Here is a 128,961-nt window from a genome sequence, read left to right as displayed (position 1 = left end):
AGATCCCAGCTCATTCTTCTAGAAATCATATGTTCATGCTAGACCTCCTCAGTTGACCAAATACCCAAGATGGGGAAATCATTTCTGAGGAAAGTGAAAAAGAGCTCTCATTTCGGCCTTACTTAACCAACTGCTGTTCCCTGCAGAGGAAGCCAGCTAATTGTAATTTTGATAAGGCTGTCTGTCATTGTAGAATATCTTTCTCTAGTAGCTGAATGAAAATCAACTATGCAGTCCGTGCTAAACATGCCAGAGATAAGATTCTCTAGACCTTGCCTTACAAAACTGGTTTTCAACAACTGCCATGAATATTTCCTTTCTATTTTGTTCTGTTGTCTGGTCTCACTCTAATTTAGCCTCTCTGTAGACTATAACTCAGAATACAAGATACACACGCAAAGTGTTTGCGAGAAGATTACCAATATTTAGGACAGTTTAAAGCCATCTTTGTTATATTTTTGAGACTACTACAATTCTAATTCCTGTTAAAAAATTTTTTTTAAATATTAAGATTCCAGGTGCAAAAGGTCTGGAAAATAGACTGATGACAAAATACTTGTTTTCATACAAGAATGGTTCACATTCTAAAATAGATGCCTGGGTTTTTTTTTCTTTTTAGCTCTCAGTAAAAGTGCCCAGCATAAACTAAGGTTTGTGTGGTTTTTAATATAGATAGACACGTTTTTAGTGACTAAAAAAGAGCTTACAATTTTTGAAATATTTTGTATTTCATTCTTTGCATAACTTGTAAACAGTAAAAGTACACCCTTTTGGAAAGTATACCTTAGTGGTCTAGGCAAGACTCTGGGTTGTCATTTGGGCCACTAGTTATTCTCCAGAGAGCCTGGACTAGGCATTTTTTTCTCAGTATGCCTAATGTTCCTTACCTGTAATATAGTGAAAATATTATTATATACTTTAATTATGTTTAACACCAGTGTTCCTTTGTGGCAAGTAGCCCAAATACAGAAGTTTACATTACAATTGATTTGTATTTTAAAGCTAAATACAGAGATAAAGAATCAAGTTTTTTTTTAATTAACTAAACTTTAGTCCCTGCAGAAACTCAATGACTATTCCCCTCTTTCCTGATTGCCAGTATGATTCATTTTAATATATTATTAACTTCATTTACTTACATTCCTGTTGAAGCCTACAATATTACCACACAAGCCAAATCAAATTTAATGAGAAAGACCTCAGAGACTACTATCAAATATATCACCATACTCAAGCTAGGTGATGCATCCTGGCTTTCTTTAATATCCTAATATAATGAGTCTATAAAACAGAATAATCCCTTTCATGTCACTTGACTAATGATAACAATTTGGACTTAACATGAGACCTCAGTGTTTCTTGAAGCGTTGATTTCATACAAAATGATGAGTGCTAGTAATATAAGTTGGTTTTTCATTTCTGACTGCATCCTCAGGGAAAATGGAATAAGAACACTAAGTCACTCACCTGCTTCACTTCATCCTCACATTAAAATGAGGATGCTAATAGTGGACCTGCTTTCTTTGGGTTTTCAGTAAAATAACATAAAAGAATGCCCTTTATAGAAAAAGTATACTATTTTGTCAAAATAACACTCTGGCATGGTAGCCATCTTCATGAAATACGGAACAAATAGTTGCATGTTATGGTGCAAAAGCTACACCTCAACATCCATGTACTCCACATGTATGCGCTTGAAATGCCACAGCCAGTGGATTCCATCCCCTCCCTCCCTGCCAAGAACACAGGAAATCCTACTTGCTCTGCAGTTAACGACCTGCCATCTACTTACTGGAGGGACCTCAGGTCTTCTTCAGTCAAATTTACCCACTTATTCATTAATCTTTTTTTGAATACCTAGTTTGCACTGGGCACAGTGCGTGCAGGTGGGTATACACACGTGAATCTAGTGGGGATCCTGCCTCCTCAAGGCTTAGTTATGAAGCCCAGACATGTAATATGATATAACTAATAGAATACTTAGTGGCAGAGGAGAGGGCATGGTTGCAGTTGAAAGAGAAATTACTCCAAGTTAGAAAATTAAAGAAGACTTCATGGAAGAAATCCCAACTGACAAAGACTTGACAAACAAGATAGCTCCTGGAGCCACAAGAACTCACAGCCACCCCGCTCCATCTTCCTAATAGTTGATCTAGAAGGCTGGGAACCATCACAGTGCTAATGCAGGGAAGAATCTCTCTCATGAAAGACCCAAGTGGCCCTGCCTCTCAAGAAAATATTTGAGGGGTGCCTGGGTGACTCAGTTAAGCAACTGCCTCTTGGTTTCAGCTCATGTCATGCTCTCACCATCACGAGATTGAGCCCCATGCTGGGCTCTGCTCTGACAGCACAGGGCCTGCTTGGGTTTCTCTCTCTCTCTCTCTCTCTCTCTCTCTCTCTCTCTCTCTTTCTCTCTCAAAAATAAATGAATAAACTTAAAAAAGAAAATATTTGAGTCTTTACAGCAGAACAGGAGTAAAAATGGAGGTAAGAAAGAACATTTTGTGAATTCTCTAATCATCTTCACCTTTTATCATAGGGATAGACAATCAATATATTTAATTCATGGGGGTTTTTTTCTAAATCAAAGAAAATGCTCTATCATCTATATTTCCAAGTTATTTTTACTATCATTGGATCCCAGCATCTAGCCCATTCCTGACACAAACAAGTCTTTCAATAAATACTTTCCAATGAAGGAAGAATGGATTTGTCCATGTTGAATGAGCAGTCTATTTAATAGTCTGGCTATTTAAATGAATCAGGCTATTGGGGCACCTGGGTGGCTCAGTTGGTTAAGTATCCAACTTCGGCTCAGGTCATGATCTCACCGTTCATGAGTTCGAGCCCCGTGTCAGGCCCTGTGTTGACAGCTCTGAGCCTGGAGACTGCTTTGGCTTCTGTGTCTCCTCCTCTCTTGGTCCCTCCCCTGCTTGCACTCACTCTCTCTCTCTCTCTCTCTCTCTCTCAAAAATAAATAAACATTAAATGACCCCAGCTATTTGGAGCCAGTACAATTAATCAATCAAAAAAAATTCTATACCAAAAGAATTAAAAGTAGGGTCTCAAAGAGATGCTTGCACACCCATGTTCATAATAGCATTATTCACAATAGCTAAAACATGGAAGCAACCCAAGTGTCCATGGATAGATGAATGGATAAGTAAAATGTGGCCTATATATACAATGGAATGTTATTTGGCCTTAAAGAGGAAGGAAATTCTGAGTGAAATAAGTCAGAGAAAGACAAATACCATATGATCTCACTCATACGTGGGATTTAAGAAACAAAACAATGGAGAGGCATCTGGGTGGCAGTCCAACTCTTGATTTCAGCTCAGGTCATGATCTCAAGGTTCATGAGTTCGAACCCCACATCGAGTTCTGTACTGACAGCCCTGAGTCTACTTGGGATTCTCCCTCTCTGCCCCTCCCTCGCTCACACCGTGCTCTCTATTTCTCTCTCACACACAAAATGAATAAATAAACTTAAAAAAGGAAAAGAAAAAAAAACAAAAAAACACAATGGGCAAAGGGGGAAAAAAAGAGACAAACCAGGAAATAGACTCTTAATTACAGAGAACAAGCTGGTGGTTACCAGATGGGTGAAATAGGTGATGGGGACTAAGGAGTGCCCTTGTCGTGATGAGCACTGAGTAATGCATAGAACTGTTGAATCAGTATATTGTATGCTTGAAAATAATATAACACTATATGGTAACTAACTTAAAAGGAGGAAGGAAATTCCATAATATACTACAACATGGATGACCCTTGAGGACATTATGTTAAGTAAAATAACCCAATCACAAAAAGACAAACAGTGTATGGTTCCACTTTTATGAGATACTCAGAGTAGTTAAGATCATAAAGACAGAAGGCATAATGGTAGTTGCCCAGGCTGAGGGAGGAGGAAATGAGCTATTATTTAATGGGTAAAGAATTTCAGTTTCACAAGGTGAAAAGAGGGGTGCCTGACTGGCTCAGTCAGTACAACATGCAACTCTTCATCTCCGGTTGTAAGTTCAAGTCCCACGTTGGGTGGAAGGATTACATTTTTTTAAAAAATCTTAAAAAATTAAAAAGAGGAAAAGAATTATGGGGATGGATGGTAGTGATAGTTTCACAGTAATGTGAATGTATTAGTACCACTGAACTGTACATTTAAAAATGGTTAAGATGGGGGCGCCTGGGTGGCTCAGTCGGTTGAGCATCCGACTACAGCTCAGGTCATGATCTCACACTCCATGAGTTCGAGCCCCGCGTCGGGCCCTGTGCTGACAGCTCAGGGCCTGGAGCCTGCCTCTGATTCTGTCTCCCTCTCTCTCTGCTCCTCCCCTGTTCTCTCTCTCTCTCACACACACAAATGAATAAACATTAAAAAAAAAAAAGAAAAAAATTTAAAAAAAAAAGTAAAAATGGTTAAGATGGTAATTGTTACGTTTATTATACCACAGTAAAAAAATTCTAAAATAAAATGTCATCAGTAGGTAGAAAGTGCTTTCTGTTGCATTTGGGACTCTGACAAATGGAGCAGAGTTTAAGCAAGGATCTTCCTAGTTCTATCCTACACCAGACTTTCTTGTCTAATTTTTTTATTGCTTAAATGATATTGCAACTGATGTGGATGTGGTCATTCAGGGTCCACCCGCTGGCTCCTATGATTGCTGTCCTTGCAAGGCCAGTGTTCAAGAAATAAAGGCTACCAATATAGTAATACACACCGTAAACTCAACAATGTACCGTTTTATTTTTAGATCTTGAGAAGGAATGGCAAAATGATCCTGCTACAGCTCTCAGACTGAATGATGGACTGAACTGACCCTAACCCTCTCTTAGCATCTTGCAACATGGTACTTGGGCTTAAATCCCACAGTGTAAAAGACATAGTAGAGTGCAGGCTCCCTTCTTGGTCTTTTTTAAAAATTAACTGCTAAAATCCCTTGTCTTCCATAAACTCCATAACTACAGTCTATCTGCCTGTGCTTATTCCACAAAAATTGTGCCATAAAATGAAAAATGAAATTGAAATTTTAAATAATTGAGAAATAAATAAATGTTTTCCAAATGCCAGCACAATGACTGAATGACTATTGTTAAGGATTAGTTAGGTTTTTTTAAACAGATTCTGTCAATGGATTGTTTATTTAGCAGCACTGTAGCTTTTCTCTTTTCTCTTTCTGCTGTAGTAAGTCTAACTGACCTGGAGAAGATAACTCCTATGGCAACTAATTTATTAATAGTTTGAAAAATACCTTTTTCAAAATGCTGTGTATATGGGCCCAGCACACTTCCACTGCATGACTCTGCTCAAAATGCTGTGTATATGAATCACCTGGAATCTCAAGTGTGTGAGGTGAAAATGGAGAGGCATCTAAAACGATGATCTCCCGTAAATATGCTTTTCTCCATGTTTATTTCATTAAAAAGAAATTGTAGGGACGCCTGGGTGGCTTAGTCAGTTAAGCATCCAACTTCAGGTCAGGTCATGATCTCAGGGTTCGTGAGTTCGAGCCCCACGTTGGGATCTGTGCTGACAGCCTGGAGCCTGCTTCAGGTTCTGTGTCTCCCTCTCTCTCTGCCCCTTCCCCGCTCGCACTCTATCTCTCTCTCTCTCTCAAAAATAAATAAACATTAAAAAATTAAAAGTAAAATTTGTATACCTTCCATAGAGCATAATCAGCCTGTCCTGTGTTACTTAATAGCTATTCCACAAAAACAATTCAAGGGGAAGCCCTATTCACATTCACACTGTTCTCCTTACAACCAAGCTTATGTTTTAAGGTCATGTGGGCTACTTTCAGAAAAGATGCTCAGAGACTTTTAACTTCCCTTCTTTATAATTAATAAGAACAAATGTGTTAGCATTCACCACAGCCTAGAAAATACCAGAGACTCCATTTTTATTTGCTGTCCTTCACTTGAAATTCCAATTTTAAAGCATTTTCATCTTGCTATAATACCTGTGCAATGTAATTCCAAAGAGACGTTATTCAATTAATTTCTAAATCCCTTCGAAAGGCATTTACAGCTTAGCTTTAAAAGAGTTATAAAAATATGTTTTTATCTCTTTTTATTTATTTTTTTTTTTGAGAAGCTACCTTAAAATTCTCACAATCTCTGGAAAAAAATGTCTGTCCTCTTACCAGCAAAGACAGCATGAAATTAAAATGTATTTTTACTTTGGGAGTCAAAAAAAAAAATGATGTAATATTTAAATGTTATTGGGGGATTTGAATATTGGATTCTAGTTCAAATGTGGAATGTGTACATTAAATGAATGGCCACTATTTTACTAAACTAATTCTGTTTCTAAGTACTTAAAAATTTTCTCAAGTTTCATGTATATGTTTTCTATAAATTATATAATTTAATAAACCCTGCTAGCAAATGGTCTCATATAATTTATTAAATCTGCTCATTTGCTAGCCTTGCATAAATACAAGCAACAGCTTGATAAAAGAATATAGATAGTGAAAGTTATATCAAGAATTAACCTTTTACAGGGCACCTGGATGGCTCAGTCAGTTAAGCATCCAACTCTTGATTTCAACTCAGGTCATGATCTCACAGTTTGTGAGTTCGAGCCCCACCTCAGGCTCTGTGCTGACAGCGTGGAGCCTGCTTGGGATTCTCTCTCTCCCTCTCTGCCCCTCCCCTGCTCACATTCTCTCTCTCAAGATAAATAAGTAAATAAAAAGAATTAACATTTTTCTTAAGTGATATGTTCAACATTTTTGTGATTTGTGAGTTTTTTTCATTAAGAAGATTTTTTAAAAACAAAAGGAAAGTCAAGCCATCCGTATGCAACCAGTTTTTTAATGTAAAGAAATGTCTGCCCCTCCTGTTATGCCACTGCTTTGTCTTTCCCTGCAAAGTGACCATTGTTAACAGTCCTTCCCAACCTTGCCCTATGTTTAAAAATATATATCTCTATGGAGATATTGGTGCATGGGCTCTCTTTTCAGACCATGAAAACAGATTGGTCTGTAATTAACTTTTTTCCCTGATATGCCGTCAATAACTTTTTTGAAGCAATACATCTACATGCCTCATTCTTTTTTTTTTTTTAATTTTTTAACGTTTATTTATTATTGAGAGACAGAGAGAGACAGACCATGAGCAGGGGAGGGGCAGAGAGAGAGGGAGACACAGAATCCGAAACAGGCTCCAGGCTCTGAGCTGTCAGCACAGTGCCCGACATGGGGCTCGAACTCACAGACCAAGAGATCATGACCTGAGCCGCAGTCAGATGCTTAACCGACTGAGCCACCCAGGCTCCCCGACATGCCTCATTCTTTTTTAATGGCTGCATAGATTTCCTAAAAGTGAAATTGCTGTCACAGAATATGCACATTTCACATTTCAACTATAACAGCACCAGTAAGTAAACAAATTAGATTATTTTATGCAAATTAAGATTGTATCACTCTCTTCAAATAATTTAAGAACTAAAAATAATTTTATAATCAGAATACATTTTATGTAGCTAGTTCCTTCCATATTCTCTTCAAAATAATTCTTCACAGTGTCCCAGGAGACTGAACTTTACAGACTGCATCACCCAGTTTCCCTTGCCCTCCAGCTTCTGGTTGGGTTCAGCCATTAGGAAGCACCAGCAGGACTTCAGAAGAAGGAGGAGAGAAAATCTATACCTTTGCTGGGCCATGTTTCAGTTGTGGCTGGTTTCCTAAGGCTATAGCTCTTGTAGGCTAGCCCCTTTCCCAAAGGTGCATCTCTCACTGTGTTATACTAACAGCTCCTTCCTCTCATCCCTTCAGACCCAGGGGCTGAAACAGTTTCCTGTAGCTACTACTGCCTGATTGGGGTCCTTAACCCTGCCCACATCCCACATCCCACATCCCTGTATTTAATACCTTCATTAAACTCTTTTTAGTATGTCATCTGTTTCCTGCTGAGACCAAAGCTGATAAAGTTATCTTCAAGGGCAGTGTATCAATTAGGACTAATTAAGTATATCAGTTTCATAACAATAGCACAACAGCAATAGCAACAACAAACCGGCTCAAATAAGAAAAATGTTTCTCTCTCAAGTAAAGGACATTTAAAGGCAGCTGTGATGGACTCATATGTCAGGCTCTTGGGCTCTTGTTCCACCGTCTTCAGTAGATGGCTTCCACCACATGCTTCAAACATGGCTGAAGCTGTATCCAACATTCTCACATTCCACATGCCCACATTCCAGGCAGCATAAAGGATATACGCTCTCCCTTTTAAAAAGACCAAGAAGTTAAAGTTAAAAGAGACTTGGCCCACAACCGTAGAGTCAACTAATCTTTGACAAAGCAGGAAAGAATATCCAATGGAAAAAAACGTCTCTTCAACAAATGGTGTTGGGAAAACTGGATGGCGACATGCGGAAGAATGAAACTGGACCACTTTCTTACACCATACACAAAAATAAATTCAAAATGGATGAAAGACCTAAATGTGAGACAGGAAAATGTCAAAATATTAGAGAAGAATACAGGCAATAACCTCTTTGACTTCAGCTGGAGCAACTTCTTACTAGACAGGTCGCCAAAGGCAAGGAAAACAAAAGTAAACATGAACCATCGGGACCTCATCAAGATAAAAAGCTTCTGCACAGCGAAGGAAACAATTAACAAAACTAAAAGGCAGCCCACAGAATGCAAGAAGATATTTGCACACGATATCCAAAAATCTATAAAGAATTTATCAATCTCAGCACCCAAAAAACAAATAACCCATTTAAGAAATGGCCGGAAGACATGAATAGACACTTTTCCAAAGAAGACATCCAGATGGCCAACCAACACATGAAAAAATACTGAACATCACTCATCATCAGGGAAATACAAATCAAAACCACAATGAGATACCACCTCACACCAGTCAGAATGGCTAAAATGAACAACACAGGAAACAACAGGTGTCAGCGAGGATGTGGAGAAAGGGGGACCCTTCTTGCACTGCTGGTGGGAATGCAAATTGGTACAGCCACTCTGGAGAACAATATGGAGAATCCTCAAAAAAAAAAACTAAAAACAGAACTACCCTATAATCCAGCATTTGCACTGTTTGGTATTTACCCAAAGGACACAAAAATACAGATTCGAGGGGTACATGTACTCCAATTTTTATAGCAGCATTATCAACAATAGCCAAACTGTGGAGAGAACCCAAATGGTCAATGAATTATAAATGGATACAGAAGAGGCGGTATATGCTAAGCAAAATAAGTCAGTCAGAGAAAGACAAATACCATATGATTTCACTCACATGGATTACTTAAGAAACAAAATAGATGAACATAAGGGGTTAAGAGGAGAGATAGAAACAAACCACAAGAGACTCCTTTTTTTTTACGTTTATTTATTTATTTTGAGAGAGAGGGAGAGCATGTACAGGGGAGGAGAAGAGAGAGAGGGAGAGGCAGAGAGAATCCCAAGCAGGCTTAATGCGTGTCTCGAACTCACAAACCGTGAGATCATGACCTGAGCCGAAACCAAGGGCCGGATGCTTAACCAGCTGTGCCTCCCAGATGCCCCACCACAAGATACTGTTAATGACACAGAACAAACTGAGGGTTGATGGAGGGAGGTGGGTGGAAGATGGGCTAGATAGGTGACGGACATTAAGGAGGGGACTCGTTGTGATGAGCACTGGGTGTTGTAAATGATGAATCACTGAATTCTACTCCTGAAACCAATATTGCACTGTGTATTAACTAAAATTTAAATTAAAAACTTAAAAGAACTTCAAAATTTATACCACACCAACTAAAACTTAATCAAATGACTACTTTCCTAGTGCAAGAAAGATTAGGAAATGTAGTGTGTTAGCTCATCATAGTAGAAAATACTCTGATAATTATGAATCATAAGATAATATTTCCCTTAAAAATATAGTAAGATCCTAAAATGGACTCTTAACTATAGAGAACAAACTGATGGTTACCAGAGGAGAGGTGGGTGGGAGGATGGATGAATGGGTGATGGGAATTAAGGAGGGTACTTGTCCTGATGAGCACTGAGTAATGTATAGAATTGGTTAATCACTGTATTGTACACCTGAAACTAATATAAATATAGTAAAATCCTGAAAAAACTCAGCTACATAGACCATCTACACATTCAAATTCCCATTAATTTAGAAAACAATTTTAAGGAACACAGCTGGGGGCGGGGAGGGGCATGTTCCCTTTCCCAGCTCTCCAAAGGCTAGATACCTTTTTCGTGAAGTTATATTAAGCAGTAACAGCAATAGCTTTATGTGCAAACATCTCAAATATGAAGTAAGTGGCATTTAGAGCCCAAGAATTTCTAATCACTATTGCTCCTTAGCTTTCTTCCAGGCCAATACTAATCAGTTAAGAGTAGTTCTCTGAGCCTGAATGTATCACCTTAAAAGAGATCTGGCATGCATGTTTCGGCTTGACTTTATGTCATAATGGTATGATCTCTTGGGTGAGGGTCCAGGGAAAGGAGGCACCAAATCATCAATTTAACTCTGGTTCCCAACCACCTCCTTTTACATTTAAGTACTTTCCATGTCTTTATTCAACTTTTTCTCCTCTAGAGGGGGGAAGAAAAGCCCTTTCATTCATCTTATATTGTAAGCACATGGAAAACGCTGAATTCAATTCTAATTCTACATTTATCAAGCAACCTTCTATCGGTGATTTCTGTCTTCACCAGCAGAGTCCTGTCAACAAGTATTTTAATTTGCTAAAGATTGAATTAACCAGTTGCATGATTGCATGTGAGTGAAGCAATAAATTTGAATTTTTTAGACTTCTCTTGCTCCTGAGAAACCAAGAGAAACCATCTAAGGTAAATGAGAGGCACAGTCTGCCTCTTTCTGTCCTTAGAAGAAATGGTTGAAAACAGGTCTACTAATGCTTCTACTCTTTCCCAGTCAATGTGTCAGGGGTAGCAGATCGTTTAGCAATTAGGGGCAGAAGCCCCAACTAGTAATAGAGGCCCATTTGCCTGAAGCATGCCCTTGCTTATAGGTCTGGAAACCAAGTGAATTGACAGAAGGGGATGGGGTCCAACAAGGGAAATAGATGAGAACCCCAACTCCAACATGTAAGCCAGAAATAGCAGCATGTAGTAGAGTATTTGTTTCCACTGTGATGGCTTTAAAACATGTCTGCAAATTCTTTGATACATTTCCTATTGAGGAGTGAGGGGCTAAGTCCCCTTCCTTGAATCTGGGTCAGTCTTAGGGACTTGCTTTTAACCAAAAGAATGCATCAGAAGTATCACGGCATAACTTCCAAGTATCCTAATTCTCAGGATACTCACCCTTGGAGCCCTGAGCTGCCATGTAAGATGACCAACTACCCAGGAGCTGCCCTGTTGTGGGAAAAGCCGGGCAATATGGAAAGTCCACAGGTTGGTGTACTGGTTCATAGTCCCAACCAGTCAATAACCCACCTGTAAGTGAATTCCAACATCTGAATCACCCTAACTGGGGTCCAGAGATTAGCCATCATCATTTCCCCGTCTAAATTCCTTACCCATGGAATCTATGAGTGTCATAGAATGGCTCTTCTATACCACACAGTTTTGGGGTGGTTTTTGCCTAGCAATAGTAGTCAGAACACCAATGCTATTGAGTCACTGAAAATCTGGTTGAACCACATACTGGAAAAGCACTGATGTTTATATGCAGGTCTGCCGAAAGCTGGGTGGTTGCCACCGTTGAGGCTGCATGGCATGGTGCTATGAACATGAGCTATCGAGTTAAATCTCTGCTCTGCTTCCTAAATCTCTGTTTCACGATCTATTAAACAGAAATGGTAATTCCTATCTTGCAGAGTTCCTATGCGGATTAGAGTTGATGTGTTATAAAACATTCAGCACAGTGCCTAGCAAAGACCCAGAATCGATTAAAAAAAAAAAGTTTAAAATAGCAATGCTATTTTATGTTTTTATGTTTCCTGTCATTTCACTTAGAATGAAGCTTTATTCTCTTGTGAGTGATCTTACTTTATAAAGCCAACTCACCATATACAGCTAAGTTGGACAGACAAACCTATAAGAAGGTTTGGGTTAAATGATAAATATAATTAGAAAATGAGAGTGCCATGTGAAAACAAATACAGGGTTATTTAGTGCCTTTAGCTAGAAATCAGCATGTCATATAAAACTGCCATGTGGAAGAGTGAATGAACCATAATCATCAAAATGACTGAGAATTAAGAAAGAAAATTAATTCCCAAAGGAAATCACTGTAGATCTCATTAGTTCAGGGATAACCTACCTTAGGACTTTAATTAAAAATAATATTTATTCCAAATAAATGAGTGCTGACAGGTTTCTGCAGAATCCACAATCTTGGTTATGCTAAATCTTCTTATATTAAGGCAGACATCATTAATCTCATTTGAGATGCCCTCCAGTCGGACAGCTCTTACAGCACTGGGGCAATTTCTTGCAGCAGCCTTTTTATCTTCACAAAGGAGTTATAACTCATGCAGATACCTAATGCAAAAAGGTCTAGGCAATTAGAGACATCACTCTGAGATCCACACTGGCATTTTATCACGTTAGAAAGCATCTCATAATGAGTTTGTTCTCAAATGGAGGCCAGTATCTCAACACTACCATCAAATTAACAGTGGTTATTTTATTATTTTATTTACTGTTACCATTCTTGCTTCCAGAAAAGCATCAGGTGTTCTATGAAAATTCATAAAATACAGCAAGATAAAAGAGAAATTTTAACAATTCAATGAAGAAAATAGAGCAAAAGAGATAATGAGAGTGGAAAAGGTAGGAAGAAGTTGGAAGAAATCACGTTAATATCCAAAATGCCTACCATAAAGTTTTATGAAGGTATGCACTTTCAAGCTGCCAGCTCATTGTTGGCTTTTATTTCAAGTCGTGTTTAATGATTAATTTTAAGAATTTTGTTTTGTACCTATTCTGATTATTTTTGTAGAAATTACTAATAGATGTATGCACTGGGTTGAACAGTGTTTCCCCGAAATGCGCGTCCACTTCAAACCTGTGGTGCCCTTTTGGGAAATAGGCTCCTTGCAGATGTAATCAAGTTAAAATGAGGTCATTCTGGCTTAGTTTCGATCCTAAATCCAGTGACTGGTGTCCTTGTAAGGAGAGAGAGATTTGGATCCAGATACAGTGGAGAAGGCCATGTAATGGCAGAGGCCGAAATCGATGCAATACAGGGATAAGCCAAGGAACACTGAGCACTGTCAACTAGGAAGAAAGAGGCAAGGAAGGACTCTTCCCGAGAGCCTTTAGACGGAACATGGCTCTGCTGACAGCTTGACTTCTAACCTCCAGAACCGTAAGAGAATACATTTCTATTGTTTAAGCCAACCAGTTTGTTGTTTGTTATGAGAGCCCTAAGAAACTGGTAACAGTGATTAAATATTTTTTCCCCTAAGAACCTAGGATACATGCCCAGTGTGAATATTAAGATCTGAAAGGAAAAAAAAAAAATGAAGTAAAAGAAACAAAATTCTAACCATGTTGCCTAGTAAGCTTTTTGTTTAAAACCTATGGCTCTCCTATACACCCTGGCTAGCGACAGAACAAATGTAAGTAAACAAGTGACAAATACTAAGAGGGAAAAGAAATCTTGGAAGCATCCAATCCCATTTAGTTTAACAGATTCTTTTTATGTGGATAAATGGGCTTTTGAAATTGTATTACCTACATTGTTAGATTCTAATTTTTCCAAAGCCATCCAGGGAGGATAGTCTTCAAAAAAGGGAAAATTGGAATACAAGTAAATAGTGCACAGGCAAGATGATTTCAGGACCACTTTAAGACTGCACAGAATTAGAGAGGCACCTGGGTGGCTCAGTCGGTTGAGCGTCCAACTTCGGCTCAGGTCATGATCTCACAGTCTGTGAGTTCAAGCCCCGCATCGGGCTCTGTGTTGACAGCTCAGAGCCTCCAGCCTGCTTCACATTCTGTGTCTCCCTCTCTCTCTGCCCCTTCCCTGCTCACGTTCTGTCTCTCTCTGTCTCAAAAATAAATAAAAACTTAAAAAAAATATTAAAAAAATAAAAAATTTTAAAAAAGACTGCACAGAATTAGAAAGTTAATATAATACCCAGAACCTGATAACTTTATGCTGGACTTTTGCAAACCAGACGAAAATATTAGTTTGCAATCTAAAGATCCTGCAGAAATGAAACTACTGCCTCATGGCCCTGGTATTTTAAGATATGGGTAGCCAGGGATGTGGTGGTGACTGGTGTCCACTCACAAAGGCCTTTTGTGAGGAGTCAGGACACTTAGCTCTCACAGCACAAGACTTGCTGTCAACACAGTTCTGAGTTACGTTCAGAAGACAATATGTGGATGTTACCGGGCTCGGGTATCCTTTCATGCCATGAAAACTCACACTCTCCGTAACTAGATCACAGACTCAAAGCCTGCAGGCCAGATCCAGTCCACAGGCTTGTTCTGTTTGTCTTGCTCAGGTATTTTGTTTTTAATTAATGGCTAGCTTTTAAAAATTGGGAGATTCCATGTGAAATTCCATATCACCAGTGGGCATGAATTTCTGCAGGGCAATCATCTGGGGCTGAATAGCAACTTCCCCCTTGGCTGGGGGGCAAGCCCCCCAGTGCCCCACCGTGCCCCCCTCCAGGAGCCCGTGGCCCTACAGCACAGGGTTAAGAGTGCGGGTTCCCGGTCCAGACTCCTGGATGTGTGACCTTGAGCAAGTGGTTTCTCCTCTGTGACCCTCAGCTTCCTCTCATGTAAAGTGGGTGTAATAACAGTGTCCATCCCATTAGATGGTTCAGGGGACTGAGGGAGTTAAAACACGTAAAGCACTTCGAGTGTGCCTGACACAATAGTGTTTGTTGTTATTTTGATTATTAATTCTTACCATCTTACCTATCCCGCTTCCCTCATTTTTATTCCTTGCCCGGCCTTTATTGTTGTGTTTTTGACTCCAGTTCCAGGTCATAGCGTTGCCATCATCTGGAGGGAAAGGAGACAGTCTACCATGTGCCAGCAAAGATTTGCGTGGTGTATTAATAAGAGCCCAGAGTCTACAGTCAGACAAGCTGGCTTTCAATCCCAGCTCTACTTCCTAGCAATATGCCCTTAGACAGATCACTTAGCTCTCTAAAGCCTGTGTTTACTTACTTCTAGAAAAATAACAATGGGAGATATGAATGAAGGGGAAACTAGGTATCACTTAGAGCCACTTATTAACCCCCTGACGCCACTTCATCTTATTATCCCAAAATATATGCCCAGGATAATATTAAAACTTTCATGGCCTTGAAATTAAAAACAACTCTTCTAAGATGGAAGCACATTTTTTCCCCTACCATTTCAAATAGTAGAAGTATCTAAGCATAAGACAAACGGATGGAGGCATTTCAAGTTCTTGATGTTTTCCAAAGTAATTCCCTTAACCCCTGGACAGACTTCTCAAATCATTGCCTTCATAGTGAGACAGCCACCCACAGCTTGAATTCTCTCCAAATCTTATCAAAGATTTAAAAATAACTTTTAAAATAGCACTTTAGACAGTCACATTAAACAGTTCCTGAGAACAGATGACCTCAACAGTATTTCTTAAAGAATACTTTCTACTATTCAACTTGTTTTAGGCTCTATGATTCTAAAATTTTTCATTTTTTAGAAAAAGCAGCAATGTGTTTCTTCTACACACAAAAGAAATAGAGACAGTCACAAACATCAAAGTGTTGACTCAATAGAAAAATCCTTATAAAATTATTTCCTGTAGAGAAAAGTTTCCCAAATCTCAATGATGATAAGATTAAAAAGAGCTGAATGTTAAACTGATTTTTAAAATGAATCAAGACATGCACAAGAATGATCATATCAGCTTTATTCTTAAAAGCCAAAAAATGAAAGGAAGGAAGGAAGGTAGTAAGGAAGGAAGGAAAAGGAAGAAAGAAATGAAGGAAGGAAGGAAGAAAAGGAACAAAACTTGATCAACAGTAGATGAGTAACTTGTAAATGCGTACAATAAAATACTTCACAGCAATGAAAAAGAATAAAGTACTGCTATATGTAACAACGTGAATGATTTGCAGACATGATGTTAAGCAAAAGAAACAAATCTCAGAATACTGGTTACCTTTGAGAGAGATTGACTGGGAGGGATCATGAGGGAATTTCTGGGGTATTGGAAATGTCTTATATCCTCAACTGAGCTGTGTTTTCATTGTTTTATTTGTATGTAAAAATTTATTGAGCTGTATACTTAAGATTAGTGAACTTTGGGGCACCTGGGTGGCTCAGTCAGTTAAGTGTCCGACTTCGGCTCAGGTCATGATCTCACATTCCGTGAGTTGGAGCCCTGCATCGGGCTCTGTGCTGACAGGTCAGAGCCTGGAGCCTGCTTCACAAAAGGCCTCTCCATCTCTCTCTGCCTCTCCCCCTTTCACACTCTGTCTGTCTCTCTCTCTCAAAAATAAATTATAAACGCTAAAAATTTTTAAAAGATTAGTGTGCTTTATCACATTTAAATTATACCTCAATTAAAAGTAAACTTAAAAAATGAATCAGGTTTTGGATGTGGATATTTATCAACTACATATGGATCCATTAAGAGCTCTGTAGAAAGTTTGAGTTTTGTCACTACAAATAAAAATTAATATAACATATTTGTATTTTACATTGTCATTAAAATTGTCCTTGGAGTAATAGTCTTGGTTTTATTCATTAAATAATATTTTTGTTGTTTGTTTTTCAGGAAAACCTCTTCATGTACTTAAACCAAACAATCTACATCAAAGTTTGAACAATCTTGGATGCCTCATGTTTATGTACTTCCATACTATTGAGTCCTTTTTTGTTTGAGAGCTGGCTATGGGTGTAGTGAGAAGAAAATGACCTTGAAATTGTTAGATCAGTATTGGAATCCTTAGGGGGGAAGCAAATCACTCCTCCTCTCTGAATTTCTGTGTTCTTATCTGCAAAATGGAGACGATGCCTCCCTCATAGGGTTATTGAAAGAGTCCATTGAGAGAAAGTTTGTAAAACTCTTGGTACACCCTTTTTAAATGGAAACTACTGCTAAATGAAAGAGAGCATTTATCTAAGTCTTTGTTTTAAAAAGATCATGACATACAGTCCCAAGTAGCCAAGCCTCAAAGATTTACCTCCGAGAAATGTAGGAAAAGCCAAAACTTTTGCACACATATATTAACAATAGTATAATCTTTGGCTCAGTCCTGAGCCTACAGTGGGTCTTCACTTCCTCCACAGCCTTTTCTAATATCTCCTTCCTCTCTGGCCTTCCATTACTAAAACAAAACATTCCTTTGCTTCTCTCCTTAGGAGCTTCCTATCTACCACCTGAATGTTAGTCCCACTCCAGGGCCCGGAGCCTCTGCTTCTGCCCCCAAGAGGCTGCCTAAAACATCTTTCCACCAAGGCAGATAGTAGTTACCAATACTCCAGAAAGTGACATCTTCTTTACATTTTTTTCCAATAAAATAACTCAATTACAGTTTGTGAAAAATAAACAGCCAGCCATGAATGAATGTACACGTCCACAGAAATGGAAAATAAATGTAACTGAAAAAGTCTGCTGCTTGTTTATAGTTCAGTGTGAATAAAACTCCAGCCCTAGGCTCAGTAGCAGGCACCAAAAAGAAGTGAACATTGGAAAATTCTTTCTGTAAACTCAAACTTGCTTTGGATTTTTATGGCACTGGAGGATAAATGTGAGTGTTATTTCTCACAGAGATGGTCCTATTGGCATTTAGGGCAAGACAATTCTTCCCTGTACTGTATTGCGCGGCACATGGTGAGGTGCTCAGCGGCCTTGGCTCCAGCCAGTGAGGGGAATAAAGACGCCTTCAGGGAGGCAGCATGGTTGAAAACCCACTACAGCTTGGCATTGTCTCCCTGGGGGTGGGGGATGTTACTGCCAATGAAATGGGAACTCAGAATGTAAATTAAGTTTAGTTGCAGGAAAATACATAATTTTTTTTGTTTGAGAGGGACAGTGCACAGAAGGTGGGGGGGGCAGTGGCGGGGGGAGAGAGAGAGAGCCCATGAGTTTGTGGATGGAGCTTGGTACTCATTAACTCCCGTCTGGTGGAAGGAATTCAGGCTTGGGAGTGGGGCTGCCATGGGCAAATGTGTAACACCTAAGGGGACACCAAGCATATCATACGCACTGCAGATTTGTGTATTTATTAAACAATTTTACCGTCAGTAAAGGTATCTTGAGAGAGAGGCAGCTGTTCCCAATTTGGACAATGATGCCATACTGACTAGAGTTCAAACTCCTGACAGGGAGTTTGAAGACCTTGGGATCTATGCTCTTATTAGATGTCACGTCATTTCTATGCACCATTCCCCCATCTACCATAAGAGGACGATGTAAACCTATCAGAGGCTGGTAAGACGGCTAAATGAAAAGAAGAGAAACGCTAAGAAGAAAATTAATCCCATCTTTTAGAGAAAACGTATTCATGACACAATTTTCAATTTAAAAACAGAAATTTGGAAAAATAAAAATCCTGGGGTTAGGACAGAGGTTTCCAAAGTATCTCAGTCCATGAACCCTTAGTGCCTCAGAGCTGTTTGGAAATACCAAACAATTCTGTTTACTATGTAGTAAGGTCCAAACAACTTAAGTCCTAAAAACTCAAGAGCATTTTTAAAAATAATGCACATAGGGGTGCCTGAGTGGCTCAGTTGGTTGAGCATCTGACTTCGGCTCAGGTCATGATCTCACAGCTTGTGTCGGTTCGAGCCCTGTGTCGGGCTCTGGGCTGACAGCTCAAAGCCTGGAGCCTGCTTCAGGTTCTGTGTCTCCCTCTCTCTCCACCCCTCCCCGCTTGCCCTCTATCTGTCTTTCTCAAAAATAAATAAACATTAAAAATTTAAAAAAAAATAATGCACATAAATTGAAAGAAAAATAATTTTATGTCATTTTTTAATAATCATACTTACTAACAGATGTGTTCTACTCGAGCACAGCTCGCCTTCTCAAACTTTGGAAACAGAGTAAACTCTGCCACCGGCAATTCCTGTTCCACATGGATTTCCATGGGGTACTTCCTTTTTATCATAGTAATTTTTAAAAACCTAGCTTTCCAAAGATACGCATCATCTAAAGGAATATAGCACAATCTAATATTGAATGTGAACTATTTCAAGCTACTAGTTTGTGCAATGTCCAAAAGATGTCAAGTTTCTCAAAATTTTAAGTGTCTCATGATGCCCCCTGTGAATTTGCTGTAACATCTCATTCCTGGAACACAGCTGAAGACAAATGGATTAGGACAATGAAACCCTAGATACATTGAAAGTAACTGCAGTAAAGGTGTTTATAATGGCCTACCACTGATGGCTCTGGTGATCTATGATTAAATCTGAAAGTCCAGCACTCAAGAGCCTGTTTATTTCTTCTTGGGCACTTGATATAATGTCTTTGAAAGCGTTTTAAAAATTCTGAAGTGCTGTAACAATGGTAACTGCAGAATTAGCTGCTGAAAGAGCTGTCTACTAGAATGTAAGCTCCAAGAGGCCAGGGAGTTTTGCATCCTCAATGCCTAGAACAGTGCCTGGTATATAATTGGTCCTTAATAAATAGTTGATGAATTAATGGATAAAAGAAAAGAGGACTCATTGACATTTTGACTCTTGGTGTTTTTAATAGCTTTGTAAGGTTAGTGTTGGTCTTATGCTTTTCTCTGTATTTTCTCAATTCAGTTAGTGATCTTCCTAATGAAACATAAGTTGAGGTGTGGTTAAAGATTACGTATGTATATAGAAGTGCTCAGCAAATGATTGATTTTTTTATAGGGAGGCAAAGTAGGGTGGTGGCAAGGATATAAGCTTTGGGGTTGGACTAATCTGGATTTGAACTGACTGGACATTCACCAAATTTCTATGGGTCTCAGATTTTTCACATGTAATATGGGTATAAACATCTTAGCATATAGGACTGCTGTAGGGCTTAAATGAGAAAATGTATGTAAAGAACTTAATGCAGTGCCTGGAACATAGGGACGTATACATAGGAGCTATTATCCCAAAACATAATTTTCACTTTACTTAGCTCATCTCATTCCTCTGAAGGTAAATTTCTGGACATATGAATAGATCGTATGTTATATATACACCAGACTACCTCATGTTACATACACATGCTACCTCAGGACCTTTGCGTTGGCCTGGAGTGTTTTTCTGATAGATGTCCATTTTCTTCCACTGAGTCTTCTCAGATTTACCTTCTCGATGAGTCCTACACAGAATTCCCATTCATAATTCACAAGTCCATCCCCTTACACCTATCACCTTTTAACATACTACTTTCTATGCCATTTATTTTTTTTTTAATTTTTTTTTTAACCTTTATTTATTTTTTGAGACAGAGAGAGACAGAGCATGAACGGGGGAGGGTCAGAGAGAGGGAGACATAGAATCGGAAACAGGCTCCAGGCTCTGAGCAGTCAGCACAGAGCCCGACGCGGGGCTCGAACCCACGGACCGCGAGATCATGACCTGAGCTGAAGTCGGCCGCTTAACCGACTGAGCCACCCAGGCGCCCCAATGCCATTTATTTTTATTCCGCTCTTACAAGAATATAAATTCCAGGACAGGGATTTTTGTCTGTTTTGTTCTCCAATACCTTAGTGTCTAGATCAGTGCCTAACACAAGGTAGGCCCTCAATAAATATTTATAAAAATTGAATTGTTGGTTTAAATATATTTCCACTGAATCTTATGCTTTTTAGTTTGGACCCACTATTTAGTTTGTCAGTATGATTCTGAGAAATTATTACCTGCTTTCATCCTGCATCTTTCAGTGTGACCAGTCACCCACATTTCATGCGACCAGCCACACGAGGGAAAGTGCCAGGAATCCATCCCTGTTCAATAACTAGCTGTGTGAATCTTGGCGATTTACTTAGCCTCTCTGTTTCTTGGTTGCCTCACTTATAACTGAATATAAAAACCATCTCTACTCCACAAAAATCTTGTGAGGATTCAATGAGTTAATGCACATGAAGTGCTTACAATTAGCTATTGTGATTCTATTTATAGTTAAATCTAGGCCCCTCTCCCCTGTAATCCTGCTCGAGCCTCTACTGCTCCCTGTTGGGAAATTCATCCTCTCGTACTTCTTTCATTTCCCATATCTTACACATCAGGTCTGAAACTATGAGGTCTCTTCAGCTTCAACTCTTCTCCATTATTATTATGTTTTTTTAAAGCATTTGCTGTTAGGCCCAAATTGCTTTTTGGATCTCCAGGTAACTCTGTCACTAACCTGTGCCTGGAATAAAGCTTTCATGTTTTAACAATGTGGGCCTAAGGAAAACCCCAGTGGAAACAAGGGGGAAATTTTTCCTCCAAGTAGCTTTATTCGACTTTAATCCAAAGCTATTTTAATACTTACTATCATTTATCACCAATAATCTACCCCATTTCATTTAAGGGGGTTTTTGTTTTTAGATTTTTAAAAACCCTGTCCCTCCTTAACATCTTGGGTTGTACTATTTTAAAGAGAAAATAATTTCAAGTCTTCTAAAACATTTTTTTTTTACCGTGAAACTAATTTATAAAATCTCTAACATGTATGTGCTCTTTGAACTTCATTCTGAGGCCAGAGGAGAAGAAAATATCCTCTTCCTGGAAGGGCTACGCTATCTTAACTTGGACAGCGTAAAATCTGCCCTACCTCACACCACCAGTCTCAGGAAAAGGAGGCTGCCAGCGAACTTGGCTAAAGGTGGAGAGGTAAGAGGTCCAAAGGATTAAATTTCCAGCTCCCAAAATAACCTCTGAGCACTCCTGCCACCTCCAAATCAGGTCCTGCATGCTTCTTCATGCTGGAAGAGTGCCACCTCTCTGGCCTGGTCCCAGGAAGCCCTGTGGAGCCCTGGATGGCCCTCTGTCTCCACAGAACAGCCCCCTAAAGAGTCTGGGGTGCGCACTGTATTTAAGGTAGACATACAAAGTGCATCTCTTCTTATACTCTTATCATTCTTCACTTTCTTTAATGTCCTCTTTTTCTTCTACCTTCTCTTCCACCTGCCTTTAGACTAGTGGAAGGTCTCAGGACAGTGTTTTCCAAAACTCAGTAATGTGAGTACCACTGTCCTACATCCTTCCCCTGCACCATGTCCGAATCCCACCTGTATTATTTCTTTAAGTTAGCTCACTTTTTCAGTTACATTTGTAGACACTAGCTATTAATGTATTGCACTGTTTTAAATTTAAAACCATTTTCCTTTGCCATAAACAGAAGGTTCACATGTAGATACAATTAAAACAAAACTATATAGTACTGGAATTTTAGTTGGATATGGGGGCTTGCTTCAGGCCTTATGACTGGGTCTACTCTGTTAGGTTAAGGAATTCTGGAGACGTATTAAAGACATATTAGTAGCAGAGTGAGACTTGTGCCTTGAAATGGAGACTGGAAAGAAGACCAAAACGAGAGCAACTCTCTCATCTTCTTTTGAAATGCCATATCTACATATAACAAGCATTCCCACTTTGGGAAATATTGCTTTGTTGAATTTTAGACTCACAAAAGGCAAATAAGTTTGTGAAACTTGATAAGTCTCATTTCTTTCAAGCACTGAGTACATTATTTATTAACTGTACTCAAAAACTTGTTGCACATTTTTTCTCATTATTTGTGCCCAGCTTTTGACCAACTACCACAGTGTTTTTGCATAGGACTCCTGTGGATCACAAAATGCAGCAAGTGAATGGATCTTTGGAAGCCATCCAGCCCAAATGCCGAGGACGATTTGCCCAAGGTCACAGAGAGTGGTCTAATTTTTGTGTTCCTTGTTCCAAGGAACAAGCTATCTCGTCCCTCAGGAGTCTTCATGAAGGGCTGCCTGACTGGAGGGAAGCCAAACCTCTCGCCTCCACTGTGTTGACTACAGTTGCCATGGCAACGGCGCATTGTTCCACGCCTCGTCTTGGTGACGTCAAGATAACAGCATCCAATGGGAAAGCAGCTCGGCGTCATGCACCGCCTTTCCCGGCGGGCACCGCCTTCGCAGCCGGGAGAGAAGCGTTGACTGTGTGGGGAAGGCTGGCTCGGGTCGCGGCCGCGGCGAGTTACATCCTTTTCCAACCTGTCCGCGTCCGCCGCCGCCCGTGACGGAGCCGGGATGTTCGGGATGCTGAGCAGCAGCTTTGAGGATGATCCCTTTTTCTCGTGAGTGGGGAGGGAGGGGCGGGAGCCCACGGTTGAGCGGGAATTCAGGGATCTTGAAGGGAGCTATTTTAAGGGACAAGAGCGAGTTAAAACTCTGAAGAGGACGAGAGGGAATTTAACTCCGGGAGGCGGTCTGGAGAAGAAAAGGACTCGAGGGCGTGAGAGGGAAGGGAGAAGAGAATTTAGGGGTGTGGGAGATTGGGGAGAGAAGAATTGGGGGGGCTTGGGGGAGAGAGAGGAAGACTTGGGGGTGTATGGGGGGAGAAGATTGGGGGGCCGTGGGGAGGGAGAGGACTTGGGGACGTGCGAGGGAGGAGAGACAAGGATTTGGGGGCGTGAGGTGGGGAGAGGTGCGAGCCGGCCCCTGGCACTGGACTTCGGGTGCCCGAGCGAGTTCCCGCGTTCAGAGGTCCGCCTTGGCAGCCGCAGAGCTTTGCAGGTGACGGTAACTGCCGTTTAGGTGGAATTTCTGGTGAGAATTATGCTTAGAGGACCCTTTTCACACCTGTTTCGATCCCAAATGAGGGGCAGGGAATGTCTTACAAGATGGCAATTGTTTGTAAAGGGAAACATTTTTAAAATAGCATTTTTCATAGTATGTGTTTATGAGAGCACAAGAAAGTTGGAGAGTTATGCTGTCCCTCACCACGGAGTGGTTGGAAGTTGCCATGTTCACTGTTTGGTTTGTTTCTGCTTGCTTTGTCACAAAGCTAGGCTTGTTTGTAAAGGGACTCCTTTTTCTGTCAAAGTGCAAATAGGACAGGGAAGCAGAGGGTGCATTTAACACCGCAGGTAAACAAGCATCAACCCTGTGGACAGTCCCAAGTGAATTAATGTGATGCCTTAGGAAGAAGGCATCCAGAACTTAGTTACTTCATTATAATGTAGTTTTCTTGGGGGTGGGTAGGTTGCCTGTGGGTTTTTTTAGTTCTTCCTTTGGCGATTATATAAAAGTAGTACAATCTAGTTGAATTCCCAAGACAGGATGATTTGTGATACTTTTTTGCCCAAATGTTTTGCCAGTTTGAATTTTGACTTGGTGTCCTAATTTATTTTAATCAATTAAATTCTTTATGCAACTTGGAGACATTTTTTAAGAAGTTTAAAATGTTGACAGTTTACTACATAGATTGTTTCATTGTTTTTTAAAAAAAATATCATGGTGGCTTAAATGTGTTAGTAATATTTTAAACCAAATAACATGAAAATAATAATTGAAAGGATAATTAATGGTAAAAAAGATGAAATGATTAACATAGAAAAATATAATGATTAATATTTTATTCTAAAGATTATTCATTAAAATTAAGGAGTGTATGGATTCAGGCAAATTTATTGTGCTGTTGTAGTTAACTTGTTTGGGAGCTGTTGGGACATTTACAATTAATGTCATTCTAACAAATTTTAAATTTTGTGCTATATTATGATTTCCTTTTGTAAAAGCCTCTGAGAATAGGGACTAAATATATCCATAGATTAGTTGAGCTGTTGAAATGGTTCCTAAGTAATTGTGACAGCAGTACAATGGGTAACAGTTAAGAAGATTATGGTAGACAACTTTTGAGTTGTATTATGTCCTTGATTATATCAAAAAGAGCAATGGCCTTAACTAAACCATGAGTGTATAATTAGTACCTTCTTTAAAACGTCTCGCAAAAGTGTAATTTAAACTCTTGGGTAACTGTCTGAGCAAAAGCAATGAACCCAAGAGTCAGGGTCAGAAATAGTAACAGATCACAAATAGTAGGCATACATCAAAGAACACTCTTCTCCATGCTTAGGATGGAAAGGACCATCAGTTATAGCTCTCCATAGACTTTTTCAAATGCAGGCAGCCGTTTCATATAAATTGAGGATAAAACTATGGTAATTAACTTTATAAAATAGATGCATGCTTATTATTTCGTTGCTCCACATTTAACTATATAAAGAGTAAACATAATTGGGTGGGTAGGGGAGTAAAGAAGAAAGAGAATGTGAGTTCCTATTTATTTCCAGTAATCTGTCATTTGACACGTCCCCTTGACCCCAACCCCAAACAAAATGAATATCCATTACTCAATATAAGTCAGACATAAGGAATTCATAAAGATGGCAGACTCCTTATCAAATCATCCACTGACCTTAACACAGAAAGGTTCTATGCCCACCATCTTTTGTACAAATATTAGCCCTATTACTAACATTATGTGTCATTGGGGTCCTTTGTTGCTAATTTAATGTCTGACATGTAGAAAGTATTCAGTAAATATTGTTTAATGATAATCTGGTGTCCTTTTACACTGTTTTAAAGTTAATCTGGTATTTAGCTGATTGCTGAAAGTATTTGCATTCAACATATGCTGTTGTTGATGTTGACACTCCCTACTTTGAACACTACCATTGTCTAAATAACCATTAGTTCAGTATCAAGGATACCAATATAAGCACACAGTCTAATTTGCTAATTATTCAAAAGTGAGCAAACAAAAAATACTTTTTGGATATAAAATTAGAATTATTAAATAATTTGAGACTGGTAAAATACTGTAATCAAATTGTCAAATGTTTAAAAGATTTGAGTTAAAAAAACAATTAAAATCTATAGTCTTGATTCAAATATGTTCATTTTAATTTTTTTAATTTTTTAATTTTTTAGAGAGAGTGCAAGAGAGAGTGGGGATAGAGAGAGAATCTTAAGCAGGCTCGTGCCCAGCGTGGAGCCTGACTCAGGGCTTGATCTCATGATCTTGAAATCATGGCCTGAGCTGAAATCAAGAGTCAGACGCTTAACTGACTGAGCCACCCAGGTGCCTCCAAATATGTTCATTTTCAATGTTTACTATAAATGGTGTGTCTTAAATGTTTCATGAGAAAATTAGAAGGAAACTTTAAAAGTGATATGTTGAAGCTTAGTGTTTTATTATATGTTTGGAACTTTTTGGGGGGGGGAATATCTGATGTTGCAAAACTGAGATTCAGTGAAAATTGCTGTTCCTTCTTAACTGAATAATACTTGTAATTTGGGTCAGAACATAAAAGCTGAAAACTGGCATTTCTGGCATGCAGTTTGCTTTCAAGAATGTCACTTTCCCTTCTCACTTATGTTTGCTTAATAAGAAATAGAAATACGTATGTATGGACAGGAAAATTAATTTGAGGTTAAAAGGGTTTTGGCATCTATACTGTATTCTAAAAGCATTGATTATTTAGTACAGAAGTTTACATATATCTGGTATATAGGTCTACTTTGTGCAGAAACATGAACTTTGAATCTTCTGAACTACAGAAGGAAATTCTGATCATGTAAGTCTACAAAGAACAGCTATGTTACCACATATCAGCCGTTAGATATTAAAGGCTCAGAAACAAGTTGGCAATTCTATTGGCCTTAGTTTTAATTGTAAATGTTAGCCTTTCGGGGTGCCTTGGTGGCCCAGTCGATTGAGCATCCGACTTTGGCTCATGTCATGATCTTACGGTTCATGAGTTCGAGCCCCACGTCGTGCTCTGTGCTGACAGCTTGGAGCCCGAAGCCTGCTTCGGATTCTGTGTCTCCCTCTTTCTCTGCCTCACCACCCCCCCCCCCCATCATGCTCTGTCTCTCTCTGTCTCTCAAAAATAAATAAACATAAATAATAATAATAAATAGTTAGCCTTTCCTTTAGGGCACCATATGTGTTATGACCAGTCTTTGGTCAAAGAACTCCTACATATTTTCACAGGATGTTACTTCTTCCCATCTCTTTGCTCTCAGTAAGAGCTAAAACTTACATATCTATAATCTCTTTAAATAAAAAAAAATCATTTTGCTCTTTGGAGGTAGTTGAAGGAAGTTGAAGGCTTTGACTTTTTTTTTTTAATGTTTATTTTTGAGAGAGAGTAAGCATGCGTGAGCAAGGGAGGGGCAGAGAGGGAGGGAGAGAGAGAATCCTAAGCAGGTTCCACACTGTCATCATGGAGTCTGACATGGTGCTCAAACTCATGAACTGTGAGATCATTACCTGAGCTGAAATCAAGAGTTGGCTGCTTAACCAACTGAGCCACCCAGGCAGCCCAACCCTGGCTTTGATTTAGTCACTGAGTTGAAAGTGAATACATTCCATGGACATTTCATTGACTGATATTTTCTTGAATAAGAATATTGTCATAAAACAGGCAATAAAACAAAAGCACCTTTCTAAATAAGCTTTTGTGAACAATGAATGTTTGGGTTAAGGTTTGGATTTTCAGGATCCCATTTTATGTTAAGACCTAACAGCTATTGTGATTTTTAGCACCTAAAAGTTTGTTCTCAGAAATATTTTAATATAGATATTTAATATAGATATTGTAAATGAACTTCACAGATTTTAAGATCATATTTGATGGAATGAGACACTATGAGCCTTGAACTGAAAGAATTTCTAAGGTAGACTTTTGGGGCATTCTGTGGTTCATTAGGTACAAACCATCGAATTAGGAGCTAAGGAGCATAACATGATTATGACATAGTTGCTGGGTCAAGAAATGGCATTTGGTAGCATCTAATCATATAATGCTTGGTTTTATCAGTAAACATTGTAAAAATCCACACAGAAGTAGGGGAGTACTTAAAGGATGGGAGAGGCCATAGTCGTTCCTACAACCCTTTTAACATCAAAGGCTTCTGCCACATCACCATTTTAAACTGTGCTTCTAAACAGTGGGGAAATAAAGACTTGCCTATGGAAATGTAATTCATTCTTCAAATATTTCTTAGGTTTCTATTATATGCCTAATGCTGTGGACTGTATTATAAATTTGTAGAAGTCATGGCCCAAACCCTCAAGATTCTCTTTTGAGTGTAATATGCATTATTTCTAGTGTTAAAACTTGGATCACTTGGATTTTCTTTATGGACCTGTATACCTCACTGGAACTAGGGAACATTTCTTTGTTATCAAGAGAGCAGTAACAATCTGCTGATAACTTTTTTACCATCACTGTGTATAGTGGAAGGAAGGCATTCCCTTGATGAATGGAACTGCCGTGTCAATTATCTGAGACCCATATGTTTAAAGAAAAATATATTCCTTTTTACTATATTATTGTACTGGCCAAATAAAATTGTAACTGGCCATATATATATATATATACATACATATATATATATATATACACATTCCTGAGAGAGAGAGAGTCTTAAAAACAGGAACTTATTTTGAAGTAAAATATGTTATCCATTAAAAAAACGCCTTTTGGGGCGCCTGGGTGGCTCAGTCGGTTGAGCTTCCAACTTTGGCTCAGGTCATGATCTTGCGGTCTGTGAGTTCAAGCCCCACATCAGGCTCTGTGCTGACAGCTCAGAGCCTGGAGCCTGCTTCAGATTCTGTGTCTTCCTCTCTCTCTGCCCCTCCCCTGCTCATGCTCTGTCTCTGTCTCTCTCTCTCAAAAATAAATATTTTTAAAAAAGCCTTTTATGTTGAAATTATTCCCAATCTAAAAAAAAAAAGAAATTATTCCCAGTCTGAGTTAAGTTAATTTTGGTCAGGGGGCAAAAATTTATTTTTCCTAGCTTGTGATAGATAAATAATATGAAGTAGAAAAAGTACATTTGGTGCCAAACATCATTCTGTTTGGTTGTGGTTTGTGTTAGCAATCTTAAAAGAGGTAGTATGGCCATCATAATAGCATAAGTAAATTTTTTCTTATTTAAATGAAAATGTATCGTCATGGAAAATCTGAAAACTATAGAAGGTTTGGTAAAGGAAATCATGCAACCAAGATTTTAGCTACTATCATTTTGGTGCATTTCATTTCCATTTTCCATATGTGAAAAATATTTTCCAATATTAGAACAAAGCTTTATGGTCATAAATACACTCTTTTCCTTAACATATACCACAATCATTTTCCTAGTCTTTAGATATTCTTTAAAGCGTGAATTTAGTGTCTGCAAAGTATTGCATCCTGTGGATGGACAAAGAATATTTTTAAAATTTTATTTTAGAGAGAGCGCAAGTTGGGGAGGGAGTGGAGGGAGAGAGAAAGAGAAAGAAACAGAGAGAATTTCAAGCATGCTCCACACTCAACATGGAGCCCGACATGGGGCTCGATCCCATGACTCTGGGATCATGACCTGAGCTAAAATCAAGAGTTGGATGCTCAACCGACTGAGCCACCCAGGTGCCCGTTTGTATAAATCTTTGACCACGTTTCAAATTATTACTTTAAACTAGTTTATGTATATGAAATGACCAGTTTGTAATATATGAACTTTATAAGGCTTCATCATATTTCCAATTTATTTTCCTAGAATGAAACATCAGTGTTCAAGAGAATAATATGAATAGGTAGAAAAATAGAAAAACAATTGACTTCTCACCTGAGAAAACAAACTCTGCATTAGGTTAATTTTTAAAATCATAAAATAGCTCCTTGCTACCACAAGAGATTTCGGCTTTAATAAAAAAGAATTTAAGGTTGAACAAGAGACCTTTTAAAGTCTTATCTCTGAGCAGCTGCTGTTCTGGGTAGACAAGAATTGAACTCACTTCAGGGAGGGCCCATCCAGATTTCTTCCTGAATGGTTCGGACAGGTGCAAAAGCCAGACTGTGAGCCCAATTTTGTCTTAATGCTTTTTCCAACAGACAGCCTTTTGTTCATGTCACTCAAAAAACAAAGACGTTTTTAACAGTTGTTCTATATATAAATATATCTACTTTATTTAAATAAAGAGATATGGACAACATATTAAATGAGCCACATTTAGTTATTGAATTTGTAGCCCAATTATAATGCAATCAGAATAATAAATCTTACTAAATTTTGTTTCTATAGGAAAATAATAGCTGTTAAATACTTATTCACAGAACAAAATCTAGTATTCTCTGAAGTATTTTTCTTTTTTTTTTTAAGGCTATTTTGAGAGAGTGTGTGCTCACATGAGTGGGAGAGGGGCAGAGAAGGAGAGAGAATCCCAAGCAGGCTCCGTGCTGTCTGCAAAGAGCTCTGTGCTGTCTTCAAAAAGCCCCACGGCGGGCTCAGTCCCGCGAACCACAAGCTCATGACCTGAGCCAAAATCAAGAGTCGTACTCTTAACCAACTGAGCCAGCCAGGCACCCCTGAAGTATTTTTCTTCATTGCAGTTCAAGCTCATCCACATATCTAAAGGGAAAGTTGACTGGTTTTCTCAAGTGACTGCATATTAATAAGAATGAATATTTTAATATCTACACTTGTACCCATGTTCTAAGCTGTAAATATCCAGTGAATATAGAGCTCTAAGCAAAAGGACTGTCTTTTGGATCATCCACTTTAAAACATCAGGTAGTGTGAAATCCTTTAACTCCACATAGTTCTTTTTCTTTTTGTTCTTCTAAGATTTTTTTTAATGAAAAATTTCAAACACATACTACAGAAGTATAACAATACTGTGTATTGGGGCACCTGGGTGGCTCAGTCAGTTAAGCATCTGACTCTTGATTTTCTGCTCAGGTCATGATTATGCACAGTTCATGGGATTGAGCCCTGAGATGGGCTTTGTGCTGACAGTGTGGAGCCTGCTTGGGATTCTCTCTCCCTCTCTCTCTCTCTCTCTCTCTCTCTCTCTCTCTCTCTATCTCTTTCTGCCCCTCTCCTACTCACCCTCTCTCTTAAAATAAATAAACTTAAAAAAACTTAAAAAGCAATTCTGTGTATTTGTCACCCAGAATTTCAAAATTTATACCTGCTTTATCTGTCTCTATTGCTGCTGGTGTCTCTAATGTATTGTAAAGCAAATTCAGATTTCTTGTCATCTAACCCCTATGTATTTCCAAATACATTTCTGAAAAATATGGTCATCTAACATAAACACAGTACCATATCACATGTAATAAAATTAAAAGAATTCCAATTACTTGGTATCATCTGACATTAAGTATCATCTAGATATGAAATATTTTGGAATAACCTAGATTTTGAGCTAAGAATTAGAAAATCGTTTCTTAGACAACTCATTTATGGGTCTTAGAACTACTTGAAACTTGGGGCACCTGGGTGGCTCAGTCTGTTAAGCGGCTGACTTCGGCTCAGGTCATGATCTCACGGCTCATCAGTTCGAGCCCCGTGTTGGGCTATGTGCTGACAGCTGGGAGCCTGGAGCCTGCTTCGGATTCTATGTCTCCCTCTTTCTCTGCCCCTCCCCCACTTGCTCTCTGTGTCTCTCAAAAATAAATAAATGTTTAAAAAAAAAACGACTTGAAACTCTGTTCTTTTAAGTAAAAAGTGGAAGATCCAGACACCAAATTCTGATTCTTTAATTATGAACTTAACTTGATCTTCATATCTTGTTTTTTGAAGCATAAAACAACTCCCTTTCTGCTCTCCATTGTGTTAAAACCTAAGGTGCTCATTGTATACAATTGATGTATTTAATTTTTAAATTGTTACAACTTCCTTATAATGCTAGTTGCCTATACTATTAAAATAGTGATTCTGAAATCCTTAACAGGTGGAAAATTTAGGAATAGTAGTCTCTTTAATTTTCTGTGCCTATCACTCTTATCAATAAGACAGAAATCCCAAACTAAAAATGCCACAAGAATTCATGGAAAAATTACCTAATTTATGATATTTTCCTGCATTGTATGTATGATATCTTTACTTGTTTGTTTCTTATTATGTTAGTGTGTTTTTAGTTGGAAAGGATGAAATATGTATACTATCTAAATAAAGCTAATGTCTGGGGTCTTCATTTTATTTTACTTTCTGAGTGAATTTGGTACAACTGTGTTTTTTAAGTTACTACCTATCATTTATCTAAAACGACTATTCATCCTGAGCGATTCATTTACTGATTTGGTTAAGAATAGTTTAATTTTCCTGTAAAAATTTTTTGTATTCTGTTTCATTAAGAGTAACCTTAACCTGCACACACTGGAAAAAACACTTTCTTTTAGGACTTTGCATAAAATTTGTCAGTGAGCAAGGAAGAGGCTGGAAAATAGAGTAGTGTTACCAAGTGGATCGGTATGTAAAGGATAAGAGAGTTATGGCAGGAGAGTAAATGGAGAAGTAAGAGTACTAACATGTTACAATTTTTTAGCATATGGATTTGTCAAACATGTTTTGTAAAGTGGTTATCAATCATCTAGACCAGCAGTGGTCCTAATGCAGAGATGGTTGGAAATTACCATGTTGGTAAGGTATGTAGAGGATCTGCTATTTTTCTGCTATATTTTTCTGTTTAACTGTCTCTTTACTCATTTGATATTGGGCAAGAATAAACAGATCTGTAGAATAAAACAGTCTGGAAATACTCTCATATATAACCTCCGTATAGGTTCATGTAGACAATATTTATTACTTATTATTTTTAAGATTTTATTTTATTTTTTTAAATTTTTTTTAACATTTATTTATTTTTGAGACAGAGAGAGACAGAGCATGAACGGGGGAGGGGCAGAGAGAGAGGGAGACAGAATCGGAAGCAGGCTCCAGGCTCTGAGCCATCAGCCCAGAGCCCGACGCGGGGCTTGAACTCACGGACCCCGAGATCGTAACCCGGGCTGAAGTCGGACGCTTAACCGACTGAGCCACCCAGGCGCCCCTTTAAGATTTTATTTTTAAGTAATCTCTACCCATACCCAGCATGGGGCTCAAACTTAACCCCAAGATCAAGAGCCACACACTCTCCTGACTGAGCCAGCCAGGCGCTCCTCATCTTTTTATTTTTAATATTTTGTAATATTATCAAGTGTACCTGGGCAATGGCACTGCTTTCTGAGAAGATTAAATTGTGATTATGGGATTATTGACACCTTGTTATTTTTAGTAAAACTTCACTGCTTAGATGTTGTGTTTCTGAACTGCAAAGCAGTGATCTAATTTACTTAAGCACAGTAAAAATCCTTTAGATAAGTTAAAAGCACTCACCTTTGCACCGTGTATGGTAGAATCAATCATTCACAACATTCTGTGTAATAAATTTCTACATTCATTTTCTGGAATTATGTCCCAAGTTTAATTAAAGCAAAAAGGCCTCACAACTACATATTGTTTTGGAGTACAGTTTCTGCCTTAGCATATTTTTAAAACTAATGCCTAATTAATAACATCTGGGAAATATTAATTTATTAAACAAAATTTAACAGCATCTCACTATAAACTTTGACAAGTTAATAACTTTAGGGTTTTCACAGAATAAGATAAATTGGCATACTTTATTTTACAGCATTTTAGTGGGATTTGCCAAGAGATAAGCTTTAGTACTATTAAGAAAGAAAAACGCATTTATACAGCCTGGAGTGAACATTTTCATTTGATTTGGAATTACAGAAGTCTTTTCTCATATCAATTTTCCATATTTACGTATGCACTATAAGACTTTTTAAAACTTTTTAAAACTTTTTAAATCTTAAAATTCAGTAACATCCAACATTTGGTAATTAATACCTTATTTTATAAAGTATCTAGGTGCTTTGCATTTTCAAAAAGGTGTTTTTGGAATATGTAATACATGCTTTTGGCAAAAACTCAAAATGTATAGAATACATGGACAAAAGACTCCCTCCTCACAATGATGTGAATATACTTAACACTAAACTGTGTGTTTAAGAATGGTTAAGATGGGGAAAAATCTCAGTAAATTTTATGCTTATGATATGTGCACTTTTCCGTATGTGTTGTCCTTCAATAACATGGCTTATTGAGACCAGGAAAAAAAAGGACTCCCTCTCACCTCTGGTCCTTTGTTACCCTCCCTGCATGCAACCACTGTAACCAGTTGGCTGCATTGCTTCCCAGGGATATATGCTATATATTTATAAGCATATATGCATGAACTTCTTGTACAAATGGAGGTATACTACATATCTTGCTAATGGAGGTATACTGTATATCTTGCTAATCCTTCCATGTCAGCACATAAACATCTGCCTTGCTCTTTTAAAGGTTGCATAATATTCCATTTAAATTCTTTTTAGAAGTGCTGAAAAGTTTTTTAATGACTTTTTTCCTATCCGTTTTTCATTATTCCATCAGTAAAGAAACCTCTGTGTGCTAGGTAATTTTGGACAGGGAGTGAACAAGAGAGATCTGTTCCTTTTCCTCAAGAAGCTTTTAATCTAGTGGAAAAGACAAGCAATCTTTTCTGTATGTTATTTTGTTTCCAATAGTCTACTTATAAAGAAGGCTTTCACAAATAACAAGACTATTTTTAGCATGAATTTTTAAAAAATGTCTCCATTGACTCTCAATAATGGTAACCTATGCCTTCTTTTTGAGGGAAAGAAAGTAGAAAAGAAGATAGTGAAGAGTACTTAAAAGAAAAATGATAAAATAGTTTGAATAGTCAATACTACTTAGAAGTGCTGGAATGGGATTAAAGCTGACGAAAGTAAATACCTACATTAGTTCAGTTGCAGAAAGCAAATTTACTCTGGTGACTTTAGGAAGAAACTTTAGGAAGAATTTATTACAGGACATTAAACAGCTTAGAGAATCGTTGTGATGGCTTAAGAAACAGACTCTAGATTAAACTTTCAAGAATGACTCCTAAAGCCAAGTCACAGATCTAGACCACCAAGGGCGTAATAGCCAATTCTCCCATTAGGAATTATTGAATTGGAAGGCTGCTGCTACTGCTGCTGGCTGCAAAGCCATGGTGTCCCTGCTAGGACCCATACTGGCAAAATGGATTTCCCTTTCCTGTTCCCCAATACTCATAAACTCTAGTGATCAGACACTTGGAGTTCTGCTAACACTGCTACGGAAAGACTGTGTACTTCTGTGATCATGAGTACCAAAAAAGAGAATAGTACATACAGACTCTTTTGCACTTCTACCTTCCAATTCTCAGATAATGGCCTGTAAGTGGCAGAACCTAAATCCAGAAACTTTGCTGTAGAGTCCACAAAATTGTCTTAAGCTAACACATATATATATATGTGTGTCTGGATATATATATATATGTATATATATATATATGTGTGTGTATATATATATATATACACACACATATATATATATGTTTTATTTATTTATTTTGAGAGAGAGGAGAGAGCAAGGTGGGGTCAGAGAGAGAGGGAGAGAGAATTCCAAGCAGGCTTCACGCTGTCAGTACAGAACCCGATGCAGGGCTCAAACTCACAAACCATGAGATCATGACCTGAGCCAAAACCAAGAGTTGGACACTTAACCAACTAAGCCGCCTAGGTACCCCAAGTCTTAAGCTTTCTAGTGTCTGAAGTATGGAAAGGCAGTTGATAAGAGGTTGAAATGTATTGAATGTGAAAAACTTTACATATGTCAGAGGATAGTGCAGTCATTTAAAAATAACCAGAGATACCAGAAATTAAATTTTTGATCTTAAAATGAACAAAAATGAGATAAGGAGAATTTTCACAAAGACTAGTAACATGGGAAACTGAGCCAAGGGATTTCTTCCAATATGCAGGACAAAATCACAGAGAGTTCAAGGTTCTACAAGGAAGGAATGGATAGAATGGCAAATATGCAAAGAAATATGTTGAGAGCAATTTCTGAAACTAACAAAATACTGAAATCCTTAGAACACATATTGAAAAGGGAAATTTGAGGGTTGACAGGATATATTTTTTAAATTCTATACCTGGACCAATAATAATGTAATTTTGATACATTAAAAAAATATATAAAGAATCATAGACCTTCCAGAGAGTATAGCTCCCTTAGAAAGAATGAGAACCAGATTGTCATCAGACTTCTCTTAACACTAAGTAAGGAAGATAATGAAGCAACATCCTCAAACTAGTGATGAGAAATGGTCAGATTTGTGTGCCCAGATGCCCATTGTTTGAGTGAGAAAGAAATCTAGACATGACTACTAAAAATTTACTGTGGTCAAATTAATAGATGTTAGAATCCAGAAAAGAAATAGTAAAATTCAAGAAGTAATGATAATTAAGAAGCAAACCAACCTCAGCTTTTCTTGGTAGAGGGAGATTGATGGCACTTGCCATCTTCTTTATTCTTCCTATGGAACCAGAGTTCACCCTTTTCGTCTCTTGAAGCTCGCACAGGACAGATAAAAAACCCAACTAACATCCAGCCCATTCCTGAAGTTTTGAGTTTGGACGACTTGGAGAATAATGACTGTGCCTTTAATAGAAACAGGGACGTAAAGAGGAAGAAAGGAAAAAGTTGGGGGGGAAAGGCTAAGGAAAAAGTGTTGGAAATGTTAGGTTAAAGACTTACCAGGATAGAAATAGGCAAATGTCCAATAATTACTTTATCATTATTTGTAATTTATACTCCTGAGTATTTTGGAAAGTATTACAATGTCTTGGCCAATATGAAGTTGAAAATTGGCTTTAGCCCTACAAAGATCAGCTCTCTATCCCCACTGCCTGGCACAGTGCCTTTTACATAGGTATTCAGCAAATATTTGTAAAATAAATGGAGACCATTTGTATCAAAACAAGCAGAAATTGAACTTAGAAGTTCCTGATGAAATGGTTGAAGAGGATAGATTAGTGTTTAATTAGTGTTCATGTGAGGTTCTTGGAATGTCTGCATTAGAGTTAATAGAAATCCTTGCTTAAATGCAGGTTATTGGGCCATGCCCCAGATACAATAAATCAAAAATCCTTGGGTGTATGTTTCAGGACTCTGCATTTTAATAAGTACCTCCCGTGATTTTTAAGAATGTTCAAGTTAAAAGGAATAGTCCCACAGAAGCCAGAAAAAAACAAGAATGGATAAAGGGTAAAGCCTAGAGAAAGTACAGCTCTCCCTCAATTTACAGTGGAATTACATCCTCATAAACCCACTGTAAATTGAAAATAGTGTAATTTGAAAATACATTTCCTACACCTAACCCACTGAACACCATAGTTTAGCCTCCCCTATTTTAATGTGCTCCGAACACTTGCATTAGCCTACAGTTGGGCAAAATCAACTAATATAAAGCCTATTTTACAATAAACTGTTGAATATCTCATGTAATTTATTGAATCCTGTACTGAAAATGAAAAATGGAATGGTTGTATGGGTACATGATGGTTCTCAGTGTACAGGTTGTTTGCCTTCGTGATTGTAAGGCTGACTGGGAGCTGAAGCTGCTGCTGCTGCTGCTGCTCAGCATCACTAGAGAGTATGGTACCACGTGTTGCTAGTCCGGGAAAGGATCAAAATTCGAAGGGCAGCTTCTACTGAATGCATAGCATTCTCACACCATTGTGATTCCAAAAATCGTCAGTCCAGCCATCGTAAGTCGGGGACTATATGTCTTTAGGAGATGGTACTTTTCAACATTTTAATGTCATATACAATTAGAAAATATTTGCAAAGCACCTTGGGGTAGAAGAAGGAAAGTCTGATGGAAGCCGGAAGTAACCCGCGCCAGTGGCTTTGGCAGGCTTGGGTCCCACCCAGCTGCTTCAAGGCTGAGCGTGTCAACATCTTGACACGCTAGTTACGTTTGACTCTCTGGAAGCTCTGTCAAGGGTGAGAAGGAAAATGTTCAATCAAAGGAGAATTTAAAGGAGACATTATCAAACAAGTCTCCAAAGTTAGATATGCTGCTGAGTATTCAAGGAACCGGAATGACCTTTGGGTTTCAGTGATTGGAAGGAAGGTTGAGGGAATCCTTGGCGTTTTAATGTGAAAGTGAAGGGAAGGAAAGAGGCATTTGTAAAAAAATAAAGCTACAAGAAAGTAAAGGATACAAGTATAGATGACTATTGGAAGATTTTAAGTGCTAAAGGGAAGAAGACAGTAGCTCAAAGAGTATCAGGAGTTGGGTTGGGTAGGGAGGGGAAGTATAGTAGATGACTTTGCTACATTAAGAACAGAAAGTAGTTTTCATCAGTATGGATTTTGTTCTTACTTTTTTTTTTTAACTTTGTGATCATTTAGTAGTCTTTTATTAAAATCTTTTTTAATGTTTATTTGTTTTTGAGAGAGACAGAGCACAAGTGGGGAAGGGGCAGAGAGAGATGGAGACACAGAATCCCAAGCAGGTTCCAGACTCTGAGCTGTCAGCACAGAGCCCGACACAGGGCTCGAACTCCCGAACTGCGAGATCATGACCTGAGCCGAATGGATGCTTAACCAACTGAGCCACCCAGGTGCCCCATGTGATCATTTAGTAGTCTTAAGAAAGGACATCAAAAGTCACCTTGAATTATAAGAGGAAATAATAATTACAAATTAGGCCATTTAGTGCCGAGAGAATGCTGCCATTGGAGTGTACTTCAGGAGCTAATGCTTTCAAGATCTCTATTGACTTGTCATAATTTAGGTTTATATTCTGTATTACTATCTTAATCATCAGTCATAGAAATCCCATTCAGCATTCTAGTGCCAGGTTAATCACAGGCTGTATTTTCTAGCATTTTAATCTTCTGAGACTATTTTATGCAGACTAGGAGGAACAGTTGGAAATTGTTTTAAATACTGTGATTTTAGGACTATATCTGGACTATATCTGAAGTATTTAGAATACGTCCCTTCCTTCTAAAGACGTCCATGTCCTAGTCCCCAGAATTTGTAAATATGTTATTTTACATGACAAGGGGAATTAAGATTACAGATGAAATTAAGGTTATTAATCACCTTACAGTAACCTTAAGAGAGTAACCTTTATTACCCAGGTGGGCTCAGTTTAATCACAAGCGTTCTTTGAATGTAGAAGAGTTAGAGAGATTTAAAGATGCTTTGTTGCTGGCTTTGAAAATGGAAGGAAGGGCCACAAGCCAGAGAACATGGGCAGTTTCTAGAAGATTGAAGAGACAGGAAAGAAACATTTTCCCCTAGAGCCTGCAGAAAGAACGCAGCCCTGTCAACACCTTGATTCTGGCCCAGTGGTACCCATTCTGGGCTTCTGACCTCCAGAACTGTCAGAAAGTAATTTTTTTGTTTTAAATCACTAAATTTATAGTAATTTCTTACATTGACTAAACTAATATAATATCCAACTTTTATAATCTTAATTTTAAAACATATAAGTCTCATTTTTGTGTCAGACTATATGTTCCTCTAGACTAGTAATCAACCTCTGTCCTTGACACTCAGTATACATGATAAATGTTTATTGAATTTGAACCATTCTGTATATCAGATGGTCTGTGCCATTTTTGGGGAGAGTTTACCATTCTCCACTCACCTGGGTGCATGCTACATAGAGAAGCATCTGTATTGCAATCAATATTTGCAGTTCTGAAGCTTTTCCTTAGTGACTTTTGATTGGAGAAAGGGTATTCATTTAAACCAGAGTTGGTTTTCTCTGGCTCAAGTGCTTTAATACATGAGACTTGTGTCTTTTAATCAATAGTTTCAAGGGCTTCTTGTGTCTGTTTCAACTGCTCTAGAGTAAGACCACCTGTCCGAGAAACCCCATCCTCCTGAGGTTTGTGGAAGCTTATATTTTAATTCATACCATCCCAAACATAGTCTCAAAATTTGGTGAAAATCAAAAAAAAATTTTTCATGATACCAAACAGACCTACAGACAAACTATTGTTATAGATTTGCATTCATTTTGCTCCTAGTCTTTAGATAAAACCAACAAAATTGAAGAATTAGAATGAGGATAGTTTTGGATGTGTTATATGCTGTGCTTTGGGATGTAATAGGTATTATTTATTGCTGCTATAATTTAGTAGCTTAAAACAACATTTATTATATCATTTCTGTTGGTTAGAAATCAGAAACAGCTTTCTGGGTTGTTCTGGGCTGGGTGGTTCTGACTCGGGACTTCTTAGGAGGCTGCATCAAGTTGTGAGTCAAGGCTGCCATCATTTCAAGGCTTGACCGATAGAGAATTTACTTCCAAGTTCTTAAACGTGGTTGTTGACGTCTCAAAAATCTGCTTCTAAGCTCATGCAGGTAGGCCTGTCCACAGGGCTGTCTCACAGCATAGCAGCTGCTTGCCCCAGAATGAGTCATCATGCTAATACAGTGCCCAAGCAGAATCCACATTCTATTAGGGGCAAGTCAGTAAATCCAGCCCATACTTAAAGGAAGGGGATCATTGGGGGCCATCTTAGAAGCTGCCTACCACACATATAAATTAGTGAGTTCATTAGTTTACCAGAGACTAGATAATCAAGTTGATAATATTCCTAACTGAAATTAAGTTCAATAATGTCAAAAATTTTTGTAAGAAAACCTAAAATAAATTTCTCATATTAGAAGATATAAAATACAAATAAGCCTTTTAACTTTTAGACAGGAAATTCAGAAGGTACATTAAAATAATCAACACAGTTTACTTTTTTTAACTATACTTCCCTCAGATTGTCTACTTCTATCTAACTTCCTGTTTCAATTCTTCCCTTCATTTTAAAAATTGTACTTATGCCTCATCTTCTAAAAATAATTGAAAGCAGCTTATAGAAATATATAAAATGTTTTGAGAATGGAAATTAGTTATGCAAAGATGATGACACAGATAGAAAACTAAGTCAGAAATGAAACTACTACGCAAAGGTCTGGCGAAACTGAAGACCTAACAAAGATCCATGTGGCTGAATAAGTTGATGTTAAGAGAATGAAAAGGCAAGTCCAAGACTAGGAAGCAATACTTACAAGACAAACATCTGATAAAAGTCTTATGTCTACAATATATAAAGAACTGTTACAAGTCTACAACAATAAGACAAACAATCTGGTTTTTTTAAATAGGGAAAAAATTTGAACACATTTTATCAAATAAGATATATGAATGACACACAAAATAAAACCCCAATGAGATACTATTATACCACCATTCAAATGAATAAAATAAAAAAGACTGATAATACCAATTATCAAGCAAGAATGTAGCACAACTAGAACTCTAAGTTCACATTTTTTATAAAATTAAACAATCACCGCACAACTCTGAAATCCTATTGCTAGTTATTTTACACAAGAGAAATGAAACCATAGATACATAAAAAACAGTACATGAATGTTCATAGAAGCTTTATTTATAATAGCAAAAAACTAGAAACTGTTTATTATTACATTGTGACATAATCATATACATACAATGTACCTAGCAATAAAACTGAATAAATGGAACAACGTGGATGAATCACAGAAGCATTATGCTAAGTAAAAGAGGCTAGGCACAAAAGACAACATAATGTATGATTCCATTATATGAAATTCTGGAAAAGGTGAAACTATAGTGACAGAAAGCCTGTCAGTGGTGGGGCGCCTGGGTGACTCAGTAGGTTAAGCATCCAACTCTTGATTTCAGCTCAGGTCATGATATCACGGTCTGTGAGTTTGAGCCCCACATCGGGCTCTGCGCTGGCCATGAGGAACCTGCTTGGGATTCTCTCCTGTCTCTCTCTCTCTCTCTGTCTCTACTCCACTTGCTCTCTTTCAAAATAAATAAATAGGCTTTCTTTATCTTTTCTTTTTTTTTTTAAGTTTGTCAGTGGTAACTAGGGTTAGAGGGAGCTAATTATCTGCAAAGAGGCAGGATGGAACATTGGGGGTAGAAATGTTCTACACCTTTGTGGTGGTGGTTGTTACTATATGCATTTTTCAAAATTCATCAAACAGTATGACTAAAATGGATAAATTTCATATTTAAATTAAACCTAAACAAAGCTGAATTAAAATGAAAACCTCTTTTATAACATAAGCATAATCCAGTTGAGTGGTTTACTAATCATTTGCACTTGAAGTTTTTATTATTATTTTTTTAACCTCCAAGGTGACAATATGACTCAATCTGAGCTCCTTTGAGATAGGGTTATGTATACAAATACTGCACAATTCAAAGGAAAGCTCTTTCTGCCTGAGACTACTGAAGGAAGACAGAATTTTTGAGCTTCCTCATGATGACATTAGAAGGTTGGAGTTTAGAATGAGAAGTGGGAAGGGTAACCCCAGGAGGATGAAACTAAGGTGGGGAAGTCTGAAAGGGGGACAAACTATTAGGGGGCTCCAACAGACTACAGGGAAGAGTAAGATTGCCTTGATAAAGTGCACTCCAGTGGTGATGTGTCTTAACTTCTAGAGTGAGCAGTAAGGAAGTGACCAGTGGGTCAGTGATTTTCAAACTGAAATGAAGTTAAGAAACCACTATAATAAGGCAATAAAATTTTACATTCTTTTTAAAAATGTTTTAATGTTTATTTTTGAGAGAGAGAGAGAGAGAGAGAGCGCGAGCGAGCATGAGCAGGGGAGGAGCAGAGAGAGAGGGAGACAGAATCCAAAGCAGGCTCCAGGCTCCAAGCTGTCAGTCCAGAGCCCGACACAGGGCTCGAACTCACAAACTGTGAGATCACAAACTGTGAGCCGAAGTCAGACACTTAACTGACTGAGCCTCCCAGGTACCCCTAAAATTTTACATTCTTGAATGGGACTTGGGGTGATTGGGATAACATCAGATTAAGAACACTGATATTTATACAAATAGAAAACAGCCTGGAACATGGTTATTGCTATATGTATTTTTAAATAAAATACATATCTTTTCTCAATGAGAGGTATTTAATATTAATAATAGAATAATAGGAAGTAGCATTCATACATGGGCTAAGAAGAGGAGAAGGTAAGGGAGATTAACATTTAACATATTATATGGGCTAGATACTGTACTTTGTGCCTTCAGATTACATGCTTTAATCTCAGCAACAGGGATGTGCAATATTATCCTCATTTTACAGCTATGGAAACAGGTTCAGAAAGCAGGCTTGGGTTCTAATTAATTTGGGTACTGTGTACACAGAAAGGATACTATTCCTCAAAGGTTGGTGAAAGGACTGCTTGAGTTAAGATCACCAGGGATGCATGTCCACAAATCACACCCAGAACTAATAAATGTGATTGGAATGTTGGGGGGGGGGAGGACAGAAATCTGCATCTCAAACCTCATTACCTGCTTGGTAATTTCAAAGTTTGAGAACAGCTATCTTAAGACTAGAAAATATTTTTACTATGCAGTGATTTCTGATATTAAGAGTTCTCAGCAGGAGCGCCTGGGTGGCTTATTCAGTTGAGCGTCCGACCCTTAATTTTGGTTTAGGTCATGATCCAGGGTCGTGGGATTCAGCCCTGCATCGGGCTCCACGCTGAGTGTGGAGCCTGCTTGGGATTCTTTCTCTCCCTTTGCTCCTCTCCCCCTCTCATGAATGGTCTCACTCTCTAAAACTAAAAAAAAAAAAAAGAGTTCTAAGAACTTAGGAGTTCTTAGAAACAAAAGTTAGCCTCATAAAGGTGATCTGTAGCTTTGACTATTAAGATAATGTATATTTACAGTGTTGTAACATAGCTATAGTTCTCAATGCTCATATTTCATAAATAAGAGTTAAAAAATAAGTCAGCATAATTTTTTTTATGTTTATTTTTGAGAAAGAGGGAGAGAGGGAGACAGTGTGAGTGGGTGAGGGGCAGAGAAACTGAGAGACACAATCTGACGCAGGCTCCAGGCTCTGAGCTGTCAGCACAGAGCCCGTCACCGGGCTCGAACCCACAAATCATGAGATCATGCCCTGAACTGAAGTCAGATGTTTAACTGACTGAGCCACCCAGGTGCCCCAAGCCAGCATTCTTTATTAGTTCTCAGTAGAAGTTATATTGGTGGCTACCTAGAATGACCTCTACCTGGTAGCAAAATTTTCCAGTCCTTTTTTTTTTTTTTTTTTTTGCCATTTTTTTTTTTTTAATATATGAAATTTACTGTCAAATTGGTTTCCATACAACACCCAGTGCTCATCCCAAAAGGTGCCCTCCTCAATACCCATCACCCACCCTGCCCTCCCTCCCACCCCCCATCAACCCTCAGTTTGTTCTCAGTTTTTAACAGTCTCTTATGCTTTGGCTCTCTCCCACTCTCACCTCTTTTTTTTTTTTTTTTTTTTTTTCCTTCCCCTCCCCCATGGGTTTCTGTTATGTTTCTCAGGATCCACATAAGAGTGGAACCATATGGTATCTGTCTTTCTCTGTATGGCTTATTTCACTTAGCATCACACTCTCCAGTTCCATCCATGTTGCTACAAAAGGCCATATTTCATTTTTTCTCATTGCCACGTAGTATTCCATTGTGTATATAAACCACAATTTCTTTATCCATTCATCAGTTGATGGACATTTAGGCTCTTTCCATAATTTGGCTATTGTTGAGAGTGCCGCTACAAACATTGGGGTACAGGTGCCCCTATGCATCAGTACTCCTGTATCCCTTGGATAAATTCCTAGCAGTGCTATTGCTGGGTCATAGGGTAGGTCTATTTTTAATTTTCTGAGGAACCTCCACACTGCTTTCCAGAGCGGCTGCACCAATTTGCATTCCCACCAACAGTGCAAGAGGGTTCCTGTTTCTCCACATCCTCTCCAGCATCTATAGTCTCCTGATTTCTTCATTTTGGCCACTCTGACTGGCGTGAGGTGGTATCTGAGTGTGGTTTTGATTTGTATTTCCCTGATAAGGAGCGACGTTGAACATCTTTTCATGTGCCTGTTGGCCATCCGGATGTCTTCTTTAGAGAAGTGTCTATTCATGTTTTCTGCCCATTTCTTCACTGGGTTATTTGTTTTTCGGGTGTGGAGTTTGATGAGCTCTTTATAGATTTTGGATACTAGCCCTTTGTCCGATGTGTCATTTGCAAATATCTTTTCCCATTCCGTTGGTTGCCTTTTAGTTTTGTTGGTTGTTTCCTTTGCTGTGCAGAAGCTTTTTATCTTCATAAGGTCCCAGTAATTCACTTTTGCTTTTAATTCCCTTGCCTTTGGGGATGTGCCGAGTAAGAGATTGCTACGGCTGAGGTCAGAGAGGTCTTTTCCTGCTTTCTCCTCTAAGGTTTTGATGGTTTCCTGTCTCACATTCAGGTCCTTTATCCATTTTGAGTTTATTTTTGTGAATGGTGTGAGAAAGTGGTCTAGTTTCAACCTTCTGCATGTTGCTGTCCAGTTCCCCCAGCACCATTTGTTAAAGAGACTGTCTTTTTTCCATTGGATGTTCTTTCCTGCTTTGTCAAAGATGAGTTGGCCATACGTTTGTGGGTCTAGTTCTGGGGTTTCTATTCTATTCCATTGGTCTATGTGTCTGTTTTTATGCCAATACCATGCTGTCTTGATGATGACAGCTTTGTAGTAGAGGCTAAAGTCTGGGATTGTGATGCCTCCTGCTTTGGTCTTCTTCAAAATTACTTTGGCTATTCGGGGCCTTTTGTGGTTCCATATGAATTTTAGGATTGCTTGTTCTAGTTTCGAGAAGAATGCTGGTGCAATTTTGATTGGGATTGCATTGAATGTGTAGATAGCTTTGGGTAGTATTGACATTTTGACAATATTTATTCTTCCAATCCATGAGCAGGGAATGTCTTTCCATTTCTTTATATCTTCTTCAATTACCTGCATAAGCTTTCTATAGTTTTCAGCATACAGATCTTTTACATCTTTGGTTAGATTTATTCCTAGGTATTTTATGCTTCTTGGTGCAATTGTGAATGGGATCAGTTTCTTCATTTGTCTTTCTGTTGCTTCATTGTTAGTGTATAAGAATGCAACTGATTTCTGCACATTGATTTTGTATCCTGCAACTTTGCTGAATTCATGTATCAGTTCTAGCAGACTTTTGGTGGAGTCTATCGGATTTTCCATGTATAATATCATGTCATCTGCAAAAAGCGAAAGCTTGGCTTCATCTTTGCCAATTTTGATGCCTTTGATTTCCTTTTGTTGTCTGATTGCTGATGCTAGAACTTCCAGCACTATATTAAACAACAGCGGTGACAGTGGGCATCCCTGTCGTGTTCCTGATCTCAGGGAAAAAGCTCTCAGTTTTTCCCCGTTGAGGATGATGTTAGCTGTGGGCTTTTCATAAATGGCCTTTATGATCTTTAAGTATGTTCCTTCTATCCCGACTTTCTCAAGGGTTTTTATTAAGAAAGGGTGCTGGATTTTGTCAAAGGCCTTTTCTGCATCGATTGACAGGATCATATGGTTCTTCTCTTTTTTTTTGTTAATGTGATGTATCACGTTGATCGATTTGCGAATGTTGAACCAGCCCTGCATCCCAGGAATGAATCCCACTTGATCATGGTGAATAATTCTTTTTATATGCTGTTGAATTCGATTTGCTAGTATCTTATTAAGAATTTTTGCATCCATATTCATCAGGGATATTGGCCTGTAGTTCTCTTTTTTTACTGGGTCTCTGTCTGGTTTAGGAATCAAAGTAATACTGGCTTCATAGAATGAGTCTGGAAGTTTTCCTTCCCTTTCTATTTCTTGGAATAGCTTGAGAAGGATAGGTATTATCTCTGCTTTAAATGTCTGGTAGAACTCCCCTGGGAAGCCATCTGGTCCTGGACTCTTATTTGTTGGGAGATTTTTGATAACCGATTCAATTTCTTCGCTGGTTATGGGTCTGTTCAAGCTTTCTATTTCCTCCTGATTGAGTTTTGGAAGAGTGTGGGTGTTTAGAAATTTGTCCATTTCTTCCAGGTTGTCCAATTTGCTGGCATATAATTTTTCATAGTATTCCCTGATAATTGTTTGTATCTCTGAGGGATTGGTTGGAATCATTCCATTTTCATTCATGATTTTATCTATTTGGGTCATCTCCCTTTTCTTTTTGAGAAGCCTGGCTAGAGGTTTGTCAATTTTGTTTATTTTTTCAAAAAACCAACTCTTGGTTTCGTTGATCTGCTCTACAGTTTTTTTAGATTCTATATTGTTTATTTCTGCTCTGATCTTTATTATTTCTCTTCTTCTGCTGGGTTTAGGCTGCCTTTGCTGTTCTGCTTCTATTTCCTTTAGGTGTGCTGTTAGATTTTGTATTTGGGATTTTTCTTGTTTCTTGAGATAGGCCTGGATTGCAATGTATTTTCCTCTCAGGACTGCCTTCGCTGCATCCCAAAGCGATTGGATTGTTGTATTTTCATTTTCGTTTGTTTCCATATATGTTTTAATTTCTTCTCTAATTGCCTGGTTGACCCACTCATTCGTTAGTAGGGTGTTCTTTAACCTCCATGCTTTTGGAGGTTTTCCAGACTTTTTCCTGTGGTTGATTTCAAGCTTCATAGCATTGTGGTCTGAAAGTATGCATGGTATAATTTCAATTCTTGTAAACTTATGAAGGGCTGTTTTGTGACCCAGTATATGATCTATCTTGGAGAATGTTCCATGTGCACTCGAGAAGAAAGTATATTCTGTTGCTTTGGGATGCAGAGTTCTAAATATATCTGTCAAGTCCATCTGATCCAATGTATCATTCAGGGCCCTTGTTTCTTTATTGACTGTGTGCCTAGATGATCTATCCATTTCTGTAAGTGGGGTGTTAAAGTCCCCTGCAATGACCACATTCTTATCAATAAGGTTGCTTATGTTTATGAGTAATTGTTTTATATATCTGGGGGCTCGGGTATTTGGCGCATAGACATTTATAATAGTTAGCTCTTCCTGGTGGATAGACCCTGTGATTATTATATAATGCCCTTCTTCATCTCTTGTTACAGCCTTTAATTTAAAGTCTAGTTTGTCTGATATAAGTATGGCTACTCCAGCTTTCTTTTGGCTTCCAGGAGCATGATAAATAGTTCTCCATCCCCTCACTCTCAATCTAAAGGTGTCCTCAGATCTAAAATGAGTCTCTTGTAGACAGCAAATAGATGGGTCTTGTTTTTTTATCCATTCTGATACCCTATGTCTTTTAGTTGGCGCATTTAATCCATTTACATTCAGTGTTATTATAGAAAGATATGGGTTTAGAGTCATTGTGATGTCTGTATGTTTTATGCTTGTAGTGATGTCTCTGGTACTTTGTCTCACAGGATCCCCCTTAGGATCTCTTGTAGGGCTGGTTTCGTGGTGACAAATTCCTTCAGTTTTTGTTTGTTTGGGAAGACCTTTATCTCTCCTTCTATTCTAAATGACAGACTTGCTGGATAAAGGATTCTCGGCTGCATATTTTTTCTGTTTAGCACACTGTAGATATCGTGCCAAGCCTTTCTGGCCTGCCAAGTTTCAAAGGAGAGATCAGTCACGAGTCTTATAGGTCTCCCTTTATATGTGAGGGCACGTTTATCCCTTGCTGCTTTCAGAATTTTCTCTTTATCCTTGTATTTTGCCAGTTTCACTATGAAATGTCGTGCAGAAGGTCGATTCAAGTTACGTCTGAAGGGAGTTCTCTGTGCCTCTTGGATTTCAATGCCTTTTTCCTTCCCCAGTTCAGGGAAGTTCTCAGCTATAATTTGTTCAAGTACCCCTTCAGCACCCTTCCCTCTCTCTTCCTCCTCTGGGATACCAATTATGCGTATATTATTTTTTTTTAGTGTATCACTTAGTTCTCTAATTTTCCCCTCATACTCCTGGATTTTTTTATCTCTCTTTCTTTCAGCTTCCTCTTTCTCCATAACTTTATCTTCTAGTTCACCTATTCTCTCCTCTGCCTCTTCAAGCCGAGCCATCGTGGATTCCATTTTGTTTTGCAATTCGTTTAAAGCGTTTTTCAACTCCTCGTGACTGTTCCTTAGTCCCTCGATCTTTGTGGCAAGAGATTCTCTGCTGTCCTGTATACTGTTTTCAAGCCCTGCGATTAATTTTATGACTATTATTCTAAATTCACTTTCTGTTATATTATTTAAATCCTTTTTGATCAGTTCGTTAGCTGTTGTTATTTCCTGGAGATTCTTCTGAGGGGAATTCTTCCGTTTGGTCATTTTGGAGAGTCCCTGGCGTGGTGAGGACCTGCAGTGCACTTCCCCTGTGCTGTGGTGTATAACTGGAGTTAGTGGGCGGGGCCGCAGTCCGACCCGATGTCTGCCCCCAGCCCACTGCTGGGGCCACAGTCAGACTGGTGTGTGCCTTCTCTTCCCCTCTCCTAGGGGCGGGATTCACTGTGGGGTGGCGTGTCCCGTCTGGGCTACTTGCACACTGCCAGGCTTGTGTTGCTGGGGATCTGGCGTATTAGCTGGGGTGGGTAGGCAAGGTGCACGGGGGCTGGAGGGGCAGGCTTAGCTCGCTTCTCCTTAGGTGATCCACTTCAGGAGGAGCCCTGTGGCAGCGGGAGGGAGTCAGATCCGCTGCCGGAGGTTTGGCTCCGCAGAAGCACAGAGTTGGGTGTTTGCGCGGAGCGAGCAAGTTCCCTGGCAGGAACTGGTTCCCTTTGGGATTTTGGCTGGGGGATGGGCGGGGGAGATGGCGCTGGCGCCTTTGTTCCCCGCCACGCTGAGCTCTGCCGTCCGGGGGCTCAGCAGCTCTCCCTCCCTTTGTCCTCCAGCCTTCCCGCTTTCCGAGCAGAGCTGTTAACTTATGACCTCCCAGACGCTAAGTCGCGCTTGCTGTCGGAACACAGTCTGTCCGGCCCCTCCGCTTTTGCCAGCCAGACTCGGGGGCTCTGCTTGGCCGGCGAGCCGCCCCTCCGCCCCGGCTCCCTCCCGCCAGTCCGTGGAGCGCGCACCGCCTCGCCGCCCTTCCTACCCTCTTCCGTGGGCCTCTAGTCTGCGCTTGACTCCAGAGACTCCCTTCTGCTAATCCTCTGGCGGTTTTCTGGGTTCTTTAGGCAGGTGTAGGTGGAATCTAAGTGATCGGCAGGACGCGCTGTGAGCCCCGCGTCCTCCTACGCCGCCATCTTCCCTTTTCTCCTTTTTGCCATTTTTCTTATTGCTGGCTTAAGCTACCCAAGATGTGTCAGTTTGTGTTTGTCATTTTTATACAATAAAGGATAAATAAAGGTGTATTTATACATAGATGAATTATAGTAGATAGCAAATGGAACAGTTTCTGTATTTATGAGTTAGTGGGTCTTAGCGAGATAATTCTACTTGCCTAAACTCTTCTTTTGTCTCTTCAACAAGAATATTAGACCAAAATAATTCTTTGTAGTATTTAGCTGCCTACGTATTAATTATTTAAATTCCAACACTTACTCTTGAATGATTATATGTATTTTCAACAGCGATTCTTTTATTGCACACCGAGAAAGTATGCGACAGATGATGAGAAGTTTTTCTGAACCTTTTGGAAGAGATTTGCTCAGCATCTCTGATGGCAGAGGAAGAGCTCATAATCACATGAGACATGATGATGGTGAAAATTCTTTGACTGTAAGTTCTTTATTTTAAACTTAGCGAGAAAGTCCTATGGGAATTTGAGGAAAATTATTACAGAAGAATATATCTATGATGTTAAGCTATTAATAATGTTTGTGTTATAGAGATAATTGTTATATATAAAAGGGGGAACCTGTTGGAAAGCTAAATTTTTTAACAATGAATTAACTCTATAGAATTCCACTGTGCTACCAAAACTTTAAGACCATAGGGTTATATATTATAAGCCAAACTTAAAGCAATATGTGCATATAGTTGTCATCTTAGAATTTCCTCCCATGTCTTAAGTTAGAAAAGGTGTGGGGACTATCCTTCCTAACCTATGCAACACTTTTTTTTCCCACTTTAAAAAAGCAGCAAAAGCTATGGTGTAATACTTTATAGGACCAGGAAAAAACAGACTTCTGCATGGCTTCCTTGGACCTTCAAAACTTAGATTAACTTTTAACTGTATCTAAAAATCTTGCGTAACTGCAGTATATTTTCATAAGTCTTACCTGAGAGCAAAGCTAGGAGGTTACAAACGTACTGAACTAAAAAATCTAGGATGTTTACATACCTTAACTACTTTCTTCCCTGTTAATTTCGTTTCTCTTGCTTTTTCCTTTAGAATGGCAGTTCTAGAATAAAAGTCCACAGCAGTTTGTTTTTGTTTTCTATTAATTAAGTTTTGCTATTACATAAGTCTTTCATACTTAGATATAAACATATCATATGTGTCACAACCTGGGGGAAAAAAGTGAGCCATATCTCACCAGTATAAATTATAAATATATAGTAAAGAATAAGTTTTGGCTAAAAGAGAGGCTGAATATTTCAAGGGGTTTGAAGGATAAAATTACATTTGCCATTTTTTTTTTTAATTTTTTAAGTTTATTTATTTATTTTGAGAGAGACAGAGACAGTGTGAACAGGGGAGGGGCAGAGAGAAGGAGAGTGAGAATTCCAAGCAGGCTCTGCACCATCAGCACAGAGCCCAGTGCAGGCTCGAACCCACGAAACCATGAGATACCATGACCTAAGCTGAAACCAAGAGTGACCTTAACTGACCGAGCCACCCAGATACTCCTACATTTACCATTTAAATGAAAATTTCACATTCTTTTTCATCTTATTCCAATATATATTACTTTTATTCCAATTTGTTTTTTTTCATTTAGTGAATATATATATGTATATATATATTTTAAAAATATATAAATAATATACATTTAAAATATATAAATATATTTTAAATATATAAATAATATATACATGTAACATACATTTTAAATATATATATATACTTTACTTTTAGGGTTATCAGTTTCTATGAAAGTCTAAAATTAAGATCAAAGGAAAAATTATCAAGGAGTGCAGAGAAAATCAATTAACACATTCTGAAATTTTATCTTTCATATGAGCATTGAAATATTTTGTATATCTGCTATAACCATAGCAAGACAAGAATAGGGCTGTATATAGTACTTTGTATGTATGTGCATAAATGAGCTATTTGTAGCTTTTATAGAAGAAGGAAGAAGTGGCAATTTTATTCCCAGTGGAGAATGACATTATATCCTATCAACTATCTTAGAATGCTAATACCAATCCACTTTTTGTTGTTCAAACTGTATAGAAATCCTTTGCTAGCCAAGAGTACTGAGTATTTTCCTAGGGAAGTAATAATTTTTAAAATATTACAATTTATAAGTTGTAATATAATTATAAATTATAAAATTGGTTACAGCAGATTTTTCCAAGGAACATTTAGCCTCTCTTTTAGCCAAGACTCATTTTTTTGTGTGTGTGCCTTTATAACTTATATTGGTGAGGATTGGCTCTCCTTATATCCTGTAGGGTGTATATATTTGACACGTGTATGTCTAAGTGTGAAAGACTAAATGTAATAGCAAAAATAAATTAATTAAAGCAAAACCAAACAAACAGTAGCAACAAAAGACCTCTCTGTCAGCTTGAACTTTTCTAAGTCAGTGTTTTATAACTATATGTGAAGGTAGGAACAAATAAAAATTGACTGCAGAAGATGGAAAAGACTGCTACTATCTGAAAAGAGCACAGCCAAGAAAACAGTAGGCTTTTTGAGCATGCTAGCTATCCTAGTCCATTTGAACTTTCATCAAAATTCATATTAAGCTTCTCTCTCTTCTCATGAAATTATAAATTTTTTTGATTAAGCAGTGAGCCATTAGCTGTTGCTTTTAAGCATGGTAGATGAAAATCTACATTTCAGCTAGACATCTTGATATTTTTTTTTAATTTTTGGCCCATTTCTTGACATTTGTCATCTCTATCAGCCATTTTATGAAGAAAGCAGAGACTCCTACAAAAGTAGGTGAAGCTAACTATGCTGTTTTCTTGTTTATATTATTAGCATTTTCTTCAGTTCGTGATAATTTTATGGGGATTTTTTATTTTTTTTTAAGTTTATTTTTGAGAGAGCGAGCACATGAGCAAATGGGGGAGGGGCAAAGAGAGAGAGAGAGAGAGAATCCCAGGCGAGCTCCGCACTGTCAGCATGGAGTCCTATGCTGGGCTCGAACTCAGGAACCTTGAGATCATGACCTGAGCTGAAACCAAGAGTCGGACACTTAACCAACTGAGCCACCCAGGTGCTCCTATGGGGATATTTTTAAGCCAGTTGTCCATTTTGGGAGGATTAGTTTTGTTTAAAACTAGATAATTTAATCTGTAAATATATTTAATTAAGCAATTTATAATTCAAGGTATGACATGTGACCATCAGACATTTAGATTGAGTGATGGCACCAGAGTCAATCTAAAATGTTTTTCTTTTAGGGGCGCCTGGGTGGCTCAGTCGGTTGAGAATCTGACTTCAGCTCAGGTCATGATCTCATGGTTTGTGGGTCTGAGCCCTGCATAGGGCTACTGTGCTGACAGCTCAGACCCTGGAGCCTGCTAAGGATTCTGTGTCTCCCTCTCTCTCTTTCCTTCCTCTGCTCTCACTCTGTCTCTGTCTCTCAAAAATGAATAAACATAAAAAAAATTTAATATTTTTCTTTGAAATGAAAAGAAATAGAGAAATTTTATTTGTGCATTCAGTGCACTTTGGAGATTACTCTTCTAAATATATAGTATACATATATATCATCCGATATAATTTATTATACAATTTAACATAAGTACACATTTTCTCTATTTTTCACCATAACTTACATAGGGAGAAAATTATCACTGAATGATGGTAAAACCTTACATATACCATTTACCCAAAAATTCAAATTTTACTTTCAATATTTGAAACCTCCAAGTAATGAAAATTTTTAATTTTTATATTTATCTGCCTAAATTTTATTTTTAATTATCTGTACATACTAAGGAATACAATTTGTGAACTATTAATTTTGATAATTCCATTTATTATACTTAACATTTTTTTATCAAAGACCCTATATATTTTTAAATCTGTGTTTGTGATCCTTTCTGAAGTCTATATTTTTTATTCTATATATTAGTTCTTGGGAGATTCTCATTAATTTTTTTGCCCAATGTCTCTACTTATCTTTTGAAATGTTATTAATGTAGGTAATTGCTTATTTTTAATCAGTTATAGGTAGGTTAACTCATCTTTTTTTTTTTAATATTTATTTATTTTTCAGAGAGAGAGAGAGACAGAGTGCGAGCCAGGGAGGGGCAGAAAGAGAGGGAGACACAGAATCTGAAGCAGGTTCCAGGCTCTGAGCTGTCAGCACAGAGCCTGACACAGGGCTCAAACCCATGAACTGTGAGATCATGACCTGAGCTGAAGTCGGACGCTTAACCGACTGAACCACCCAGGCGCCCCAACTCATCTTTTAAAAATATGGAATAGTTGAGCAAAGGAAAGATGATACTTTAATCATTATACCTTTGGTGTGAATTTGCATTTCCTTTGAGAAATGTTTGTCTTAATCTATAACAAAGACTTTCTTTCAACGGTTTTTGGTAAATAGTATATAGCAGTCATATTTAAGAGTGGTATATGGTGTTGAATAACAATAATAAGCAGGTAATTTTTAAAATCTATGTTGAGGATTTTTTATTAAATGGTTTAAAAATTTTATCAGCTCAGAACTATGTGATTATGTAGTATATTTCTTTCTTTTTCAGGGATTATCATTATACATATCATAACCAAAATTAATTGGATTTTTTTCCTAGGTAATGAATTCTCTTACGCCTTTTGGCAGTTTTGGTGGTATGGTTCGTATCATGAGACACAAACCATTTTAGCAATATTTTCTGACAAGTACTTTTCATTAACTCAAGCAAAGTGAATTGGCATGCAGTTTCACTTAATTTCAAAATGGCTTTTTAGAATTTGTACTGAAACCTGTTTCATGTGTTGATCTTAGAGTGTTCAGGCATGTTTTTTTCTGAATTAAGTCATATCAACATAAATAAAATCAGTCTTCAAAGAGAAAAAATGCATTTTAATAGATGAATATTCATTTGATTTACAAAAGGGATCCCCATAGTTGTGTTTGAGAGTTTGGACACTTCCATATGCTGTGGTGACTTTCCAAAAGATAAAAAAGTACCAAACTGTAGCTAGAAGAGCACATTTGCAGAAGCTCAGATTGGCTGCTTTTTCTAGCACTCTGTTGTTAACTTACTCATGCTGCTTTTCCTTTCCCATGTCCAAGTATGGCTACTCTGCAACCAGCTTTCCTCCTGCTATTTCTTTGTTTTCTGTGATGCTAGTTTCTAACATACTTAAAGGCAGTCTAAGGAGTAGCAGAGAATAGCATGACCTTAGAACATTTCCTTTGGACGCATCTATGCTCTTATGCAAAAGTTTGTTTATTTTCTTTTTTAGACTTTAGCCCTTTGTCTCCTTAAAGTTTGGCATACAATATTTGTCCTTCCTCACCAGAGTTATTAGTGGGACAAACAACAAATTAACTCTGTGCTATAACTGCTCACTTATCAGTAAAATGATCAAGAAGTTCAGTGTGCTATGGAAGCACAGATAGAAAAAAGCCTGGTACCTAGACCTTTTGTGGTGTTGGGGTGGAAGTTAATCAGAGATTTCCAGAACCTTAAGGATTATTAGGAGTTAGCCAGGAAAAGCAGGGAGAGGGGGAGAACAAGGGTGTTCAACACAGAAGAAAACACATGTGCAAAGACCTGTTAGCTAGGAAGCTCAAAGATGTTTAGGATCACTTGGCCCTGGAGCATGAGTTGGAGAGTAGATACAGATAAAGATATGGAGGTAATCAGGGACTTCTTTTTGTGCTGGTAAGAACTGGGGATATTATCTGAAGAATAAGGAAGCAGTTGATGAATTTTCACCAAAATGGCAATAGAGTCAGGTTCTCATTTTTGAAAGATTATTGTGCCTATAGGGGAAAGAAAGACTAGAAGGGACCACAGTGGAGACAGAGAGGCCAGGAAGCTGTTAAAGTGTTCTGGGAAATATTACTAATGGCTTCTACTTGGGTAATGGCCGTGGTGATAAAGAGAAATAATCTCGTTTGAAAGAGAGTTAAAGAGGTGAATGGTTAGAACTTGGGGATTTCTTGGTTGAAGGAACAGTAAAGAGAGAAAAGGAAAATATTATGCCCATTTTTTGACATGAGAAATTAGCTAGATGGGAATGCCATTGAGCTAAGGAACAGAGCATTCATACTCATATGAACAGATAAGAGAACAGGGGTGGTCAAAGGATCATTTCTGTTTGGGATATTTTGCATTTGAGGCAATAGTTTATCTGGTTTACAATTTATCTGGTATCAATTGAATATATGAGTTTGAGCTGAGTTAGAGATAGTTTGTTCATTTATTCATCAAATGTTTAGGGAGTCTTCCGGTGTGCTAGGAATTATTTTGAAAGTATTGAGAATATAGTAGTGAATAAAACAGAGAAGATAACCCTACCTTCACAGAAATTATTTCTATAGAAGGAAGACAGGCAATAAATAACAAAATAATTTCAGATAAAGTACTTTGAAGTACACTAAAGGAGATGAAGCAGGGTAATGATATAGTGACAGATGGAAGGTGAAGCAGAGATTACTTTAGACCGGTTGCCTTTCTGAGGAGGTAATACTTGAATCATGAGAGGATATGCTGAGAGCCAGTATAAAAACATTAAGGGCAGAGAGAAGAGCATGTGTTCAAAGTTCCCAAAGGCCTTAGGAGCTCACTGGAATCTTAGCTCTAATTTGTACCCCCCACTTTTTGTCACTCCAAGGTGTTGGGCCACCCCACAGCAAGTACAGATAAACTTTTAAATGGCTGATGTGACAGTGAATTGAGAAAACGGCAGGATGTACCCAAACATCTGATCTTTTCTTCCTTCTCGTCTTCTTACTTGGGCTAGTCCTTCTAACGCTCATGAATTTTGTCTTTTATACAGCCCTGATTTCTCAACCTGGTGTTGAAACAAAATATTCGGAATGTTTCCTGAATTGTGTTGAATCCCTGAAATGCAGATTGCGCATTGTGTACCCAAAGATATATGTATCAGTATCTCACAAATGTGTCTTTGTTCCCTGATGTGATAAGTGCAAGTTCTAAAGAAGAATTTAGTTTTCCTATCTATTTCCCATTGTTACAAGTAATAAAAACCCAATGGAAGGCAGAGATAGAGACAGGCCTTTGATAATTCTTTATTGAGTCCCAGCTTGGCATACAGCAAAAGAATCTCCAGAGGGACTGAAATACTAGCATTAAACTATAGTCCCTTACAGGATTCAGAAGACTCCCGTTTAAGTGGAGAAGTTCCTTGAATCAAACACTTCTGTTTTATAATAGTAAATAATGCATTGGGTGACACACTAAAATGTGTGCTTCATTTTTTAAGTTCTGGTGAGTGTTCTAGTGATAAAAACTAAAATCAGTGACTGATTTTTGTAGAGCAGAGCTTCTCAACCCGACACCATTGACATTTGAAGCCAGATAATTCTTTTTCTAGGGAGTAGGGGACTGTCCTATGCTTTGTAGGATTTTAGCAGTGTCCCTGGCCTTTACTCAGTAGATGACAGTCATACACCTCCTTGGTTGTGACACACAAAAATGAGTATAATTATTGACAAATGTCCCAGAGAGTCAAAGTTAATCTTGGCTGAGAAACCACTAGTCTAGAGCAATTCTTAATTATTCTAAAGAAGTATATGTCATGCTTCAAGGGAATGCCCTACTGAGCCTTCCATGGTAGGTGGCAAATTCCAGGCCTACTAGTAGAGTGAATTAATCTCTATCCCTTGGATCCTCTTATGATGTAAGGACAGCCTGCACCCTCAGGCAGTTTCTGTCACCTGTGTTGTACTAGCGGAAGTGACATTGGTATCTTATACCCAAGTTTTATTTATTTGCATGTTGATGTATTGAGAGGGAGGAAGGAAAAACTTGAAAACTATTATATTCTAGACCTGTCCCAGCCCAGAAACTGCTCGGCATTTAAATATTAACTAAATTGTGTTTTGAGAAAGTTGATGAATGTGTGTTTATCTGTATATGTTCATGTATTTATATATGTGTGTGTATATGTATATATACATGTATGTATGCATGAATTTATAGTGTTGCAACTCCCTAATTATTTATATGTTGGTTGTTTGGGATTCTGTATATATGCTTCCATTTTTTCCTTAACAAATCACTTTTTTGTATAGTCCTTAAATTATCTTTGCCTGGTCGATTACTGCATGAGATCCCACTGCAAAAATCAAGAAAAAAAAATTTCAGCTGTTTTGGGAAGGTTGATTTGCTTCTTTTGTGTTGTACATATAGTTAATAACATACTTCCTAATATCCTGTAGCATACAGATGTCAACCCTTTTCAGGCAATGGACCGAATGATGTTAAATATGCGAAACAGTATGCAGGAATTACAAAGAAACTTTGTAAGTACTAAAAAATTGATGAGAACATTATTTTCAGTTATTGGTACCCATATTATAATGGCTTTCAATTTTTTTTTAAATTTGTTAATGTTTATTTATTTTTGAAAGACAGAGAGACAGAGCATGAGTGGGGGATGGACAGAGAGAGAGGGAGACACAGAATCTGAAGCAGGCCCCAGGCTCCGAGCTGTCAGCACAGAGCCCGACATGGGGCTCGAACTCACGAACCATGAGATCATGACCTAAGCCGAAGTTGGACGCTGAACCGACTGAGCCACCCAGGCGTCCCTCAACTTTTTTTTAATCATGGTCCACAGTGGTTGAAAAATATATCTTACAGTATGACCCAGTACACAATACTTGTGTACTATAAAAATATACCTGAAATAAAAGTTTTGCGAGAAAATGATCGTACTATTTACAGAGTGTGCCAATATTTTCTGTTTTAGTTCATATTTTAAAAATCCTGGTCACAACCTACCAAATTGATTTTACAAACTATGAGTTTGAAAAATATCATTAATTAACTTTCAAAATTAAACAACCTCAAAAACATTTGTTCTGCTGAAGGTCACTATTGTAAATGGACATTTTATATGAATTTAGATTTTTTAATTATTTGTAACTTGTCTACTTAAAAGGATTTGTAGCACCTAGGAAATTTTTAGTGTTTTGTATTGTTTTTTTTAAAAACTGAAAACAGACATTTTAGGAGTGATGTTAAGCACTGGATTAGATCCATGCAATCCAAATAGTTACAAGCTAGTACTAATACTCTTACTTTTCTACTTGTACTATTAACATCAAAAAAAAATAATAACTTCATATTGATGAAGAAGACTCATATTATTTTAGTCATCCAGTTTAGAATCTAAGGATCATTTCAGAATGTCCAAATCTAGGGCATTATTAATGACATTAGTAATCTAGCAATCTGGTACCCACAGGAGGTGTAAAACTTCTTGGTTCTATGGCTAGTTGGTTCACTGTTGGCAAAATTACACACAAGGGTCAACCACTAACTATAATAGCATCATAGGCCTCAGGGCACAGCATTTATATTTAAATCTAAGCTGCAAGTCTGTGATCTCAAAGACTTCGGGATCTATGAGTGAATCACTTGTTATTATTCCTCACAAGAAGAGTGAAAATTGGTACCTACAATGGAAGGAGATTAGGACCTTCCTGGAGGTGCCATTTGGATACACCATAGCCTTAGTAGAATGTCTAGCTAGTATTGTTACTTACCTGAATCCTCTGACATAAGTCTTCATATTTGACTAAACTCTCTGGATTTACATTTTATACTTACCTCTAGGGTCACCTTTCAGTGGATCCAAATGGACATTCATTTAGTTCTTCCTCAATTATGACTTATTCCAAAGTAGGAGATGAACCACCAAAGGTTTTCCAGGCCTCAACTCAAACCCGTAGGGCTCCAGGAGGAGTAAGTATTTTCTGAGCATTCTTGGAGCTTTATAAAATTTGGAATGATACATCACCTATGTCATATTTTAATTATTAAAGCTTGATACAGTTCTTTGGGAGTAGGGATGAGGGGGAGAAGACACATATCACTGTGAAAAACAGTAATGCTAGCTGCCTTTCCTTAGTTTAAGGCAATTTTTTGTCTCCCCATCCCCACCTCAGGTGCCTTTTTCATGTAAATTTCTATTATTGATGTTTGTTATTACCTTTACATCTTGACCAGGTAAGTAGACCTGAAAAAAGTCTTTGTTTTGTGAAATAAATGTCAATTTTTAATTTATATCTGAAGTAAATGAATTTTTTAACTCATAAAATACATCAAGTGTACAGAAAATATATAGAAAATAATATAATAAATATCCATATTCCTTCCACTCAGTTTAGTTAAATCATAAAGTTTTTCTCTATTTGCTTTACGTTGTCTCTTGCTTTGTTTTCTTTTTAAGCAAAAATGTTACAGATGCAGTTTAAGTTTCCATGCACTCATCCCTCCCTGGTTCCTTTTCCCTTTTACTTTCTCCCCCAAAAAGAACCATTTTCCTATATCTGGAACTTTTTCTGATGTATATTTTTACAATTTTATTACTTACGTATGCTTCAAAAACAATATAATGAATTATTTTACGGGTTTCTAAATTTTATATAAATGGGTTCATGCTGCGTGTGTCCTCTGCAACTTGACTTTGCTCAGTAAAATGCTTCTGAGATTTATTCGAGTTGATACGTGCAGCTGTTTATTTATTTTGACTTCTATATATTATCTAAAATATGAATATACCACAGTTTTGAATCTATTTTTCTGTTGATAGATATTTCTAATTTCTCTCTTACTTATCTTTATACATGTCTCCTTGTGTAAAAGGTCTAGGAATGTTATTGTTGGTTTGTAGGAGGTGAGTGCCTTCATCTTTACCTAGAAATTACGAAGTTAGTATCACACAGCGATTGAAAACAGTTGGCTCCCAGAAAGTCTGATAATGAGTTCCCATTTCTACACTTCCTTGTTAGTACTTACAGTAAAAAAAAAATTAGGTTTGCCTATTTAATAGGTGTGAGTAGTTCATTTTTTAGTTCTTACATATGAAGACATACCTTTTAATGATGCTCTTGCCATAGGGCAGACATTTTCATTTTAACTTGCTATAAGTGACATGCATCTTAAATGTAAGCAATTTATTTATAGACATCCTACAGCAAACCATGCTACTATTAATAGTCTTTGGCTATCACTAATATTCTAATGACCCATAGAGTTGATATGTAGGAGCCATGAGATTTCAAGCCCATCAACATGACTACTGAATAATTAGTTGCCTTTATTTGTAGGAATGCTAGCATGTACTCCTAACTATTACATTGTTAAGGACAGTGTTGAAGGCACTAAGTTTTATATAATTAAGTTATTTGTTTTAATATTTGATTACAATTAAAAAAAAAGGTTAGATTATATTGGTTCTATTTGCCCTAGACATTTTAATTTTGAGCAGTCCAGGAAATATCAGAGAACTATTACCACAGTTTCACTGCAACTTAACAGGGGAACTGAGCACCCGGTATTTTTGCAGCTGTAGATTCATGGTCTTACCTCTATAGGTAAAGAGGTCCTGAGAAATTTAGAATTATAAATATTCTATATATATTTAAATAATAACTCACTTTTATAGATAAAGGAAACTAGGAGAGCATTGAGAGATTCTGACAGTGGACTAGAAAAAATGGCTGTTGGTCATCATCTTCACGACAGAGCTCATGTCATTAAAAAGTCAAAGAACAACAAAACTGGAGACGAAGAGGTCAACCAAGAGTTCATCAATATGAATGAAAGTAAGTTGTCACAGAAAGTAGCATTCTTCCTCTTAAAACAGCAGCTGTACTGGTAGAACTTGAATGTTTTCTGTAGAAACATTTCATAAGATGTCCTTTTGAGGTAGGTTATGAATAGTACGTGTATGGACTACCTTATCAAAGTAATAAAATTGTGTATTCATTGTTTCATAGTAGATCTGTTTTTTATAGTGGTTTTGGTAATGTTACTTATTTTTTGTTTTATACTTGGAAATGGAATCTTTTGAATTGTCATTTGGTAAGACTGTCAGTAGGCAAAATGAGTTTTTTAATATTTCTGGGGTATATTAAAAAATTAAGAAAGAAGAAAATTAAAATTATCTATAATCACAAACTCAAATAACCATTATTACTGTTTTACTATATTTCTTCTTAATAGTTTTATGTATATATAAACACATAAACTTTTTTTAATTAGTATTTTATTGTCTAGTTTATATTGTGCTTATTTTAATTCACCATTATAATTGTGAAAGCAATTACCTATGATGTTGTCTTTCAAAAATATTCTAAATGGTTACCTAAAAGTTTTATCTTGAATAGGCCATATTTTATTTAAACCATTCTTTACTGGCAGACACTTGAAGTTTTGTATAGATAAGATTTTAATTCCTTGTACTGTTAGATAGTATATCATGTATATGTCAAATAAGTCTTTACATTTTCTAGATTTTATATTCATTCTTCAATGCATTTAAGTCCTTTCAGTGTCCTAACTCTTGTCATTGTAGTTTTTGGGTTATATTCATCTCTCATTTTCAAAAAGCATTTTCAAAAAGTGTTTTGTCTTAATAAAGGGTTTAAATTACCATTTTAGTAAAAGAAATTCTCTTAAGGTTGGGTTGATAAAATTATTCTTCGGCGATGAGATGGAAGTTACATCTTAACCTTTCTTTAATTTTAACCTTTGTAGTTTTGTCATAGTTAAACATATGAAGAGTACTTCACAATAATTAACATGTTGAGGAAAAATTTAGTGAACGAACACATACATTATAAAGGCCATCTGGAAGAACAGTATTACCATTTAACAGCTGTTATTATCAAAGTCAGGTTACCTACTTCATAACAACATAAATTGACAGTCAAGATGTGCAACCTATCAGGAAACTGACAACAGAAGCTTGTGTGTTAGGTCAAGTTATGTAGGAAAATGGTGAGGTTAATAGGAAGTGCTTGTTATTGAAGGAGTTTCCAAGTACAGAGGAAAAGCATGTTCACCAGGAGATGACTCCCCAAAAAAGACTGTGAATCAGTATGATTTGGTCAAAGGGTCCATTGGGTGGAATAATATGATATCCAGGCAGATGCATGAAAGACCAGATCGTCAATAACCAAATTGTCAATAGGAATAAAAGAGGGACAAACAAAAAAGGAAGTATTACCCTGAGTCAAAGACCTTTATATTTGGAGCACTTACCTGCATCTATCTTGAGGTTAGATGATAGAAGCACAAAGCCAGAATCAAGTATGTGGAAACAAAGCATTTACTGACAGTTGATATCTTAATACTTGCCCCTTTATTTTGATATTTAATGTAGGTGATGCTCACGCTTTTGATGATGAATGGCAGAATGAGATTTTGAAGTACAGACCAGCGGGACAGTGGCGCCATGTGGAAAACCCTAGGATGCGAAGTGTCGGTCATGAGAATTCAGGCTCCCGAGAACTTAAAAGAAGGTAAAAGTTATTTCTAAAATAAATTGTGCTTTTTAAAGAAGAATTAGAAGAAAAGTTATGAAATTTTACCTCTGTATAAGGAAGTTTTGATTAACATCTGTTTATATCAACAGTATATTTTGTGAAGAATATAATAATTTTACATTATATCTGAGTATGCCACACAAATTTGAATTTGTGTCTAAAAACCAATAATATTTTAAGATTGTATCCCTAGTAACTCACTAGCAAATTATGCCTCAGAAGATAGGGGCTAAAATCCTTCTAAGGAAGTGTGATATATTATAGTTATTTTTGTAAAACAGTTTTTAGTCTAGATAGAGTAGGAATCATATATTTCATGCCAGGTGAACATATTGGTGTCTAGAGATATGATAAGGGGAGAGGGGCTCTATTGGAAAGGCTTAACAAACTTCCCTAACAAGTCAATGGAAAATGCATTTTTAGACACTTGTATAATAAACAATATCTGCACCTATATTAGGTATTAGATATTAGATATTTTGGAAGAATTTTTCAAAAACTTTAGCCTTCTTTGGGATTACCTTTTGGAATAGCTGTGAAATATAAATGTGCTGAAGCCATACCTTAAAGATTAGAGATTTTTGTACATTTAATGTGTATGGTAGAGTTAGAATTTAATTTGGTTCTCCGGGGAAAAAATGGAAAACAGCACCTAATTCCTATTAAAATTACACTTGAGAGAGAGAGAGAGGCTTCACCAGGCCTTAAAACAGAAATCTATTCTAGGCCATAAGAGAGTGGAGGATTGCTGCAGAAGGTGGAGGGCTTCACAGAACCAGCGATGGACAAGTGGGTACCAAGTAAATCTGAAGCCTTGTGCAGAGTGTCATGTGCCAGCATCTTTTATTTTAAATTACTTATTTAGGAACTTAGAGCCCTAATATTTTCTATAGAAAATTTGCTCCCATGTTACTTTTAGACAATATTTGTCTCACTTTGAAAAGTTTGTTGATAAAAACTTTACAGTGCTAATTATGATTATGAAATCCAGGTCCCTGTTAGAGAAAACATGTTCTTTTTTTTTTTTTTAATTTTTTTAATGTTTATTTATTTTTGACACACAGAGAGACAGAGCATGAACGGGGAAGGGTCAGAGAGAGGGAGACACAGAATCTGAAGCAGGCTCCAGGCTCCGAGCTATCAGCACGGAGCCCGACGCGGGGCTCGAACTCACCGACTGTGCGATCATGACCTGAGCCGAAGTCGGATGCTTAACCGACTGAGCCACCCAGGCACCCCGAAAACATGTTCTTTATAGATGATCTTACATCTGTGGCCCCATCAGTGGCATTTTTTGTAAACTAGTATTGTCTAATAGAACTTTCTGAAATGATTTCCTGTGATGACAAAAATGTTATGTATCTATATCATACAATATGATAGCCTCTAGCCACATGTGGCTATTAAACCACACTTGAAATATGGCTGAGACAGCTGAGGAACTGAATTTTAAACTTTATTTTATTTTAATTAATTTAAATTTAAATAATGTGGCTAGTGGCTAGCATGTCGGATAACATCTCAGGAAAGTAGCTGTTGCTTTCTTAAATGTTAATGAAATAGTCTCCCATGTGTTTTGCTTTTTAAAAAAATTTTTTTTAATGTTTATTTATTTTTGACAGAGAGAGTGAGAGACAGAGCATGGGTGGGGGAGGGGCAGAGAGAGAGGGAGACCCATAATTCGAAGCAGGCTCCAGGGTCTGAGCTGTCAGCACAGAGCCTGATGCAGGGCTCGAACTCACAGACTGTGAGATCATTACCTGAGCTGAAGTCGGACGCTCAACCAACTGAGCCACCCAGGCACCCCTCCCATGTGTTTTTGAAAGCTATTATTGAATTTTTAGATAAAACTCTCTATAAATTACAGTGGTTTTATCATGTTTGTATTGAATTGTAAACCATTGGCCATTTAAAAAATGGTATTAATGTTCATATTATATTTCTCAGGGAGAAACCTCATCAAAGTCCAGCCATTGAACATGGAAGAAGATCAAATGTTTTTGTGGACAAACTCAACATCAAAGGATCACCTGTGAAAATCAACAAAAAATAAATAGGCTTGCAGTTGATTTGTTTAGTTTTGATTGTTTTAACAGAGAAAGTAATGGTGCTGGGTAATACACATAAGACCAATCCCTTGTTAAATCAGTACTGTACTTAACAACTTTCTTCTGATATCTGAATGATCTTGGAAGTGCTAGCTTTATATTGTCCCTACTTTAGGAATAAAACTTTGATTTTCAACAATTTAAGTAAGTTGCTAAACTTTTATAAAACTCTTTATTTTAAAACATACTGATTTTTAAAGCTGATTTTGCTTTCTCAGTTATCTTCCTATTGGCTATGTGTTCTCTTATATGTTCCAGATTGAATTTAGAACTAGTTTTGTCATATGTATTAATTATAAGAAAGTAAAATGGTAAAAAAAATAGTCTTGGTTTTCACTAACAATACTACAGTGATGTTAATAAAGATAAAATTATTTAAATCAAATTTTATGTGTTATGTAGCCAGCTAGCTTAAAGATTTAAAAAAAAAAATAAAGCAAAGCACCCTAGTACTGTTTTATGAGAAATTAGTTATTATTTTCATAAATTACATGAAAAATAATCAATTCTGAATTTCAAGAGATTTAAAACTGCTAATATATATGAGTTTTAGGCTTATAATTTCTTTTATAGTATATTCTTTTTTGTTCTAGATTACATTTTTAACATTCATCAGACTTTATATTGACCTTTCTCTTTAACTTATTAAGGTAGCCTATTTCTGCTCTTCTTTCCTACAAGCAGCTTAATCTGTCTCCACAGTTAACATTCTGAAGTTGGAGTGTCCTTGGAGAAACTCTATTCAGCCTTTTGTGACATTTAGAAAAATGCATTTGGTATTCTGTAAACTTGAATGATTGATTGTCTCAAAATTTCTTAGACAGGAGATTGTGTGTTTGAGCAAGGTACTTAGTAAATCAGTTGTTCCCTTTTATACCATTTAAAAATTCAGCTTTAGCTCTTTTATTCTAGAATTCAAACATTAATCTGTTTTTATAGAAGTTAGATTTGAAGTTTATGAGAATATAAAATCTTAACTCTTAAGTTCTGTTTCAAGGGGGAAAAAAAGAACAGAAAATCCACTATCACTTCATAATCTTAACATCTTGTTTTTTTTAACTTTGGAAGTAGACCTATGTGATTGTTCTTATGCTCTCCTGATTGTATTATATCAGTCAGGGTGTTTCATACTTTTAATTAGTTACCAAAATAAGATGCATACATGTCAGTTCATTTTTATAACAAAAAGTGAGTGTGTATTAAAGATGTTAACATTCTCCTGTTATGCGTAATTTAGTGTACTAATAGTATAACATATTGGGAAGTTGTCATAAGGCATAAATTCGAAATAACACTTTTGCGTAAATTCAGTTGATAGAGCAAAATCCCAATAGAATCGACACTGTAATTATTCTCCTTCTGCTTAAATCTTACATTGGTGATAACTTTAATCATTATATTCAAGTATGAAAACACATTTTAATAAATACATTAAAACAGTATAACTTTTATACATCATATAGCAATTAGAGCATCCATACCTATTTTTTTCCTCCCAATTTGTTTACCATAGAAAGTAAATAAAAATTAAATTATATATTTCTTCTTATGCCACAGTGCTTCATAAGGGGCCACTTGTAAAAATATGTGACATATGGAGATTAAATGTCAATTCTTTATGTTCACATGATGCTGAAATCGCTTTTTTCCAGAATTATTTTTACCATATACTGCTGAGGCCAACCAGTATAGGAAGGAAGGTTCTCTGTAGCTTGTAGTTCATATTATTTTTTCTTTGTGGATGACAATTGATCTTTCTGGAACCCTGGATCTTTTGGGAATGGAAAGAGAGTAACTATTTGGTGAATGTGGCCTTGACAATAAGGCCAAGTTGCTTACTTAGGCTCCTTGCCACATTAGAGTTTTTCCTGGTACCTGGCAGTCTCAGTAATAGGTTTTCATTACTCTGCCTTCATGACTCCATTATCCTTTATTACAGGGCAGGGCAGGAGCACACTGGAATCAGATGGTGCCCTAAATGTGGCAATATGATGGTATTTGGAGATCTTGCTTTGGGGAGGTGACTAAGTCATGAGGGTACAGACTCATGAATAGGATTAGTGCTTTTATAACAGAGACTACAGAGAGCTCCCTTTCCCTTTCTATTAATTTCTGTTTCTATAAGCCAATATATTGTTTATGGTATTCTTTTAATGTTTATTTGTTTTTGAGAGAGAGAGACCGAGTGCCATCAGGGAAGGGGCAGAGAGAGGGAGACACAGAATTGGAAGCAGGCTCCGGGCACTGTCTGTGCTGTCAGCACAGATCCTGACATGGGGCTCAAACTTGTGAACTGCGAGATCATGACCTGAGCTGAAGTCAGACACTCAACGAACCGAGCCATCTGGGCACCCCGACTGTTTATGATATTTTTATCGTAGCAGCCTGAATGGACCAAGACAGTGGTCTTAGGCTGATTGGGCTAGGGCAAATTGGAAATTCTACTGAAGTGTGACCAAGACCCTGACTGCAGTGTATTAGGACTTTCAATTTGGTAATAATGTTCATATCTGAGACCTCTTGAGAACCCTCTGTCCCTGATTACGTGGATCTTGCAGTAAATTCGCGTTCTGATGATCTCTTAGTCTCCAGTGTTATGCTTATTGTCTCTTGGGGTTTGGGGATTCTGATCAGAATTTGGTGTCCTCTCGTGAATTTGACTTTAAACACCATCTCCTATCTTCTACTTGCCCACCATCTTACATTATTTGTCTGTGAAAACTTTCCTCAGTCTTGTCAGTTGCATGAGAAGTTTGCTTTGGGAGAGACCTTCTATCCACCCATGTTGCCTTCTAACCATGTTTCTCAGGTCAGTAATGTGGTTTAACATTAGGGTTAAAGCCTGAGACAAACATAGCAGTGTTTTACATTTGATAGAACACCAGGCAGTTTTTCATGGGTTTGTCACCTAATAGACTTGTACTACCTCCTGGCATAATTTAGGAGAGAATTGTAATGTCCATTCTGGGGAACTTGGATATAAACAAGACTTGCACTTGAGAGGCACCTTGAAGAACAATATCAAAGAAACAACAAAGAAACAAAACCTCAGGAGAGCCTTTGTGTTCTTTGTCTAAAGGAGACCACTTTGTTAATGTAGAAGACTGGCCATCTTTTATTTCCATACTTCAGAGCTTTGTATGGCTTATATTTAAACTTTATCCTGTATTGAAGAGGGAAAGTAATTAGCTTTTACAGGAATACTTTCATATTTATATTATTAATTAAACAAGGAAACTATTAGACTGAGGCTTTAAAGCTTTAGTAGTACATGTAAGCAAACCAAAACAAACCTATAATGCCTCAAAGTTAAGAAATTGAAACCTAAAGACATCTAATCATAGCCAACTAGGCTTTCCCATATAAGGCAACCAGTTAAACTACAGCCAAACAAATAATTGCTTTATAAATAATAAATATAAAAAATAAATAATAAATAATATAAATATAAGTAAATAATATATAAATAATATAAATAATTTGCCTCTTCTCTATAAGTCTCCCTTAGCTCTAATTAGTGGAGACCTTCTAACCACTTCCTGTTTGGCCACTGCCTAATACCAATAGATTATTGCTCAACCTTGATGAGGGAGCATAAGGCAAGCTGACAGTCCGCAAACACCCCACCCCCATCCCCAGGTGGGATATGTGTGATATTGCTTTGCTAGAGGGAAAACAACCTTAGCTTGACAATAGCTAGGTCTCCAGTATCCTGTGAGTTTTCTTTAGCAGATGAAAATCTCACTGGAAACTTCCCCTGGACTTTACCTCCCCCCAACTCCATAGTATAAAACCAGTCTCTCTTCATGGTCCCAGGGCAGCTCTTTCTGCCCAAGGGACCTGTCCCCATGCTTTAAATAAAATCACCTTTTTGCACCAAAGACGTCTTCAAGAATTCTTTCTTGGTTGTCAGCTCTGGACCCCACGAATCCGACTGTCACCCCCAAAAAACCTCATCAAACCTCACATTTTTTTTAAGATTTTTAATTTTTTAAAGTAATCTCTACACCCAATGTAGGGCTCAAACCTACAACGCCGAGCTCAAGAGTTGCTTGCTCTACTGCTGAGTCAGCCAGGTGCCCCTCAAACTCAAATTTTTTAATATGCCATCTGGCTCACCATTTTTTCTACTTCTCTCCCTATTTTTTCCTCCCATTTGAAAATTTTTAAAGATGAATTAAAAAAAAAGTCATTCTGTCATATGTGCAATCTAGGAATATCTACACCAAATAATCTAAAATGTCTAAGAGAAAAAAGCTAATAAACTATTTGTGCTGCTTTTGCATAAAAATATGGACAGTTTAAGTAATAGCTTTTGTTAAATAGATTTTGTTAGTATGATTAAAGATAAAAGAGGAGCTTTTAAATATGATTTAATGAGGGGTGCCTGGGTAGCTCAGTTGGTTAAGCATCCGACGTCAGCTCATGTCATGATCTCACGGTCTGTGAGTTTGACCCCCACGTTGGGCTCTGTGCTGACAGCTTGGAGCCTGGAGCCTGCTTCAGATTCTCTGTCTCCCTCTCTCTGACCCTCCCCCATTCATGTTCTATATCTGTCTCAAAACTAAATAAACATTAAAAAAGATTTAAATATGATTTAATGATTACGAATATAAGGTTTATAAAATGTTTTTTTAAAAAGCTTTATGAAATATTTCTGATAAGTGGATGGATCTGGGTAAATGAATGGCTATTTAAAATCAACTATATGTCTTCTTCCAGTTTTTATTATATAAAATTAATGCTAATAAAATCTACTAGTTTATATAAAACTAAGGTTGAACTTCTCATTTAAAGTTTACAAATTTCTGGGGCACCTGGGTGGCTCAGTTGGTTAAGCTTCCAACTTCAGCTCAGGTCGTGATCTCACGGTTCCTGAGTTCAAGCCGCAGGTCAGGTTCTTTGCTGACAGCTCAGAGCCTAGAGCCTGTTCCAGATTCTGTGTCTCCCTCTTTCACTGCCCCCCCCCCCGCCCCCCCACTCACACTCTGTGTGTGTCTCTCAAAAAAAAAAAAAAAAAACAACTTTACAAATTTCCTGTATTGGTCTTATGGGTCAAGTATAAGTTATCATTGACTCCATTAAGATTACAAAATATAAAATGATGTTTAAATAAAATTGTAACACAGATGTCTTCTAAGGGGGGGGGGTTAATCTTATAAGATTATGATAATACTATCAATTATAAGGACTGAATGTGATAGTTAAAAATGTAATTTTTCAGATCCCCAGTTAACTTTTCCAGACCTAAGAAAAAATTAAATTAATTCTTGGATGAAACTTGGACAACTTCTAAGTAAAAATGGATACAAGGTTTTGGTCACTAGAGATAGTTTCAATTTTATTATACATTATAAAATGACTATGAATTAAGAGTGTGGAAATGCTTTGGATGATATTATATATGTGTATTTTGTCACTTTAAAACTTTATAATATGTACTCAAAAATTTAGCTAGACAGCTCTTGGTTTTCTGCCTTTCAGTTTTCTCTTTGGAGTAGAGAAAAGTTGATTACTTTAGTTAAAAATGCTTAATTAAGTATATTTGGTATAGTAATTACAGAAAAATGAATATATATGTATACACACAAGATAATGAGTATGAATTTTTACTTAAAGAAACTATTAAAGTTTAATTTTATTATAATTTTCATAATTATGTATTTAATTTATATATTTTAAACAAATACATATAAAGGTTTATAAAGAGTAAATTTTTGAAAGTCCATAAAAAATGTTTTAAAGTTATGTTCAACGTTAATGGATTTATTCCTCAAATCAGCTTACAAATCCTTTATTGCAAATTAATACATAGATGATTTACAAAAAGTAAATTTGAAATTCATCATTGAGATTTTGGTTTTTCTTTTCTTGGCTCTTGTAATTTGATTTCTGTTTATTTGTTCTCATTCACACATTCATTTAACAAATACTTGTGGAGCACCTAACACATGCTAAGGGATACAGCAATTAACAAAACCAAATCACTCTGCTTATGGAACTTATTCCCATTGGGAGAGTCAGACAATAAACAGGTATAGGAAGGAAGGAAAATGAAACAGCATCGGAAGATAGTAAGGGAGGAGCCCTCTGTTTTAGAAGAGTTCCTTATGGAACACCTCATTGATAAGGCTATTTGAACAGAGAAAGAAAATAAAGGAAAAAGCTACTACACTATTTAGGGAAGAGCAAAGTCTGGTCATATGAGGACCAGCAAGGAGGCCAATGTGGCTGGAGCAAAACCAGCAAGGGAAATACGGCCATGTTAGCCTGGCTGCTCAAGCAGGGCCCTTGGCAGCACTTTCTCTGAGGGGAAGGGGAAACCATTGCAGATTTTTGTTTTTAATTATGAAAAATTTTGAACCTACAAGTAGAGATAACAGGAACAATGAACTCACTGGAGTATTTTCATCAGAGAAATGACATGGTCTGGCTTAAAAGGAGCCCTCTAGTCACAGTGTTGAGAATAGACTGAACTGCCTTGGGGCAGAAGCAGTGAGATCCTTTAGGAAATCTGTTATACAGCAATTAGGTTGAGAGATGGCAGTGTTGAGAGGTGGGGAGACAAGGTCAGGTTCTAGACCTAGTTTTGAAGGTGGTGCCTATAGAATAAACTGACAGATTACACCAGAGCTGTCAGAGAGTGGTGTCGAAGTGACTAACATTTTTGGTCAGGGCAACTCGAATGGAGTTTCCATTCACGAGATAAAGACTGCAGAAGATTTTGGGAGGAAGAGCAGAAGCTCTGTTTTAGACATACAGAGTGCGAGATACTCCTAAGACATCCAAGTGGAATTGCCAAAGATGCGGTCTTCCATAAGTACTGAACATGTAACATTTAACATCAAACAATGAACTTCTTGAAATGAGAAAAACAAACAAACAAAAAAAACCACCTGTAATTGATAGTTAATTTTTCCACGTTCTTTTCAGGTCATGTCTTACAGGTCATTTTTTTTTTTTTTTTCGTATTTGTAATGACATAGATAATAATTTTGCATTTTTTTCCACTTAAAATTCTGTTGCAAACATTTCTCCATATTGCTATCTTGGTGGGGCTGTTCAAGCAGGACCTTCTAGGCACTTTGATGGAGGGGAATCTATTTCAGATTTTTTTGAAGTTATGAAAAATTTCAAACCTACACAAGAGATATGACAGCAACAATGAATACGCAAAACAACCATGTTTAAAAGGTTTCGTCCTTCCGGGAGCATGCAAATGTTTGGTTAGCTGGTCAAAGCGACGACACTTTCTCTTCCAAGTCTACAGAGGGCGCCCAGGTGTCGGAAGGCGCTGTTCGGCTCTGAGGTCCGGAAGCCTCTCTTTCCCTTCCTCTCGCCTCCCTAGCGTCCTTCGCCCCGGATGCGCTCTGCCGGCGCTGATTGCCGGCGTGACTTTGAACGCTTCCAGTTGTGGAGCTGGTTGCTGAGCAGACCCAGAGCCACCGGACCTTTACACCAGTTCTGCGCTCGCCTCAATGAGGTTGCTGGGAGCAGCCGTCGCCGCGGCTCTGGGGCGTGGGCCGCTCCCGCGGGTCCCCGCCAGCCTGGGATGGCAGGGGAAGCAGGTACTAGAGCCCGGCGAGGCGAGACCGAACCAGGGACTGCGGACGGGACTTTGCTGTTCTCCAGGGCTAGGGAACAGTGATTTCTTCCCTGGGACCTCCTGACAGCTCCGGAAAGGAGCTGTCGTGCCTCAGTGCTGAAAAGCCTTTCGGTACCTGCACATGTTCTCGTTCGTGAGCTGCGTCTCAGTACCTTGGGAGAGTGGACAAGGCCACCGATTATGGTTAAGCCTCTTTTTGGTATACCTTAAAGAGAAGTGACTGGAGTGAAGGTCAGACCAGCTGAAAAATTAGTGTGCTCAGGGTTCGAACTCCGGGCTTCTGACTGATCATCTAGTGCTCTTTTCACTGCACAGTGTCCTTGGGCTGGGTTATTTGATTTGGCGTTCAAACCTCCCGGTACTTTTCTTTGCATTTCTGTCTTTTGCGGAGGTTGCAGAATGGAGTAGGATTGAGTAGGACCTGAGCCTTTACTACTATGCAAACATCGTTTGCTTTCCTTGCTGATATTAATGGAATTTTGTCTAAGTGTCCACCAGAAACCATTTAGTATTTGCCCACCTTTTCTAAGGTCTCCTGTTTTCCTTTCCTCAGAAGTGCTGCAGTACATTTTGGATATGCAGTCCTATAGATAGAGGCTTATATTGTGTCCTGATTCCATAAAATGCAGGATTCTTCCTTACCCTCACCCCCGCCAGAATAAAATAAAGTTTTTAAAGAGTGATTGTTTTTGTACAGAAGGAATTGGAAATTTTTTCGTAGGCTACCTTGGAGACTGCAAACATCCTTGCTAGCTGTGGACTACACTACAGTAAGGGAGAAGGGAGAAAAAAATCAAAGTAAAATTTAAACTAAAAACTATTTCTTATTAAAGTACTTGTTGGAAATTGTCTTTCTGGTTTTATCAGCCCCAGCGTATAATTTCAAACCTGTAACATTTGGAAAAGTATCTGTCCCCTTTTATTTAATTAATTAGCTTCTTTGATACCTGTATATCTTCTCAGATTTATTTATTGTTAAGAATGTGTGTATCCCTTCTGTCTTCTTTTGTAGTTTCTCCTTTGGTTACAAGAGTCATAGGTTGAGGCATTCATTCCTTCTTTTGCTTTTCCAAGCTATCTCAAATGATGTTTGGTGTCCATTGAGATACATTGGTAGAAAGATACCAACCAACCAAATTCTAATTGCCCATTGTTATCTCTTACAGAAAGTGCGTTGATACAAGCTCTCCTATTTTTTCAGGTTAATTGGAAAGTCTGCCGATGGTGTTCATCAGGGGTGATTCCTAATGAAAAGATACGAAATATTGGAATCTCAGCTCACATTGATTCGGGGAAAACTACATTAACAGAACGAGTGCTTTACTACACTGGCAGAATTGCAAAGATGCATGAGGTATGTGGTTCATGGTTGATTCCAGGTTAGCGAGAGCTTGGTTTTAATTGTTTGGTCGTTACGATTTAATAAACATTACAAAACCTGAAAGATTAAATGAATGGTAACAGTGGACCTTTAGTCAGAGACCTGCCACAAACGGGATAGTTCATACTGGCTTGCAGTGTGGTTGTGAGGAATCCTCCTAGAGACCATCACTGTGTAGATTCTCAGTAAATTGTCTTTTAGGAATGTTAAGTTCCCCTGCAACTAATGTAACATCGTTAATTATACTTCAATTAAAAAGTCATGTGATGTATTAAGCAGCTGTTAAAGTAGTATTTACATAATTTTTAATGTTATGGAGAGATGTTTATAAAGTGGAAAAGCACTTTAAAACTGTACGTAGTATGATGTTTATAGTTACAAAATATACGTGTCAAAAAAATTTTTTTTTGGATTTTGTGGAGCAGTGGTGAGTGGTTTGGGGTCAGATTTAGGGAGTCCAGCGGTGGCAAACTGGACCCGGGGCGCAGCATGGAGCAGGTGAAGGTGCAGGTTGCTGTGGCTATGGCGCAGGAGCTGCTGTGGAGGATGCAGGACAAGTGTTTCCGGAAGTGCATCTGGAAGCCAGGGGCTCCCTGGACAGTTGGGAGCAGAAGTGCCTTGCCACCACATGGACTCCTGGAACACTGTGTCCGAGCCCTGCAACTCACAGCTGCAGCGGGAAGACTCTGCACCAGCCCCCACCCCCCTCGTTTCCATAAATGCCCTTTGTGAGGCAGGGGCCCCCTTGTGCTTTCTGCCTGCCTGCTGTGAGGATGAGGCCTGTGCCCCCACACTTGGGATGCAGCTCCCCTCCCACCTGCCAACGAGTGTGGCTTGGGGCTTGGGGGGTGGCCCTTGGGACTTCTCAAAGTGCTGGCAGCCCAACAGCACTTCTCCTGGTGTGCCCAGGCTCACCTGCTGCCTTGGGCATAGAATCCACATTTGGATCTGGAGGCGTGGTCAGGCCCCACCTCAGCTGTGACCTGATGGTGGGCAGACAGATACATTACTGAGAGAGAGGGGAAAAGAAAAGAAAAGAAAACGATTTTTTGTAACTTTAAAGTCTCCTGAAGAAATTACCGTAACATTGAATAACTTTCCATTTCTTTAGAGGAATCTCATCTTGTTAAATCACAAGTATGTGGAAAGCTGAATCCTTCCCACCTAGGACTCAAAATCCACATGTAGTAGAGCAGGGAAAAAAATCTGTTCTCTGAACTTCTGCTCATGGACTGCCACAAGCCTGGTGGGCAGGAACAGTGTGAAGGAAACAAGGTTGGCTCTAAGACTGAGGTGATTGCTCTATGTTAGTAGTGCTGAGAATAACAATGAAAAGAGAGGCAGTAAATAGAGGGCAAAACCTGGAATCACTCTTCTATTTCACAAGACATGGTTTGGTGATAGCCTTCTCGAAAAATTGCATCAGTTAACTGTGTGTGTTCTAGTTCCTTCTCAGTAAAGATTTCTCTCCTTGGGATGCAGGGACAGGGAAATCTGAATTGCTGTGTTTGTGTTTAGGTGAAAGGTAAAGATGGAGTTGGTGCTGTCATGGATTCCATGGAACTAGAGAGACAAAGAGGAATCACTATTCAGTCAGCAGCCACCTATACCATGTGGAAAGATGTCAATATCAACATTATAGATACTCCTGGTGAGTTGAATTCTTGGTTTTATTGCAGCTTGTTTTGACAAAAGCACATTTAGTTCTTTATTATGACCCAGCTTATTTTTGAGTGTCAAATAATACTCAGAAGTGTGACTGTGAATTCCTGTTAGAGAAATCTGACTTGGGACCTAGAGCACTTCATCCTTATGCGGTTCCCTTGAAAAATAGTACAAATAAACTGTGAGTTATAAAGGTTCTTGCTTGTTACAAGCTGTAGCTGATTTAAAGGTGCCCCGTGCCCTAGTAGTTTTTTGGAGAGTTGGGTCCCTGGACCTCATGGTTAGTAAATGGTATGGTGGTTGAAAAAATCCACATTTTAATTAGAAGGCTTATGTCCTGAGCAGAGATATAAAAACGTATAATTGTGCATGTTATAAAAATTCATACTGCTCTTTAAGACCTCACACACTTTGTCTCATTTAGGACACGTGGACTTCACAATAGAAGTTGAAAGGGCCCTGAGAGTGTTGGATGGTGCAGTCCTTGTTCTCTGTGCTGTTGGAGGGGTGCAGTGCCAGACCATGACTGTTAATCGTCAGATGAAGCGCTATAATGTTCCATTTCTAACTTTCATTAACAAATTGGACCGAACGGGCTCCAACCCAGCCAGGGCCCTGCAGCAAATGAGGTACTGAGCCTTAGAACAGGAGGGGCTGGGATGATCTGGATAAGAAAGTTTATGTCCAGAAGGACAATTAATTCAGTGTCATTAAGCTTTATTCCTAATTTTTTTTTTCTCTAAAAAATATATTTATGTGAGTCACTTAGTAAAAGAAACACTGAAGTCAGGGGTGCCTGGGTGACTCAGTCAGTTAAGCATCTGACTTCAGCTCAAGTCATGATCTTCAGCTCAGGTCATGGTTCAGGAGTTCAAGCCCTGTGTTGGGCTCTGTGCTGGCTCAAAGCCTGGAGCCTGCTTCAGATTCTGTGTCTTCCTCCCTGACCCTCCCCACTTATACTCTGTCTCTGTCCCTCTCAAAAATAAATAAAACATTTTTTAAAAACTTAAAGAAAGAAAGATTGATGTCAATAGTTTGTTTTGTGGTTGTAATCTCATCAACTGCCTTCTCTGTAAAACGGGGAAAATATGACTTAAACTGTAGGGAGGTTTAAGGTGAGTTCAGAAAACAATCTGGCAATTCACTGTTTTGCTGTGATTAGAGAAATAATCTAGAGTAGATTTTGAAAGTAGTTTATTTAGACAAACCTAGAGAATCATCACCTATTTTAACCTTTACATGAGGAATTTTAATTAACATCCATAAATAGTATGGTATATAGTCCCTTGGGTTCATATGGTAACATATTTGCTAAGAGTAACACTTCCTTTCTGTAGCAGATGTAACTTAGTAGTAGTTGTAGCATTGTACCTTTTGCCCAATACTGTATATTTCACATAGCCTTTGAAAAGAGTTGAAGTTTCACTTTGCACTTTTTGTAGACGTGTAAATGTAGCTGCCAAGTTCCTAGCTACAATTCACATGGCAGAGCTGATGAAAATAGACAGTCAAGTTTGAGTAGTAGAGAGACAAAGAGTGATGTGTCTGGTGACAAGATCGGTATTGAGGAACTTCCAAGTGAGAGCATTGCTGTGTGTGCCTGATGGAAGTGATTGTATTTGGGAATATGAACATGAAATTCTTCTTTATTGGGTATTTGTAATATTTTCCTGGCAAAACACAGTGTTTTCAGTTTTTGTCCTTATTACTTCTATTTTATTTGTGCTTGGCAAGAGATGGACTGTTTCCACCAAGTCTTTGTCTGAATTCCAGGAAAATTCTCTTTTAGCATTTGACTACTGCGGCTCTTTTTCTGCTCTACTCCCTTTTATCTGCATTCTGTATCTCTCATTAAACAGATGTTAGAAATTCTAACATCTTTTCTTCTGGTTCCGGTGTCCATGTATTAACTTTTCTACCGTACATTCTCCTACATCTTTTTCTCTTCTCGTTTTGGATTGGGTTATGAGAGAATTCTTGAGGTCAGTCTTCCAGATCATAAATCTGATAGTCATGTGTGTCCCTTCTGTTATTTAGCCTGTTGTTTTTCTTTTTCTGCAATTGTGTAATTAATTTCCATAATCCTTCTCTTTTATCGCAACATCTTTATTAATAGTGGTGATTACTTCTCAGGTCTTTACATTTTCTTTCCTTTTAGTAACTCTCTCCTTGGAATTTGGTACTGGTTTTTGAGCTCACACCTCTCTTTTAAGTTATTGGTAACCTTCAAATATTTGGTGATTCTTAGTTACCTATCCATAGCTATACATGGGAGCCTAGAGCGTAGACTTAACAATGGTAGCTAGAGCGTATTTCTTCTTGAGTGAGAATTCCTGCTACTGAATCCCTTCAGTGATCGTGTCTGATAAAGGGTACAACCTAGGGGCGCCTGGGTGGCTCAGTCGGTTAAGCGTCCGACTTCAGCTCAGGTCACGATCTCGTGGTCCGCGAGTTCGAGCCCCGCGTTGGGCTCTGGGCTGAAGGCTCAGAGCCTGGAGCCTGCTTCCGATTCTGTGTCTCCCTCTCTCTCTGCCCCTCCCCTGTTCATGCTGTGTCTCTCTCTGTCTCAAAAATAAATCAACATTAAAAAAAAATAAAAATTAAAAAAAAAAAAAGGGTACAATCTAACGGTGAGTGTCTGATTTTTAACACACACACTCAGAGGTCTCCTGTAAGAATTTCCTCTTCAGCTAGCTATAGTCTGCTTGCTAAAGTCAGCTGGTCTAAGAATGAGAGTTGGGCAAGGTGATCCCACTTCCCACTGTGCTTTAATTTTCTGACCAACCACCATTGACTTGTTCTTCCCCCTTCTGTTTTTAATCCAGAGTATTCTGGGGGTCTGATGGGAAAACACTTATTTTAGAGTTCTTTTGTTGCCTAAATAGGGTTTTGGCTTTCTGAGCTTGATGAGTTTGGCTGTTCCCAACTGTTTTATATCTTCCCTCCCAGTTCCACAACATCTGCCATTGATGTATTTTTGTTGTTTCAAAGGGATTTAGGGAGAAAAAAATGAAGTAAACTATGTATTTTTATTTTTCAGGTCTAAACTGAGTCATAATGCAGCATTTGTGCAGATACCCATTGGTTTGGAGGGTGATTTTAAAGGTGTAATAGATCTTATTGAGGAACGAGCCATTTACTTCGATGGAGACTTTGGGTAAGTTAGAAATATGTTACTAAAATCTTACATTTTAAAAAGCATCAAAGAAAAGGAAAAGGATGAGTTCTTTAAACACAGAGAAAACATCTTTTTAAAATGTGGCTGGAGGACTATACTTCAAAATGACTTTGTTTTAATGCCTTTAATCCTAGTTGCTTCCCATTTTGCTTAGTATTTATTCCAAGGGAGAGTATGTTACTTTTTGGGTAATTTGTATCATGTTGTGACATGCATGGTATGATAAAATGAGGCGTTCAGCTCCAGCTAGTAATAGATCTCTTTTTCTACTTGTTCATTTTTGTTCATTCATTCTGCAGAGTTTTATGGAGCAGCTGCTATGTCCTGGGTATTTTGATAAAATCTGGGAAGAATACATGGATCATAAGTGCTCTACCTACTTTATGAGATTATAAAGATAAAAGGATAATATGTAGTAGCAGTTAAAAATAGTACAGATGTGGTTTGGGTAATATAAGAAGCAAATTGGTAATTTTTTGACCTGGTACTTGGTCCATCAGTCACCTTTTGAGTGGCCTCTGCATACAAAACACTAATTTCCCAGTGGTTTTCAAACTTTGACATTCAGAAAAATCACCTGAAAGTTGTTAAAGCACATTCCTCGATGCACCTCCAGAAGATTCTTATTCAGTAGATCTAGGGTGGAGCCTGGAATTTGCATTTCTAGAAAGCTCCCAGGTGCTGCTGCCATTGTAGATCTACAGACCACACTTTGAGTGGCACTGTTTTGGACAATGTGGGAAATCATAAACTACCCTTCCTTATGAGGAGTGGCCCCCCGTGGCAGTTTCTCCAAACATAATTCCTGAGAGGTTTTCCTTCTCTGCTGTGAAACTGGGATTGCTAGGCTGGCAGGTGGGTGAAGGGTGTTGTGATCAGTTAACTATCATTTGTCCTCAGCTGTCTTGTAGGCAGAGAAAGAATATAGGCGGTTCTCTCACTTTTTGTGTGACCATCTATTTCTTAGGATGTGAGGTCAAGAGAACAGAGATATTTTAATAAAGTTTATTCAGTGCTGTGTCCCCAGCCCTAGAACTTCCTAGTACATAAGTATTCAAAAAATATTTGTAAATGAATGAATAAATCCACTTTCCCAGAATTACCAGGGCACACATTTGTCTTCTAAAGTAGAGGCTCTTAAACTTTGTTGTATGCTCCCACCACAGATGAAATTTCTTAACATACCTGAACCCTCTTCCAGCCCTAGACCACTGGGTATGTAAATTTTGAAAACCCTCCACAGATGATTCTGACCCGAAAGAGTAAGAACCAGGGAGCTTGACAGGAAGGATGAAATTACGATCTGAAGGCTGTGAAGACCATTCTTTAGGATAGTAAGAATTATATTCTGACTATTTGCAGTTGACTTCTTTTATTTTTTTTAGGAACATGTTTTCTGAAAAGCTTACTTTTTTGAAATTAGTTTCCATTTTTAAAGAAATACTTTGAAAGTCTTTGAGACTGACGTTTTTAAACATCAAGTATATCCATTTCTCAGTTGTGTATATTTTATTTGTGAGTCTTACCTATTCATCCCCTAGAGGAATGGAGAACCTGGGGTAAAGGTTGAAGAGTTTGTCATATTTACTAACCTTTTTTTTACTGCAAATTAATGTATTCTGTGTTAATATTCTGTAATTGGGTTTGTTAATAATAGAAAGAGAGGTCTCTATTTCTGCTTGTTAGTGACTACAATGTTCTGGTTAATTTGGTTAATAGAATTTTCAAGAGTCATATGAGCTTTGGAGTCAGATTGGCTTTGAATCTTGGCTCTTACATTTACTAGTAGTACAACCTTTGTGTAAATTTTAAAGTTAGTCTTTACATTTCATTTTAATGCAAATATATCAGAGTTCTTTCTCATCTAAAAAAAATTTAGCCATTAGGGTTCATCTTTTTCATTGGTGCTTTTTATTTTTTTAATTTTATTTATTTATTTATTTTAATATGAAATTTATTGTCAAATTGGTTTCCATACAACACCCAGTGCTCATCCCAAAAGGTGCCCTCCTCAATACCCATCACCCACCCTCCCCTCCCTCCCACCCCCCATCAACCCTCAGTTTGTTCTCAGTTTTTAAGAGTCTCTTATGCTTTGGCTCTCTTCCACTCTGACCTCTTTTTTTTTTCTTTTTCCCTTCCCCTCCCCCATGGGTTTCTGTTAAGTTTCTCAGGATCCACATAAGAGTGAAAACATATGGTATCTGTCTTTCTCTGTATGGCTTATTTCACTTAGCATAACACTCTCCAGTTCCATCCACATTGCTACAAAGGGCCATATTTCATTCTTTCTCATTTCCACGTAGTATTCCATTGTGTATATAAACCACAATTTCTTTATCCATTCGTCGGTTGATGGACATTTAGGCTCTTTCCATAATTTAGCTATTGTTGAGAGTGCTGCTATAAACATTGGGGTACAAGTGCCCCTATGCATCAGCACTCCTGTATCTCTTGGGTAAATTCCTAGCAGTGCTATTGCTGGGTCACAGGGTAGATCTGTTTTTAATTTTTTGAGGAACCTCCACACTGTTTTCCAGAGCGGCTGCACCAATTTGCATTCCCACCAACAGTGCAAGAGGGTTCCCATTTCTCCACATGCTCTCCAGCATCTATAGTTTCCTGATTTCTTCATTTTAGTCACTCTGACTGGAGTGAGGTGATATCTGAGTGTGGTTTTGATTTGTATTTCCCTGATGAGGAGCGATGTTGAGCATCTTTTGATGTGCCTGTTGGCCATCTGGATGTCTACTTTAGAAAAGTGTCTATTCATGTTTTCTGCCCATTTCTTCACTGGATTATTTGTTTTTCGGGTGTGGAGTTTGGTGAGCTCTTTATAGATTTTGGATACTAGCCCTTTGTCCGATATGTCATTTGCAAATATCTTTTCCCATTCCGTTGTTGCCTTTTAGTTTTGTTGATTGTTTCCTTTGCTGTGCAGAAGCTTTCTATCTTCATGAGATTCCAATAGTTCATTTTTGCTTTTAATTCCCTTGCCCTTGGGGATGTGTCAAGCAAGAAATTGCTGCAGCTTAGGTCAGAGAGGTCTTTTCCTCCTTTCTCCTCTAGGGTTTTGATGGTTTCCTGTCTCACATTCAGGTCCTTTATCCATTTTGAGTTTGTTTTTGTGAATGGTGTAAGAAAGTGGTCTAGTTTCATTTTTCTGGTGCTTTTTATTTTTAATTGAATATCCTTAAAATACCAACACAAAGCATTTCTTTTCTTAGTCAAATTGTTCGATATGAGGAAATTCCAGCAGAATTCAGGGCAGCAGCAGCTGACCACCGGCAGGAGCTGATTGAATGTGTTGCCAATTCAGATGAGCAGCTTGGTGAGATGTTCCTGGAAGAAAAAATCCCCTCAATTTCTGATTTAAAGGCAAGTGCTCTCAAAATAAGTCTTACATTAACCAGAAAAAGCGGTGGGGTTTTTTGTTGTTTGTTTTTTGTGGGAAAAAGACATGATGCTTTTATGCATGGCTTTTATTAATGAAATCTGAGCAAATTTATTTAACATTGTTGATTTTTTTTTGAAAAATACTTGGCGGTGACATATAACTCTTTTTTTTAAAGTAAGGAGTTCTGTAACATCTTAAAATGGGAAAGCAGTTACAGTTTGTTATAGGAAAAAAAAAAAGATATTTAAACATCCAACTTCTTGGGTATACCTTAAGAAAGAGGAAGATAAATATAGAAGCGTTATAGCAATAAAGACAGATTAAGAGACAAGGCTGTTAAATGTTTGCAGACTAAATGTTGATACGTGTAGTATTGTACTATTTAGAAGGGCTGTATAGATTTCTTCACTTGATCATTTAGTTCTATAAAAATAAGATATCTGTCTGAGACTGGTATTTATTTTTTGAATAGACAATTTTTCCACAGGAGACGTACACATGGTCAATAAGCAACCAAAAAGATGCTCAGCATCAGTAATCATTAGGGAAAGCAAATCAGAACCATAATGATATTTCACTTTATCTATGAGGATGGCTATTTAAAAAAAAAAAAAAAAAACCAAAAACCCAGAATCAATTTTTTTCTGTTAATATTCTTTTCTTTCTTTCTTTTTTTTTTAATGTTTTTATTTTTGAGAGAAAGAGAGTGCGAGTGGGGGAGGGGCAGAGAGAGAGGGAGACAGAATCCAAAGCAGGCTCCAGGCTTTGAGCTGTCAGCATAGAGTCTGAGGCGGGGCTCAAACTCACAAACGGCGAGATCTTGACCTGAGCCAAAGTTGGACACTTAATCCACTGAGCCACCCAGACATTCCTGTTATTTTCTGGTAAATAAAATATTTTCAGGCATCCCTAGTTATTTTCTGTAAAATGACCAGTATTGGCAGGGATGTGGAGAAATTGAAACTCTTGTGCATTGCTAGTGGGAATGTAAGGTGATGCAGTCACTGTAGAGAAAGTATAGCCATTGTTTAAAAAAAAATTAAACCTAGAACTACCATATGATCCAGGGATTCCACTTCTGGGTAATATCCAAAATAATTGAAAGCAGGGACTCAAACAGGTATTTTGTACACCTGTGTTGATAACAGCACTATTCACAATAGCAAAAACCAGTAAACAATCCAAATGCTTAGCAGTGGATGAATGGATAAACAAAATGAGTATGTACATGCAATGGAATATTATTCAGCCTTAAAAGGAATGAGATTCTGATACACATTATAGCATGGATGAACTATGAAGACATGCCAAATGATACAAACTAGACACAAAAAGACAAATATTGTATGATTCCACTTACATGAGGTACCCAGAATAGTCGTAATTCCTAGAGACAGAAGTAGTGGTTACCAGGGGCAGTGGCAGAGGGGTGCGTTACGGAGTGGAGAGTTTAATGGGTCAGAGTTTCAATTTGAGATGATGAAAAAGTTCTGGAGATGGATAGAGGTGGAGGTGGCATAGCATAGCAGTGTAAATGTACTTAATGCCACTGAGCTGTGTACTGAAAACTGATTAAAATGATAAATTCTATGTTTATTTTACCATTAAAAAAACATTCATTTTACCAAACCACATGGTACACTTAGCAGAGATCAGGTAAATAATTATTGTGTGTAAGACCTTGTACTCATGGGGGTTATAGTAGATCAGATGCACAAGGGAAGAACCCTATTGAAGCTGAGGATGCTTTAATGTATCTCATAACTTGAGTCCTTTAGCATTCACAAACTATGTAGGAAGGTATAGGTCAAGCATTGTGTCCTGGGAACCTCAGTGCAGAGTTAGGATTTTATCTATTACTGGGGTTGTGTCAGAGATCCCCAAGACCATTCCCTGGTTCAGTGATTCATGAGGATCACCCAGGGTTCTCAACACATTATCATACTCATGACTATGATTTAATACAGTGAAAAGATACAAGGCAGAACCGGCAAAGGGTAAAGGCACATGAGGTAAAGTCCAGAAGAAACCACGTGTAAGCTTCCAAGAGTCCTTTCCCAGGGGAGTCATGGCGGGGCAGGCCTCATTCCTCCAGCAGTGAGTGGTGACCTCACCTGTGAAATCCCAGCTACTGGAAACTCAGTGCCCTGGGTGTTATGAAGGGCTGGTCACAGACATCCTCTGCCTAGTGTGTACCCATATTCCAGACTCCCAGAAGGAAAGCAGGTGTTCAGCATTACACCACACTGTGCAAACACTGTAGGCCCAGCAAACCATTCATGGTTCTTGGAATGCTGGGAACCCTCCTGAAATCCAGGTTCCCAGACACCTTCCAGGGGGCCAGCCTTGCAAACAGGCTTTTCTAAGCCTAGTCGTTTCAGCGCTGCTCTGTTTACTGTTTTCTGCATAGGATACATGGGTATACTTTACTTTATGTATTATTGGATATATTATTAGGGACAGTGGAAAGGCAATAACTTTCAAGTGTGCAAGTGATTCTTATGAAAACAAGGGAAATTTTTGGAAAAATAAACCTCTTGTTAAATCTACCACCCTCAAGTTTTTCTCTATTCAATTAAACTAAACGTGGTAAGATTCTTTTACGTCCCTACTTGCATATGAGAGAGGGGCAGAAAGTCTGAGTTGTGATCATGTGGCATAGGGATAATCTAAGCCGTTAGTAAGGTAGCCATTTGTGGATCCTAGCAACAGCAAAAACAAGCTTTTGTGATAATTTCATATAGCAATTTCTTTCTTGTTATGCATATTTTCCCCTATTTTATACTCCCTTTATCGTATGCAGCTGTTATGCTACTGTTCACTGTGGTGCTGTTTGGAAATTGTGATTGTACGTGTTTCTTGGAGTAGCTAGTTTTCTATTTTTTCATGAGGACTGAGAAAGACTTGTACACTGGCTCTGTATTTCTGCTGTGGCGGCTTGTGGCTACAGCACTGCTGTTGACCTATTCCGGCTGCTAAGACCTACAGCTCCTCAGAGGCCTACTTAGCTGGGAGGGCCACCTGGGGCATACAGCTGGGACACATTAATAGTGCTTGCAGTAGAGTGGGGTATGACCTGGAGGTTGTTATTTTAGAGCCTGTTACAATCATGGCCCTTAATTTGTGAGTGATTTGTACTCCTTGGCTTCCTGTATGTATGTTATTTTTAAAAAAAGAAAAATCTGTTAATTAAACGTGTTTTAATAGATGCTATTTTTCATTGTTTTAAACATTTAAAAACATACAAAAGTATACAGTAAAGAAAAAATCTCGCATGTGATTCCCATTTGCCTAGTTCTCTGCCTCTTCCTGATAACAGGTTACCAGTTAATAGATTGTGGTGTATCTTTCCAGAGATTGTGTGTTTTACTTTTCCTTATGTTTTACATAATTGTTAGCATACTGTTTATACAATTCTGTGTGTGTGTGCCTCTTTTTTTATGTGTATGTATGTATTTTTGGTCATATTGAAAATTAGTGACACTGCAAGAGTGTCAAAAGTGGTTATACAGTGAATTGCTTCCTAGCCCTGAAAAAGGAACTGATTTTTTTTTTCTTGTATTTTGACCTTAAGTTATAGAGGACCTGATTCTAGTCTGCACAATAGCCTGTACTCCAACGAGTACCAGTTCATTTTATTCACTTGTTGGTTTGTAATTGATTTGAAATACAAAACTTTTTTTAAAGTTAGTAATTATTAAATTTTTTTTCTTTTGTAGCGTGCAATCCGAAGAGCTACTCTAAATAGGTCATTTACTCCTGTCTTTTTGGGAAGTGCTTTGAAGAACAAGGGAGTTCAGCCCCTTCTAGATGCTGTTTTAGAATACCTCCCAAATCCATCTGAAGTCCAAAATTATGCTATTCTCAATCAGGACGAGTAAGTCTTGGAAATTGAATCTTAGTTTATACACAAATATTTTAACACGTACTATGAAAGAATTTAAGAGTGGTTCTTTTGATTAAGTTGTGTTTGTGGTTTTTTCCCTGTAATTTACTAAAATCAATCGCCCATTTCTATTTGGATAACACTTTTGACATCTAGAAAAATATTATACCACTTTCCATATCATATTCTGTTTGTGAGTTAGAAAGAAGTATGGTTTATTATCTACCAAGGTTTGCATCATTAGTAAATTTTTTCATTTGGGACCAGCTGGTTTTGGTCATACCCCCCAAAAAAAGCTTTGAGAAACAAACTTTTTAAAGGTCTCATTGATTATTTTTCTTTTCTTAAACTGGCACTTCTGTGTTTTTAGTCTACTCTGGTCCTGTCACAATGTAGTAATTAAGCCCTGAGAAGTTATTCTTACTCATCTCTTTCAGTGAAATTTCAGTTATGGGAGGTATAAATGTTTAGCATGCATGTGCTTTTGCCCAGGTAATACTCTGATGAAACAAATTGATATACAAGAAGTATCAAATACTGCATCTCACAGATTTACATTTCTTTTAAGTGACTCGAAAGAGAAAAACAAAATCTTAATGAACTCTGAAAGAAACAGTTCCCACCCATTTGTAGGCCTGGCTTTTAAACTGGAGGTAAGTGGCTTTCTAATGTATTTAATTGCTATATGTAGAAATATTCTTTTAAGGTTTTCTTCCTATTACAAAATGAATATGAAAGATTTGGTTACAGATTGCTCTGCTAAAAGGCTCCCCCCTCCCCCCCCCCCGCCTTCCATACAGCCTCTTTAGAAGGAAGTTACTGTACACAGCCCATGCTTAAGGGGGGAGGAATTATGCTCTACCCCCTTGAGGGAACAGTATCCACTGTCACTTATGTGGGTGTTGTCTTCTTTCCCCCATTTATATTTTTATTCAGTCATTCCTTTATATCAATATGGCCTCATCGATATTTATTGTGAGATACAGTGAATAGTATGTTATTTATTTTGTTGCCCAGGTTTGGCCATTGGAGCTCTTTCAGTTGCTCCTGTGTTCTTTCGAATACTTCCTGACTTTGTGGCACTATAGGATCCCCCATGCTTATCATGTGTACTCCCTGTCCCAGCTCTAGAATCAACCATCTCTCTAGGTGCTTTGGTTCTTTTTAATCAAGAATGATATTAGAAACCAAGATTTAAGTACGGGGGTGTACTTTTTGTTAGGGTGTCGTTGCTTCTATTCATATGTTGTAAGTGGAGAAAAAAGGTAGATAATTTCGAAGTGTTAAGAGTGGTTATTTCTGTAACGGGATTATATTTTGGAGGCGTTTTCTTAGTTTTCATTAAAAAATTTTTACAATACACTTCTTGTAAAAGAAAAAGATAATTTTAAATTAAAAAGTACAAATAACATTGCAGTGACAATTTTTATGTGTAAAGCTTTTAAAAATATATATATGTAAGAATGTCTTCTTAGGATTCCTAGAATGGTGATTACTGAATTAAAGGAATGAATGCTTTTTTGCCAGATTCCTGTCATACTCTCAGAGTAATGTATTATTTCAGTGCATCTTTATCAGCATTGAGTATTATTTATTTTAAGAATTTTTTTAAATGTTTATTTTTGAGAGAGAGAGAGTTTGGCTATTGTAGTTAATGCTGCTGTAAACATTGGGGTGCATGTACCCCTTTGACTCTGTACTTTTGTATTCTTTGGGTAAATACCAAATAGTGCAATTGCTGGATCATAGAGTAGTTCTATCTTTAACTTTTTGAGGAACCTCTATACTGTTCTCCAGAGTGGATACACCAGTTTGCATTCCCACCAATAGCACAAAAGGGTTCCACTCTGCATCCTTACCACCACCTGTTGTTTCTTGTCTTATTAATAAATTTCAGCCATTCTGACTGGTATGAGGTGATATCTCACTGTGGTTTTGATTTGTATTTCCCTGATGATGAATGATGTTGAGCATCTTTTCTTGTGTCAGCCATCTGGATGTCTTCTTTCGAAAAGTGTCTTTTCATGTCTTTTGCCCATTTCTTAACTGGGTTGTTTGTTTTTTAGGTGTTGTGTTTGATAGGTTCATTATAGATTTTGGATACTAAGCCTTTATCAGATATGTCATTGCAAATATCTTCTCCCATTCTGTTGGTTGCCTTTTAGTTTTGCTGATTGTTTCCTTGGCTGTGCAGAAGCTTTTTATTTTGATGAGGTCTCAGTAGTTCATGTTTGCTTTTGTTTCCCTTGTCTCCGGAGACATGTCTAGTAAGAAGTTGCTATAGCCAACGTCAAAAAGTTGCTGCCTGTGTTCTTTAGGATTTTGATGGCCTCCTGTCTCACATCTAGGTCTTTTCATCCGTTTTGAATTTGTTTTTGTGTCTGGTATGAGCAAGTGGTCCAGTTTCATTCTTCTGCATGTTGCTGTCTGGTTTTCCCAACACCATCTGTTGAAGAGACTGTCTTTTCTCCAGTGGTTATTCCTTTCTCTCCTTGTCGAAGATTAGTTGACCTTATAGTTGTGGGTCCATTTCTGGGTTCTCTGTTCTGTTCCATTGATCTATGTGTGTGTTTTTTTGCCAGGACCATACCATCTTGATGACATAGCATTTTAATGTAGCTTGAAATCCAGAATCATCATGCCTCCTGTTTTGTTTTTGTTAAAATTTCAGAATTGCCTTGGCTATTCAGGGTCTTTTGTGGTTCCATACAAATTTTAGAATTGTTTGTTCTAGCTGTGCAAAGAATGTTAGTGACATTTTAATAGTACTTCTGTACTTTTTAAGTTTGGAATATTTAATATATTTTTATATCAGTCGGGGTTAGCTTCTTATTGCCTTAATTCTTCAGAAATTTCTATTTTTATCCATTTATTCTTCTAAATGAATTTTAAAATCATTAATCAAATGTTTAAAAATTCCTCTTGGGAATTTTTTTGCTATTGTGTTAAACCTGTAAATTAGCATGGGAAGAATTGGCAACTTTTAAAGCATATCTAATTGGTTAGTGTTAAGATTGAGGAGGAATTGATCCTTGATTATTTTATATTCAGTTATTTTAAAGAATGCTTCTTTGTGGGCATCTGGGTGGCTCAGTTGGTTAAGCATCTGACTTTGGCTCAGGTTGTAATCTCACGGTTCATGAGTTCAAGCCCTGCTTTGGGTGACCCCCACTTCTCTCTCTCCTTTCCTCTCACCCTCTCTCCCTCTCTTTCTGTCCCTTGCTCAATTGTGCCCTCTCTCTCTCTCAAAAAAAAAAAAAAAAAAAAAATGCTTATTTGTATAGCTTTCCAGGTGCTTATCAAAGGTTTTCTAGGTGTATAGTACAGCTTTACCATTTCTGATAATATTTTTGCTCTTTCCAATATATATTGTCTTTCCAATAATTATAACTGATTTGTGTTTACATCTTAATTGTATTAAACTGAACTTACGAAATAATATTAGAAGGCAAAAGGATATTTCCTTATTACATATACAATTTAAAATTATTTTCTAATTTTTATTTCAGAAGAATCAGAAGTAATATCTTGGATTGTGATACCAAAAAGACCAGCAACAACCATTTAACTCATGTATATTCAAAGCTGATATTTTTAAGTATTTTATGGCAATAAACCAAAACACATATATAAAGTATACTACTAAAATTGATAGGGAATAATTGGAGGTTGTTGTGAAGTTTTTCTCCTAATTTTGATTCTTACATCTCTTTTTTCTTCTTTCTGCCCTTACCCAATCTTGACTTCTAGGCTGGGCGATTTGGACAGTTAACATATGTCCGCAATTATCAAGGAGAACTGAAGAAGGGTGACACCATCTGTAACACGCGGACGGGAAAGAAAGTGCGGGTGCAACGGCTGGTTCGCATGCACGCCGACATGATGGAGGCAAGTAGAGGTCCTTGTTGAGAGATCAGAAATATCGCGAATGCAATTCACATGAAATAGATCTTCCTTCTTGGTATGCTGAGTCCCACAAGAAAATCACTTCTACTTGAATGTGTTTTCCTAACTTCTTCCTTTTTACTTAGATATGCTATAATTCTTTTTTTTTTTTATTTTTTTTAACATTTATTTTTGAGAGAGAGAGAGTGTGAGCAGGGGAAGGGCAGAGATAGAGGGAGACACAGAATCTGAAGCAGGCTCCAGGCTCCGAGCTATCAGCACAGAGTCCACCCTGGGGCTTGAACTCATGAACTGTGAGATCATGACCTGAGCCGAAGTCAGACACTTAACCGACTGAGTCACTCAGGTGCCCCTGCTATAATTCTGATGTCGCACTTTGGTATGGGCTAAATTACTAGATGTTAAGGACACATTTTATGCCACTGTTTGTGATTAGCTGTATTTCCTCAATGGCCAAGGTTAAGGAGAAAGGACGATTAGTTCCCTAAGACTCAGAACACAAGATTCAGCACCTTTCTCAAGAACTGCCATCACAAAGAGTGTGTAATAGGTGTTAGGACAACGTAAGTGGTTTTCAGAGGCAATTGAGAGTAATTAGTTCATACACAGTGTCCAACATTTCAGGGAATTAACTTTCACAAGTATGGCCTGTGTGAAAGCCCTATTTAACCCTAGAGCTTTTTATTCCTATTATAGAACCAGCCCCCGCAGAAGGACCTTATTGGTGCTGAAATCCATCTGAAGATTTAGAGCCTCTCAAGATCTTATCTGGGAAATAAACTTTGGTTTATGGCTTGAATTTTTGAATTGGTTCTGAATCTATCCATGCCTTCTGTGGTCTTTTAGGATTAAGTCTTGGTAGAAATGCTAAGTGTGTGAAGTTGTCTCCTCCTCCTGCTCTTTCCCAAGTCACTTCTATTCCTAGAGAGGTTTATTTGTCAGCAAAAGCTTATGACATTCAGAAATTTGTGGTAACCATAACTTTGTCTCTCCTGGAAGGTGAGTGAGCAGTCTTTCAAAATTGGATGCAATTGCTGTTTTGTGAGATAGGCAGCAGGGGGCATTATAGAGGGATTGGTGATTGTCACAGCCGTTTGTTTTTATGGGCTGGCCAGAGGCTAGGAGATGTGTTTATCTGTGTAAATGTTAGACTCAGGCACACTTGCTCATTCACAGCCACAGCTGTTATGAATGAACTGTCAATATAAGTGGACAAAAACTAGGAAACTTAAGAGGCACCAGTGCTTTGTTCTTGATTTCCTGTGTTTACTTGACTGCTTGCATCTGTGAGAAATTAAAATTATTTTAAGTACATGAGCTGAATTCCCCTGCCTTTGTTTTCAAAACTTCCTTTGCAGTTTTTCCTCTTACGTCTTTGTCATACATATGTCATTGTTGGACTGTGGCAACATGTATAATATACATCCTTTTTTGTTTGTTTTTTTATTTATCTTGAGAGAGAGAGCATGCACGCACACAAGTGCAGTGGAGGGGTAGGGAGAGGGGGAGAGAGAGAGAGAGAGGAGAGAAGAGAGAGAAGTAGGCTGTATGCTGTCAGCGCAGAGCCCGATGCAAGGCTCGATCTCACGACCATGAGATCATGTCCTGAGCCAAAATCCAGAGTCAGACACTTAACCTACTGAGCCACCCAGGTGTAATACATCCTTTTTAATCCATAGAAATCACTTTAGAAGTGTGAGGCTCTGTGTACTATCACTACTACATATCCTCCAAATAATGATGCCATAGCTCTAAATGTCCATTTAAAGTAAAATCTTGTCAATCAAGATACGGTTTAAATAAAGGCCCTATTCAAGCTATATCTTGCTGTGGTTGATTGTTGGTATTGCACTGGTTCTATAATTCATTTTCTGTAGAATCCATGGTGAGATGCTGCCATACTTGTTTATGTACAATGTGTTTATTGTGTAATTACTTTTTAGTTACTATGTCCTGATTTGTATTACTTGCAAGCATTATTTTGTGTTATTTCTTTATTTAGGATGTTGAGGAAGTGTATGCTGGAGACATCTGTGCATTGTTTGGCATCGACTGTGCTAGCGGAGACACATTCACAAACAAAAATAATAGTGGCCTTTCTATGGTATGTCATTTCATTTCAAAGCTGTTTGTCATTTGAGTTTTAAAAGTCTTTGTTTTTATATAGTACATTTAGTACTTCAGAAAAAACAATCACAGAAGTTTTTATTTATTGCCACAGGCATCAGTAGATTTGTTGTGGGTGACTCTTTGGATGTCAGACAAATGCTCTTTGTAAGTTATCTGGTTTTTCTTAGTAAAATAATTCCACGGTCCTGTTAGGTTTAGCATGGAGGGAGAACTCTTCACTAGATACACCGGGACTGTGTAGTGCCGATTCCTCTGCTCTTAAGATCTGCCTCCCCATAGGGGATTCCCTTCTAATTCCTGTTGCCATAATCAGGCCGGTCCCAGTGGAGTGCCCCTTACTTACTAATCTAGCAGCCAGAGTGGACCCTTGCCTCAGTCCCCCCAGAGAACTGGAACATGTAGACTAGGGGATAACAGAGTAGAACCCTGCTTGAAGGAGAGGTGCAACTAAACAGTCTTACTGCAGACAGGCTGCCCTGTGGAACTCAATGGCTTTTCATCGCTGAAGGATCCCAAAGGAAAGAGCATGCTTGAGTAGTTCCTGCCTGTGAATCCCCTTCACTCATTTCCCTTTTTTGCGCCTGTAGGAGAGCAGGCTCTCTGACAGTAAAATCATCTGTTCAAGCTGAATTCAGTAAAGAAAGAATAGGAATACACAGGGGGATAGGAATTTGCAGTGAAGGAATTTATAGTGGGTTCTTTACATAAGAACTGGTCTATCCCTAATAGATGAGCACTATAATAGTTCCTGTATTATGTGACTCAGTCATAATTTTATAATTTAGTTTTTCTGTATAAAATAAATATTCTCTAATATCTATGGTTTTACATTTTGACTTAAGATACTACAAAAAAATCAAAATCTGTACAGGTTTTGGGGGGAATCTAGAGAAGAGGCATGTTTTGTAAACAAATATTATTGATAAGGCCTTCTCTAAATATTTGTCACTAATAATATGAGGGACTGGAGGTTGTGGGAAGTGCTTAGGCTTTGAAGCAAATAGACCTTGATTAGAGTCTCACCTTTGCCCTATACTCCTTACTGACTCTTGGCCAAGTTATTTTGTCTTCTTTCCAAGCCCTTAATAATTTAATTTGTAAAATGGGGATAATAACATCTGCTTGTCAGAGTTGTGATTGATTGAATGAGGTATCATACGTATAAAGAATCTAGTGCCCTTTCTCTGTTTTATCAGTGGTCATGGTATATTTTGATTAAATAAAGTAACTTATCAAAAGATGGCAACAGTACATGTAGCCACTAGCCAATAAGAAATTCCACATCTTGGCATTGGGTTCATTATGATTATGTTTAAACTGAATGTGTCAGTAAACTTAGAGGTCTTAAACAGTTAATAAATAATTTATTTTTGTTATTTGGGGAGGGAGGAGATAATGTAAATGTGTGCATTTATTAATGTATTATATTGATACATTTAATATGAAACAGACCACACTATATATCACACTATATATCGTCTAGCCTAAACATGTTGACTAGTATTTATACTTTTGTAAGTAGCACATTAAAATTAATTCATTCCTGGACCAAACAGTACTGTATTTGAATTCTTCTCTGTTCTTTTAAAAAATATTTTAGGAGTCAATTCATGTTCCTGATCCTGTCATTTCAATAGCAATGAAGCCTTCTAACAAGGTAGGAGATGGGTGTCAAACTCAGTATATCACAGTAAAAACTTGAGCTCACAATGCATATAGTATCTTATGATAACCAGCAATCTCATGGTCTCTATTTCTTCTTTTGGTATTGAGATTACCTTTTTTTTTTTTTTTTAATGTTTATTTATTTTGAGAGAGAGCATGCATGCATAAGCAGGGGAGGGGCAGAGAGAGAGAACTCCAAGCAGGCTCCACACTGTCAGTGCAAAGCCCGACTCAGGGCTCAATCCCAGGAACCCACAAGATCATGACCTAAGCTGAAATCAAGAGCTGGACGCTTAACCGACTGAGCCACCCAGGCGCCCCGAGATCACCTTTTAAAACTACCAGTCTGGGGGCATATGGGTGGCTCAGTTGCTTAAGGGTCTGACTCTTGGTTTCGGCTCAGGTCATGCATGATCTTGTGGCGTCGTGGGTTTGAGCCCCACATCAGGCTCTATACTGGAAGTGTGGAATCTGCTTGAGATTCTTTCCCCCCCTCTTTCTGCCCCTTTCCCACTTGCTTGCTCACTCTCTCTCTCTCTGAAAATAAATAAATAAACTTAAAAAAAAAAACAACCAGTCTGTTGGTAGTAATTACTTTTCACACTATATCTGAAAAAATTGGTGGTATTAAAATTGGTACGAGACTGTGCTTTCCAACTCTTTACAGTATCACTAGCTCCAAAGTAATAAGAATATTTTCCTAGATTCACATCATAAAGGAATGAAAAGGGGAAACAGGGACATTTGTCTTAAGTTGTAGTAAAACCCCACTGAAGTACATTAGATTACTGTATAGAATAATTGCCTCATGGATTATAATACATCTCTGGATTTGTGGTAGTTAGGAAGTACATGTCTGGTTATAATGTGGAAAGCCTAAAACAAGACTGTTTTTCTTTCTATGATTGGACTTGATGTCATTTGCTTTTTATGTAACCAGAATTGCTTGAATAGGTTTAATTTGCATTGCTGTCATAACTGAGTCTTAAAGTTGCTTTGACATTCATAATAGTCATGTTAATATCGTAAATTGAAGTGAATTCATTCATGCATTGAGTGAACATTTTATGACCTCTTGTCATTTGGGAGCTATTGTTTACAGAACATACTCTGGTTTATTGTCTTGTGAATACATTAACAGGTACTACTTCCTCTTTTTTGAGGAAATGAGATTTTCCAGACCCTTCTCGATACAGAAAAGAGGATGTTGAGGGAGTAAGAAACATTAAATCCTTCCATATCAGAAATTTGAGAAAAGGCAAACCTTGCATCTTACCACACAGTGAAATGCCACAGTTCTAGGTACTTTGCAAAATTGTTTGCTTTTCCCTTCAGAACGTTCAGGGACAGAAGTTAATGATACTATGCTTCTTCATTCCTAATTTAGAGTCTATGTAAGGTATTTAACTGTTGATAGTTCACAACAGTGGAGGGAAATCAAAGGCATCAGTATCTAAAAGGTTTTTTGGTGTCTTAGGGCCATCTGCTTGCTGGAGTAAAGTCAAATTTAATTCAAATAATGAAGTCACTGCATAAAGCTGTGAATCTCGATAGTGGGGCAGGGATGATTTTCTAGTAAGTTGAAAATACATAGTGTAGCGAAAAGGCAAGAGACTTCAGAGATCGACTGACCCAGGATTCAGTCCCAGCTTTGCCATGCACTAGCTCTGTGGCCTTGAGCAAGTCACTTCACCTTTCTACACCTAGTTTCCTCACCTGTGAAATGTGGATAATTCTGTCTTGCAGCATTGTAGTGAGGAACATACACAGAGCATACACATATAGAATGATTCCATGCACATGTGATAGCTGTTAAATACTGGTGATCCAGGGTGTGTTAGTTTCCTATTGCTGCTAAGAAAGTACCACAAACTTGGTGGCTTAAAATAACACAAGTATATTCTTTTACAGTGTTAGAAATCTGAGGTAGTTCTTAATTGGCTAAAATCAAGGTATTGACAGAGCTGTTTTCCTTTCTGGAGGCTCCAGGGGACATTTTATTTTTAGCTAACTCAGATTGTTGGCAAAATCCAGCTCTTTGTGGCTGTTAGAACTGGGGTCCCCATTTCCCAGATGACGGTCACTAGAGGCTGCCCATCTTCCTGGGCTTATGTCTTGTCTTCAATGCTGTCAACCATGAAATGAGTCCCTTTTGTGCTTCAAATGTCTTCTGCCTCTTCTTCACTCATTCTGTCTCCCTGACTTAACCTTCTGTACTCCTCTTCCTTTTTAAAGATTCTTCAGATTCTTCATGGTAATTTCCCCATCTCAGTGTCTGTAACCTTAATCATATCTGTAAAGTCCCCTTCACCTCATAAAGTAAATTCACAGGTTTGGGAGGATTAGGGCATATCCTTAGAGGACCATTATTCTGCTTACCATGTATGGAATTACATCTAAGAAGAATAAAGGCACATCCAGCCACATCCAAGCAGGTTGTTTTGAAAGGGGGAAGTCCCACAGTGGCATTTGCCTTATTCTTGGTCTTAACTGTTCTGCTTGAAGCTACAGTCAAGTCTTGGTAAATATACTGATTCCTTTGATTGTGTATAGGATTTCTAAAATGTAACAGTAACATAGGTTCTTCTTTCCCCTTCATGGGCAGTTTTCCCCACAAGTGGATAGTTTCTGTATATCTGAGAATAGGAAAGGGCATAGGTAAGTCTTGGACTCTTGTTTTCTATCTTGTTATAGAAAGAATTCTATCAGCCAGCCATTCACTGCTGTCTTGACTGTGTGGTGTCCAAGCTCAAATAAATATTGAAAGGGTATGGCCTAGGAGCTAGGTGGGGATCATTGTTATTTCCTAGCTGTTAATGTATTTGATTTCATTCAGTAAAGTTCTTTCAACAGTCCTATTGCTTATCATGCTTAGTAAAATGTGTAATGACTTTCTGTTTTTAAAGAATGATCTGGAAAAATTTTCAAAAGGTATTAGCAGGTTTACAAGAGAAGACCCTACATTTAAAGTCCACTTCGACACTGAGAGCAAAGAGACAATCGTATCTGGAATGGGGGAATTACACCTGGAAATCTATGCTCAGGTAATGAATAACAAGAAAATTAACTTAAATTCATTGTATTTATGTTTCTGTTTTGTTACAAGTCAATAGTTCTCAGTCTAATGACTGTAAACTAATAGTAGTTCTTCAGACTTCATTCTGGTTTCTATCCAGATGTGGCATACTGTGTTACAAATGTTACTATGTGTTACAAGTTAATTCTTTTTGATTTCTGAATCCTTTTATTTGTAAAATATTGCAGACTGCTAGAATCAAGGCTCAGTATTTGCGATAAGACCATCCATCCATTCCCTATGTCATTGTTAGTTGGGTCAGGTAAATTCTGGACCCAGCCTTAGGGAGACCTCCTGTTGGGAGAGACCTGCTGAGGAAGTTGGCCCATCAGTATCCACTCTTCAGGCCATTTCTTGCCTGTTTTCTTTTCAAGTTAGTGCTTGAAGATCATTAGAATATAGATAATAGAGTAGATGGGCCATATTTTCCTAGGAAAGTTCTTCTGTATCTGTGAATGAAAACAAAAGCTGTATGCCTTACGATTAAAAATTCTGGTTGTGATCACATTTTAGAAGTTAAGACAGTAGAAAACTGACAACATTCCAGTGAATATGTAATAGTATAGAAAAAAGGTGTGAAGTTTTAGTGGATAGATTAGAGGTAAGGGTAAGTTCATGAGTCTTAAGTAGAATTCATTTACATAAAATCTTTAAAAGCAGTTTGTATTACTTAATATCATGTCTCTAACCTTTCTAAGATACTTAAGTGATTTAAAGTTTGTCTTTTTTTTTTTTTTTATCTATTATGTTTAGACAAGTGCTTCAGAGGTAGTTAAGATTCTTAAGATTGTTCTTCTTTCAGTTTATTTTTTTAAACATACCAAAATATTATCTCCCCTGTTCTTTTTAGAGGATGGAAAGAGAATATGGCTGTCCTTGTGTCACAGGAAAGCCAAAGGTTGCTTTCAGGGAGACCATTACTGCCCCCGTCCCGTAAGTATGCAACACAAACGTACTAGGAGACTGGGACTGAAGCTTTTTATTATGGGATATACATACCACTATTAGTATTGGGACACTTTTACATCATGACACCGTTACAGAATCTGTATAGTTCTATACTGTAATGAAGACATTTATACAGAGTGACAGCTTTGCAATTTGGCCCCATAAGCTAGGGATCCATGAAGATATGGAATACACAGCATTTATAAGCATGTTGACACTTCATCCAGCGTTAGGATCTTCATTTATTCCAGTTGTGCTTCCTTTGGCAGACGGCTGTTATGCTTTACTTTAGTACCGTATTGTGGATGCCAGAGAACTTGCATTTGCCAAGGAATAATCTCCTGCAAGTAAAGGAAACTAACGCTGTGATAAAATTCAGAAAACATTTAAGAAAACAGTGTTGGGTTTATAGGACAAAATAGTCTTTACAAAGAACAGCATAAAAGAAGTTAAATGGCTACCAGTATAATATACTTCAGCCTGGTATCTATTTTAATTTACATGAATTCTTACTTAGAGTCAGAATTATGACTTAGGCATATGCTGTGGCTACAAGTCTCCGTTTTCAAAGTCCCATCAGATAAAGGTAATAGGTACTTTACCTGAGATGCAATGTCATGAAGTAGAATGGTGTAGTCGAATTCAATGAAGTCATCATTTCTTTGCTATCATAAAAAATAAAAACCTGGTGTTTGAAACTTCATATCTTTGGCAGAAATGATATGTTCATTTTAAAATTGAGCTTTCATTACTAGATGATTATAATACTTGCATTTAATAAGTAAAAATTAAAAAATTGAATGTTATAATTTACTTAGCCTGATCAGATAAACTGTGTTCTTATAAAGTAAGTTTTATTTCAACCTACATTTTAAAATCATGATTTTCCACCTGGTACTCTAAAAGTTGTGTACCCTTGGGGTGCCTGGGTGGCTCAGTCTTTTCAGCAGACGACGCCTGATGGTTCGGTTCATGATCTCATGGTTCGTGAGTTCAAGCCCCGTGTCAGGCTCCGCCCTGGCAGTGTGAAGCCTGCTTGGGATTCTTTTGCTCACTATCTCTCTGCTCCTCCCTCACTCACACACACTCTCTCACAGAATAAATAAATGAATTTCGTGTACCCTTTTTAGGTTCTGGGCTGCGGTAGCTGCTTTAGAGTATTATGATTAAAGAGCGTCATTTAAGATTCCTTAATGTTTCCATTATGCAGAAAAGCATTATTTAAGGGATAAACTACTGGAATGAGTGTTTACATTAAAGGAAACCAATTTTATAATAGAAATTTTCTTTTTAAAAATTGAGAATAGTGAAACTTAATGAATGTAGTTATCTGGTTTTATAATTAAAGCTTTGTGCTGCTTATTGCTTTGGACACACAAAGTATTTATACCATGTACACCATATACACAGAAATACTGCATCCACAGACTTTAAACTACATTCACCAGAGATTTGCTGTACAAGGTTCTTGGCTTATCATCAATGTATTGAAACAAACCCTAGCCTCCGAGGGACATCACGAGCTGCTGTGGCTCCTTTGGTTAACAGGGATTATAAATGTGCAATAAACCTTTCTGCTGAAATTTTAGTTAATGCTTTAAAACTTGGATGAACGGTTACAGGAGTTTTCTTTCATAAAACTACTAGTACTGTCTTGTGTATATTTTGCTACAAAAACATGCCTTGAAAACCATGATTATGACTGTATAATTTCTGTAACCTGGACCTGTTACTCAATTATTTGAGGCCTCAGTACCCCTACAGGAATGTTGTAACCAAAGTTGATATCTACAGAAGTGCATTAGAAAAAGGCTGTTTCTGAAAATGTTGTTGTAGATTTGTTAGGGATTTGGCATCATGTTGTGACAACTGTGATAGGGTGTTCTGCCCCCCAGTGCCCGTAGATATCATGTGGTTACAAAAGCCTGTGGAGCAAAGGTGCTCCAGTTGCCTTGTAGTTTGTTACCAGCAAGCCAAAACAAGTCATGTGGAAAGTCCTTTTCACTGACAGAGCTCAGACTGTTTGTTGTGGTTTCTTTGTACTGTTTTTCTTTATATCTTTTACATACCAACAGTTGACTTTTTAACCTCTTAATAAGGCTAAAATGTAAAGCTGACTTTATCTCCTTAAAGTCTAAAAAGAGGCAGTTCTTAATAGTCCTATCAGACTTGGAACACCAGGCTATCAACAAGAAACGGAGGTTGTAGATTATGGCTAAAGGGGTTATAACAGAAACTTATATACAGCAAGCCTCACAAAGATTAAGATGGTAATATTTTTGTTCCGGCTGATCCCTGGGGCAAAAAAACGCCAGCATGTCTCTGAGTAACACTGGCACCACCGTTTCAATAGAGGAGGAAAACAGAGGTAGTTTCAGTATTGCATACCTATAGAAATTTGAACACAAAATTTAGATTGCCAAAGATACAATGTTTTAAGCTGAGCACAAGAACTGAATGCTGTACTGCCTATAACTCAATATTTCACTCTCTTGGAAACTGCAGCTTCACTGTTTTTAGCCTTGGTTGTAAGTCTCATTCCTTCAAAATAACAGGCTCACTATTTTTAATATAAAATGACTAAAGGAACACTGTTTATCCAATTATAAATCATCACACTTTCTGTAAAATGAACTTTGTTAATAGTATATGTTATACAAATCACTTACCACTTGCTTGACAGTTTGTATTTTTACCATTTTATACCATGTGTTTTCAGTAGAATTCTGCCATATTATATAACCACAGGCAACCCAGGCTAAATGTCGAACTGGCTTCATTTCTGGAGATACATTTCCAAAACTGTCTGGGGAGGGAAACATTTATATGATAAATGGAATTACTTTATATATGCAGTATTAACCTTTAAGAAAATCTAAATCTAAGTCATGTCTTTGTTTCCTTCAAATGTGTACAGAATATAATTTAAGCCCTGGATCTACAAAGTTGCAAGGCCCTTTTTTGTTGAATTAGATTGGTAATGAATATTTTTGCAAAGGCCAGTCTATTTCCAACATAATGTTAACATCTAACAGTTTTGAGGATAATTAATACTGATCTTAAAGTTGAAAGGAAATTTTCCATGCCATATTTATATACCTGGAATATTTTGTGCTTCAAGTGGTTCCTTCATAGACTTGAGTCTTTGATAAAATGTGTTATCTTCTTTATCTGGGTTCTTTCCAATTTCTCCTTCAAAAGTGAAGTTGACTTCTGGTGCAGTATCTTGTCCCGTTAGAGGGTAAAGTACTTCAGCTGTACAGTTCAGTGTAACTTGCTGTTTGAAACATTTTGCAAAATATCTTTACATGTAGAAGGCCATCCATCACTAGCTGTCATTCTTGAGGTACAACATTAAAAGTGTTGGCCTTCTAATGGTGTTTGAAACTTCAGAGTGTCTATTACAGAGGTATCTAATTGGGTGTGGCCTACAGTTTTCTTAAAGATATCTAAAATAGATAACTTATTTTGTAACTTACAGGGTTTCATAATCTTATAAGTTCTTCTTAAAACTTTAACTATTTCAGTATTAATGGGGTGTCCACTTGGAAGGCTAGATTTTAGTCTGATTTTATATACTACCTCTAGCCTTTGGTTACTTTTTAAGTCTTTCTGTTACTCCACTCTCTGCTTCTGAAATAACAGAAATATTCTCAAACCCAGATATAGTAATCTTATCTACATATAAAGTTAGAAAATGTAGCATTGGTTCTGCTTTGAAAGATGGCTGTCTAGCAGCTTAGATGTCTTTTAATAAATCTCATGTTAGCCTGTATCTCTTCTGAATTATGCTCAATAAAAGGGCAAGCTTTTATAAAATTTCAAGATGGTCATGTTACAAATTGCAGTTCCTTTCTTTTAAGTTTGTCTCACTGATTATTTGGCAGGAATGTATTTTTTTAAAATTTCCTTGCCCCATTACTGAAAGATTCTTATCTGACATGGTGGTATCATTTGGTCATTTTATTGCTCATAAATATCTTTCAAATAAATCCAAAACAGAATGAGAAAGGCAGACATATAAGAAAGTGATAATGACTGGAGAGTAAATTACTTCACTTGTTCATATTAGGCATAAGTTCAGACTGTCCTATGAGTATATAACATTTTTTAAGGGAATTTATTTGAACTGAAATGTGTAGAGTCTTTGCTAACTAGCTCAATAGAATTACCTCATGTATCTCAATATATTTTAAAAAGCATAAAATCTGACCTATGCATAGTCATTATTTTTTTCAAGGCAGGGATTTCACAACAACTTAATACGATTTTATCAGCAAAGGTGATCTAAAATATTTCTAGAATCAAATTTTATTTAATAATAAAGGACATTTCACTTACTTTTTGGATAATTTCTTCCACAGAAAATTTAAGGCAATACTTATGTCCTCTTCCTGGAATATCCTATTAAGAAAACGTGATGAGTTATTACAACAGTAACTCAGTTCTTTGTATTGTTGGAAGAATACACTCTCATTTGGTTGGGGGCAGAGGGCTGACTGGCGGGGGTAAATGATCAAAGCCTTAGACCTTGAAAAAGGCATGTCACCATGTATAGAACTTCAGATTCAGGAAGTCCTCTATCAGGTTTATTTTGGATGAGAACAGAGAGGGGATTAAAAAAAAAAAAAAAAAAAAAAAAAATATATATATATATATATATATATATATATATATATATATATATATATATATACAGGTTATAATTCACTTTTAATCATCAGAGGACTTCAGCCTCTGGATCTGTGATCCTAAATTCTCTACAAAAGAAATTGTGAAACATCTTTTGATTCTAAGACGAAAAACAGGATATACCAAAGAAAAGGTTTTCAGAAAGCCCTGTGTACCTTCCAAATCGTGTTCAATGAAGGTGAAATCCATTTTGGGGCAGATTACTGCAAAGTGGCTAGAGATGTTAAGTATTATTTTTACTTACACATTAGTGGACCTACAAAATGAAACTTTAGCAAGTAAGACAAATGTTTAGGTATTTCACTTTTGAATCAAAGATACAATTAAGAGTTTATACCTCATTATCTGGTGCAGTTTTGAAGTAACATCTACTCCCTGTCAGCTCTTATAGCCTATTAGTTGTATTTTATATCAGATAACTAAGCTTTTAGTAAAATGGAAACAAGGCTGGTTAGTGGTAACTTTGGCCGTAAGCATTTAATGTAACCCTTTGCCAGAGGGAGCACATCTTTTACAGCAGTCAGTGGCAGTGGTGTTTGGGTAATTAAAGAAACGCTTCAGCCCAGAATGCTTTTCTCTGACTTTGGTTGTCGGTTTCTCTTGCTTTTGCTTCCCCTTCATTTCGGTCAAAGGGTCTGGTAAGGATTGTTCTTAAATTTTAGGCAAAGAAGAATCGTTTGGAAGACGAGTTTTTGTTCAGATTAGCGTAGTAGATGAGAAACACAGTAGCAGTTTTAAGGTTCTTTTGAATGGTTCCTACAGGTTTCACTCTGTAAAGGGTAAAATGCCGCCCCACATTTAGAACATTTTCCCATTTCTTTGTAATAGTGCCTATTAAAAAACGGCCTCTGCCTTGCCAAGAAAAAAACAAACCGCCCTCACTGCCCTGGAGTGGCAACTATCTCCAGAACTGTTAACTTCCCTAGACTTGCCCAGTCCCCAAACGGGCAAGGGTGAAGTGGAAGGGAAGTCGCACGAAGAAAGAGGCTGAGACCCTCCGGAGTGGAGGGAAAGCGAGTAGGTGCGGGCCCCCGCCCGCTGCCGTCTGCTGGACTCACCTCCATGCTGGCTTGTTTGATAGTCTGCACCATAAACACCTTGTGGGGGGTCCCCTGCTGGTAGTTGATGCAATTCTCCGCCACCGAGGCCGCCCTGGAGGCCGGGAAGTGGGTCGGGGGGATTTCCATTCTTGGTGAGCGGCGGGCGGGTGAATGCACCGAGGCTCTGAGGCTCTAGCTTAAGGGACGGGACCCAACCGGTGCACAGAACCGGGGCTTCGCTGGTCCAGGCTCCTGCCGGGTAGCTGAGGTGGAAGAGTCGGCACGCCTGGTTCGGGCTGGGTGTGGGCAGGCTCGCCAGCTCCTACCGCCCCCCCCCCCCCAAGCCCCCCCCTTTCCTCCTTCCCTCCTTCCGATTCGGGAAGCTGCCGCGGGGCGCTGGCTCCTGCGGCACCGCCCTTTTGCTGCCCACGTTTACTCGCTGGTTCCGGCCAGGGCGAGGGTCCTGGCCTCCTTTCCGGCTGGAGGGGGTGGAGGTGTGGGGAGGTGGGTTAGGTTGGCAGGGACGTCTTCCTTTCATTCACCTTTACTGAAGTTCCAGGAGGGCTTTTCTATCCTTTTCCTTTATGGAGCGCCTCTGGGGATTCCGTTTTCCTCTCCATGGAAGAAGTATGGTTGCTTCACAGCCTGGAGCACACCTTCCTTGTGTGCAAAGGGACAAAGTGCAAAGGAGCTCTAGGTAGTGAGTTCATTACTACTTTCTTCTTCCCATTCTGAGAGTCCAAGAGCCGGCTGTGTTTAATCCCCCCTTTCTGTGGGGTTTGCACCAATGCTGCCCAATCAGGGTATGAGAAACTGCAAACCATAGTATTAATGGGGATCAGGAGAAAAAAAAAATACACCCGCACCCCTCTCTCCCTTACTAACCTTAGAAAAATGAGGTTTTGCTATAAACCATGCTTCTTACTTTATTAATCACTTTGAAAATTTTACTTTAAGAATTAAAGCATAGGGGCACCTGGGTGGCTCAGTCGGTTAAGTCAGACTCCTGGTTTCTGGTCAGGTCATGATCTCACCTCACCATTTGTGAATTTGAGCCCTCATAGGGCTCTGTGCTAACAGTGCAGAGCCTGCTTTGGATTCTGTCTCTCCCTCTCTGCCCCTCCCCTGTTCGCTTGCTTGCTCTCTCAAAAAAAAAAATTTTTTTTTTAAGAATTAAAACATACTTAACTTAAAGCACTGCACTGAAGTAATTTCTAACAAAGGCAAGAGTTTTTAAAGCTGCTTAAGCAAGCACAAACTTTCAGTAGACAGTGCATTTTCATTCTCCAGTTTTCTTAATTACCTTCTTGTTTTAGTTTTCAAGGGCCTGGATGTTGTTTGGATTTGCTCTAGATCAAGAAGTTAAGGTTCCTTTTTATCTGTATGGCCAAACCTTCACTTTAGCTTGTTGGCTTGGAAATAAAGATTCTTTGCTTTTTTCCTCAAAATAGATTTTTGAAGATTCTTTGGGTAATCATATATGTTGTGGCACTTTTAAAAATAAGTTTAAAAATGTATTTGTAATGTATTGTCTTCCTCAAATACCCTCTTTAATTTACTAATAAAGTCCTTATTTGGAGTAAGTATATATTTTTAAAAACGTAAGGAGTGAGGCATTTCTGTCTTTTCTAGTTATATTAGCCAATAGCTGTCAAGTAAGTAGGGGATGAAGGGTTAGTTTCTCCTCTTAAGGCTTTTTCTCAAAAAAATTGAAGGTTGTTTTCCTTTTTGCGGGGTGAGGAGGTGAGTCATTCATCTATCAGTCAACATCTTAGGTTTTCATTATGTGTGTGGGGGTGGGGTGTGTGTGTGTGTGAATTGTTTGAATCATGTGTTTCTATGATAATGTCCAGGAAAGAAAGGCTGAGTACATTCTGATGATACTGAAAGAGCTTGTTGCTGATAACATTTTTAGTTTCACAATTGCTAGTTAACATCTCCTGGCTATTACCTGTTAGAGTTGTGAGAAATACAATATGTGAGTTTCCTAGATAAAGTCACCATTTGAAGCTTCATGAGTATGGTTACTATCTTTGCAGGTCAAAGCTAATTATGTAGGTTGTAACATATTAGACATTAACAGCACACATGCTAATTTATGTTCTTTTGTAAGTATAATTATCACTTCAAAACTTAACTTTAAATTATCACTTTAAAATGTTTTAACATTACTAAAATCATTTAAATAAAACATTTATTTACCTGGATGTTAAATAAACTGCATTAAGAGACTCTCATTCCTATACTTGAGTCCTTCAAATCTTATTTACTAAAGCTTTATGAATGGTTAGTCAAAAGTCTGTTATCCTCAGATTTGAATAATGTATGGGCTACCTTTAAAGTAACAATCATTGTGGCCCTCCGGGATCAGGTAAATTATTATAATTTTATATAACTACATGAACATAAAACTAAGTAAAAATGTCTATGGCTTGCAACCTTAGTACAACAATAAAATCAAAATAAATCTACAAAATAGAGATAAAACCAACACAGTTCTAACTAACATTAATTTTATCGTGAGAGATGATGTTTTGCCAAAACTAAATTGCCTTTCACAGCATGCTAGTGGTCTGATGGCAGGTATGGGTTCTTTTACCTTCAGCAGGCCTATTAGCTGCCTACCAAGTGATGTCTTAGTTCTCTCACTTCTTTTTTGAGCTATTATAAAGTCTGTCTTAGTGTACCAGCCTCTAATACCTTTTGAAGTGAATGCATCATTTGCAGGTTACATAAGTTTATATTCTTGTTAGCCTTCTAGGAAAATGTTTGATTAAGAGTATTGGTTTTGGTGCAAATCCTGGCTCTGCTGCTTAATAGCCGTATCATGTTGGGCAAGTTGTTTAGCTTCTCTGACCACAGGCTTTTCATCTGTAAAATGGTGATAGAAATTGTACACACGTCATAGTTTGTGGTGAAGAGTCAATAAAACAGTCCATAAAAACTGCTTAGCACAGCCTGGTACCTACGTGTTCCATTATTTGGCATCTGCTTAGTTACGATTCAAACACGGTCCCTGCAACTGCATATATTACTTGTTTGTGAACTGGTCCTTCAGAGCAGTGCCGTCCAATAGAACTTCATGCAGTGATGGAAATGTTCTGTCTGTGCTGCCCTGGACAGTAGCCACTTCCCACCTTTGACTGTTGACCACTTAAAATGTGACTAGTACAACTGAGGAACTGGATTTTTAATTTTTAAAAAATTTTAATTTAAATGTAAGCATCCCTGGTTAGTGATTAACCTATAGATAGCACGGGTCGAGAATATATTTGTACAGATGTTATATTATTATGTCAAGTTGAAAACAAAATTTTAAATGTCTGAGAGAACTTGTGCATACCCAAGAATTTGTCAGTGGACCATGGTTTTGGAATCCCTTCAGTAATTCTGTGGTGCTTTGGCAGCTGTTTCTCTTCTGCTTCTGTTCTCTTAGTTCTGAAAAATGGTTTTTTCCCTCCCAGGAAAATTAACCTTTCAGCATTTTGTTTTTCACAGCCCATCCTGAAAGTCTTGGCAGCTGGAATATTATATAAAGGCAGTTTATCAGGCACATTCACACTTAGGCTTTTAATGAAATCTGCGTATTCCAAGCTGGCATCTCCTACCAAAATTAACATTTACTTCTTCCAAACCACTCACAGATCTGTATGTAATACACTCGTTAATGTCCATTTACCTGCAGTTATCTGAGATAATTTTGATAGCGGCTGGCCTCCTTCATCTTAGGGTCTTGAGGAAGGTTTCATTTAAAAAAAAATTTTTTTTAATGTCTATTCATTTTTTTTGAGAGAGAGCGAGCAGGGGAGGGGCAGAGAGAGAGACACACACGAGAATCCGAAGCAGGCTCCAGGCTCCCAGCCACCAGCACAGAGCCTGATGGGGAGCTCAAACCCATGAACCGTGAGATCATGACCTGAGCCGAAGTCGACTGCCCAACCGACTGAGCCACCCAGGCGCCCCTAGGAAGGTTTCATTTTAAAGGAAGAAATGCCCTGCAGACAGTAGATACTCATGACATTTTTTTTTTCAGTGAAATAGTCTATGTTTACAAATGTTTAATATGCATATAAAGTGCATATTCTTTTTACGTCATCATTAGTGGTTTGAAGTAAACACTGAGCTGTCTATATATGTGTCTCTTTAAATGACTTACTTAATGTTGGTCATTATTTTGCCATTATTCTTTTTGGGTGTTTATCCATCTGCAACTCTCTTCTCTGGTGTTCTATCACTCCATAACTTCCAAGTAGTAAACACAAATAGAAACCATCTGATTAAATTAACTGCAGAGCTCCTATTTTCAAGTGACTGTTTTCAGTTGTGGAGATTTAAGAAGAAAACACTGTGTCCCAGGGAAGGGAGGCATTCCAAAAGAAGAGGGTGAGTTCTTTGGAATGTAGGTTACAAGAACAAGAACCTTAGATGGACTTTTAATACTTTTACTTTCCTACTTATGAAGTAAAGAATTGGCATAATTAAACCCATGAATTACTTTGGTGTTGTATGCCGCCATACTTACTCCAAGTAAAAACAGGAAAGAGAGAACTTTTCTTCCAATTTATTTTATTTTTGAGAGAGACAGAGAGACACAGTGTGAGTGGAGGAAGGGCAGAGAGAAAGTGAGACACAGCATCCAAAGCAGGCTTCAGGCTCCGAGCTGTCAGCACAGAGCCCAACGAGGGGCTCAAACTCATAAACCGTGAGATCATGACCTGAGGTGAAGTCGGACACCCAACCGACTGAGCCGCCCAGGCACCCCAGGAAAGAATGACTTTTTAAATAAATTTTGTAATGAAGTTTTATGGCAAGGTCATTATGTTCAAAGGAAGAAGTAAAGGGGCGCCTGGGTGGCTCAGTCGGTTAAGCGTCCGACTTCAGCTCAGGTCACGATCTCACGTTCCGTGAGTTCGAGCCCCGCGTCGGGCTCTGGGCTGATGGCTCAGAGCCTGGAGCCTACTTCTGATTCTGTGTCTCCCTCTCTCTCTGCCCCTCCCCTGTTCATGCTCTGTCTCTCTCTGTCTCAAAAATAAATAAAAACGTAAAAAAAAAAAAAAAGAAGAAGAAGTAAAAATGGTGAAATGCGGTTTTTCATTTAAACCAGTAGGAGTTATTTCGTTTTGGTAATTACATAATGCTGTCTTAAATTTTTTTTCCTCCCAAATCACTTTCAGGTTTGAATTTACACATAAAAAACAATCTGGTGGTGCAGGCCAGTTTGGAAAAGTGATAGGTGTACTGGAGCCTCTGGACCCAGAGAACTACACTAAGTTGGAATTTTCAGATGAAACATTCGGGGCAAACATTCCAAAGCAGTTTGTGCCTGCAGTAGAAAAGGTAAAAACAAAAATAACTTTCTTACATTTTTTTCAACAAGCTTATTAATAAAGGTATGAAATCATATATTTTTTAAAAGTTTTATTTGTGTAATCTCTGCACCCAGCGTGGGGCTTGAACTCACAACCCCGAGATCAAGAGTTGCATTCTATTCCGACTGAGCCAGCCAGGCACCCCTCAAATCATATTTCTATCACATTGTCTCCCATAGTTCATTTTAGTTACAGTCCTGCTTCTTTATCTGATTGTTAAGCTTTCCATCTGATTTAGAATCTTCAATTCATTAAGTTCAAGAGCTATAAATATATGCTATGACAATGTGGGGGAAGTCATTGTTTCTTAATCATAGTTATTATATTTCTTTTGATAAATTGAACCTACCTCATTAATTGTAATCAATAATTAAGATTCCCACCATCTCGGTTCTCCTGTCATCTCTGCTACTTATTAATGTCATCTTTGGTAAATCATGGTGTTCAGAGGCAGTTTCTTCAACCGAGAGTAAATAAAATACTTAAACCTCAATCCCTCACAAACTTGAGGACCAGATAATACTCTATGACATCTCTTTGTAAATTGCCAAGTGCTTTGCACATACAAGGGGTTAGAGCTTTGTTGGCTTATCAGGTCACAGGCTTTAAGACTGTTGTAAACCTTCAGCAACTGTCTGTTCTCATAGATTGAGATTTTTAGGTTTTCATTTACCCTTTTAACTTAGAAATATTTACTAATAGATTTTAATTTTGGCTTTAGTGGAGGAAGCATTTTTTGGGGGGATCAGTGTATTTCATTCATTATACTTAATTTCAAGACAATATTTTGTCATTCTCATACTTTTAAGTTGTCTTCTATTCTCCAAGATAAATGTAGGTGAAGGAGAGCATATATTTTTTTCAACATACAGAGTGTACAGTCTTGCAGTGTCGTAAATACCTTGTATTGCATGTGCAGCCATGTGATTGCCAAGAAAAACTAACTTGAATTGGGGGAGCTCTACAAATATTTAAGTGAAATGACTGAAAAAGAATTGCAAGCTTATCAAATTATACCTTTAAAATATGTTTAGTTTATCATTTATCAGTCATACCTCAGTGAGGCTGTTTATTTTAAAAAAAGAACTGCATTAGGAAAAATAAAATTACTTTTGAATTCTGGTTCTTACTGACGTATATAATGCTAAAGCTATAATGTATGATCTGCCAATGAGGCGCAACAGGGATGGGTGTATGGTCGGAGCTCAGGTCATAGCTGTTGAGCCAGTGCCAGTTTTGATGGAGGTACTCTTACTTGCCTTTCCTCTGTTTCCTCCTTTTAAGATTAAGAGCAGACTGTCTGTATAATGGGTTATGACAGGTATGCAATTCCTGAAGATGGTAAGGGTTAGCACTCTCAGCATCATTTTTAAAACAGCTCACACCTTTAAATGATATGCTTTTCCAAGGTATTGTTCATCTAGATGCCACAGTGATAAAACTTAAATAGTTAAGGTGTTGAACTTTTTAAAACTTTTCTTTTTTTCTTGAGGGATGAAATGTAGTATTCATAAAAATGCTTAACTTCTAAACAGTAAAATGTTTGGGTATTCTTGGTAATTCATCTGCAAGTGAAATCCATTCACTCCAGAGGTTGTGTTCATTCATTAACAGGGGTTTTTGGATGCCTGTGAGAAAGGCCCCCTTTCTGGTCACAAGCTCTCTGGGCTCCGGTTTGTTCTGCAAGATGGGGCACATCACATGGTTGATTCCAATGAAATCTCTTTCATCCGCGCAGGAGAAGGTGCTCTCAAACAAGGTATTCTGAGTCCTGGCACTTGTTCCAACACTGTGTCTGTTTTCCCTGATAGACCATCAGAGCCTCAGAGGGCAGCCCTGCCTTCGGTTTCAGTCTTGTCCCCCCAGAGCACTAGGCAACCCACCAGGGAACATGGCAGGTTCTGGGCATATATTTATAGAATCGAAGTGAGGACAGGTTGCTGTGTTCTCTTTCTTACAAAATTAAAAGCCTACCTTGTTCTCATAAATTATCTAGTAATTTTTGTCTGCTTAAAATTTATAGATAATCTGTAAGTTCTGTTTTTAATAGGGAAAATAGAAATGATCGGAATTCTAAGAAATATTTTATAGAAACATTACAGTCATGCTATTTTTAGTGACTTATTTAGATGTCAGGAATTCCATAATTTATAAGTAATTTTCTTATGTATGATATTGTAGGCTTTTAGGTATTTTGAGGATGGCAAAGTATTTTGAAAGAACTCGGTAAACTTTATTTACAGTGCAGACCTTGTGCAAAACTGCTAACATTGTGACCCTTTCTCGCACAGAATAAAGGTGTATTAAAACCCTGTTGAACCAGAAACCTAAACAATGGCAAATATATCTGATCCATTGTTTTTTTTTTTCCATGTTTGTTTATTGTTGAGAGAGAGAGTGCAAGCGGGTAAGGGGTAGAGAGAGAGGGAGATTCAGAATTGGAAGCAGGCTCCAGGCTCTGAGCACTCAGCATAGAGCCTGACACGGGGCTCGAACTCACAAACCATGAGATCATGACCTAAGCCGAAGTCAGACACTCAACTGACTGAGCCACCCACGCGCCCCTGACCCATTGCTTTTAAAAGAGAAAAGCAAGTAACACAGCAATTTCACATCGGGGTTATTCAACAAAGGAACTTGAAACTTGTATCTTGAACCCAGAAAGTTTATTCTCTTTGTCATCTCTTCTGTAGTCATTATTAATAATGTCCATAAGTGTCTTAACACAGGGCAATTATATTATGATTCACAAAACATCTCAGAAATATTTTTATCAAAGAGTATCAAAATGGACAGTGGAAAATCAGATAAATCATAGCACATTTTTAAGCATTCTATAAATCACAGTTTTATTGATTCTGTATGAATTTTGGACTTCGATTTCATGTTGTTCTTCCATTTGCATCTATGATCAGGTGTGGGGCAGTGGTTGGAGAAGGTCGCTCATTTCTTGACCAGGCTCTAATTCCTTATATTACTTAAACCAGTGGAAGCCATTCATAATTTGTGTTTTAGTTTTTCACTTGTGAATAGGAGAGAAAATCCTTCATTTTCTTTATTAAAAAATGCAGTCAAAATCTGTGGTTTGGAAATCTTGTCATAATGTAAAGATTGTGTTGATAGGAAAATGGGAAATTAAGTCACAAAGAAAATAAGATTTTGTTAGGCATGATTCACATTAAAACACCTATCTCTTCCCCTCTAGGATGTTTATCACTTTAATATATATTAAGATAGACAAATTAGTTATAATCACTTTATGTACTTTTTTCAGCTTTGTTGCAGTATAACTGACAAAATTGTAAGATATTTTAAGTGTACACATGATGATTTGATATACATATATATTGTGATACATTCTACAACTACAGTTAAGTTAGAAATCATCAATTGTTCTATGCTGGTTCTTGACTGGAAATTGGTAGCTTTCCTGAAGATAGAATTTACCCAAAGCCAGATAATTGGTATGGTTGTCAGTTAACAACTAGCCTTATCATCTTTTTTTAATTGCTCCTGTATGAAATATAATTAAATGTAGATATATATGCCCATTATATACACATACATATCCATGAAAACAGTCTGTATGTGAATATTAACTAAACAGTTGAATATGTGCCATTTGCTTTTTTAATTATTTAAGTGTGATTAACTGCCTGGTGGGTGTGCACTAGATGGTAATTGGGAATTTTGTTTTTTGCCAGGTAAATGTGTAAATAAGCAGGATACTGGCATGAAAATTAATTACTTTGCTGTTTCCCCATCTGTTACTTAATCACCCATGACTAAAAGACAAAAGTGTAGGGGTAAAAGGAAGTTCTTAGTTCAGTAAGAAAATCAACTTTTCATTCACATTCCTCTGTTGAATGCCATATGAGAGTTTGGGGGTAAAAACGTTAATAAATGAACCCCGTATCAGGGTAGCTGAGGCTTATGAGCTATTCTGTTATCAAAATTGGAAGAAAAATAATTCAAATTCTCAGGTATGTTTTCATTAAAAAAAATGAAAATTGGAACTGTGTTGAGTCACAGTTTAAACTTCGTCCCGGAGATTAATCAGTGATGTAACTAAAACTGAAATATAAAATTGGAGGTTCTGCTTGGCCACAGGTGTGACCATTGCCATCATTTTCTGTGGCCAGGTTTTACAAAAAGAACTATGCTTGGTCTCCCCAGAAACATCACACTTGTGGCAATCTACAAGAGAAAAGCCTGGAAAAAAAGGGTTAGCTCATTTAACTTGACAGTCCCCTTTCTTTGATCTCCTGCCCCATTATGTGATGGGCTTTGAGTTTAAATCCCAGCTCTGCTCCACATTTACTGTGTGGAGATGTGCAAGTCATTGCACTTTTACACATTTACTCCACACATTTACTGTGTGGAGATGTGCAAGTCATTGCATTGAACTTCCCCCAGGCTGCTTGGAGATAGTAATTCCACAGTATTAAACGAAAGAATGTAAAATTAAATATAAGAATGTATTTGAAAACACTTGAACATGCAGACTTGGGCAGTGAATGCTAATCACTCTTTCCTTCACGTTACCTTTGACTTAGTACTGTGACATGCCACCCATTCCCCAGCTTCTTGCCTCAAGTGGTCACAATAACATGTATCGATCACTTATGTGGTATGTATTATGCTGAGCATATCTTAATGTTCACAATGACCTTACAGTTGAGAAAACCTGGGACTCAGAGCAGTTAATTGAATGGCTCAAGGTTACATAATAGTGGCGGAGCTGAGAGTTAAACCCCAGACAAAAGTCCTAGCCTTTGACTACCGCCTCATATGGCTTCTTCAGAATCTGGCCTGGTGTTATCAGTGTTATTCCTGGCGGGCTGAAATAAAAAATAATATCCTGGTGTTATTCCTGGTGGGCTGAAATAAAAATAATATCCCCCCTGCCCACCACTTCAGGCTTAAAAGTTCCCACGCTGATACTGGTATCTTTACTTGTTATCGTAAAAAGCCGTAGACCACATACGTGGATCTGCTTGAAGAAAAAAATGCTTTTAGGAGTTGGCTGCCATGTGACTATTGAATCTAGCAGGGTGAATTATCTCTGGGGTGTTGTCACAGGGGGTTAGAGGAAGGCGTGAGTAAGGACAAGATTCTTTGGAAGTGAGTCAGCCGGTGAATTGAGGGAGGAAGAAGGGTGTAAAAGGAGAAAAGCAGGATGTGAGAATATGAAACTGAGAACTGGATGGGACATCCTCAACAACTAAGTATGGGCACTGTGTACTTAGCCCTTCCTTCCCTTTAAAACTGACCCTTTCACAATCTAGCTCTTTCATGTTACTCACCTATGGAAAATACTAGATAGTGTGTACTAAATCTTGTCTGCACACATCTTCCTGGGTGCCTTTTTCTGCATTAATTGCATTTATTTAGAGCCAAGGAAGCTCTGCTGTTGTGAGAACCCAAGACGTCATGAGAAATAGAGCTGTTTCTACTGCATAGAATTGTTAGTCTGCTGTTTTAGATGTCTGTATAGGGTTCTCCGGGGCTTAGATGATGGAGCTTAGGAGTCTGCAAAGTTCAGTTATTTCTCTTTTTTAGAACAAAATTCACTAATTAGGACTAATTAGTCAAAGATAGGTCTGAGCTTTGATTTGAATTAGAAAATATTTCAAAGAGATCCAAGTATATTAAATTGCCTTCCTTATAGTTATTGCACTTAAGCTAAGAGTGTCTTTAGGAGAAGTGCTTTAATTAATATACAAGAATGATTGCTAATTAATTATAAACAAATTAATGCTGGGAAAACTATGATTATCTTAAAATATTTTGACATCTTTTCTGTGTTTTGCTTACAGTTTTTATTTAGAGATAATTCATCCAGTCTAAGGCTGAAGTAATACTCCATACTATCATAACATTAAATTTAAATATGAATGTTTGAAATTTTATTCTGTTCTCTTCACATTGTTACAGTTAAACCTCAGTCAGCATTTGTCACAGTAAGAAGTATTCTGGTTACATATTAAAGGGGATAAAAAAGCAGCCTGGACACACACATTGGACATACACATTTTAATGCTTCAATGTCTCTTAGCATCCAGGGTCTTTATTTTGCAGGTGAAGAAACTTGAGGCCTGGTTTCTTATTAGGGGCAGGGCAGAAACTTATGAGGGGCCTATAACTTATTAGGGGCATATAACTTATTAGGGACAGGGCAGAAATTAGAACCCTGGTCTTCTGATTCTCAATAACATGTTGGAATTGTTTAGAAAAGGAAAGACAGATCTCAGGTGTGACTTGATAATTTTCTCCAAATATATGATAAAAGTTATTTGATGATAAAAATAATCATCTTCTAGGGACCAACCATAAAGAATCAGTTTATCTGGTCAAAGACTTAACAGTTGGTTGTCTTTATTCCTGAAAGTATTCAGAGGGAGAAAATAAGTAACCCTCAACTGGATAGTTTAGATGGTAAAGGACTTGATTGAATGTTGCGTGAAGACCTCTTTTATATTATTCTCTGCAGCTTAGTAATGTTTAAGGATGAAAATAAAGTAATAGAAATATTAGTACTATAATTATGTATTATCTTATTGGAATTTCTGTTTAGGGGAGGGACTATTACTGCTACTAGAAAAAAGTCCAGGTCAAATATTTTAACCTTGTCACTCATGTGTATACCTTTGGAGGACACCCTCTATTTCCTTTTTGTATATCTAGTAGAAAAGAGTTACCATTTGTCTAAAGATTAATAAACTAATTTGTAAATTTTTTTTTAATCCAGCTTTGGCAAATGCAACATTATGTATTCTTGAACCTATTATGTCTGTGGAAGTCATAGCCCCAAATGAATTTCAGGGACCAGTGATTGCGGGAATTAACAAGCGCCATGGGGTAATCACAGGACAAGATGGGATTGAGGACTATTTCACGCTGTATGCAGAGGTAAGTACTATTGGTCACTGACAATCTTGCTTTTAGTAACCACAGAAGGAAATGAAAGTTTGTTTTTGGACAGTGTAGAGCAAATTGACACATTATCCTGGTTACTTGAGTGTTGTATTTGTGGCTTAGATATGTGTGGCAATTTTTATAATTTGCTATTAGACCAACTCTTAAGTTGCTAAGCTAAAAATAAGATTTATGTGTGCCTTTATGAATATGTCGTTTTCTTACATAGTTATGTGTCTTTCTCATTATAAGCTTTATTTGTATAGCTGTTTTATCATTTTCTCCCTGATTTACTGGGATCATATTGAAGTCCATTGCCTGCATATATCACATTACATAAGGCCGCCTAGAACACACTACTATCAGCATATTGAGGTGTCCAGAGGGAAGCTGTATTGACGTTTTCATGGGAGAAACACTTCTCAGTGCTTGAGCTACAGCCAGAGTGTGGAGGTTCTGAGGAGAGAAGGCCGTCAGTAGTGTCCACCCTGTGAAACAGAAAGATTTGGTTTCTAGTTGTGACTGTCAGATGAGTGTGTGTGTGTGTGTGTGTGTGTGTGTGTGTGTGTGTGTGTGTGTGTTATTTATTTTGAGACAGGGAGGGAGAGAGAAAGAGGAAGAGAGGGAGTACGCCTGAGCTGGGGAGGGGCAGGGAGAGAGGGAGAGAGAGAATCCCTAGCAGGCTCCACGCTGTCAGTGCAGAGCCCTACATGGGACTCTGACCCATAAACCATGAGATCATGACCTGAGCCAAAATCAAGAGTTATATGCTTAACTGACTGAGCCACCCAGGCACCCCTCAAATGAAATTATTTTTAAATAAGGCTTTTACTTGCAGTAAAACAAAAATAGATTTCTCCGTCTTTTAATTCTTTTAAATCAAGAGTGGTTAGTAGAAACCTAAGTCTAAAGGAATTACAAATCTCTTCTAAAATATTTTTCAATAAACAATACTAAAATATCTACTGTGTTTGTTTTCAGGTCCCTCTAAATGATATGTTTGGTTATTCCACTGAACTTAGGTCATGCACAGAGGTAAGCAGGTGTTTAAACTTTACTTTAATGTTCTTTAAGAAACCACCCTACACAGCACTCAAATATGTGAAATCTTGTCTTTGCATGACTTTTCCTTGGTAGTTGTACCACAACAAACAAACAAAATCTCTTTTGTTGTTGTTTTAATTTCTTAGGGAAAGGGAGAATACACAATGGAGTACTGCAGATATCAGCCATGTTCACCGGCCACACAAGAAGACCTCATCAATAAGTATTTAGAAGCTACAGGTCAACTTCCTGTAAAAAAAGGAAAAGCCAAGAACTAACTTCCCTCACTTTAAGCTTACTAGCTGTAACTGAATCTGCAAGATTTAGATACTTTAATGGATTCCAGTGGAAAGAACTCACGCTGAAACAAATTTTAGAAGCCCTTCCTATTATATTCAGGAACTTCTATTATATTCAAAGACAATTCTATGTATATCTCAACTCTGTTGATTGGTTTTATAGTTCATTGAAACACCTCAAATAAAATATGATTATTACTGAAATATATTTAATATTTAAGGGAAGAGACTGATTTCAGTTATACTTCTAAACTTAGAACGGTATGTCAACTTCCTTTCTGAATTTTTTGTCCTAAGAATTTTCAGCATCTAGAAGAGCTAAAACAGTACAAAGAACAGGCCTGTACAATCCTCTAGACCTTATAATAATGAACAACCTTGTTAACAGTTTGTTCATCAAGTAATTATTTTGTCATATTTGCTTTATCTGTTTATATCTCATACCTTTGTATTTAATTTTTTTTAAATTATTGTTTTGCTCTGAACAATAATTTGAAAGTGAATTGCATGTATCATGACACTTCTTGGGGTGTCCTCTTTTAATGAGCAGGCTTTTTTGTGGAAGGCAGCTGTGCTCACCACTGTACCACCAACGCACACTTGAACAAACTTTTTTTGTTTAAGAGTGGATTTCATATGTTCTTAATAGAGAACATTTCTCAGATTCTTCATGGGGATATTAAAATGGCTAGTAAATTTCTAGCTGTTTTATATATAGGTGATTGCTTCAACTTGTGGCTTCTGCACATTTGTAACTGCCTGTTTTTATGTCAGTTTCTTGTGGACCTTTGAAATGAAAAGCAGATGCTTGCATATTTTATTCTTACCTATTTTAATCTCTCCGAAACTCTGAATAATAAAATATAATTTACATAGTTGCTGCCTTGTCAGTTTCATTCACTTGGTAAATGCTAGTTGAATTGGGGTCTGTTGGAATTTATCATATATTGTATTCACTGACATGGTGAAAGAACAAATGTTAAGTTTTTGTTTCTAGAATAGGTGGGACTTTCCCAGACAGTTCTACCATGTTGTTTAGAATTACTTCATCCCCAAATCATCTGATGTGACAGACATATCCTGGTCCTTTCCCTTAGTGGATGATAGAGATAAAATAATTATGTTAAATTCCTTTTTATTCTTGACTTATAGGTTTGGCTTTATAACTTAAGGTTTCTAGAAAAAGATTTTTTCAAGTATTGAGAATGTTTTCAAGGCATCTGCTAAATGCTTTAAATGCACTATCTAATATAGTTTTCACAACCCTATGAAAGTTAGTACTATTACTGTGTCTGTTTTGTAATAGAGGGAGCAAAAACACAGAGAAGGTAAGTAATTCATCTAAAACCACACAGCTTGTTAAATTTTCAAGTTGATAAATAGCTGTATTCATCAAACCAAGTTCATTTTCCCTATGAATATGTGTATTGCTGTATAGTAGCATCAAGCCTGAATAATACTGTTGCTTTGGCATTTCATCAGCCTCTTGTACCATTAATGATGACTTTGAAAATTGTTCCTGATGAGGAAATACCTTCCTAGAATTTAGCTCAGTTTCTCTGGCTATTGCCAATAGTTAGGAATATCGGAACTGTGATGGATAAATTTTGATGTGTTTTTAACTTGGTAAACGTTCTGCTTATAAAGACAGACCATCAGAAAAGAACCTAGATATTTAATCTAACACCAGCATTTCATAGGCAAAAACACAGGCTGGCTGATGGGAGTAACAAGAGTGGGATCACGTAGAGACAGATGTAGGAATAGAACCTGCATCTCTTGCCATCTCTTGCTAATTAGTTTGGTTAAAATTGGAAGAGACCGCATCCGAACCAAAGTCTGTAGCCAAAAAAAAAAAAAAAGAATATTCATAAATGAGCGTTTTTATCTATTACTCTAATGAAGGATAATTGTTGGCTAATATTTTTTTAATGTTTTATTTGTTTTTTTGAGAGAGAGTGCAAGCCGGGAGGGGCAGAGAGAGAAGGGGACAGAGGATCCGAAGAGGGCGCTGCAAGAAAGACCGTATCACTTGTGTTGGAGACAAGTAACAGCTCTAGGCAGTCAGTATTGCAGTGATTCCCAACCCACTAATTCTGACTGCACTTTAAAAGTCACATGGGGAGTTTAAGAAGAAACTCCCATTTCCAGCCCCTAGATACTTGGATCCTTTGGATTCAAGATCTAAAGTTTTCCACCTGAGAGGCGCATGGGTGGGTCAGTCAGTTAAGCCTCCAACTTCGGCTCAAGTCATGATCTCATGGCTCAAGGGTTCGAGCCCCGTGTCATGCTCTGTGCTGACAGCTCAGCACCCAACTCACTCTCTCTCTCTCTCTCTCTGTTTCTCTGTCTCTCAAAAATAAACATTAAAAGTTAAAAAAATCATTAAAAGTTTTCCACTTCATTCGAATATACAGGAAAGTTTAAAGACCAGTATATCTTGCACCTCCAAGACATGAAATGGAAGATTTGTTTAGATGTGTTGTATTATTAATGTTCTTTTGTATGATGTTAGAGTTTGGGATATAGGTTCTCAGTTTGATAACTTTACCTTTAAAGAAATATGGTCAATTTTCCGCCATGTCTTTCCTCCTTGCTCACTTGTTTAGTTTTAAATCACTAAAATTTTATCAATTCTGAAGTGTTAGACTTTTTCATCTTTAATATTTTTAAAATCCGGATGAGTTTTTAAATTGATGCAAATGGAACCAGACATCCACGAGGTAGTAGTAAATTGTGACATGCAGAAGTATATCCCTTTATAGAAGACACCTATTTGCATTGCTAACACTATAAATTGTTGAATGAGAGCATTAATTGTTGCTTTTAAAGTGTCTTCAAATAACTAACACTGGAGTGCATCCTTGAAATAGTCTGTTGTATTTACAATTTATTGTGAGCATTCATTCATTCATTTATCCATTCAAATAAGTGCCAGGAAGCAAGTTAGGTGATAGTATGACTTTGAAAGCTAGGAAAGGTCACAGAACAGGTCATAAAATTTTCTAACCTGAGGGAAACTGTAGAATAAACTCTTAATGTCATGAAGAACTGTCATTCAGGAGCAAATATAGAAACTTCCAACAGACTTTCAGAATGTGTTTCATTTCTAACAATTCATAATCCAGGTAAGAAAAAAGAAAGTAGAAGTCAATGGAATGCAGACAAAATCCTGGTATTATTTTGTGTGTCTTAAAATTTTGAAAGTTCTAGAGATAAGGAAAATAAATGTGATGTTGTATATACCTGTTATTGGCTCAGTGACTTGGAAGAATTTAGACTTTTTTTTTTAAATTTAAGTTTATTTATTTTGAGAAAGAGCACAAGTGGGGGAGGGTCAGAGAAGTAGAGACAGAATCCCAAGCAGGCTTTGCAACATCAGTGCAGAGCCTGATATGGGGCTTGAACTAACGAACCGTGAGACCATCCTGGTGCCCTGGAAGAATTTAGGCTCTTAATGAAAACAAGACTTAGGGATTTTAAGAGTTTTTCATTTTATATCAAGGCAGATGAAGTGATTTTTCTCTACAGTTAGCTGACAAAATCAATACTAGTAAAATTTGGTCAGCAATTTAAGATGTTCTAATAGTGATATTAGGAATATTTAGTTGGTTTAAATTTTGGATGTTTTATAAATTTAGACAATTGTGTTTGTGTGTTGTCTGTATGTGTAGAATTCCTCTTCATAATCTCTTATACTGAAATCTGTAAAAGGGTTAATATCTGATTGAATAATGGTCATTTGTGAGCTTAATCTCACTAATTTAAAAAATGCTTTTATGAGGAAGAGGACTTTGAGATAAGTGAGACTAGAAAGCTGAAAGCCCTTTCTGGCCCTTAATGTGATACTAAAAAGTTGATTAAAGATCACAGGACATTGAATATGCTATTACTATAATGCTCTCCAGACCTTTTTTGAAGATTACTTAGAGAACTTCAGGTAGAGGTTTTGGTTTTGACTTGGTCTTGTCATGATTTAATCGTTGTAGACTGATATTTTAGAAAAGGTCTTTTCTTTGCATTATTATATAGGTGGGAGATCTGGTGTTTCATTTAAATGATTGTTTCTGGTGCTTCAGAATACTTAATGGTTCTTTAAATCAGGCAGATTTTGGGGCGCCTGGGTGGCTCAGTCGGTTAAGCGTCCGACTTCAGCTCAGGTCACGATCTCACGTTCCGTGAGTTCGAGCCCCGCGTCGGGCTCTGGGCTGATGGCTCAGAGCCTGGAGCCTGCTTCCGATTCTGTGTCTCCCTCTCTCTCTGCCCCTCCCCCATTCATGCTCGCTCTCTGTCCCAAAAATAAATAAACGTTAAAAAAAAAAACCAAAAAACTTTAAATAAATCAGGCAGATTTTGGGAAGGTGAATACAAAGGATTGGGGTTTAAATAGATTAAACTAGATCTAAAAAGTAAAAATATATAAACTAGATCTAAAAAGTGACTGTATCATCCTAGTTTTTATTTTGTGATAGTCCATGTCTATAAAATTTTTTTGCTTCAGTATAAACTCTTCTAATTTTCTAACAGTGTAGACTTAAAAGTAATATTTTGGTATATTTTAAAGCTGATGCCTCCTACTCAGTTACTGGCCAAGGAACCTGGCTAACAAGTTTTGAGACCGATATAAGCATTCCATTAAATGGCCAAGGGCAGGCCGCCCCACAATGTCCCGCTTTGGTATACTGATTATTTTGAATAAAAGTTGCTTAAGAGACAGACTATGCACAAGGACACTTGGACCATACCATCTATGCCCCTGAAAGCAGGAAATAAATCATGCAAAAAGGCACCCTCTCTATAACACAAGGTAAAGACACAGCCTATCACCAGAGATAGGAAATTTAGAGCCAAAGCCAAGAAAGCTATACAAATAACCCTTGTTACTTGTTACTAATTTACTACCCCAGCCCAAATTCAGTTTAGAATTCTTTACTAATTGAAGCTCCCAAAGTTTTCTTTATCCCGTTAATTCCTCACAGATTGTTTGTTTATAAACTAAAACAAAAACAAAAACAAAAAAACCCAAAACTGCCCATTTTTTTAGGTCTCAGTTGCATTATTGGGCCTCTCTGCACATGTAAAAAAACCTTTTTTTCCCCCCCTCTTGTTAATCTGTCTCATACCAATTAAATTCTTAGACTAGCTGGAAGAAACTTGATGGATAGAATAAAATTTAAAATCCTCCCCTACAGTTGGCATATTTGGCAGGATCAACTTCCACTGGAGAATTGCTCTGAAGATTGCAGTTTTGAAATATTGGGACATCTGATCAACCAGCAGAAGGTAAGATTTTTTACCATGTTAGCCTCCCAGAATCTGCAGAATCTAGTGGAGTGAGAGTAATGAGAATCTTTTTTTTTTCCTTTAGATTAGCAGGAAAAAATAATGTGGAACTAAGTCATTGGGCTTAGCAAGTCTTGGTAAAAATGTGGGTGAGTACTCTCGGTTTTAGTGATCCGTTTCCTCCCAGAGATGGTCTTGGTTTTCCTTTGTCTCTTTTGTGTCTTTTGTGTCATTTGTTATGAAAACAATCATAGGGCAGAAAGCAGGCATAGGTTCTAGAAGCCTGCTGTTTGAGCCAACCTCACAGAATGATGAAATAATGGTTCTTATCAGACTGCTGTCTGTTTAGATAAACTTTGCTGTGGGTTAATGTGCACATGAGGGAAAGGCTGTTGCCAGAGGAAATCTTGGAAGCCAAAGCTTCAAAATGGGTGGGCATGGGTTGAGCACTTAAAAGCTGCTAGAGTGCTCACCACCGAACTCAGGGACTCCCCTATGTTAGGAAAGTTGGTCACAGAACAGGTTAGATTGACAGTAAGTCATCTGCCAAACACTACACAATCCACAACCGCACGGCACATCCCTCCTGGGTATTTGGCTCTGAGAGACCCAACACTAAGCTAAAGCTTAGAAAGACCAGACGAGATTTTCCCTTTTATTCTGTCATATGTCCTAAGAGCTTGACTTTGTGGTCAGTAAGAATATCCTCTCTGGTCTTCGCCGCCTGGATGGTACTTACTGGGGGCACCTTGGTGGCCAAATAGACCTGGGTTCTGATATGTGCAGTTACAAGCAGCACATTGTACTTTTTACAAGAACTTTGGCTGTGCCAGTTCTCAAGGGGAGTTTCTCATAAAACGTCCTGGTCCATAAGGTCCTGAGCCTTTGTTGTCTCGTCCTTCATTGCTTGTTAGTGTTGGAAAATTCCATTGTAGTTGTTCCTGCCTGGTGTCACAGATTAGCAGATCTATTCATTTTTGTGGGAGACCGGCAACACCATTTTCACTACAGCATCCTTACTGCCTGTGCAACAAAGTCCTTTGCTTAATTAGATAATTTGGGGGAGTAAACTTTTGTATGACAGGGGTTGCGTCATCTATGCCCTGTCTAGGGACACATCTTGCACCTTTGATTAAGCCATAAAAGGTCTTATTGTTTTGAGTTGCTACTGAAATTAATAAGATCCTACTTGTCAGTGTCCAGAAGAGAGATCCTTTGAATTGGCTAAATTTGAAAGAAAAAAATTATTTATGGAGAGTTCTTGATTATCTGATTAGTGTAATGACTAACCTGAGGGACTCCCTGGATGAAATGAAAAAAAAATTAGACTTAAGACATTAATGTCCAGGGGCGCCTGGGTGACTCGGTTGAGCGTCCAACTTCAGCTCAGGTCATGAGCCCCCAGTTTACCAGTTCAAGCCCCACATCGGGCTCAGTGCTGACAGCTCAGAGCCTGGAGCATGCTTTGGATTCTGGGCCTCTCTCTCTGCACCACCTCCCACCTTACTTGTGCATTCTCTCTCTCTCTCTCTCTCCCCCACCCCCCCCAACCTCTCTCAAAAAAAAAAAAAGGACATTAGTGTCTACATCCAACATAAATTCGCTTTTTTAAAATCCAGCCCCATCTGCCTGTGTTAACTTTCCCTAGAAGATTTACAGAGAACACTCTGGTCTAATCTCTAGTTTTAAAGTAGGCTACTCAGGCTAGTCGTGCAAACTCTGAAAGCTAGAAAGGGAATTCAGCAGAATCACCTGGGACAGGCCATAGGGCTCGCTTTGCTGCAATCAGGCTCTTTCAGCTTTAGGCATTTCTGCGCAGTGACCTTCACAGATGTATCCTAGACCCCGCCATTATAAAAACTGCATGTCTCCTGAACAGCAGCAGATCCTGTGAATTAAAAAGCCTTTTTTCCTCCACTTTCAGAAGATCCTACCAAATTTAGAGAAGAATTAGATTAATGGTTATTTACAACCCCACTCACAGAGACCTTGACTGGCTTCTAAGGTGAGTTCTACCACCTCATGATTATACTATGGTTATTAGTCCAGGCAGTCCCCTGGAGAAACCCTCCCTTCAGAGAGGAAACAGAAGACCAAAATTTCTCATGGCCCTCCTACAAATGAATTGGGGAAGACCAATTTTCAGGCACTAATAGAAGCCAAGGTTAAATTCTATACTCAGAAAAAAGGCTTTTGTTAAAATGCTTGATACAGATTTTACAAAGGCATAATAAGTCTTTTGATTCCCTTTTTAGTTGAAAATCTTCCTGCTATGAAAAACTAAAACTTTAATTAAAAAGGCAGATCAGGGTGCCTGGGTGGCTCAGTCAGTTAAGCGTCTGACTCTTGATTTTGGTTCAGGTCATGATCTCACGGTTCATGGGATCCCAACCCCCCTCTGACAGCACAGAGCCTGCTTGGGATTCTCCGTCTCCCTCTCTCTCTCTGCCCCTCCCCTACTTTATCTCCAAATAAATAAGAAAATAAAAACTTTTAAAAAGGAAAAGGCAGGTCAACCCATAGATATTTAGGCTATAATTCATTTCTTTGAGGGACTTGGAAACAACAGTCTTTGTCTTACACATCGCTACAAAACCAGAAATGGAACTCTAGAAACCATTCAGGCCCACCCTGGGTTTTTTTTTTAGGTTTGAATTTTAATTCTAGTATAGTTAGAATATAGTATTATATCAGTTTCAGGTGTACAATATAGTGACTCAACAATTCTACACATTACTCAGTGCTCATCATGGTAAGTGAACTCTGATCCCCTTCACCTATTTCACCCATCTGCCAACCCACCTTCCCTCTGGTAACCATTATTGTTCTCAGTTCTCTATAGTTAAGTGTCTGTTTCTTGGTTTGTCTCTTTTTTTTCTTCTTTGCCATCTGTTTATTTCCTGAATTCCATATGAGTGAAATCATATGGTATTTGTCTTTCTCTGATTTCTCTTAGCATGATACCCTCTAGCTCCACCCATGTCATTGCAAAAGGCAAGAATTCATCCTTTATTACTAAATGATATTGCTACGTGTGTGTACTACCTCTTCTTTATCCATTCATCTTCCAAGTGTTGGCTATTGTAAATAATGCTGCTATAAACATAGGGGTGTGTGTACTCTTTTGAATTAGTGTTTTTATATTTATGGGGTAAATACCCAGCAGTGCAATTACTGGATCATAGAGTAGTTCTATTTTTAACTTTCTGGAGAAACACCATAGTGTTTTCCAAAGTGGGTATACCAGTTTGCATTCCCACTAACGGTGCACAAGGGTTTTTTTTTCTCCACATTCTCTCCAACACTTGTTGTTTCTTGTGTTTTTTATTTTAGCCATTCTGACAGGTGTGAGGTGATATCTCATTGTAGTTTTGATTTGTATTTCCCTGATGATGAGTGATGTTGAGCATCTTTTCATGTATCTGCTGGCCATCTGGATGTCTTTTTGGAGAAATGTCTGTTCATGTCTTCTGCCTGGTTTTAATTGGATTATTTGTTTTTGGGGTGTTGAGTTGTATCAGTTCTTTATATATTTTGGATACTAACCCTTTATCCGGTGTGTCGTTTGCAAATATCTTTTCCCATTCAACAGTTTGTCTTTTAGTCTTGTTGCTTATTTCCTTTGCTGTGCAGAATCTTTTTATTTTGATGTAGTCCCAATAGTTTATTTTTGCTTTTATTTCACCGGAGATAGAATTTTAAAAAGGGAAAAGAGGCTTTTTTGAAATAAAAACTGCTAAAAAGGCTGTTATGCTGAGACTCTGGCACCTGTGATAGGAAGCCAGTATATCTCAGGGTGCCTAGGTGGCTCCGTCGGTTAAGCGTCCAACTCTTGATTTCTGCTCAGGTCCTGATCTCGCAGTTGGTGAGATAGAGCCCGCGTCTGGCTCTGCGCTGGCAGCTCCGAACGTGCTTAGGATTCTCTCTATGCGCCTCCCCTGCTTGCTCATGTTCTCTGGCTCTCTCTCATAAATAAATAAAATTATTTTTTTAAATGTTGTAAAAGGTTTATAGCAAAAGAAGCTCTGGAAAGGAATTTTATTTGTGTCCAGTACTGGCTAAGATTAAAATAAATTTCCTTAAGGATGTGTTTTATCAAAAGTACACTGTTGCAAAATTAGAATTTGGTTTTTCTCTGTTGAAAACAGGGGCACGTGGGTGGCTCAGTAAGGTTGCCTCAGGTCATGGTCTTGTGGTTCATGAGTTTGAGCCTGGTGTCAGTCTCTGTGCTGACAGCTCTGAGCCTGGAGCCTGCTTCAGCTTCTGTGTCTCCCTTTCTCTCTAACCCTCCCCCTCCTTGCACTCTCTCTCTCTCAAAACTAAACATTAAAAATAAAAAAAATTTTAAAAGGAAAACCTTTTCTTAAGTTCCTGATTTGCTTTTTATAAAATTTGTATACAAAGTTTTCCTTTACTTTTAATGTAATCTGCCTAGAAAAACAAAGATTCTATGTTTTGTCTCTGTTGGGTCTTTGATTATCAAAAAACCCAAGTCTCGTCTTACTATTAAAAGAGCTAAGCTTTACTCACAACTATATAAACTTCTGCACTTGCCTTTGAAATCTTTTATCACTTTGGTTAAACAGACAAGTATGGTTTCAGAATGATCTGTGAGCCTATTTAATCAAATGTTCAAACCTTCTGCTATTTTTTGAGAAACTTGCCAGGATTAAAGTCTAAAATGAAGTCTTTTGACCACAACCTTTTTTTTTTTTTTTCCTTAACATTTATTTAGTTTTGAGAGAGCATGAGCATGAGCAAGGGGAGGGGCAGAGAGAGGGAGAGAGAATATGAAGCAGGCTTCAGGCTCTGAGCTGTGGCTCGAACCCACGAACTGTGAGATCATGACCTGAGCCTGTCTGACACTTAACCGACTGAACCAGGTAGGTGCCCCTCTTTTGACCACAATCTAACTGAAATATTCCAGAGGGCCCACGGAACATTTCAGAAGATCTGTTCTCCATATAAAAAAGTAGGTATTAAGCTAATTGGGCTTATTTATCATGTTCAGTTACATTGGAAGAATTGTCAAAGAAGTGATACTAAACCTTCTTAGATTATATTTGTGTAGATATGTTATTAAAATGTTTTAAAAGTTGAATGAAATCTTATATGTGCTAGTATGTTATTATCTTGATGTGTTAGTTGTCACAGCAATAACCAAATTTATTCGTCAAATGCATTACAATTCATTCTAATCAGATATTTTACCATGGCCATTTTTTTTCAACATTTTTTTAAATGTTTTTATTTTTTGAGAGAGAATGAGAAAGGGAGAGGTGGAGAGGGAGGGAGACAGTGGATCCAAAGCAGGATCTGCACTGACAGCACAGAGCCTGATGTGGGGCTCAAACTCACAAACCATGAGATCATGACCTGAGCTGAAGTCAGACACTTAACAGACTGAGCCACCCAGGCACCCCTCATCATGGCCATTTTTAAATCTTTTCTCATATACAAACAATTCTACTTTTACTTAGATGCTTTTACAAAAGCTTCCTGCAGATGGGTTTCATCTTCAGTGAGACTTGTGGAAACAATTCTGAGTACAGGTTTCTGATGACCTTAAGATTATAAAACTGAACTGGGTAAGAATTTCTGGAACTAGTGGAAAAATTGGATTCAAGCAGCAGAAGAAATAATAACATAAGCCTGAATGAACTGAAGAGGATGATTATAATTTCTATGACATTTTTATTAGAACCATTAGTGATTTTTTTAATGTTTTGGGTTTTTTTTCAAATTTAAGGGAAGTTTTTCTCTTACACTATGACTTACAGCAATTTGATAAATGTTTCAATTTGTTCACAAAGGTATATTTTATCTTTCTTTCCCCCTACCTGATTGTTCCAGAGTTCCTAAACTCTCAGTGCGTATTCTTACATTTTCATAATAATTTTTATTTCCATAAGTTCAGTAAAAATCTGTTCTCCTTGTAACAGGACACAATTGGAAACATTGGTTATATTACCAAGGTTTTCACTGAAATGTCATATTTGAGGGAGACATGCATAGACTCAGACATGACCAGAACAGCTTTAAGGTTGACTGTATGGAATAAAGCTCCTTAGAAAAAGCTGGATACAGGTTTCCCAAGCAGTCTAAGTAAAGAAGGTCACTTCGTGGGGCGCCTGGGTGGCGCAGTCGGTTAAGCGTCCGACTTCAGCCAGGTCACGATCTCGCGGTCCATGAGTTCGAGCCCCGCGTCAGGCTCTGGGCTGATGGCTCGGAGCCTGGAGCCTGTTTCCGATTCTGTGTCTCCCTCTCTCTCTGCCCCTCCCCCGTTCATGCTCTGTCTCTCTCTGTCCCAAAAATAAAAAAAAAAAAAAAAAAAAAAAAAAAAAAAAACGTTG

At 37.7% G+C, this 128,961-nt stretch overlaps 3 protein-coding genes across 7 annotated transcripts; 2 read left to right on the top strand and 1 right to left on the bottom strand.

Moving 5' to 3' along the window:
- Nucleotides 1-22,988: 22,988 nt before the first annotated feature.
- Nucleotides 22,989-65,086, top strand: MLF1 (myeloid leukemia factor 1). 5 transcript variants are annotated; one of them, XR_006207344.1, is made up of 8 exons: nt 22,990-23,166; nt 49,977-50,124; nt 57,897-57,980; nt 59,299-59,427; nt 61,133-61,292; nt 62,855-62,993; nt 63,744-63,806; nt 64,965-65,086. XR_006207344.1 is itself a non-coding variant. In XM_042955952.1 (7 exons), exons 1-7 carry the CDS (start codon nt 23,120-23,122, stop codon nt 65,068-65,070), a joined length of 789 nt encoding a protein of 262 aa, XP_042811886.1. In that variant the 5' UTR covers nt 22,989-23,119; the 3' UTR covers nt 65,071-65,086. The 5 variants fall into 5 exon arrangements, 4 of the variants coding, with proteins under 4 accessions (XP_042811886.1, XP_042811885.1, XP_042811888.1 ...); XM_042955952.1 differs by lacking the exon at nt 63,744-63,806 and having other exon boundaries at nt 22,989-23,166; nt 57,921-57,980; XM_042955951.1 differs by lacking the exon at nt 63,744-63,806 and having other exon boundaries at nt 22,989-23,166.
- A 7,397-nt stretch (nt 65,087-72,483) lies between these two features.
- Nucleotides 72,484-118,203, top strand: GFM1 (G elongation factor mitochondrial 1). Its single transcript, XM_042955641.1, has 18 exons — nt 72,484-72,693; nt 73,933-74,085; nt 75,631-75,763; nt 76,202-76,406; nt 78,818-78,934; nt 82,183-82,333; nt 86,072-86,229; nt 86,807-86,891; nt 89,989-90,126; nt 92,147-92,248; nt 93,875-93,931; nt 96,846-96,983; nt 97,866-97,948; nt 108,870-109,032; nt 110,679-110,823; nt 115,816-115,976; nt 116,964-117,017; nt 117,173-118,203. The coding sequence occupies exons 1-18, from the start codon at nt 72,604-72,606 to the stop codon at nt 117,302-117,304; spliced, it is 2,265 nt and encodes a 754-aa protein (XP_042811575.1). The 5' UTR covers nt 72,484-72,603; the 3' UTR covers nt 117,305-118,203.
- Nucleotides 97,980-104,027, bottom strand: LXN (latexin). Its single transcript, XM_042955642.1, has 6 exons — nt 103,714-104,027; nt 102,305-102,367; nt 101,063-101,240; nt 100,633-100,769; nt 98,566-98,628; nt 97,980-98,304 (listed from the first exon to the last, which is right to left on the bottom strand). The coding sequence occupies exons 1-6, from the start codon at nt 103,840-103,842 to the stop codon at nt 98,206-98,208; spliced, it is 669 nt and encodes a 222-aa protein (XP_042811576.1). The 5' UTR covers nt 103,843-104,027; the 3' UTR covers nt 97,980-98,205.
- Nucleotides 118,204-128,961: the final 10,758 nt, after the last annotated feature.

The sequence above is a fragment of the Panthera leo genome, chromosome C2, assembly GCF_018350215.1.
Source record: "Panthera leo isolate Ple1 chromosome C2, P.leo_Ple1_pat1.1, whole genome shotgun sequence".
NCBI lineage: Eukaryota > Metazoa > Chordata > Mammalia > Carnivora > Felidae > Panthera > Panthera leo.
Note: the sequence above shows the minus strand (reverse complement) of the source record. Positions and strands in the feature narration are given on the sequence as shown.

Bases quoted from the DNA above. Each gene is read 5' to 3' on its own strand.
- MLF1 (XM_042955951.1), top strand. From the start codon at position 23,120: ATGTTCGGGATGCTGAGCAGCAGCTTTGAGGATGATCCCTTTTTCTC. The intron at 23,167-49,976 runs GTGAGTGGGGAG...TATTTTCAACAG, and splicing joins GAGGATGATCCCTTTTTCTC to CGATTCTTTTATTGCACACC. The intron at 59,428-61,132 runs GTAAGTATTTTC...TCACTTTTATAG, and splicing joins CCCGTAGGGCTCCAGGAGGA to ATAAAGGAAACTAGGAGAGC.
- GFM1 (XM_042955641.1), top strand. From the start codon at position 72,604: ATGAGGTTGCTGGGAGCAGCCGTCGCCGCGGCTCTGGGGCGTGGGCCG. The intron at 72,694-73,932 runs GTACTAGAGCCC...CTATTTTTTCAG, and splicing joins TGGGATGGCAGGGGAAGCAG to GTTAATTGGAAAGTCTGCCG. The intron at 109,033-110,678 runs GTAAAAACAAAA...ATTCATTAACAG, and splicing joins TTGTGCCTGCAGTAGAAAAG to GGGTTTTTGGATGCCTGTGA.
- LXN (XM_042955642.1), bottom strand. From the start codon at position 103,842: ATGGAAATCCCCCCGACCCACTTCCCGGCCTCCAGGGCGGCCTCGGTG. The intron at 101,241-102,304 runs GTAAGTGAAATG...TGTTTCAAACAG, and splicing joins TGGAAGAAATTATCCAAAAA to CAAGTTACACTGAACTGTAC. The intron at 98,305-98,565 runs GTAAAGTACCTA...CTTTACTTGCAG, and splicing joins TTCATGACATTGCATCTCAG to GAGATTATTCCTTGGCAAAT.